At 36.9% G+C, this 144,179-nt stretch overlaps 3 protein-coding genes across 4 annotated transcripts; 2 read left to right on the top strand and 1 right to left on the bottom strand.

Annotated features, from left to right (window-relative positions):
• Window positions 1–50,090: 50,090 nt before the first annotated feature.
• LOC149775257 (uncharacterized) lies at window positions 50,091–60,150 on the bottom strand. Its single transcript, XM_089944378.1, has 4 exons — window positions 60,097–60,150; window positions 56,289–56,376; window positions 55,869–56,036; window positions 50,091–50,101 (listed from the first exon to the last, which is right to left on the bottom strand). Exons 1-4 carry the CDS (start codon window positions 60,148–60,150, stop codon window positions 50,091–50,093), a joined length of 321 nt encoding a protein of 106 aa, XP_089800504.1.
• Window positions 60,151–63,722: 3,572 nt separating this feature from the next.
• LOC149775256 (uncharacterized) lies at window positions 63,723–75,595 on the top strand. Of its 2 annotated transcripts, none has more exons than XM_089943038.1 (3): window positions 63,723–63,799; window positions 68,284–69,269; window positions 70,923–75,595. In XM_089943038.1, the coding sequence occupies exons 2-3, from the start codon at window positions 68,714–68,716 to the stop codon at window positions 71,372–71,374; spliced, it is 1,008 nt and encodes a 335-aa protein (XP_089799164.1). In that variant the 5' UTR covers window positions 63,723–63,799; window positions 68,284–68,713; the 3' UTR covers window positions 71,375–75,595. The 2 variants fall into 2 exon arrangements, with proteins under 2 accessions (XP_089799164.1, XP_089799165.1); XM_089943039.1 differs by lacking the exon at window positions 63,723–63,799 and adding an exon at window positions 66,485–66,753.
• A 21,691-nt stretch (window positions 75,596–97,286) lies between these two features.
• LOC149775255 (uncharacterized) lies at window positions 97,287–108,416 on the top strand. The gene is made up of 3 exons (XM_089944377.1): window positions 97,287–97,462; window positions 104,341–104,555; window positions 106,536–108,416. The coding sequence occupies exons 1-3, from the start codon at window positions 97,287–97,289 to the stop codon at window positions 106,985–106,987; spliced, it is 843 nt and encodes a 280-aa protein (XP_089800503.1). The 3' UTR covers window positions 106,988–108,416.
• Window positions 108,417–144,179: the final 35,763 nt, after the last annotated feature.

The raw sequence follows: 144,179 nt of genomic DNA, 5'->3' as shown, positions 1-144,179 counted from the left end.
ATGTTCATATGTGTAGGATTTCATAGGGTTATATGAAATAATTTACCTTGTTTATTAGGACGATAGGAGTATAGTGAGTTAACGATACTTACCTAATTATATCTGATTTTGTAATGTTTGAGTACTATTGTAGGTTAAGGATCGTTGTGAGTTACAATTTGTGAATTTCATGCAATATTAATCGAACATGTAGCAGCATACGTAAAAGAATACGGTAATATTCGATAAACGCTTACGTGGTAATTTAAGACCTGCCGCTGGAAGCAAGGCTAATGCCCTACCGTACTAAGTCAGAATTTACGCAGTGTGTGGATAGCCAACATGCTCTGAGTAACGTGAAGTAATTTTATGTACGTCTTAGAGAGTGGGGTATACAGAAATTTAGGGATAATTTTGTCCTTTAAGGAACAGCTTTCTGGGAGAGAGACAGGACAGTCTGAAGACAGAAGTCCGAGGAAAAGAAGGACGCGGTCAGAATAAAAGGCCCAGGAAGTCCATGAAGGGGCAAAACATAGAGCTTAGGAAGGATGAACTAGGAGACGTTGATACGGTCAAGGGCGGAAGGTAATGCAAATTGGTCGTGGACATTGCGCACTTTTCACCTCTCGTTATGATGATGAAATAAATCCAAATTGCACGCTCCTGTTAAATTCTATTGATATAACCTAACTTGAATTGGAATTGCCGTTATTAATTCGTATTAATTAAATTTGTTATTTTCTTGTCAAAGGGGGCTAGTATTGCTTTATTTCTTCCCAGTATTCTCGTTCAGTGCTATGTTGAAATTCTATTCTACTTTCACTCCCGCCGGACTATAGTATCGAGGGTGGTCATCCTCTTGATAACGCCAGCCAAATCCAATTAACCACCCCTCTTAAGAGGGCGACGTTACGGTCTATGGAATAGCCATTTTGTGCAATAATTGTCCCTATCATTGCAATAATTGCCTCTGTAATTGCAATAATTGCCCCTACAATTGCAATAATTGCTTCTTTTTCTATAAAAGAATTGAACTGTCCTACATGAGGCAAGCAACTCATATTTTTCAACAATGTTGAGTTATGCGTGGATAAGATATTATCAAACTATTGTTTTTGTGTCACTTGAGGACCTTGTGAAAACAAAAATAAATTGCGTTCGCTGGTACTTTCATCGCTATAATGACCAAGCGTTACCTGCATCTAAACTGACTTTTCTACCATAATGAACACACACACAAAGATTTTGACATAAACAGAGTTATTCTTGTGAAATAACCGTTGTTATATCTGAATAATTTGTTGACCCGACATGTTTAAAAATTGTATGGATACCAGATGTTGCACACACTTTTATTGCGAATTTACTGCAGGACCAAAATACAACATCGAAACAGTATTTCAGGTTTTTCAGGGGCATGGGGCTTTCATTTCCCTAGTATAAGATATGCGAAAATCAGAGGTTGCATGACAGTATGACATAACAGGTTGTTACATTCAGATCCAAACTCATGGAAGAATTACCTAAGCGCGCTTTTTGGGAGGTTCATAAATATTTACGTCTATCTTGATATATGTCACAACATAATTATTTACTTTATCTTTTAAAACAAGACACACGCACTGCTCTTCGACAGTAATAAATGTCAAATCAGCCGTCCGCAATCTTTCCTGTTATGTTTTATGTGCCATCTTCGAAATGTATCTGAGTGTTTTGTATAATCTGGTTGCCAGATATCATGGAATATATGACAATCTCTCAATGGAATGTTTCGTATGAATTGGTTGGCCGATATGAAAATTATAACAATCTATCAATGGAACTGACTGTATGTAAGGAAATAGATGAAAAAGCAAATTATTGCCGTATTATAGTTATACGCTACTGTGGATATGGAAGAAAAAGAAAACATAAAAGTTTTATATGATAGTTATATTGTTGTTGTTGTTGTGCGTTTAGCGCAATTTTTCAGCACATGATATGGCTAAACGCAGCAGGCAGATAATCTGGTGGGGGTAAAGCCCAGAAAACTTCATGGAAGAACCACCTCCCCATGAGACGCCACTGGCAAACGTTCTCATATATCGACGTTGCCCTAGCCTGAGTTTCGAACCCGTACGAACAAAGGTGAGATGTAAGTAATCTGTAAAGGTGGGCTTTTCTAGTCTCCTAGCCTGACACTCGAACCCACGTGGACAGATGTAAGATGCCCGTAATCTGTAAATGCATGTGCCTTATACTACCTGTCCACAAGATGCTTCTTCGAGTTACTTCTTAATAATATTCGAAGAAACTGTGTTCAGTGGTCGTGAATGCAGAAACATTTCATTTTTAAGTATGTTTTATTGCATTGCATCTGTTCGATTCCCATCCAGGCCTTTGTGCTTTTCGTTTTCCCCACATAAATTTGTTTCTTTCTAAAATGTAGCGTTTGTTAAAAAAAATCACATTAAGGACACTGTATTGTATGGAAGAGTATGGTGTTGATACAATTGGTATGGTAGTGTATGGATGATATTGGTGTTGGTGCAATAGGTATGGTATTGTATGGTAGATATTGGTGTTGGTGCAATAGGTATGGTATTGTATGGTAGATATTGGTGTTGGTGCAATAGATATGGTATTGTATGGTAGATATTGGTGTTGGTACAATAGGTATGGTATTATGTTAGATATTGGTGTTGGTGCAATAGGTATGGTATTGTATGGTAAATATTGGTGTTGGTGCAATAGGTATGGTATTGTATGGTAGATATTGGTGTTGGTGCAATAGGTATGGTATTGTATGGTAGATATTGGTGTTGGTGCAATAGGTATGGTATTGTATGGTAGATATTGGTGTTGGTGCAATAGGTATGGTATTGTATGGTAGATATTGGTGTTGGTGCAATAGGTATGGTATTGTATGGTACAGACTGGTATTGCAACAACTGGTACGATATTGTATTGTAGAGAGTGTATGGTTGTCCTTTCTTCCTCCTTGAATGAAAATGATGATGCATCTCTTGATATTTTTGTTGTTGTTGCTGTCTTTCATTCCGCCTTAAAATTTATGTATTAATTTCGCATATTGCAATTGTTTTGTTTGCAGTAAGTAGAGATACCAAATATACGGAAGAAGAAAAAACATTTAATACACAGCATGAAAATTGATTTTATTTCTAATTCCAGTATAAGGTAAAGAGAACAGACGATTATTAATATTATTCATCACATGTTGGCACTATCATGAATACATTTAAAGATTCAAACTTCATTGTATACCTGACCATTAACCTTTATTTTGGTGAACAAATTCAAAGCTAATAGTTTCTGTGTGAGTGTGGGTTAAACATTGAGATCATTATCAATAGTAGTAAATATATTTATTTAAATCTGGGTCATTGTTGGTTGAGCCTCTTCCCCTTCTCCCCCCCAAAAAAAAATTGCCAAGTCTAACTGATGTTTACAACATTCTATATTATATATTCGAGTGGCCTCTCGAAGGGCCAGTTGCTTCTCGTGGGTCGGTGGTTATTTCCGGGCTTTTCTTCCTCCACCATTAATACTGGCCGCCATTAATACTGGCCGCCATGTATAGCCTATCGTGTACTGAAAAATGGCGTTAAACCCCACAACAACAACAACAACCTCTCGAAGGTATCATTTGGCCCCAAAATCTATATCTTCGTCCTGCTATGACAATAAACATTATTTCACAAACCTCGGTATTCATTAGTTCATTTTTACTATCGTTCTAAATTAGAGATGATAAAAATGCTACAAAAGCGACAATAAAAATCTGCAATCGTACTAATTTAGAGATGACGAAGAGCTATAAATTGCTGAACTAGAAGATCGGCAGGCCTCGTCGCTCGAGCCGAATAATTACTAACCCAGCTGAAATCACCTGAGAGCATTTTAAAATACTAAATAATAAACAGACACCAGTTTTTGTGCTGGCATACACGCGCGTAAGGAGGAAAAGAAAATCCTTGGTTTATCTCCTATAAACAGTCGAGTTTATAACTTCCAAATTATATATGAAGCAGCATATATAGGTGTAATTTGTTACAGTTTATCATGTGTCTTTAATTCTTTAACTTGGCATTATAACCTGTTTGTGTTTCAAAGATTCACGGTTCAAATCTTAAACCGCACGCAAATGCTAATAATGCCTCTGTGCGTTATTTGGCACTCAGAGTGAGGCCATATTTTGCCTGTAATTAGCATTGAAACAGGAAGCTAACAAGATTTATTGAAATTTCATTACGTTCATTTATGTCGATTAAAGACATTTCTAAGTAAATAGGTAAATTCTATAACAGTGGCTACGTCAATCATGGCATCCTAATAGTTCAGCACCAAGCAGAATACATCTTAAAAAGTAGGCGAATCTCGACTAGGAAATCCCTCTCCAGCTCCGCATATATTTTCCTGGGAACACTAATGCTCAATTGAATATGACACAAATGAATTGACTCTTTCTACCGTTTGTGACATTTACTGAGTCTATTGACAGTCAATGTCACACTATGACATTTGCTCACGACTCTGAAAGTAGTTTTGTTAAGGACTAAACGGTAATATTAACGTGGTTGTGAAATTTATAGATGACAGGCATTTGTAAACACGAAACCTTGCTATATTTGCTGTTATGTGAGTACAGTCTTTGCAGTAAGGGACACAATTTGTTCAGGTAAATAGTGGTTCTCAGTTTTAGGGGCTTGTTTTATTATAAAAGCTCCTTTCCGCACACATTACAATCAATCATATCACTTTTTGTGTATATGTAGTGTATATTTTCTTTGAATAAGAAATATGTAGATCTGTCAATGCATGATTCGTTTTCTGTCCTTCGATAGCTCTCAACGAAACTCGTCGAATAATCATTAACAATTCCTCGATAAGGCTTGCAAAATATTGAAATTATTCGACGGGTTACATCAATTTCATTTGAAATACTTATGTTAAAGCCTCTGTATATATCCATATCGATTGGAATTTATACAAAATAGTAGTTATTGACTGGAACAAATTGTTATAAAAGCATATTTATATTTTATACAAATGTTAAACAAAATTTAAGTGTAAACCGTGACGATCTAATCAAGCTCAGTAAGTATCTTTAGTGTTATAGATGACCTTTGGGATCAAGTTCAAATGGAATTGATATATACTGAATGATACAATAACGAAGTCTATAACAACACTACAGGAAACCTTACATTTGGAACTGGCCAAAACGTCACAAGTGAGGATTAAAAAAGCGGTGAGCCGTTGGAAACAAAGTCTCTGAGGAGAGGAAGGAGGAAGAATTCCAAAACAAAATAAAGGCGGCTGTAACGAGTTGCTGTAAACCTTTTGATGATTTCCCGAACCAGCAAATAGAGGTCCAGCTGATCATCTTGAACACGAGGTTTGATCTTGGTTACTCGAGATTGGAGAAACTCTTGAAATTTAGAAACCTGTTAACAGAGAGGACTGAAATAAAGCGGCAAATGAAATGGTAGATTGCAGAATGTACAAACAAGAACCTGGCAGAATGTACAAACAAGAACCTGGCAGAACTAAACCTCTCGTAGAAAGAATGAGGACAGTACCCAAAATGTGTTGATATGCATTTGCGAGTTGCCTTTGTAAGGATAGTTTTCTACATGATGTCAAATGGCTTCAGCATTAAATGCATGGATAGCATATTACATGCTTAAAACTTTTGGTGTAATTATTACTGTTTAATCTATATATGTACATGAGTATTGAATTTTCTTTCTTAGTAGAGTAATTTTAGACACATACATACATACATACATACATACATCCGCAATTACATGTATATATATATATATATATATATATATATATATATATATATATATATATATATATATATATATATATATATATATATATATATATACTCTCACTAAACCTATTTTGAGCACATCAAATTCCAAAGATATTAAGAAGAAAAAACATACAGTATCCATTGGTTATATTGATACGTATGCTAACAAAAGAAAAGAATTGATTTATATGATTATGTTGACAGAACTGCGACTAACTGACTTAGAGAGTCAGTAAAAATTATATTAGCATACATTTTACGGCTGCAACGGTCAAGTAGCAAAATTTGGACTGAAGTTGAAAAATACAAAACAAAGCTGATCATCACTGGCACGATTGGACAGTTTATTGCTGCAAACGTTCATCTGGAAATAACTGGCAAGTCTTAGGAAGAGACATTAACACGGATGGTGAAAACGTGAAGCACGGAGAATTATATATATTATCATAATGAACATAGATCAAATAGATTACGCCACTAAACTTTTATTAATATCATAGATAAAAAGAATAAAGGAAAGTACTGACTTATTACTACTTGAATCTCTACATGCTGTTCAAATTGGCGATTGTAGACCTAAATATGTTATCAATGTGCTAAACCTAATAAAGGTTATTTGAACATCTACACAATTTTCGACACTGTTTGAGTTTGTTTAATTTTTTCAAGTAGTTTGATTTCGTCACTAAGTAATTTTGTGTAAAATGAATTTTTTTCACGTTTTAGAGTTGTATTATTCCTTACTTCAACGCTCGACTTTATTTTAGAAAACAAAATTCTGATGAACTTCTACTAATTGGTAAACCAAGTTTAACTCAACATCAACACAATAGTACAGAGGAAACTGAACATCAGAAAGAAGCTATAACAAGATGACAAAATGACATAATCATACAAATTTTTGTTCCTCTTTTTATGTATTTGAACCTGAACGACCAAAATAAGTGAAGCTTACAGTGCTCAAACATATCACTCACCAAAGCATGCGAAAAGCATGTTTAAAAATGGGATAATACTTTCGAGGCAAGAGATCACTAGAAAAGGCCGAACTATTCAAAATGGTTTACTTAATCATTGACTAGATTGTAGATCACAGATAGCTCCTGGCATGATCTTGAAAAATGTTGACTAATGTATTTTTCTTTATAGCTTTTAACGTAAAACTCAAAACGACTCGTGAAATGATAAACCTGGTAATAATTGTTGCTAACGGCACCAAGGCAACAGCATCAAAGTAACCAATAAATAAAATATCAATCATTTATGAAGATTGACCCACTACATTGTACGCTCTTCAACATGTCTTGTCAGTAGTTTATGTAAGTCTTTTATAATTTAGTTATAGTGAAATAAATTCGTAAACTGTCCAGTTTGTTTTATTAATTATTATACAATGTTAAAAAACATGTTCACTTCTACTCTTACTACTTGTGTGGAGCCCCGAGTAGCCGAGTGGTCTAAAGCGCTCAACGTTACGGATCACTGCCATCTCACCTCTATCTGCGTGGTTTCGAGTCTCGGGCTCGGCCAGTGCGGGTATGTGAGAAAGCTTTCAGGTAACTACTCGTGGGTCGGTGGTTCTTTCTGGGCTTTTCCCGGGTTCTTCCTCCACCATTTATACTGGCCGTCATGTATAGCATATAGTGTGCTGCAAAACCGTATAACACCAACAACATACTTAGGTCAAGTTAAACGTATATCAGTTTACCTTGGTATGTATATATTTATTGTGTGCCTAACTTTTCTCCTTAATCGTAAGTTGTAGTAAAACCTAATGATTATTGTAAACAGCATGTTTAGAAAGCATATTTCTAACATCCTGGTTATGTTATTGTATCTTATAGTGGATTTTTTCTAAGGAAGAGGTCACAAAATTGTATTAATTCCTATATGTCGTTTAGTCTGTGGAATTAGTTACTGTTGTAAACAAATATGATTCTAGAGTAATCATTTGAACCATTTAATGGAATTACTAAATTGGTCATTGAGTTTTGGACTAAAACTATATTCGATATACATATGTTCAGGGGAGATATCTCATGGCAATTTAGAATTGCAAGGAATCACTATGGCACTACTGAGGAAAAATAAATAAACGATAATTTATTTTTGTACTCAGCTGTGGGAGATGCAAATATCTATTTTCTGAAATTATTTGTTTTCCAAAATAAACACTGACAAACTAATAGTCCTAACTTCTTGCTCGTCTCAATGACTGATTAAACCTTTGGTTCAAAATGCAAATAACAAACCCAACAATAACACGAAAAATAAAATGACATCATTTTCGTGCCCTTCTCCCAAATTAGCAGATATATATTCAACATCCACCAATCCCCATCAAACAAACAAACAAAAGGAAAACAAACAAGAAATCAAGGCATCAGTTTTCCAACACTCATTAGTATCCAGCTTATTAAACATCCAATAAAATGAAGCAATGTTAGTGCTTCAAGTTTTGGATCAACCAGACAAATTGGATCAACCAGACAAATTGGATCAACCAGACAAATTGGAATATTGTAGGAATTGTATGCATTTCTTCTGCATTTCTTCCGATATGAATTGTAAGAGGTAAATTTTCTGTCTTAAATGAGTTGTATAACGTATGCTGAGAATTCATTTTTCTATGTCTGGAAATATATGCCATCGAATAGCTAATTAGCACAATAACGTAGTTAGGACAAGTAGTGAAGTCCATATGCATATGTGTAACTAAGTTGTGTACTACTTTCAACCGATAATCGATTGTGTTATTGTTAGGGACACATGACGACTTACGTTGTCAGCTAGTGACTTACAGCCCACAAGAGCGTAGTAACAGCTGTCAAAGAGGTATTATTATGTCACAGTTTCAGTTAGGACTATGAGAATCAGCTAGAAAAAAAAAACAGATTTATAGAAATAGGGCTGTGAGTGTGTATTAGATTGCGAACTGAAGATAACTTAGTTCTGTTAAATTACGAAACACGATATCTGGCGTAAAAAGTGTAGGAATATTGTTTGATCCCAGGAGAAGAAAAACAAACCTGACACGTATTTAAGCTGAGTATTATATTTTATATGAAGGAATAATTAACTCCATACCTGTATTGCACAGTAAAAATAGCGCAGGCTACAAAGATGATGATGATGATGTTGTTCGTCCATGGATTAGGAAGAGAAGAAAGTGAAAGGGCTATTTACATTTGAACATTGTAGAGTGGGTAAATTGATGTGTATTCTCGTGGGTCGTTGGTTCTTTCCTGGGTTTTTCCTTCACCATTAATACTGGCCGCCATGTATAACCTATCGTGTGCTGAAAAATGGCGTTAAACTCCATAACAACAACAACAACAACAACATCGTCCTATGTAGCAATCAAAAGAGATGAAAACTCAGCTAGTTTTCCAATGATTCAAGTTTCCTGTTCGACTTTCCGTTCATCACAACGTAATGTTAACTACATACAATTTTTAGTAATACAACTGCCCTCTTCCAACAATCAGCTAATGACTGGATGTATTTTAACATCGCACCCCCTCTCCACAGCCACCACCTCAATCCTCCAACCACCACACACCACCCATTACATATAACGATTGACTCATGTGCTTTAAGAAAGTATACGAATCTTATAAATAACCTTTACGCAAGTCTCAGGCAGGAATTCTCTTTAAAAACCGTTCCATCAAAACAAAAACTAATATTTCAGACTTTGTGATCTTTGACATGAATATCGTCTGCCAGAAAAATCCGCTCTTCAATAATCATTCTTGCAATAGTAATGAGGTTGACACATTGTAAAAAAAATGGGTTCATCGGAAAGGACGTTTATATTTTTAAAATGTTCATTTATGACATATATTCCGTTGCATCCTATCGGCGGGATCATATTTACTGTGAATATTTGTGTAGTCCGTGTGAATGCCCTAAGCATTATGGTAAATCGTACAAATGTGTTGCTTCACGTACATACACCTCAAGGATAAGAGGTACACGATAGTTCATTGCAATGAACAAAAGCAGTTAGCTCTGAGTTCCAGAAATGTTCTCTTTACTCTTTAATCATCATCCATGGGACCTGTGGCTAACAGGTAGGACTAAAATACGAAATCATCGTCCATGGGACCTGTGGCTAACATGCAGGACTAACATACGAAATCATCGTCCATGCGCCGTGTGGCTAACGGGTAGGACTAACATACGAAATCATCATCCACGGGACCTTTGGCTAACAGGTAGGACTAACATACGAAATCATCATCCATGGGTGACAATGATGGTAGTCTGAAAAATATGTCCAGTAATTAGCAATAAGGTATTTGCATTTTCAGAATGCGTTTATTATCGTTATTATTATTATTATTATTATTATTATTATTTGAGAGTTTTCAAAATATTTATAAATATTTTGTATATAGTCTGATCTGTGTGTGTGATCGAATATAGCAACGTTGGCAAAATTCAAAAACAGGGGGGAATACAAATACGTGCTTCTTTCACTTTATCTCGTCATAAATAATGTAAAAGGTTAAAGGAACATCTTAAGGGAAGATAATAACACATATTAGGCTGAGTTGTCTGGTAAATATAGATGAAACAGATTTCTGATTGTAAAACGCTATTAAAACTTAATGTATTTGCATTACCGTCTAATACTCATATATGATAACAACTTCACTGTCAGCGGTTATCTTTAATGCTTTTTCCTCTTTGATTCTATCTCGGATGCAAAATGATCCAACGGTGTGTATTTCTACCCTAGGGCATGTTTTTATTACACATTTGCCTCGAATAGAAATCTTGTTATACCTGAATAAATTGTAAATTGTTATATATACCGTATGCCTGTGTGAGCAAACATTCATATGAATAGGACCAACACCACTATGCTGAGTAGGGTGATTCTGCGAGTGACCTTTTATATGAAAATCTTTAATTTCACACTTGTTTTAAATTAATCATTCTGTAGGTAAAATAGGTGGCCGAATGAGGGGCTGGGTAGTAACACAGATAATGAGTTTCCTTCAAATGAAGGATGAAAAAGATTTCTGATGATAAAAGAGTTTGACATTAAATGTATTATTTAAAACCATCTAATGCAATTTCACAGTCATCTTCTTTCTTAAATGCATTTGCGTCTTTGATTCTATCCTGGTTGAAAAAGTATCTAATAAAAGCTCTTTACATGTATTTCCTACCATAGGACCTTTTCTCATTCCAGAAAGTACGTGCGTTGACTGGAAATCTTGATTGATGTGCATACATTATGTCTGTGAGAGCAAACACCAGTAATAATAGGACAAAATACATGTATAATATCTAGGGTGACTATCCGAGTAACCTTTAACCTCATATCTGGGTTAAAGCTATATTCCTGTTGGGCGACAAATAATAGCTCTCTAATATGTTTTATATAGATAACGAAGATTTTCTATGCAACTTCACTTCATATTAATGTTTTCTCTGGTAGGATCAGGGGATACATTTCCTCTGCCATGGGTGACTATATGCTACTATGTTCCTCATCGCTCCAGGCCGCCTCTGCGGATATTTTCTTGTTCCATGAAAATGGATGGAGCTATTTAACCAATAAATGAGAGCGATATCTGCTTGAATATATTTATCGCCAAAGTGACCTAACATGACCTTTCACGCTCTTCTTGAATGAGCCAACTCTCGTTGCTATGTAGAATATTGTAACATTGGATTACATATGACGTAGTCTTCTTTATGCGTTCTCGTAAAATACGAGGAAATATTAGAACAGACATTTACGGGTGATAAAGGAGCGTTGCAGATTATCTTCTGTGGTCTATGACGATATGCCACTGCTTGGAATTTGTAACAAACAATAACTATCCATGTGCAACTAAACCTTTCCAAAAGGCGTCATAAAAAGTCTTTTGATTCCGTCATCAAAATGTATAGTGCAATTTCGCAAAGTTGGCACGAATGGCCGACGAAAAGGAAGAGATCCAAACTAGAATGGAAGGAGGAAAGTTGGTGAAGGGTTTCAAAAATGCATGATCTCCATACTATATAAGAACATAGGAAAATATATTTTGTGACTTTATTTGGCAATGTTGGAGAAGAAGACATGATGGATGTTGACAATTTCAAAACTGAAGACGGATAGTTGGAGCGACGCAGGTTCCAAACTAAACTTGTAGCCTCATAAGTAAATGATAATCGTTTTGAACAACATAATTATTCCTAACTTACCGATAATAATTCAATTGAAGGAAAGAAACCGATTCTAAGAAATATGTTGTCAAAACGTTAACATGGTTGTGTTATACTGAGAACGTTTTTGTCTTGCCTGTTTATGGGTACAATCATGTATACATGCTAACAGCTACGGTATAAGATTACAAGCTAATACCACAGATTTATGATTATGATGTGGTACATAAGCACACTGAAGAGATCATTACATATCTAATATGAACTGTTACTACAAGCTAAGGACGCACACTATTTACAAATCCATGGAGACTACACATTGTTAAGTCATTGAAAATAAGGACATGTTTTCACATCTGGTTTCAGTTGTCAATAAAAGCCAAGGACGCACACTGGTTACAAAAGCAATGAGACTGTGACATTGCTATATCCTGTACAACGAGGACGTGTTTACACATCTCTTCTGAACAATCAATGCAAGCTAATGATGCACACTGTTGGCAAAACCACGGAGTTTATGATAATGTTACATCAGGGATAACTGGAACTCGCAGTAACTTGCAAAATGAAATAGAAGGAAAATCATGAACAGCTTCAGATGGTTAGTGCAAAAAGATGTAATAGTGGTTCGTTGTTTAATCCTGGACCCTTTCCAGAAACAAACAAAGACCCCATTATGATTATCTTTCCCTAAGTAATATATCATTTGGTACTTACTAATTCAGGGGTCTCAAACACGCGGCCCGCGGGCCGCATGCGGCCCGCAAGGGCATATTGTGCGGCCCGCGACGCATTTTGGGATTTTCAAAAAATTGACTGTTCATTTATTTCTTTTTCTCTCGCCGCCTTTTGAACTTTATCGTTAGCGCCATTTTAACCATAAGAAACTCTGACTTATTTATTCGTAATCTTTCTATTAATTGTCGCCCTTAATGCGGACTTCTGGTTCCTCTGTTTTAGTAAAGTGATTGAGTTGATGTTGAATTATAAAGTTGATTTTGCTGCATTTTTATAAGCATAAAAGCCCGTATAAATGTCTTCTGTTTCGAAAAAAAGAAAACTCTCGGACGAAAAGAGAGTTTTTCAAGTCATATGGGAGGATTTATATTTTGTCACTGAGGTCAGCGATAAAATTCAATGTCTCGTTTGTCAACAAACGATAGCTGTTCCGAAGGAGTATAACGTGTGTCGGCACTACGAAACAATGCACCGTGAGAAATATAACGCTTACGCAGAAAAATTAGAGTGGATAAAGTTATGCAACCTAAATCAGCATTATGCAAACAAAGAAGTTTCTTTACCAATGTTAGTCAGTGCAACGAAGATTCAGTAAGAGCAAGTTTCGCTATAAGACTGTAGAGTATCTCAAACACGCGGCCCGCCAAGCCGTATCCTGTGGCCCGCAAAACGATTGGCGTCACAAGGTGTCATGAGAGATAACAAAGGTGGTGCGGCCCTTGGGCCATTGAAAATCCCCTCATGCGGCCCTCAGGGTGGTTTGAGTTTGAGACCCCTGTACTAATTCATACAGCAAAATGGCGGCCTGGTAGTTCCATACTTTTACCCATGGTCATGTATCCAATACCAACCAATTCTACAAAATATGGAAGCATCATGTCATTCGGGGTATTTTAAGCTGATTCCTTTTCTTAATATTTTTGTCTTTATTCTATTTGTATTGTATTAAGTTTGTATTACATTTGTTACAAATGGTGTTAGTTAAATTCTACATAATTATTGTTGGACATGCGCAAAGTGATGGCCTATAATATCAGGAGAAACAAATGACGCACGTAATACTATTCAGAAACATCGAGTCTCTAAACAGTGTTTCATCAGGTGATATTAACGCAAATAGTCTCAACAATCAATGCAAAATGAGAACGGGCGAGTCGTCCAAAACATTATGACTGTTTTGGCATGCAATCGACTTTCCTCCATTTTTCAAAATGCAAATCCATCCATACGCATTCTCCTGATACGCAATGAATATTTCACAAATAGCATAAATTTGATATCAATATTAGAGTGGAGCTAAATCAGAACATTAACCTTCTTTGTCAGTTTATTATAAAGTCGCATCATATTTCAATGTTGGATGGAAAACCTGTTCCAAGAAATCTGATTTAGAAAATGATATCCGTGAAGACAAATGTCCATGATAATTAGAAAACAACAACACCTAACAAATCATCATGTCAGCAGGTTACTTTAAGGTACATATATCGGTTGGTAAAAGCTTGGCTGTCTGAAATGCATTGTTTTTAGACGTAATTTATTTTACCGAATGAGGGAGAATGTTACGTGCCTATCTGAAAGGACATAACTATACATTTTGTGAGCATCTTCATTGTATTTTCTATTTATATATATATATATATATATATATATATATATATATATATATATATATATATATATATATATATATATATATATATATATATATATATATATATATGTATGTATGTATGTATGTATAGTTGTAAGTTGCCTGTTTTAACATCACTACCGTGGAGTAATGTGATCGACTTTACTTCTCACATCAAACTAGACGCAATGACTATCTGCGTTAAAAATGTAACACTTACATTACTAATTGATGTGTTCCTTTGCTATTCGTCAAAGATTTATTTTAGCAACTTCTTAAAACTGTTATATCAATTGAAAGCTGTGGGAATAACTATATTTGTCAGCAGACCTTCTATGTTCATCAAGATTGTTTCATTAATGTATTGGAAAACCTTTTAGAATCACTTTCTCCACATCTTTACATCTTATGAAAACAGCTTTTAATCCCAGACTTGGAGAAGTAACCATGCAAATGGCTATGTCGATGACCCTATCCAAAGTTAATGGAAGAATTCAACTCCAGTTCTGTGCTTATCATTTACAAAATCTCATCATATTGGAGACTAATGTTTTCGAGTATGTAATTCTGAGTTCCATCTTCTATCACTTCAGAGCGGGCTTTTTTTTGGGGTGTGTGTGTGTGTGTGTGTGATGCTGAATTCGAAAACACCAGTAAGACTTTATTACCAGCGTATGGTTTCATTTGTTTTATTTGTTCGATTCTGATTGTTGAAGCCGAAATGGGAAACCGAAAGTTTTCGTATATCGTGAAAACGTTATAGTCAGCTTGCTTTAAAAGATCCTTATATGATTTGGGGTTGTATTTCACCAACATTCCACCTAACTCGACTACCGTTCCATGTTTAGAATCTCTTTTGACATTCTTAACACACGATATAAAAAAACAAAACTATCCGGTAAAATCAATATATCTGCAGTTAGTTCTGGTATTTGCTATAACGTTTTTTCGACTTTCTTGCCACGGCCGACAATACCAGAACAGTGATAGCCTTTCAACACAACAGCAGTTGTAGAATCTCCAAATCCTTGGTGCACACGTTGATATTCTTCTTTTGCCTATTGTCCCTCTGGTATTTACGTTTCTCTTGAAGTATATTATGGCGCAGTGGAATTTACACTTTCCTGAACATTACCTTCCTTAAGGTCTACAAATATAGTATGTCTGGAGCTAAGAGAAAACATGGTTTAGTCCATTTATCTACGCTAACGTTTATGCTTTTGCCAAGAACAATATTGCGTGAAATTGATTTTTCATATGTAATTACGTTGAATCGTTACTATTTATATATACTCACGTGTACTTCACTTTTAATTTTTTCGTTTTAATCTGTTTATTTCCTTTGTCATTTTACCAGCGTAATCGTGTTTTGTATACTCAATACTTGCATCTGTAATTTTGTATTTGGATTTTCCATTTCCATACATTCCTTTTTTCTCATGCATTTATAGGATAGTACGGCTACAGATGTGCTTCTTCAGAAACATCTGGTGATGGATGTGCTATTTCAGTATTTCCATTTCAGTTAGTAGTATGTCAAATTAATAATTCCAGAAAATTGAATATTCAAAATATGTCTCTATATACACACTGCTAAAGGTGTATTGGCTTCCATTTATCTAGAAGTTGCAAGTGATTCTGCTTATTATTATTATTTATTTATTTTTTTTTTATTTTTTTTGCGGGGGGTAATTCTTTGCTATTGAACGTTTTATGCGTGCGTTAAAATTGTACATGGTAAAATTTTTATCTAGGTAAAAGATACAGTTGTAAATATATGTGTGAAGTGTGGTTATACGTTAAAATGAAAGACCGTTAACTGTCGTCCTGATTTCGTAAACAGGTATGTGATTTTCATTACACTTCATAATGTTTAAGATCTTGTCTTCCAGCATGTAATCTTTTACACTGTATTTCTTTCGCAGCTTTTATAAATCAGCTGTTTTCATTGCTACCGCTTTTTTCTTATTATGTGATGCTATTAATTACCAGGCCATTACATAGCTATATTGAATTAGCCTGGTTATGTTTGTTTCTTCTCCTTTTTAATATTATTTGTTGTTTATTTGTGATGCTGTAGATTTAGCTACTTTTTCCATCTGGGTTAGACACCAGTGCAAATTTGTCGTGCATGATTTAACTCTTTTTTTTTTCTTATCTCATGCCCTTCTTTTCCTCATACGTCACATTCACGAAACTCAAAGTTTTCCTGGGCTTTAATGTGCTATTTTTTGCACTCTTCTTCAGCCATCTGTAGTAGAGAGGCAATACTTCGTATTGCTCGTTAGAAACTGTTAATAGATTCATTATATCCTTTCCATTTTTACATTATCTTCTAATTCTACTTTTAATCCGACCTTAAATTTAATAGATCAAAATGTGTGAACAAATACAGTTTGAAAACATTGATACTGTTATTTCTCCTGTGTCGGGATTCGTCGCATCAAGTACAAAAAATCAAACATTTTGCGATCACATTTTTTCGTTTTATTTCAGCGTGATAAGATCCAATGAAATCAGTTGTTTTAAATCCACTTCGCCTTGATTTATGGAGAGTAATACAAATGGAACAGATGATCATGATAGACCAAGATACGGAACTTTTGATGTCTGTTTAACCAATCATAATTCGACTTAACTCATGTCATGATCTTATTCTGTTAATATCCTTAAAACGCTTTGGTCTTACAAACCTGTGTAACGTTGTATTTTATAGAGACAATGTTGAAATGCAAAGAAGAATCTTTGAGTTCAGGTAAGGTGTTTTATTTTGTCTTCTTTATGAATGATATATCGTGAAAACATAGATATCATTAAAATTCAGATTCGATGATTAATCTTAAGCTGATAAGTACAATAAATAGGCGAGCTTAAGGTATATACGAGACAGAAACAGAGGAAACCCTGTATTATTGTTATGGTTATTTTGTTTCTTTGTTATCTACGTACATTTGCCTTTTGTTACTCGAAGAAAGGTGTATTTATATCCGCTATGTCCTGATGTATTAAACACGTGACCAAAGTAAATTACATAGGATGATTTTGACATGATTAGCAAAGAGATACCATAAAGTACATATTTTACCGTGCCACCGTTCTCACGTACAAATTTGTACACGGTTTGTATGTTTGTACATATGCATATTAACACAGGCATGCCTTAGCAATTTTTTTTTTTTTTGGGGGGGGGGGAATTGGGTATGCCAATGTGGCATTTTCGGAACCAACTTTTTATACGATAATGAAGAAATTAAACATCAATAATAATAATAATAATAATAATAATAATCATAATCATGCTATCTTTTTATTACACTAATTTAAATCGGTCATAGCGATATATGAAAGCTATTTATGAACAGCACAATCCCAGATAAATGGTCCAAGTTCAGAACATATTTATTTCAGTTTGAAGTTTAAAAAAATGGACTCGTGTTATGTAACCTGATAAATAGACACATTCAGTCTTCAAGTACGAAAATTGACCCGAATGTGGCACACAAAAAAACAAGGTATATGGGAACGAGGCACGCCTAAAAAGTCCTATTGGAACGAGGCATACCTTGCTCACTGTCTGTTATGGTTGCAATGTATTGTGGACGTTGTGTATATAGCATCAGCGGTAAAAAAAATAAAAAAAATTCTCTTCGAATTATATCAAGAAAATTCATACCATATTGATAAGCTCAGCTCTCTGACAGTTATGAGAACAGCCAAGTAAATGAATATGTGTTTTGAGCAAATTTCAATTAAAATAATGTTATAGAAGGAAAGATTATACTTTGTAAGTATTAATATGTAACCAATAAGAATTGTCGTCTGTGTTCTTCTTAGTTTAAGTGACTTGTTAAGTAATCAGTCAAAAGGGTTTATTGACGTTATGGGCTTTTCATCGTAAAAAAAATACCATATGGGGTCGTTGATCCAACCACATACGTAAGGATTTCCACATAAGCATTTAGTCATCTGTAATGATACTCCCCTTTACTACGACGACGTGTTATGTTTATTTAATTTTATCATTTGTTACTATTTTTGTATCTAGACAACAAATGACTGTGTAGATAGATGAGAATTAATTACTAGGTCGCCAATAGAGCGTGTCTGCTAGGCACGAGTGCATATCCCAGTGACTATGTGGCATCATTTTTGCTGTCGTGTGCTTAGTGGTGACGGAATATGAACTGGTGTTTTGCAGAGAATGCGATGGGTGGGTGTACTTTACCCATAAAAATTATCTAATATGTATGATTGCCTTATTTATATTTAATATTAATTCTGCCTAGTAGTATCAAGCATTCTACTGTACAAACCAGGGATAACACTTTCCGTTCTGTTCGGTGTATATTTATAATTCTCGATAACTTGTCCTGTATACCTTAATTTCTCTCGTAAGAATCAGGAATGATTTTACTCGTAAATAAGAGTTAATTATTAGGTCGCCATACGAGTATGTCTGCTAGGCACGAGTGCATATCCTAACGAATTCGTGACGTCATTTATTGAAGATGCTTAGTCGTGATGGAATATGAACTGGTGTATGCAGGCAACGCGATGGGTGTCGTTTACCCGCGGTCCTAGGATCGAATTTGCTTAGAGTACAAATTCAAAGTTCTGTAACCTACATAATATTATTATTTGTATCAAATATTAATTCTAACTAGTAATACCAAGCATTCCTCTATAGAATCCAGGGATAGCACTGGTGTATATTTGTAACTCTCTCTCTCTCTCTCTCTCTCTCTCTCTCTCTCTCTCTCTATATATATATATATATATATATATATATATATATATATATATATATATATATATATATATATGTGGTCTAAGGTTGACATTGCCTGGGGTGGGAGTGGGAGACAAGCGCCCCAATCCTCCAAAATGCCCCATACGGCCTGCGTCTCTTACTGCCTCTGTCAACTAAAATCCAGCTCCTGGCCTTCGCGAGTGGCTTAGATTTGAAGCCCGGCAGACCATGTTTTCTACTAACAGGAGAAGGGGTGAAGGCGGCCCACTGGCGCCTTAAAACCAGTTGCTTCGGGTAGATGGGACTCGTAAACCTTGGATGGTAGCTCATCTAGGAGAAGGAAAACTCCGATTCCAAACCTCTGGTGCCTTGTGGCTATACCCACTCATGGGAAAGGCTAAGGGAGTAAACCCCGACAGAAAATCCGGAGATGGAGTCCCTAAGGCGGTATGACATTGACTTCAACGTCATTCCGGCAACTCCTGCGACGCCGTTGGTGCCAAGCTGTATCGGCATTCGTCGTTCCCTTGGGCACACCAGCTGCGTGGAGAGGGGGGATCTGCTGCATGGGCAACAGCTGATTCTCCATACCACCCTGCCCAGGCTTCATAGCTCCACTGGAGAGGACACTCCAGCGTCGTCGTACGGCGTCGGCACAACACGAGAAGTAGCAGTTTACCGGTTCTAAGTCAAAGCTCGATTGGCGTAGAGCTTGGCGCCAGGGGTTACTTCTGACGGTGGGAGAGATCATCAGGTCTCACTGGACAGCTACCGCCCGCCTCAAGCTGGGCAGCCCCCAGTCAGTAAGGTGCTGCCCGCCATGGCCTGCCTGCTTCACTGGGTGCGTGGAGCTTAGAGAACCATCTCGACAAGCGGGCCACAAAACTCTGCACCAGGAAAGACTAAAAGAAGAAATAAAAAGACTCCAACTCTTCGTTTTGCAACCTGGAACATCAGGACCATGTGTCCTGGATTGACCACTGACCTACAGCAGATCGACGATGCACGGAAGACTGCCGTCATTGACAGAGAACTCTCCCGACTGAACATCGACATTGCCTGCCTCCAGGAGACCCGACTGGCTGACAGCGGCACCATCAGGGAAGCCAATTACACATTCTTTTGGCAGGGGAAGCCCTTGGATGAACCTAGGCAGCATGGTGTAGGCTTTACCGTCAAGAACACGCTAATCGCCTTCATTGAACCTCCATCATCAGGTACTGAGAGAATCCTTGCCCTCCGGCTGTCAACATCCTTAGGCCCGGTCAACATCTTCAGTGTGTACGCCCCAACCCTCTACTCCACCTACGAGGAGAAAGACAACTTTTATGAGGCTCTGGATCAGGCAATATCCAGTATCCCTAACAATGAAAGCCTTTACTTACTAGGAGACTTCAATGCTAGAGTGGGAGCTGACCATGAGGCCTGGTCCACCTGTCTCGGCTTTTACGGAAGGGGCAAGATCAACGAGAATGGTCAGCGACTGCTGGAGATGTGCTGCTCCCACAGCCTATGTGTGACAAACACTTTCTTCAAATGCAAGGAGATCCACCAGGTGTCGTGGAGACACCCACGTTCACGCCACTGGCACCAGCTAGACCTCGTCATCACCAGGCGTGCAGAACTGGCCAGTGTTCTCCTTACCCGCAGCTACCACAGTGCCGATTGTGACACGGACCATTCCCTCGTGGCCAGCAAGGTGCGAATATTACCCAAGAAGCTGCACCACGCCAAGAAGAAGGGTCACCCACGTATCAACACCTACTGTGCAAGCAACCCAGAGAAAACACAGCAGTTCATCAGCAAACTGAAGGAAGCCCTCACCAAAGTGACACCTGATGACACCATTGATTCCAAGTGGTCCCATATCCGTGACTCTGTGTACAATTCAGCCATCACAGCTTACGGGAAGAGGGAGCGAAAGAATGTCGACTGGTATGAGGCAAACTGGGAGGAGATGGAGCCTGTGACTGAGGCAAAGAGGAAAGCCCTTCTGGCATACAAGGCTGCACCTAGCCCCAGAACACTACAAGCCCTCAGGATTGCAAGGAATAACGCCCAGAAGACCGCCTGCCGCTGTGCCAACACCTACTGGCTGAACCTTTGCAACAGTATACAGACAGCTGCTGACACCGGGGATACAAGAGGAATGTATGAGGGTATCAAAAAAGCGACAGGCCCCCCCAGCTACAAGACCGCCCCCCTCAAGTCCAAGACGGGCGAAGTCATCACAGACCAGGGGAAACAACTGCAGCGATGGGTTGAGCACTATCTTGAGCTATATGCAACCCAAAACAATGTCACTGGAACTGCCCTGGACGCCATTCCAGACCTGCCTGTCATGGAGGAGCTAGACACACAGCCCACCCTGGAAGAGCTCGGAAAAGCCATCGATTGCCTTGCCTGTGGGAAGGCTCCTGGAAGCGACGGCATTCCGCCTGAAGTCCTCAAGAGCGGAAAACCAGCACTGCTCCAGCCCCTACACACACTCCTCTGCCTTTGCTGGGAACAGGGATACATCCCACAGGACATGCGTGATGCCAACATCGTCACTTTGTACAAAAACAAAGGAGACCGTAGCGACTGCAACAACTATCGGGGCATCTCCCTCCTCAGCATCGTTGGAAAGGCCTTCGCCCGTGTTGCCTTGGCACGCTTGCAGATCCCAGCCTCCCGCGTCTACCCAGAATCCCAGTGTGGATTTCGAGCCGGCACGTCAACTGTAGACATGATCTTCTCACTACGCCAGCTGCAGGAGAAGTGTCGCGAGCAGCGGATGCCCCTCTACATTGCCTTCATAGACCTGACGAAGGCGTTTCACATGGTTAGTCGGAGTGGACTCTTCAGACTCCTGCAGAAGATCGGCTGCCCCCCACGTCTGCTTGCTGTCATTATGTCGTTCCACGAGAACATGCACAGCACAGTGTGCTTCAATGGCGCAACATCTGAAGCATTCCCAGTCGTTAGCGGAGTCAAACAAGGCTGTGTCCTTGCACCGACGCTCTTTGCCATCTTCTTCTCCATGCTTCTCCAGTACGCATTCAAGGACTGCAGCCAGGGAGTGTACATCCATACCAGGGCTGACGGCAAGCTGTTCAACATCGCCCGTCTCCGTGCTAAGACTAAAGTCACAGAGGTACTCATCCGTGAATTGCTCTTTGCCGACGATGCAGCCTTGACATCACACACGGAAGATGGACTTCAGCAGCTGGTATGCTGCCTCTCCCATGCATGTAAGGAATTTGGACTGACCATCAGTATGAAGAAAACAAATGTCATGGCACAGGACACAGACTCCCCTCCCTCTGTCTCCATCGATGGGTACAATTTGGAAGTTGTCGAGAACTTCACATACCTCGGGTCTAACATCTCCAGCTCACTCTCCATTGATTCTGAGGTGGGCGGCAGGATTGCCAAGGCAGCAGCAGTGATGGCCAGACTTAACCAGAGGGTCTGGAACAACCCCAACCTCACAGAGAAGACCAAACTGCGTGTCTACCAAGCGTGCGTGCTCAGCTCACTTCTCTACAGCAGCGAAACATGGACCACCTATGCAAGACACGAGAGGAAACTCAACAGCTTCCACCTGAGATGTCTGCGGCGCATTCTGCACATCCAGTGGCAGGACAAAGTACCCAACACAGAGGTTCTAGAACGCGCCAACATGAACAGCATGTTCTCCATACTCAGCGAGAGGCGCCTTCGCTGGCTCGGCCATGTCAAGAGAATGGACCCAGGTCGCATTCCCAAGGACCTGTTATATGGGGAGTTAGCAGAAGGTGCACGACCAACTGGACGACCACATCTGCGCTACAAAGATGTTTGCAAGAAGGATATGAAGACAGCAAACATCAACGTCAACGACTGGGAGAGCTGTGCAAACAACCGTTCCAGCTGGCGTCTAGCTGTCAGGCAGGGAGTTCAAAACTCAGAGGAAAAGAGAAGAATAAAGCAAGCTGAAAAGAGAGCTAAAAAGAAGGATAAGCAAAAGCGTACTTTGGAGCTATGCCATCGTCTCTCGTAGACGGACGGATGCCAAGATATATATATATATATATATATATATATATATATATATATATATATATATATATATATATATATATATATATGTGTGTGTGTGTGTGTGCATTTGTACGAATATAACGATTAATTATTGAATTTATGAAACGAGTTTATTGACGTTATGGGCTTTTCATCGTAAAAGAAAAACCGAATTTCTTTAAAACCCATACTATTGCAGGTATAGGCCTTTTATGAGATTTCAAGATATTGTTACATTGCAAAAACACCAAACCGAGGTATAAATTATTCGATTCATCTATATTGTTAACACTGAAGTGCTGTAATTGCTGATGCGGCAGGCAGAAAGCACAGTACATGCAATCTTGCGTAACATAAGCATTACATTTTTATATACAAATATTTTTAAAAAATACCATAAACTTCATTTAAAAGTTAATTTATGACTACATGTTCTATCACTTTTTCTGTGCAAAGTTCTGGCTTGCGGCTACCTTCTAGCGCATTTAGGACTCAGATTCCCTTGCAACACATTCACGTTCAACCACTCCCATAGTAGTCATTTCAATCATGAAAATTGTAATGGTAATCATAGCACATTCTTTAACACTGGACAAAAAGGAAAATTCAGAAACGCAGAGAGATTATTTAATATCATTTGGCAGCCAACTGATAAAGTTAGCAGCCAATGACTAAGATGAATGTTACTAACAGGAACATACATACATACATACATACATACACACAGAGACAGACAGACAGACGTGCGTACGTACGTACATACATACATGTATGCATGCATGCATACATACAGACAGACAGACAGATATTCATACAGACAAACAGACAGACGTGCGTGCGTACATACATACATACATACATACATATTTACATACATACCATCCCACTCATCTATCTGTACGATACCACGCAAAACCATACCATGCCTTATATAGCATGAATTATCGCATGGAATAAAAGAATTATATATACAATAGGAGTAAGTTTTTAATAAATAATTAAAAATACCCACGTATGCATATTTTACAATGGGTTCACATGTCAAAATTAGCATAACGTGAACAATTTACAAGGGCGCTAATCTGCTTTTGAACTAGCTTCAGATATGGTGCAGATTTACACATCATGCAAATTTACAAACGAGTGGGATTTCAGTCACATAATGAACTCGAGACACGATTAAAGCTGATAAATTAGGACACGTATGTAAATAATGCTTTTAAGCGGGTATAATACGTTTTCTGTGTTCTTTTACTTTGAGGTAATTCTTTTCGCGTATATGACGCCATGGTCATTTTCTTTCAAAGAAATATATTTGTTTAAGCTTAAAGGATACTGGTATTCCAAACAATGGAACAATAATAATGTATAGCTTTCTATTTCGTGTACAGAATTCACAAAGCTGCGCCCTCTGGATCCATCACATCTACAATGTATCAAATGAACAGCTCACGTGGTCTTTGGCTTCTAGTCTTTTGCATATGTTTATCGCGCCTGCAAATAGTGAGTGCACCGGCTGTGGAAGTCTCCACAATAGATCATAGGACTACACCTGGTAACGAAACGGTGTATCATTCGTCAACACTGACGAGTTCTTCTGCAGCAAACACTGAACATATCACAACTAATGCAAACGAAACGGCTACAAGCTTTTTTGCAGAAACAACATCATCCGTTAGCGAAACACCATCTACCACATCGATGTCGATAAATGAATCTACCTCGAAGACAACGACAACCCTGGAAACATCATCCAGTACAGGGACAACTTCAACTACAGGGACAACTTCAACTACAGAGATAACTTCAAATACATTGACAACTTCAACTACAGGGACAACTTCAACTATAGGGACAGCTTCAACCACACAGTGCACCACAACAACGACCGAAAAGCCTAAGAAAGACTGCGTGATAGACGGTAAGAAAGTTACGTGTCCTCTAATAACCTGTATGATTAGAATTTGCATTTTGCATTACTCTGCAGCTCTGAGGTCTAACTTGTACCCCTTTTTCAGCTAGAGGTTAAAACATTAGACAATTTTGAGCAAAATCTTTAATTGGTTCGTTCTTTACTTTATTGTTTTCTTTTTTTCTTTTTTCGTTTTGTTTATATTGGAGTTTGTTTGCCCCATTTAAATTTACATAGTACTATGTCCAAGGCGCTTAAACTAAGTAACAAAAAATTCAATAAACCCAACAAGCCTTCTATAATCTAGAATAAATTGATTTCCCTAAGATACAAAGTCAAACGTAGTGAAACAAGTAAAATACCTTACAGTATGGCATGAACTCCTAACATTTCCAAAATGTACTACAGAAACGCACCAAAAGCATTCTGAACGAAATTTCTAATGTGCTTATGTGATAGCATTTCAGTAGAATAGCACTGTTCTAATATCCAAATGGTTTTACCTTTTAAGGTAAATACAATGAAAGAAAACTTCACGAATTTACTTGAATGTTTCAGGGTAATCTAACGAAATTAATAAATATCAAAGTCATTAACTAATTTCCCGGTAACCCAGTACGGTGCTGTATGTTTAGAATAAATATTTCGGCTATGCATTTTGAAAGATAAAATTATAAATAAGTCTAATTTCCTCTCATAACCATCTCAAGGCTGGTACAACATTGAATAAGAACGCTGCGAATCTAATTCATTTATATAACCATAACATGCAAAGCAGATAAACAACTCGAAATCACTCGAATTTGATTCCAGAGGTATTTTAAATTATTATATATTGCGGTCAGCATTTTAGGTTTTCTTTAAATACTTTAACCAATCACCAGCTAGGGTAGTCATGACGACTCTACAGTACCAATGTACACCCTAGCTCACGTGATGTTTTCATGACTTTCATTCAACATTTATGGCCTATTTAGACCGAAATATAACGTTGACGTGAACTTGGCAAGTCGACCTGATTTATGAAGTGGATTCTACGGTGTTAGAATGCCAATCATAAGAATAGTGTCATTAACCCAAATGACTCAAATAAAAACTATATTATAAAAAAATGTATATGATATGTATATCAGTAACATCAGTTTCTTCTTTTTATATATGTAATTTCATAACAATTCAGGTGCCTATTTGTTCCTATATTTTGAAGACGAATTTTGTAACCTTTCAGCTTAAAGGAGTACCCATTTGTAGATATTTTAATTGCAAAAAAGTCAACTTTTCAGGCGTAAAATTCATAAAGCAGTTCAGAGAGCAAATGGAGTTAGCTTACAAAAGCGTAACACATTATATACAACAATAGTATAAAATACTTATCATATTAAATATATAGAATACAAATATTTCTTAAAGGAAGCGTTTCCTGTTGCTTTATTTATGTTGTGCTATAGTCAGCGAAATAGATTTCAAAATTTTAAAACACTGTTTGAACTACATTTCGCGAAACACGGGTTATAGTTATATTTTGTGACATATCGAAAGCGATGTCAGAACGCTGTTGCACATGTGAGATGAGCGATCTGGAATTTTAAAGTAGCTTTTAAAAAAAATCAGTCATATCGCTACTATGTCTTCAGTGTGACAGTTTATAGTGATGTCTAGCACTGTGGCATCGTGCCGCAGACATGTGGCATGATGTCCCACAGAGTCACATTATCCTGACACCAGGCGGACAAGTCGCAACACTAACTTCTTAATGCTGAGCGCCAAGCGAGGCAGGTGTTAGTACCATTGTTTAAAAAGTCTTAGGCATGACTCGGCCGGGGATCGAATCCACGACCTACCGCATCCGAGGCAGATGCTCTAACCACTAGGCCACTGGAGCTGTACAGATAGGAGACGACATCGGAAGACGGTGACATATATCATAAGACATGATTAGAAAGTATTTACAGGTTACTGCATTTGTGTGGGAAAATATGAACGTGTTTCTCGGATGGAAATAATGCACGACGTTGGGAGTACAGTATATCCATTCGACAAAACGAGTTCATATTTTCCCATACAAATGCAGTTACCTTTTTATTATATGCTCATTTTCTTATTCTACCTAAGGCTTAATTATATTAAAAAAAGTACACTACAAGAAACGAAGTAACTGAATGTATGCCGTACTCCAAACTAAATATACAAGCGCAGATTCATCAATACACGTCAACATTATTAATGCGCACATAACTCCGCCCAGATAAATTTGAACTTAGTCGCACTCTAGCCATAACTTTCGAATGAAAATGGCGTTTGGTCTACTTAAAATTGCAATATGGAGTCGTAGTGTGAATGAATGCGCATTGCAACAACTTTTTAATTTGATCTGGAATGATTATATTTTGGTATTTTTGTCGATTCTACTGATTATGGAATGGATGTTCTGTGACAATTCTACATGAAGTACATTTGATTTCAACAGCGTGTTGACATCTGCAGGTGTGTTTCTGTTTTGTCACTGAATGTTTGAAATCATAAGTAGTGAAGGGGGGCACTATACGTACAATGGGAATTAGCATTAAAAACACCCTTGGGGCACTATACGTACAATGGAAATTTAACATGGAGAAAAATCGTGGGGCACTATACGTACAAGGGAAATTTAACATGGCGATAAATCGTGGGGCACTTTACGTACAAGGGGAATTTAACATGGGAATAGAGTTTGGGCTTGTTTAGGGACAAGGGGAATTTAACATGGGATTTTTTTAAAAAAAAATTTTTTTAAAAAAGGGGTAGGCAATTCAAAAGACTATCTCTTTTCGAGAAATATGGCTGGCCCTGAAAAGGGCCTTTGGGTTTTCTTCTTCTTCTAATTTCTTCTTTTCCTCCACCAACTTCTTATTTTATCTCCAACACTCTTTCTCTTCTTTTTTTTCTCCTTCTCTTCTTTCTTCTCTTCCTCCTCTTCTTCTTCTTTCTTCCTCTTCTCATTTTCCTCTTCTTTTTCAATTTTTTCGTTCCATGTTCTTATTCTTATCTTTTCCTCTTCATCCTCCTTCTCCTCCTTGATCTCTTTCATTACACCACTAATCTTGTCCTTTGCTTTCCTTAAATTGTTAATTTCCATCTTTACACGATGGGGACTATAGGAATAATGGTCTTCAACCAGTCTTAATAGCATCTGTTCCATTATTCCTAAATTGTCTAAAACGTCTTGCAAGGTTTGTAATTTGTCCATTTGGTTTGACGCCATCTTCTTTGTATTCTTTGCAGAATGGTTTGAACGACGAATACTGTGGGTTCTTATACGAAAAGCGCGTACGTGAAGGAAAACATCCCCCCTAAAAACATAAAATGGATCTTACCTAGATGATGACCGAACATCGCGCGGACGTGAAGGAAAACATCCCCCTACTTTCTCATTTCATATAATATAACCCTAACTATACTCTCCACATTTGCTAAGAAACCCATAATCTACTATTCACACCAACATACCTGAGCTCTTACAAACACACACAAACACATACACTTCCACTATTAATAAAGAGTTAGTGTTTATTTTCACACTACTCTACCTGCACATTGGCAAATCTATAGTTATTTCTTTTCTAGAGTATTGGGTAGCCCTGAAAAGGGCTGTTTTGTTTGGAACTTCATGGGCACCTGGTTAATGGTGGCACCTTCCAGGCCTGGCGCCACATACACATCTTATCCCCCAGTTACTTTTTACCTTTTGGGGGGAGAGAGCAGAGGCAGGATATGTTGCTTCAGAATCCCAATTTTCACTCTCTGGGATTTTGAAATTTCTTCTCTCCTTTTCCTCCTCCTCTTCTTTGTTTCTTCTTTCCTCTTTATATCTTCTTTCTTCTTCTTTGTTTCTTCTTTCCTCCTCTCTTATCCTTCCCTCCTCGACAATGGCTTCCGCGGCCAGTTCATTTAATATGCGCCTGGCATATTCCAGATGCACATGAAGCTCCAACAGTTTCTCAAGTCTCGTGTTCATTTTTGGTGTTGATCAATCAACAAGGGTAGCTGGACTGCCGAACGAGTTTCAATTTATAGTGAAAGCGCGGACGTGATGGAAAACATCCCCCTAATATAAAATTGATCTTACCTAGATCATGACCAAAAAAACAACAACAACGCGCGGACCTAAAAGAAACACTCACTCACTTTTTATGCTACCCATCACTATTGTAAAATTTTTTATAAATCACTTTAATGGACTATCCACATAAGCAAAGCAATCCAATCTAACCCCAAATATACACCTCGAACACCAAAAAAGACATAATTTTAATCTACTATCCTCACCAACTTACGTTAGCTCTTACAAACACACAAACACATGCCCTCACATTTTTTATAAAAGAGTTAGTGTTTATTTTCACACTACTCTACCTACACATTGGCAAATGGATCGTTATTTCTTTTCTAGAGTATTGGGTAGCCCTGAAAAGGGCTGTTTTTTTTTGCTATGGCATTCTTTTTTAGTTTCTAAGAATGCGATGTCCTCTGAGGATAGACTTTCTGGCGATTGGTCTGCTTCTTCGGAAAGAGAAGAAGAATTCTTTGGTGTCGATACGACAATCCACAAAGCCTCTGTCAGCTTCAGGTTGCTGCTGCTGTTGCTGTTGTTGCTGCTGTTGCTGCTGTCTCTGAAGTCTGTACTTCTCTGTCCATTCTTCTTTCTCCCTGTTCACTTCTTCTCTGAAGAGCTCTTCTATCAGGTCTTCAGTGATTTTTAACATTCTCACATTCTCTATTTCTTCTGGTTTCGGTATCAGACTGTGTCTGACCCTATGCAGATTCACGTAGGCTTCGTTGAGCTTAGCTAGTTTGGAGCACATCTTCTTAGGAGGATGGGTCAACAATGGATGGCTAGACTGGGAACAACCCCGGTTCTTAAAGTTAAAGCGCGGACGTGAAGGAAAACATCCCCACACGGTTTTCGAGCCGCAACGTTCATGAGAGGGATAGTAAGAAATGAAAGAGCATCAATCCAACATTCTTCTAGCTAAACAAAAGACAAAGGCATTTTTTTCTAAACACAACATTTTTTATTCAAAAATCACTTAACACTAAACAACAACTCTAACATTTTTAACAATAATCCAACACTATAACATTAAACAATTTTTCTTCAAATCACAAACATTTTTTTCTCAATCTACAATCTACTTTAAACAAGGCTGACAACGTTGTGAATGAAATTGTGATTTCCACTGTTGGAAATCATTAGGCCATTGATGGACACTACGTTTCCTAGCTTGAGACAAAAGATAAGCATAATGGTCACAAAACCATCGATCTACTTTCACATCGTTTCTAGCAGAAGAACGAGGATCGAAATGAGTCACTAAATGTTCTAAGGAATAGCCCAGGCTGCGATGATGCAGAAAATACACACAATATTGTCCACACACCAAGGAATCTGTGCCTTGTAATTTCACGTTATTGAATCGGGTGGTCTGAGCATTTCTTCTCATAAAGTCGATGATATCGTCTTCCAAAGGGGGCAATCCATACGAATCGAAATATTCCACACATCCTTCTTGAGGAAAGTAGACGGCTACCCAGTGGGTTCCTGGGAGATGACTCTCGTCCGTGTTGATGACGTAAGCTTGATGGTCTTTAGGTTTGCGATGAGGGAGTTCATCTTTAGCACAGACGACGGGATTCCAAGAAGACGTATACGAACTGTGGTTCAAAAGGTAATAAAGTTCCCAGGTATCCATTGTTTTGTGTTTTCTTCTTCACAGGTAATAATACGTCGTCAATTCGATCCTGACTTTTTGCTTGAAAATGTCTGACGAATAAACGGTTATTCGTTCTGTTTCCTCACTCTGATTCAGGAGAGCTTCGATACGATGGATCTCTTGAGTGGTTAATGGTGGACAAGAATGTTCACGCAAGTCTTTATACCACTGGTGCAACACGTCTTCGTTCGAGATGAGACTCCAAGCTTCGTCCAGATACTCGTCCAATTTTTCTTCTTGACTCAACATCAGGCATTTATCGTGTTGAATTTGACTGGGATGATCGTTTTGACATCCATAGCAATTTTTCTTGATCAATTCCGTCATTTTGTCGACCAAGTGTTTGGCAAAACAGGAGACTAAATGGGCTTCTTGTTCTGGCCATCTCGACTTCATCATGATATCTTCTTCGTCTTTGTCTTGAGATTCTTCTCCTTCCACGGTCTCCTCACATTCCATCTCCGAAGTTTCTCCACTAGGTAAAGAGGGATAACAGTCTTCCATAGCTTTCTAATAATCTAGAATGACTTCTCTCAAACTGTTGATTTCTATGGTATTATTGAATTCTGCATACAGGATGACGTTCACTGTCTCTGTTAGTTTATTTGCAAACTGAAGTTCCACACGAATCTGGCCAGATTTTATAGGGTGGAAATGTCCCTCGTCGCTGCCTTGGTCTGGAGTGAAATCGAAAGCCCACAAAGCATAGCCTCCTGCATAATCGTCATACTCAATGCCGTGACTGGTGTTGGTTCCTAACTGACCGGTGGCTTCGTACAGGGACAAGTACGATCTCAAGTAATTCATCTTCTTGTCACTAAAGTCAGGTTCGAAAGGTCGGGTACACAAGGTCTTGCCATCACGACTGACTTCGATTTTCTTCACACCGAAGTGTTGAAAGTGGAAAGGATTTTGATTGATGGCTCCGTTGAAGGCTTCATTATTGACCATACCAAGGATTAAACGCTTGGGTAACTGTCCTTGAAACAGATGATCTTCGGTTATGGATTGAAGGTTAGCGGGAATGGTGAACGTTTTCACTTCCACGCGTCGGATGGGATACTTGGCGGTTGTTCTGCTCAACGTCTGACTGATTTCGTTTGCCACTTTAGGTAACACTTCTACGCGTCGTACGTAGAGTTTGGCTTCTTGGATTATGCTTTTAGGAGCCTTATTAAGATCAGCAGCTATCAAATGGAAAGTGGTACTGCTACGATTCAGTCTCAAGCGAACATTCACCCCGTTTAGCAAATATTTCTCTTGCAACCACATGTCCAAATGCAAACGATCCATCAGTTCTAAACTCCTCTTGTCTAAGATTTTGCTTTCTCTTGCCTCAAAGCCTTCATTGCTTTTATCTGTTGCGTCGAACTTGCCCGCTGTGTCATCTGCCCACAGCACACAGGCATTGAGATGACTTGTCTTGGCATCTGTTCCGTACGTCAAGAGATTTTCCAGGTAGGCACGGTAAGGGTATGTATCCATGCTGCTGCTGACTAGTTTGTTATTCAAGTACAAATCCACTGAGCTGAACAAGGAATGCATGAAATTGTTGACGGGACCTATTTCGTCATCGTCTTCTACTCCTTTATCATCTTTTTTTAGAACTTGGACTTTCAAGTACAAGTAACTGCTATTCAGATCGATGTAATCTTCGGGCTGCCCCTTGATTTCAAACTCGATGGGAGCGGAATCGGTCAATGAGGAGATGGGATTAAATTCCACCCATTGGGATTCTTGCATGGTCATCATGGTGGGGGGCATGGCAAACAGATCCAGTTCCGTCTTGGAACAAGCGCAAGACTCTCGGTGCATCATTTTTTGTTGTTGCTGTGTTTCAATAATCGAAAACGTCTAAGTCTCGAACGGTTCTTCTTTTCTTGGCCTTTCTCGCTTGAAGTCTGGTGAAAGGGTGTTTTCTTCTTCGTCGTCTCTTTCTGCCTTGTCCTTGCTGAATGCTTGACTCGGTAGCGTGCAGGGCATTTATAGGTGTCTCTCGTCGACCCAAAATGTCTTTGCCCGTTTGCAGCAAGACATTTTTACCTGCCCTCATGAAGGCTTCTTTAGGGTTTTGTTTGTCGATGATGACATTTTGGAGAAATTCTTTGCCTTGTGTCAGTGCCGCATCTTTCAAGGCGTGCAATCCGCGTGTCACCATCGGTTTCAACACTGGGGCCACCGAACGAAAGGCCGATTTTAACATGTCTCCTAAACCGTGTCCTCGCTGTCGAGCCACCCCTTGGTACACTGGATACATGACTTACTTACGAGTCGTGAGAGAACCGTTTTCGAAAATGGAGTTTCACCGTGACTTTTCCTTTGTTGGTGAATGGAATATTTTGTCCCAAATCTCCTTTTATAGCAATGTTGACCGTGTCCAAATAAGACTTGCTGACGGGCAAATAGTGAGGATGGACAAATTCGCGGTGGATGTGGTAAGTGTTTCCACCTTCCTCGTCAGTGGCCGTGGCAGAATTTACTTTGAAAGGAATGACACGTAGTAACGGTACGGAGGTGTGTCCCACCACGTTGTACTCCACCACATCGGAGTACACGAAGATCAAATTCAGTCCTTGGTTCAGTTCTACCGGGTAACGAAAATACCTTGCAAAATGCACGTCGTTGTCAATCTCTGCCATTTTAATCTTTTTGGTGTCCTTATCCATGACCATTTTGAGGTCTCCACCCAAAATGTCATACAATCCAGGGCAAAATTTAATACGTATACTTTTTTCCTCACTTTCAAATCTGATGAGTAGACGGTGAGACTGTTTGTGGTACTCGATGGTGACACGTTTTTTTGCATTGGTCAGAACTTTGTCAAAGGTTGCATAGAATTTGTCAGCGATGGTTTCCACCAGATGTTGACCACTAAAATAATGGCCTGAATTAATTTTAAGGTGATAAACGAAAAGAGGAGGAGGAGGAGGAGAAGAAGAGTCACTGCTGCGGGGTAATAGGTCCTTTGCAGAATGTGAGTTATGTTGAGGACTGCCCGTCATGGTTTGCTGCAGTGCTGGGTCCAAAATTTCGACGTCAAAAGTGTTTTGAGTTTCAGTGATGTTTTTGATTTGTGTTGGGTGAATCATTTCTACCAAAGCCACTTCCCAATGGGCTTCGTGATCTAAGGGGATGGCTTGAGGTAATTTGGCCGTGTAACAGCACAACGTGTTGTTGGGAAACACCTCCATGGAACTGTCACTGGGTAAGGTTAAGTAAAATTGGTTTTGGTGACTCATAATTCCAGAGTTCTGTGGCTGTCCGAGGGGTTAGTGGATGTCAGAGGCGTGTCTCCGCCCAAAATGGGGTTTTGGTTGTGGATGTTGGAGTGGTGACTGGCACTGGCACTGGACACAACGTTCCCGTTCGAGGAGAATTTCAGGGAGGGATTGGGAAGCAGGTAACCGATGCAACTGCTCAATAAAATGGTCCACAATTGTTTGTCTCCTTGTTGCAAACTCAAATTGGCAATGGCTGCCCCGATGACACAATACACCACGAAGATTTGGCAGAAAAAGACGATTTGCGTTTTAGGCACACGTTCTCCACACCACACCCACAAGGGTTGTTTTTGTAAATCTTGCACAGAAGAACTAGGTGAAGAAGGACTGGTTGACGTAGCTGCGTCTGATGTGTGAAAGCACATGATGGTCACTTCTTCTTTTTATAGTCGATGACTTGCGAAGCGTCGATCCAAGAATCGAAACTGGGTGGATATCCTTTCCAACGTACTTTGACTTCTTTGACACGTCGTTTGCCCACTTTACGGGTTCTGCGTTCGAGAATGCTTTCGATGTCGTACACGTCGTCTTCTTTTTTGGTGACACGTTGTAACTCGGGCAAATAAAACGTTCCTTTGAGTACTTCTCCGTTCATGTCTTCCAATTTATAGACGGCAGGATGACGACCATGCACTCGTCCAGTGACGCGAAACAATTCGGTCGTCCAGTTAGGTAAGTAACCTTTGTCGAAAGTGCGTTTGGTTTTGCCAATGCGCACCCAATCTCCTACGGCCAACTCTCCACTTTTCTTGGGGACAGCCCTCGTCGGGGACGTACCGAACAGGCGCTCGAACACCAGCACTTCGTTGTCGGGAGTCACGTCTTGCGGGGCACGTCCGATGCTTCGATGGTAAGATTGGTTGTACGCTTGCACCAGGTGCGGTAAGATGTCGATGTACTTCAGAGTGTGGTGATGCGTAAAATATTTCCACATGCGTTCTTTCAAAGTGCGTTGAAAACGTTCCACGATGCTGGCTTTGGTTTCGGGATTCTCGGTGGTAAAGAAATGAATGTCACGTTTCTTTAATTCTTTTTGGAAAGCTTGGTTCAGAAATTCGGTACCTTTGTCCGTTTGCCATCGAAGAGGGTGACGACCGCTTTGTTTCAACACCCGTTGCAGGGCTCGCACTAACTCGCTGCTCGATTTGGAAGTCAAGGGCACGACCCAGGCAAATTTGGAAAAGACGTCGATGACACAAAACAAATATTTGTAGCCACGATTGTAGCTGGCCAAATGAGAGACATCGGCTAAATCGACTTGCCATTGATGATCGATGCCTTCCACTCGGGTGCGACTTCTGGCAAACTTGCGTCGAATGGGTTTGTGTAAAGTGTAGGTAGCTTGTTCTTGTAACCATCGTTGCACTTGAGGTAAACGGAGACTTTTCAGTCGCGTTTTGGCAGCACGATACAATTTTTGAACTCCTGCGTAACCTGCAGGATGGGAGGGATCGTAGTAAATGCTGGCTAAGACTTTTTCCATTTTTTTGTGTGGATTGGTGTGTTAATAAGGCACCCACTCTTGGAAGAGGCTACTCTTTTTCTCTTGGGGTATTTTCTTGGATTGCAATGCTTTGCGTGTGCGGCCAGCAATAGGTGTCGAAGAGGAGGAGGATGTCTGAGCGGGGGATATCGGTTCTTGTTTCACTTCTGTCTTCACTTCTGTCTTCACTTTCTTTTTCTCTTGTGAGGAAGAAGGGGTGGCCATCATCTTTTTAATCCATCCAATTCTGGAAGTAGGTGGTGTTGTTAACTTGCGTACTTTTTCTGGTGGAGTTTGAAACCCTTCTTCTTCTTCTTCTTTTCCTTTTTCTGTCTTGGTCACGGGTACTGGTGGTACTGGTACTGGTACTGGTACTGGTGATGGTGCTGGACTTTTCATCAAGGTCTTAAAATCTTTCATAGTGGGTAGAGCTGTTTCGTCTAAAGCTTTCTGGTGAAAGAGTTGTAGTCGTTGCAAGAGTTGACCGTACTTTTGCGATTTTTCTGTTTCGGACAAATCTTGGCGATCCATCAAGGATTGCAATTCGTGTTGTAACTGGGACATCTCGCTCAAATGGGGATTGGGAGGTAAATGCGGGGTGCGTTGTTCTTGCCACCGATGGTATTCCATCCATCGTTTGTAAGGCACTAAAGCTAGTTTTCGTCCTTCCATGGGGTTGTCAGGGGTGAATTCTGAGATCTTGGGACTTCCGAAGGCCTTTTTATCTTGCTCCCATCAGTCCTCCCAACATGGTTCCCAAGACTCCTTTCAGTATGGGGCCTAACAAGAGAGGTAAAATACCTCCACGTTGGACCAACATCTTCTTTTTTTGACGAATGGGAATTTTCTTTTGAACCATTTTCCGAAGAACGTGACGATGTTTGCCTAAGCATTGTTTCTGGTGTTTGGACAAAGGGATCGTGCCTTTCAAGACGTTCAAACAACATTCGCACACGGTATCGATGACCTCTTTGGAAGCCGTTTGAATGAGTTTTTTTCGTAGGGGTGGAGAAGCTTTGGACAGGACAGATAACAGGTCCCCATGTTTGGCTAAACGTGGTGGCAGTCCTTTCCTTTTCTTTCCTTGGGGTTTTCTGGAGGGTGACATCTTTGAGTCTTTAGGAGCACCTAAAAACACTGATACCCTACTCGGTCACAGGCCTTTTTTATACTGGAACGCGTCGCCACTGATTGTCTTTACGTTTTATCAGTTTGAGGACAGGCATGACACGTCGTGCAGGGGTACGTAACGGACTAAATCGAGCCAGTTCTTGTTTGGACAAATCCAGTAAACTTTGTAACATGCCCGATCTTTCATGGACTTTGATTTTGGGAGAAGGTACTTTGTGAGCAGCAGCCACTGCCGCTAAATGGGAAGGTCCTGCCACTGGGGAAGTTCTTTTGGGGGTCATCAACGGAGAAGTTCTTGGTGTGATCAACGTCTCCAAGTACTCTTCAGTTCCTGGTGACATCAACGGAGAAGTGGACAAACGTGAGGCTGCCGGAGACGCAGTCACCGCTGTGGCAGGTCGTGGCTTGCGAGTGTAAGGTTGCGTCCTGGCCGAAGTGCCTCTCTTGCGACTAGTTTTCTTCTTCTTCTTCTGTGGACTTTTCTTTTTCTGAGGACTTTTTCTCTGTTTCTTTTTCTGGGGGCTTCTTTTCTTTTTCCGGGGTGATGGTGGTGGTGTCTGGTAAGAGGAGGGTCCTGCCACTGGAGAAGTTATTCTTCTTGGGGACTTGGTCTTTTTCTTTTTCTTCTTGGGGCTTCGTTGAACTTTTGTCTTGGGGATAACTTTGGGGGCATTAGGATCCCATCTTAAGAGTGAGCGAATGATGACCCCTCCTAGAGTACCGCTCCCTCCAGGTTTCAAAATGATTTGTTTTTTGGTTTGAGTGTCGATGCGGGGATCGGCCAGTTGGACCAAAGCGACTTTGTTTCGATCGAAAAAGCGTTGGGTTTGATGAGGAATCTGAATGATTCCTTGGAGTAATTGACGTGCCGTCACCGTGAACCATCGTAAAACTTCTTTGAGACTAGCTTCTAAGACACGGGCTCGTGTTTGTGGATCTTTTTCTCGGCTGATGCCATACAAGGCACGAATCAATTTGACGGGAAGATGCGACTGAAGGGACGTCATGTTCACACTGTGTGAGACAGACGAAAAAGGGTCTGAGGTTTTTATAGATTTTTTTCATGGGAGGAGTGAAATGAAGTCGAGGACGGAAACGTGTACAGGACAGGTCCTCCGTCTTGGCACCAGTGGTGAAACAAGTGGGTACGAAATCGCAAATCCTCGGGGGTCGTAGGTTTCAAATCGACGAGTAAATAGGCGTGTGGCGTTTGAGTGGCATCGTCGTACGCCTGAGTCAGCCAAGGCGTTCCTAACTGTTTGGCTAAGACTTGCACTTGCGATTTATCTCGAGGGCTTTTAAACAAGACCACGTAATGCGCATTGAGACTGATGGTGCGATGGGCTTTACTTTGTTGAAACAAATTTTGGGTGATGTAAACGACACTGGCATTACGGTGATGCCCTTTGCGCGTAAACCACAATTTAATTTCTTCTTCGTCTTCTCCTAACATGTCGTCGAAAATGACCAAATGGGTTACACGGGAGTCAGAGACGATGCCATCGTCTTCTTTAGGAATGCCTTCCACAAACACGATGGAATCGCCTTGACTTTCTCGCAAGAGGCTGTACGCCGATTGCCACTCTTTGTAACACCACACGATCCGTTGAGGGGGCCGATCGATCAAATGATGTTTATGTTCGATCAAACGTTTGACGAATTCGGTTTTGCCTGAACCGCTAGGTCCAGCAATGAGCATGTTAAAGGGATGGCGAAGATACAAAGCCTCCCAACTGGCACGATCTAAGTGTTCGTCGATGACTTTGACAGTAGAGGAAGAGGGAGCAGAGACAGCAGAGGTAGCCATGGTATGAGAAATGTCACTTGTGACACGAAAAACAAACAAGACAAGAGTTTATATACTTTTTTCAGAACACGTTTATTGAATGTTTCAAATATGAACACGAAAGACAAAAATACATACAACCCAAATAGTGATGTACAGGAATATAAAACACAACAAAGCGATCAAAGTGGAATATAAACAAGTGTCTGTACAACATGTTTTGGTTAACCAAGATGTCCTAGGGACAGTGTGTAATGTTCTTACAGTCTCTACATGAGGTATTGTCACACAAGTGTCCTCCTGGAATGACCTTTCAGGCATGTCCATGACAGTCCTGTCCTGAAGCGAGTGGTTGTTCTCGGTGACGGGTTCTTCTGGCACCGTCACTAACACGGGTTGAAAAGTAACTTTTTTCCTTGAACAACTCTTGTGCATACTGGGCCACTTCTTGGGTCCAAGCCTCAAAACCCCCCTTTTTCCAGTCACGAACATCTGTCCAATGAGGGTGTAAGTCACAAGCTACACACACATCGTCATACACGTCTTGGGTAGCTAAAAGTTGACGAATCTTTTTTTCCTGTTGAGGTCGAGAAGTATCCAGATGAAATCGCAAGGCTTTGAGCAAAAGGAGTTTTTCGTGACCATTTAAGGCCATGGAGGTGGTAAGTACTGATCGTAAAGAGTCCACAAAGAATCGGCTGGTAAACGAAATCCCAGAAAACAAGTCACTAAGACACACACCACTTGTCGTCCCAAATTGAATGGATAAAGTTCTTGTAATAATTGATGGTAATGATCCACGGTTTGAATATGGTCATTGAGTTCCTTCCACGGAATCTGTTGGATGACATACGACATAAGTCGTGGCATAACTGCCTGTTTTTATAGTCTCTTTGTTTCGAAAAGAATACACGTACTTTCTAGCCAGTGATGTTCGTTTTCCAGTGGGGAATGTAAATCTTGCATACTGTAACCGAAACGTCAGAGTTCGATTTGAAGTTTCCTCTTCCGCTAAGTAGATTCCACGTAAAATATGTTGGTAATCCTTTACCTCGTCTTCCTCAATGGGTTGCTCTAGGTGAATCTCGAAGTAACCAAAATGATCAACACGTGAATCATCGGGGGCCTGGAAGTATTGAACAAGGTCTGACCACTGAAACAATTTCTGACGAATCAGTTCTCTTATACCCTTCAGGTACCAGTGGTTAAAGATCTGGTGACGTAACGGATGCAATTGTTCTTTACGTTTCACTTGTATTTTGACCAGCTCTCGGTAAATGCGTTCTCTCAACTCCACAGGCAAAGCACGAATGTTCTCTTGTAAAGTATCCATGAATAGGTCATACTAAATCCTCTTTGGTCTGACACAAGAAATGTACTCTTTGCACAAACATGGTTTCACTTCAGTGTCGAATTTAAATCGTTGAGTCACTAATCTACACATTACAATTCGTTCAGAAGTTTCCTCTTTCACCAAGTTGACATTGTGTGAAAGATGTTGGTAATTCGTTAACTCTTCCTCTGGAATTCGATGCAGTACGTTTACAATGTAGTAGATAGAATCGTCAATACCAAACCATTCCTTTTTATAACCAGGAGGTCGTTGATCAATGTCTGTCCAATGGAACACTTTCAATTGAATCAGTCCTTGTATAGCCTTCAGGTACCAGTGGTTCAAACACCGGTGACGTATCGGATGCAATTGTTCTTTACGTTTCACTTGTATTTTGACCAGTTCTCGATAAATGCGTTCTCTCAACTCCACAGGCAAAGCACGAATGTTCTCTTGTAAAGTATCCATGAACAGATGATTATGGTAAAAAGTTACTTCAATGTCTCGGTCCCACTAAAGGTAAGTAATGACAATTCGGTGACCATCGAGCATGTTCTACGTAGGCCGAATCTTGCGGTTCCCAGTGGTGAAGTGACACACCGCAACTGAAGCACTTGACTTTATCTCCTTCGCCCAAGTAGAAAAATCCGGCTCTGGCTAATTCTTCGGGGGTCGGTCCTCCCAGATACTTTGGCCATTTTCCTTTGAACGATTGAAGACGATTTTCAAAGTCGCAGTATTCCGACGAACGCACAGGAAACGAATATTCGTTTTTCACAGGTTCGTTTCGATGAGGGTTGAGTGAAATGGGCAGGAGTTTGCTCAGGGCTGGATGACATCCGTAGGGAGGTAAACGTGAAGGTCGACATTCCCCTTTAAAACGAAACCCAGTAAAATGTCCAAGAGGACGAGCAGCATCGCTTTCGCATCCCACAGGTTTGACACGCACAGCATCACTTTCCATGATAGGGGTAGGGGCACTAAAGTCCCCATGATGCTTTACGGCATCGCTCAGGTCACAAGGTACAGCATCGTATCCATCGCAAGGCTCACAATCGCATTCCACTTCCGAAGCCTCACACTTGAATTGTGCCCTTCTAAACAACTTGTTCTGTGTTTCTCTGAAAGTATTCATCTTGTTCGCTCGGTCTTGGTAGTCACAATGAACTATCGATCTTGACCATAGCCCCTTTTTATACTAGTCGCAATGCAGTCTCCAGCTTGTACATCTTTCCTTTTTTACGTTTTTTATGTCCTGTTCTGGAAGGTACCGTCTCTAAGGTACCGTCAACATTGTACCGTAGTGTGATGGGTGGAAAGGCCATAGAAAGGTAAGGGCAGTGCGGAGACCATCGAGTATGTTCCAGAATAGCTGAATCTTTATAGATACATAGATCCATTCGTAACTTCAGTCCGCAAGCGAAACACTGTACCTCGTATCCCAATCCTGACTCAGGTCCCAAGTAGACAAATCCTGTTCTAGCTAAAACATGCGAAGAAGGTAATCCTTCCCTATCCGTAGGCCATTTCTGAAACGTCTCCAATCGACGGGCACAATCACAATAGTCAGGTAAGAAGACTGGAAAATGGTAGGGTTTGAACTTGGAGTTCTCATCGGGTTTCTCACTCGATTCTTGCTGTGGCGAAGTCATCTTTCTGGTGGGGTAACTATCCTCTTACAACCAATGTTTTATACCAACGTGTCCATACGGTAAGGTGAAATGATTGGGAAGTCGAACTCGCTTCTGGTACACGATTTGATAGACTTTTTCCAGGGGTCGACTGACGATGTGGTGAGTGGGTAAACGTACAATCTTGTTCGGTTGGTAAGTGGTCACTTTAAAGTTTCCATCCTCTCCCGATTGCAAGGCTTCTTTCAATACCCCAGAATTGACCACTCGACTGGTACGATAATTCAGAGTCAGTCCTTTCACTTTGCACGTCGTGTGCACTTCTCCTTGTTTGTCCCGGTATTCGTAGCCGTAATTTTTGGGACCGCCACTGACAAAACTTAGAATCTTGTCGTCGGGATGCTCGTCTGTCCAGGCTCCTAAACGGTCTCCTTCGATGTTAGGGTGATGTTGAATCGGGTGATGGATGTAAATGCAACTGTCCGTGTCAAAGTACAGGACGCGTTCTTCTAACAGTTCTAAAGCTTCGTACAATTTTAAGCGAGCATGAGCTGTCACGTAAGCCGCAATGATGACATTTCCAAAAGGGTCGTCTTGTACAAAGTCCAGATCTTCTTCGTAATTGACCAAGATCAAATTCTCTCGAACGACGTCCACGTGTTTCATGTATTTGGTTTTGTCGTGAATCATCTGGAAGTAGCGGGAAGGTTCTGTCAAATATTCCGTCTTGGGTAAACACGGTCGTTGTGCCATTTTACCCCACAAGCAATTTAACATCACTTTGGCAAACGATCGCCTGCCTTCGTTTTTCTCGATGTGGTCTAAAGTGATGCCTTCTTGTTCGTAGTATTTCTCTTTGAATTGTATTTGGTCTTCGGGAGTGTGACACCAGGACGGATAGCCGCTGGCTTCTTGTTTCAGTTTCAAAAAGGCATCCACGTAGTCAGCGAAAATGCCTTTCTGACTGGGGTCACCCTTGCAGTATTGTTGTGTCTTGGGAAAGTGGCAAATTTCGTACACTTCTAACAGTTGGTATCCCATGTCCAAAGCTTTGAACAATTCCACGCTGACCCAGGTTCCCGTCAAGGCCCGTTCTTCCTGGGTGTGCTGACAAGCTTGGTCTTGGTTGCACGTTTCGGCACAAGTACGGCACAAGGGAAACATCAGTTTGCCTTGACAATGGTGAGGTAAGACGGGATGGTAGAGGTTCGTGGGAGGCAAAACTTTACACTTGATCAAGCCTTCGTATTGTCGAATATTTTTCAGGTCGATGTGTTCCGTCAGCAATTGTGGGTGCCCTACGGGAAAACGACAATATTTGCACACGTAGGGATACAGCGAACACACGTCCAAGTATTTGATTTCTTCTCCTTTCTCTTCGTCGGCTTGGTACAGCAAACAGGTGGCATTGGTCCTTCCTCCGTACAAACTATCCCTCGGGTTCAGCGGGTCCACGAACTGGTAACTTTCCACGAGGCGTTTAAACTCGGGATCGGTTTTCATACGGTGATCGTACTCGTGTTCCCACATTTCCACCACTTGGTATCCTTGCTGTTCCAACTTTAGGCGCCGCTGACAAGTGTCCTGGTACAAGTCTTCCATGGTTCGTTGCAAAAACTGATTTTTAGTGCCACGGTCAGGGTAACAGACGGGACATCCGTGAAATAAGCAACCGTTAAACTCGTACACGATCTTGGGGTTTTCTAAGTCCCAGCCATCGACCGAATACGTTCCGATGGTCTTTTCGCCCCCTCCGTTGCGGGCATGCTGAATCCACTTGTCTTCCTTGTCGCACAAGTAATGTAACCAACGTAGGGCTTTGACCGAGTATTGACGTTTGACAAAGTGGGTCGTTTGAGGACTGATGACAGCCCGGTCTTTTCAGGCATGAATCGTTGTCGATACACTAAGGAACACGCTTTGGCAATGGTGCAAGCTTCTTTCAAAGGATCGACCCCTCCGTGTTCCATGAACAGTTCTCGAAATTTTCCACAGCAACGCCGTAAAATGTCCACGTCGGAACGACAATACTTTAGCATTTCTTCCTGAAAGTCGAAAGGGTCCGAGGCGTGAGCCTGGTACCAAGCGTAGAAAGCTTTTCGTTGTTCGGTACGCATGTTGTCGGGGTCGTAATAGTGAGCCTCAGGTAAATGGGGTAGAACGGCGTGTTGATTGGCTTCCGTATTGAAAAAGTGTGGAAAGTACCCTTTAGCCATTTCTGTCATTCCAAACGTTTTAGGCATTCGACTCAAAGGCATGGCCAAATAGCTTATCGAATCTTTAAACTGCACTTGTCCCACTTGCATGAAAATGATTTTGGCTCCGTTCAAAGTCACTTTAGGACGTTCGGTGCCTTGTTCCGTATAGTACCTCAAAAGAAACTGTCCATCGTATCCGGAGAAATTGTGAGCCATCACCGTGGCATGACGATGACAATCTCCGTAACGTTCGATGTCCTCTTGGCTCCACGTCTTGTCGACGGGGTCTAAGACCCATTGGGCAAAATCGGCTAACGTGTTTGGTCCCCGAAAGATTTTTTCACGCCCTCCGGGTATCTTGCTGCAGTGAGGGCAATGACTGAAGATAGGTTCTTGAATGCACTTCTCGCACGCTCGATGAGCCACGCAGAAATTAGGAATGTGAATGCCGGTCTCTTGCATGCATTCGAAATCGAAAAAGATGAAATTGCCTTTCTTCTTGTGACCGTCCTCTTTCTCTGGTGGGGGTTGGTATTTTTGCACGTAACATTGGTGTTCCAAGTCCACGATGTGGTGACAAATGTGACATTTTTTCTTTCCTGAACATACGTGTGCCTTGGTATTATTGGTACGTATGACTTGTTCACACGTAGAGCACAATCTCAGCAGTTGACAAGCGCATTTCTTCTGTGAACCTTGCGTCTTCAGATGTTGTTGGTAACAGGTAGGGCTGACAAACGTGCGCAGACAAGTGGAACAAGGCACTGGTTCTTCGCTCAGACAGGGTGAAGAGGCCAAACATCCTGTGCATTTCGATCCACAATGCTTGTGTTGCTCTCGATTGTTATAACCATGGTCACATTTCTCACAGTAATAACTGTATTTAAGGAATCCGGTGATACTGGTAATGGTATCGAAATGTTCATCGTGATGATAAAGGTGAATGTATTTTCCGTCCTTAAAGTCTTGGCCTCGAAACAACAGAGGTCCGCGCACTTCTTGAGGGTGCACTTTCAAGGTGTATCGTGGAGCTAGGGCATCTTGCAATTTTTGCATCTCAGGAATACCACAGGGTGTGTCTTTGGACAGGCCGGCTTGTCGTAACAGGAGTTCTGCTTCGCTTCGTTGTTTGGCTCGATAGGAACGTTGAATAGTGTTCCAGGTTCTTTTCCATTCTACCGTGTCGTTCTTGTTGGCATAGGTTCGTCCCACCACGATGGCACGGGCTAAACACATCTGGTCATGAGGATTGTGAATTTGGACAAGGCTACGCTTAATGCTGCGAAGGTCGTTCACCAATAACATCTTTTTGCGTCCAGTCCCTTGAGGAGGAGAGACGTGGGTCATGTCCAATGTGGCTTTTCCATCGGTGATGTCAAACTGGTCATTAGATTGTTGCACGTGTTGAATCTTGTCCATGACTTTGGAAGCGGTCAATTCTGCAGGGGTGCTAAACTCGATCCAAACAGGGGATTTCAAACCGTCGTGTTGTATGGAAAGTCTCAAGCGATCGTCTTCTTTGGGTTGACATTGTTGCTTGAGTGCAGTGAGCAAAGAATCCCACACCTCAGTGATGAACACTTCTGCTTTCTCTAACGGCACTTCAGCCTTGAAATCTTTAAACTTCACCGTGTATTTGTAAGCCGTGGTTCTAAATTTTCTAGAGGAGCGCTTTTCCGTCTCTCGAATGGAATAGTATTTTTCAGGGTTGACTAAGGGTGGTGAACTTGTTTTAGAGGGTTCTGATTCTGGTTCACTCATGTCCTCTTCAAAATCACTGGCATGAATTTGTGCCAAGATTTCAGCTCTGGTACGAGGCGATAGATCACGTTTCTGCCTCTTACTTTCTTCTTCTTCTTCTTCCTTCTCAAATGAATTAGATCGTTTCATCTTGAAAGCAAAAAGTCAAATGACTCAAGTTCAAACACCATAAACTACTTTATAGTCATAGCAGACCAGCGTATATAAAAGGGTGTGTGTCTTGTCCTTTCACTATTCATTTCACTCTCAAGCCGAGCACAACGATGGAAGAGACTGACCAGATGGAACGTTTCGTTAGAGCTTTGCGAGGGGTCATTAGAAAATTCTCTTCAGACCAGCCTACGGACTACTCTCCTTCCTTTAGAGATAAAAGTCAAGATACTTGCTATATCTGTCAGAAGAAAGGGCATTGGTCTTCAGAGTGTCCAGACCGTCAAAAAAGAACAAAAACAGGGACTAAAAAAGACAAAAGTCAAGATACCTGTTTTTATTGTAAAGAAAAAGGACATTGGTCTCCAGATTGCCCAAAAAAGAAACAAGAGGAATCAGAAGAAAAGAGGGATTCTTCAGAAGAAGAGAGGGGTTCTTCAGAGGAAGAGAGGGATTCTTCAGAGGAAGAAAGCAGACAGGTGAAGAAAAAGAAACAGGAGAAGAAAAGAAGAAGGGAAGAAAGTGAGGAGGAAGAAGAGGAAAAGAGTGTGACAGTGAAGAAATTCAAAAAACAGAGAGACTAAACAAGGAGACAGAAGAAGTCAATGAACTTTTAATTAAAGTGTTGTGTTGAGAATTGTGAATTGGATTGTAAAAAATGGAGAAAAGAATAAATGAATGATATAAGGTAAGAGTCTTTGAGTTTTGATTTTAAAATAAGAAGCTACACTCACGCACTCATACACAAACACGTACTATAGGGGTAAAATGGGTGGGTTTTTTTTTTTTTTTGAGTGATTGGCAAATTGAAATTGTATTTCTTTTCGAGAAATGTGGGTGGCCCTGAAAAGGGCCTTTTTCTTTATGGTGCAGGGGTGAGTTTAAGCAATCAATTTTAACTGCCTTATGCCTTTGCCACGGCCAAGGCCTACTTCTGAACTGCGTAATGCTGATGATTGGGTTGAAATCATTAAGGGTGGTACGGTAGGCTTAGTCACAGGGTTGACGTGTTTAGCTCGGGAAGGTCGTATTCTCTTCGGTCGTGATAATGAAGTCTGATACATTTGTTTCAGACTTCTTAACTCCGCTAAAATGTCCAACAGTACCGTGACCGTTTGATTTTCACCCTCTTGTTTCTTTGCTGCTACTACTTCTTCTTCTTGCTGTTGCTGCTGTTGTTTTTTTCTTACCTCTTCTTCTTGTTGCTGTTGCTGTAGGAGAAAAGCCTGTTCCGCTTCCTTTTGTCGTTGTATAAATTTCTCCAATTCTTCTTTTTGTCTCTGTCTAAAATTTTCCACTTGCGGTAATGAAGAAGGTAACGCAGGTTCCGGAACAAATTCTTGCGAAGAGAGAAAATCCACAAAATCCCAATTCACTTCTTCTGAAAGTAAGTCCGAGTTCCCTTGGGCAGTCTCTCCTGCTGGTGCACCCCAATGGATCGTTTTCTGAGTTTCCGTCATGTTGAATGACTGTCGCATAGATTGACTGCACACAAGCGCTAGCAGATCTATATTGACTACGTGACGTCACAGACTGCTCTCTTCGGATTGGATGCGGCTGGCTGAATTTTGTAACGCGTGTTTGGATTGGTGAATGAACTCAATCCGTTTCAATCCTTTCTGTCCCTATAAATAAGCGCCGTTGACTGCATTGATTCACCTGTTCTCGTCGCTTCAAGATGTGGACTACAGTTGAGTCATCCACCCTTGTGTCTTCCATGATGTTTCGGACAGACTTGCTCATGTATGTCCGATCGAAGTGGACCGTTGTCCACAGGACCAACACCAGCCTGTGGATACGTAGGATCTACGTTGAAAGACAAGGATGCCTAAAAAGAGTGCTGATGTACGGACCAACAGTGAGACGTAGCCTAAGAACAAGAAGAAGACCAATGCGGTGCCATTTATGTTAATGAATAGATTAACATAAAACCCAAAGGCCCTTTTCAGGGCCAGCCATATTTCTCGAAAAGAGATAGTCTTTTGAATTGCCTACCCCTTTTTTAAAAAAATTTTTTTTAAAAAAAATCCCATGTTAAATTCCCCTTGTCCCTAAACAAGCCCAAACTCTATTCCCATGTTAAATTCCCCTTGTACGTAAAGTGCCCCACGATTTATCGCCATGTTAAATTTCCCTTGTACGTATAGTGCCCCACGATTTTTCTCCATGTTAAATTTCCATTGTACGTATAGTGCCCCAAGGGTGTTTTTAATGCTAATTCCCATTGTACGTATAGTGCCCCCCTTCACTACTATCATACTGTGGTAAAAATATGAAGTCTTTCAATTGCAAGTATCAAAAGGACGCGATGGAATATTATGTTTATTTCATTTTGAGTGCAATAAGGAGGATGTAATTTCACTTTGAATATAGTCGAAAATACACTTCAATTTCGTAATATGTAATCAAGCTTGAAATTTCGTAATATGTAATCAAGCTTGAAAACCCATGACATGGCTCATGTAATTCGGATTTGCAGAACTAAGAAAGTACATTTTGAGGAAATTCAGACTGTAAAATGTAAGCATATTTTTGCCATTTGTATTACCAGCTAAAGAAGACAGTTCATGCCTTGTCACTGGCATGTTGTTTTTAAGGACCCTCTCTGACGTCTATAGCTAGCCTAAATCTGAAACATGGTATCAAAAAAGTTAACGCGGAATGTGGCAAAGCAGCTCGTATGTAGCAGTCCACGAAACATCTACTTTAGTTGATTCACAAACAAATCTAATCAACATGATTAGTTTACAGTGTAGTTCCTAATACACTACTGGGCACACGTGAGTGCAATACGAAGTGAGCGTGAGTGTAATATCGTAAAATACTGAACGATTCTGACAATGTAAAATCAACGGAGAAAAAAAAATTGAGCGTATAATAATTTAGTTTTACACTCACTCATTCCTATATAGAATCGATAACACTGAAATCAGACAAGAACCTAATATTTCTAGCACGCTCACAAACTGATTAAGCCACCCGTATCCAGGATAGTTTAACGCTTAAAACAAAGTCTGTTTTCTCTGGAGCTAACACTCGAAGGTATCATTTGACGGAAAGATTTGTATCAAGGTCTACCATAACAGTAAACATTATTTCATAGAAATTGATATTCATTAGCGCAGCTCTACTATCGCGCTCTTTGAAATATTATTAAGCTAGAGATGATAACATGATTTAACTGCGACACTAAAATTCATCAATCCTCAATGCTTGAACCGAATGATCATTGGCTAGGTTGTTTTAATTTAAGCACAGCAAAAAGAATACCTAATGTTGAATAGACTACCCAAGTTTCCCAGCTTGAGTGCACACACTTACAGGAGGAATGAATATATATATATATATATATATATATATATATATATATATATATATATATATATATATATATATATATATATATATATATATATATATATATATATATATATATATAATGACCTTTGAGTTCCTTAGCGAGGACTTACTAAAGTTTTTCCGGGATCGCGTTAACTTTTAACTTGGTATTATATCCGGCTGTTGTTACAAAAATTGAGTTTCCAAAATCTCATAGTGCAGGGCATACAACTGATGTACGTTTAAGGAGTTTCTCAGTACATAAATATGATGGCATTGACCACTTAAATCAGAGCACCAAACACACAACGTTGAAAGAAGGTTGTCCTGATTACTAAACCCCTCTCCTGCCTCGCATGCATATATATATTTATTTATATTTATTTATTATTACAGCTATCCTGCGCACACATACTGCAATCAGTCATATCCCTTGTTTGCGTATATCTGGTGTATGTTTCCTTTAATCAGCTATTAGACGAGTCTTCCCGTGCGTTTGTCATCTTTTTGTTTCTTCTTCAATAGTTCTTGATGAAATTCGTCGAATGGTTTTAGTATTTTCCTCGCCAAGGATACCAAGGCTCGCCAAAGATAGAATGCATTCCACGAGTATCAGAAATTTCATTTGAAAAGAGGAACTCGTGAAAAATTATATATCGTTTTAAACAATACCCAATCCAATGCGATTGGAACACAAACCTATTAGTCAATATTAAAAGGAACAAAACCTTCTAAGAACATGTTTAAATTCTGTATAAATATTAAACTGTGATGATGTAATCAATATCTTATTGTGTCCTTTGTATTACAGATACTGACTTTTTGGATCAACTTCGAAAGGAACTTAAAGATGATGAAGGATGATGAAGGATACAAAACAAAAATCTATAAAGACTCCAAAGGAAACTCTACGTTTGGAATCGGCCACAAAATCACGCCAGATGACCCAGAATACAAACAAGTACCTAACAGAGCAAAAAGGCTCGAGGAAAGAATGAGGAAAGTAGAGAAAAAGTGTTGATAAGTGTATTTTCTTTTGAATTTGTTAGGTTTCGTTTTCACGAGCTGTCAGAATGGATTCAGCTTAACAGTACTAAATATATGGTTGTATAGTCAATGCTTATAATTTTATATATATATATATATATATATATATATATATATATATATATATATATATATATATATATATATACTTAAATCATAACTGAAATAAAGAACATTACTTTGAAACTTTATAACTGATATAACAAATTATAGCATATATTAAAAATTCAGTACTTGATTTGCACTTCGATATATATCAAACATGGTTATTTAATCTTTATATTTCCAATTTTGTTACCTTCTGTCTTCAAGTCAATGATTTCGATAATTAACTTAATTTACGCAGAAAACATATTTCTTATTTCTTTCATTAACCTCTCCACTTGTCGTTAATATATCGTGCCCTATCGATCCACTTCAATCATCGTGGATATAAAACTAAGTGTATCAACGAAGCTTTCGTAGATACGATGATCTAACCCGTACATGATAACAGCACGAGAGTGGATGAGAGTAGATACGATGATCTAACCCGTACATGATAACAGCACAAGAGTGGATGAGAGTCACAATTATATTCCACATAGTTAACATTAATTGTGCTTGTTTCTACCTATATCAATACTTCAGAAACAAAAGTCGTGTTCATTAGTATCGAGATCCGCTGCTCTATATGATGACGTAATTAAATAAAAGCTAAATAAAGCATCTTGTCAAGGTGATATGTAATGAATGATAAAAAAGAGTGGTCACAAAGCATGCAAAATGTACTTCAGCAACGGACCCGAGTTCCTCATATATGTGGTGCTAAACGTCTCTTTAGGTATCTTGTCTGAATTTGCAACTTTTGATGTTTAGTTAAGACAGCAGTATGAGCTTTGTCATATAGTGGGACGTTTTGTAGGTCTTATTATTTTGTAATGAAGAGTTTGTGCAGATAAAGCTTCACATAAAGTTCACTTTATATCGACTGATAAATGAAATTGGTCCCCATCATTAACTAATGTCTGCAAATCTTTTGACAAGTATCACACGATAGTTGAGAGTCAGTGTCATGGAAGCAAACGATATTATTTCCATAAAAATTGGATTTAATTTGAAATCAGTTTTGATATACTCCTCGGAACCAAATATTTGGAGATCATCAAAATTGAAAATTATCGTAAACATTATATAATAATTCAAAAAGAATAGCGTGTTCTGAATGAATTCCTGGTCTCGAATGTGTTGATGTGCTACTAGTTTAGAATGTGCTAATGTACCAATAGTCTTGATGCATCACATCTGCATTGTCCAGAACTCCTTTGAATACATTAACAGTAATCCCAGAATAACAGTTTAGTCAAGAGTAAAAGATTAATTTTTAAATTCAAATAACTAATCCAGACCAATGTTTCTCTCAAAGTGTATCGAAGCACAACATTAAACACATCTACAGACAGATACTAAAACAAGATTATAGTACATAAGAATGAAGCTAATGTCCACGTCGTCGTCCATTTATATATCGTACCTCTATACATCGCAATATTATTTTATTCGATCTACGTCGCAATACTTCATGCGTGACTGGTGTCACGATACCTCACGTAACAACAGAACCCATCTGACTGAATTATCTAATGGGAAATCACCCCAAACGTTACACAGCTTCAGCATTACGGTTAACTTTAAAATTAGTAAACATGTATTATAACTCTTATGCAATATACAGTCATGCATTAAACGTAGAAATACAATATTGATATACATATGTCAAAAACATTTAGTAAGCAAGGATAAAAGGAAATTCTTCATATCCAAAATCGATGATTATTGCTTTTAATATATCAGAGCGATTGAAATGTTTTTTGATGTATGATTTCACTACGACAAAAGAATTCATGACGGGGACAGGTGTAGTGTGCATCTGATTATAAACACAAAACTGCCAAGGCGATATGAAGGATGATGTAACGTTGCATGAAACTAGTGGCAGTCTCATGAAAAACGTGAATGATTTATCGCAGATGAATAAGAACTTTCCTTGACGTAACAGCCATGAGCTGGCCAAACTCTTTCAATTTAAGGCATACAATGACGTAGCGAACTTTTATAATGAAATAAAGAAATGCGTTATCGAAGGAATGTACAATCTGAGCTGTTCGGAAATTATGTTTTGGTGGATAAAGAACTTACAAGGAAATGAATTTACTTTTTTTAGATCATACGATCACAATATGTTTAACATCAAAATTAATAATCTAATACTTATTCCGTACTATGTGAAACGTATTTTATTGGATAACGTAAATGTAATGCTAAGGAATCAGATCGTAGGATGTGCCTTTGGATATCAATCATAAAGTGGGTGCTGGATATGAAGGCGTATGTTTGAATAGTAAAGAAAACGTGAGTGCAGGATTGGGGTGGGGGTGGGGGTGGTGTAATGAATTGATGTGTGTGTGTGTGTGTGTGTGTGTGTGTGTTGGATTGTAGATGCAAACTTTAACATTATCATTCTAGTTTGACCTCATTACCATTTTCAACCCTATAAACAGGTTTAACCTTATAAACATTTTAGACTACATAATACAATCCATATGTTCAATCTATGGACAATTTCAACAAAGGATTCCCCGCATAACCCCTAAGTGCCTCTCGCATGTTAGCCAATGGCGTTAATTTCCATATACCCTCCTATAACTACTGTTACAAAATTATAGCAACAGTGCATGGAAAATGAAACAGAAACAAAAGATTTATTTCATGTCAGGGAATCGTAAAATATGGATCATACCGACCTACTACTGAAATGAGAGAATATGTTTTTTGATGCAAAATCAGCAATTGTCAGGATTTGAGATCGGATATCACTTTCATGGCATGATACAAAGTTATGTAGTCATGAACTAAATGCAACAACTTTAAATGTGATTATAGGTCACAGTTACCATTGTTGTATGAGCGGTATGGATATAGCAATAAGAGATATCTATACACTCATCTAGTATAAGGATTAAAGCATGTATAGCTAAAACATAGAATTCAAGGAAAGTCGGTGAAAGGTGAAAAATGGGTCACAATGACATATTTGTAAGATGAATTTGTAGCAACACTCCGACGCATCCTCTTGCAGAGTTTCATGATTGCTGGTAAAAGCGTGTTATAATGAGCGGTAGATATAAAACCCGTTGTGGTCATGAACTGAATTTAATAATTTACAATTATTCATTATTTATTGAGATGCATCTTAAATGACCTTATTTTATTTGTAAGGTGGTACAAAGAGAGCTCCATACAATCATCAAATTTGATCATACATGGCAATAGATTAAATCAAAGAGAATGGAGCAACTAAATATGGGTCAGGGCGACTAATTTATGACGAAGATTTCGTTTCATGATGCATCAAGATACATGCCCTCACTAAGTTTAGTCGTTCATGGTATAACATCATACTGTGAAGCCCACTTCGATGTTCATGGTATAACAACATGGTAGGAAGCCCACTTCGATGTTCATGGTATAACAGCATACTGTGAAACCCACTTCGTCATTCATTGTATAACAGTATGCTATGAAGCCCACTTCGATGTTCATGGTATAACAACATGGTACGAAGCCCAATCAAAACTGATTCCTATGACGCATAAAGAATATTTGACATTCATTACGGGTGTACATATGTATATGCTTCTATCTGCGTAGATGCTTACAACGTCAGGACAACAGTTTATCTCTTGTACGAAGAGGTGAAAGGTCTCACAATATTTAAGGCAATAGGCTTCTTGGACATATTATAAACATACATTTTGTGACTTTCTGTGGCATGAAACAATCATAATCATAAAATCGTATTCCTGTTGAAAATAACCTCTACTCGCTCTCCCACTTCGATATAGTTTACCTCATCACGTTTCACATGTTATCAATCTAGGAAAGACCCACAAGAAATATATCAAAAGTATCAAGAGATAAAATGTTATTTTTCAGCTATAAATCATTTATTGTTAACTGTCCATGACCTATAACTTGAGACGGACCGTTTAATTTTGTATTGGTGGTGGTGGTGGTGGTGGTGGTGGTGGTGTGTGTGTGTGTGTGTGTGTGTGTGAGAGAGAGAGAGAGAGAGAGAGAAATTTGCATTCTTCAAAATATTTTTAGACACCACTTCAATCGAAACTGAAATAGTCGGTCCATTATATATGTACAATTAACTCAGTCACTTTCAGTCAGCTTTGTTTATCATCAATACAGGTCACTTCGATGAGAAGTTACACTAAATGCAAATACAAAAATGTCTACGTTAAAGTTCAAATAAAAAAAATATTTTCCAGTTCCAACGAAAATATGCTAAATCTTGTAATCCAGATGTTGCAAGTTAGCAAATATAGTGTCAAGGTATGTACAGTTACGGTAAACAATCGACCGCAAAATATAACTAGTAATGATTAGGGAAACCGCATTCGATACCTAATTGAATTAGCTCCCTTAAAATGTATTCTGTAATATTAATACATCAATGTGCAAAACGATGGATGCAAATTGCAATGATACTATTCTAAAGTAATCTCTAATAATCTCTAATAATAATCTAAAGTAACCTCTTATAATATATAATTATAATCTCAAGCGTTCTCTATATTACAGTGTATGGTACATAAAAAATTGCATAAGGCTCAAAACCTTAGCGAATCTAATGTGAATTGTATGTTCAAAAAGCTGGTTTTCGCAACAAAAACAACAACAAGTATTTATTAATACATTACGACTGAATAGATTATGAATAAACTGCAAGAGAAAGATTTTAAGTCACTAGCTTGCTGATTTCAGTATATTTGCGAAGATTTCATTTTGCAAACATATTTTGATTTAATGAGATTTTCCTGTCGTTTTTTTCCTACATCCAAAGGGATATCTTGGTGGGGGGAATTGTTCTTTGGTGTCAAACAGTTTATAATTTATTTTACTAAAAACCCTATACTAATCGAATCATATGTATTTTTATTGTTTTGGGTTGTTGTTCTTGTTGTTGATTTGCTTTTTATCTGAATTTTCAATCACATTGCGCACAAAAATCAACAGTTATACTCCAAACGGTTCGTGGACCAACTGACGATGTAGTTCTCTGCTTGATGTTTTCCCAAACTGTGTAGAAGAGACATTCAGCTTTGCTTTATTTTCTAGGAAATTAGTTTTCAACAATTTCCGTGCAAATAGAATGATTGTCGCCATGTAAGAAATTTCTTTTCATGGCCATGTTCCATGGGCAACGTCTATATCCCCATTACTCACTGTCACTCGTACTTTCCTCTTCAACACGTTTATGGCCATTTCTTCTCTTTCCTTCAAAGCCTAATTTTCAACATTGTTAACTCCGCATATCAAAACAGTTTGAGTGATGGAATATTGCTCGACCTCTTACAATGTTTTTTTTTTAATATCCGCGTTTGGTTGTTTGCTTGTTGTTCTTGTATCTTCTTCGAGATTTCCTTGTTTTGATTTGCCAGCATTTCCATTTGTTTCCTCATCTTGTCTTTTGCAATTTGTCTTCAAATAATTATCAACTCAGCTGGTTTACTTTTTCATTGTTCAGTTCAATTTTTGAAACGATTCTTTTATTGAAATTTCTTCTTGACTCCTTTCAATGACCGTTTCAGGTCTTCCTTGATCAAGTTATATCTAGTTCTCTAGTCAGATAATGTACTTCCTAATTGAATCTAATCCTACAGCTGAAACCATTCCGATCTTTATTTCTCATATATGTTATGTATTTATTCAGATTGTATTCGTGATCTAAGAATGACGACTTGACATCTGTATACTACTCTCTACTTGATTTTTTTTTCAAGATCCCTTTGTCTTCATTCTCTGCAAAGTACATTCCTTAGATATCAAAGTAGCTTCCGTAGATATCAAAGTACCTTCCTTGGATATCAACGTACCTTCCTCAGATATCAAAGTACCTTCCCTGGACATCAAAGTACATTCCTTGGCTATCAAAGTACCTTCCTTAGATATCAAATTACCTTCCTTGGATATCAAAGTACCTTCTTTGGATATCAAAGTACCTTCCTGGGATATCACAGTACCTTCCTTGGATATCAAAGTAACTTACTTGGATATCAAAGTACCTTCCTTAGATATCAAAATACCTTCGTTATATATCAAAGTATCTTCTTTGGATATCAAAGTACCTTCCTTGGATATCACAGTACCTTCCTTAGATATGAAAATACCTTCCATTGATATCAAAGTACCTTCCTTAGATATCAAAGTACTTTCCTTGGATATCAAAGTAACTTACTTGGATATCAAAGTACCTTCCTTAGATATCAAAGTATTTTCCTTATATATCAAAGTACCTTCCTTAGATATTAAAGTACCTTCCTTGGATATCAAAGTACCTTTCTTGGATATTAAGGTACCTTCTTTAGATATCAAAGTATCTTCCTTAGATATCAAAATACCTTCCTTAGATATCTAAGTACCTTCCTTAGATATCAAAGTATCTTCATTGGATATTATATTAATTGCAATTATAATTATGTGGACCAAAAAAAGTCAAATGTAATCATCTCAAGTAATTATCTAATAAAAGGTACATATATACATCATGAATATACAGCTCGAGGCCTTTAACATTAATAAATTTCCTACATCTGCAAAAGTAAACAAAATACACACTGTACCTTCACCTCAATGTCCCAGTAAAAATTCATACATGTATATGTGTGTGTGTGTGTGCGTGAGAGAGAGAGAGAGGTATGTTATCTGCAACCGAAAGATGGATTCGGTCGCCCCAAGAGAGAGTTTGAAATGAAATAGAACGATAACGATAATAACTGTTACATTGAAACATATAACAAAAATTGTTTTGAATCAGAAAACCACTCGAGCAGATAGGGTCATATCTGAGAAACAAACACAAAATAGATATACAAGTATGGAATCAGTTTGGATACTATTGCGACGATTAGCATGATATACATATATGGAATCAATTAGGATACTATTGCGAGGATTAGCACATTCTCGCAGAAAATATTAAATATTTGATGCACTGTAAATTCACATAAGTATAATTTGATGAATTTAACAAATTTTAGACGAATGGAAGAAATATTTAACTTGTTTAATATAAAAGTGGAAATCTAACATTCAGGAGACAATACGTATTAGCTTACAGGTTATCAATAGGATGCAAGTGTAGCCAAAGTTAGTTGTGTTACAAAAGCCCATTCAAGAGAATACAATTATTGATATGTCAAATAGCATCAACATTTCCTGCAATGTTTAAGAAATGATGTTGATATGCAGGTTCAATTTAATGATCGTAACATTGAAATAACCGGCATCAACCCTATAAGACACGAGGGCAAAAGCGGGCAGTGTGAAGAATGAATAGATGATAAATGGCCAGTTGCAATGATTTGATGAAAACAAATATGATTACCGAACAATCGAGTTCGATTGAAAAAAGAAAATGTCATTCGGTATATGGAGCAGCTGTATTTGAGTAAAATGTTTATCTTTTTTTAGACCATTCCTTTATTATAAAGGATTCAAGAGACCAAATTACTGGAAAAAGAATTTGCTTGAAGTGTTGTTGGGGTTGGCATGTTGATAACGCCTAAAAGTTGTAAAGAATCAGGCACTCTCTGGATGTTTTGATAAGGTTTTAAATGACTTACAGTCGATACGGTGTAGCCTCAAGTAAGTTCGAGTTTCTAGACATTTTAACTTAGACTCAGATTGTCTTGATGCTTGCGCGAATAGCAATCAAAGACTAGGGACACAATTTAACTAAACAAAAATAAACAAGACACTGAAATTAAAGAATGGTTAAATGCACAGCTTTCGTGCGTGTTACAAACTGAAACAAGTAAACGGTTCCCTACAGAAGATCTACGGCATACAGATTATGTATACATACATGCATTATGACAAATATAGCGATATATACAATAACGTCTTGGCAGTGATAGACGTTTACTCTAACTAATCCCGAAGGCGAGAATGTACAAACAAAGACACGGAGATGATATGAATGATGCTTTCAGAGAATTCTTCAGACTGTAAAACTTTGGAAATATACATTTTGATTAAGAATATGAGTTTCGCTGATAAAGATAAAATATCTAATACTTTCCAATTTATTCACAAAAGCATATTCAGTGTAAAGGTTTAGCAGAGCCTTAAACGTACAATTTGGACTTATCCTATACGCAACTAAGCCAAACAAGGCATACGATGTAACTCATCACAGATCAATATGCATCACTCCAGTTGATGAGACTGAACAGACGTTTTGCATATTTCTTAAGAAACTCTTCATGTGGCTTTCTATAAAATGTACCATAATAAATGTGGCCAGATACTTCATCACCAGAATACGCAGCGCCCGCAAAGCATCTGTACGGTACACTTTTTATTTTGTTATCGACTATTGCAAATCATTTTCCATCGTCCATAGGAGCTACATCCAGAACATTGATATCGTATTAGTCATAGTCTTTGTACTAATATCATACTTAGCTTCTACAAGTGAGTCAATGTGTCTAACTGGATTATTAAGTCACGGTGTTCTTTTCTTTGTTATATTTCTTACCATTTTCATACAACATCTCAAATAGGTCAGGTCGACACATGTAATATGAACTCCATGTTTTCTCGTTTGCTCTTGCGTGAAAACACATTTATAAGGCGAGATGCATGTTTATACATTATGTTTATGATCTGGACATACATACATACATACATACATACTGGCATTGGAAAGGATGGACTGAATCCAAATAAAATATGGTCAAAATAAGTACTACCTGCTATGACATATGGATGCGAATTATGGTCCAACTTGAGCCAGTCACAGGTATATGATCTAGAAGTATGTCAAAGAAACGCTGCAAGAAGAATTATAGATCTTGATTAGCGCTCATCTACAGAAACAACAATTAGCAGTCTTGGACTTTGATCAGTTGAGGGATATGTAGATAAAATCAAATTAGGTTTCTTCAATAAAATCTGCAGAGCTAATGGTTCACTAACATGGAAAATTATATTCAACAGAAAAATTCTTGACTTCCTGATACACGAGAGCGAGAGCGTTGGTTTTGTTAAAGCTATATATCGTGTTCTTTTGAAATGCCAGCTTGGCGTTTTTTTTCACCTATATGTGAACAGCCTATATTCTGTCCCGAAACCAATCTGGAGGAGGAATATTGAAACGGCAGTTCACTGCTGCGAAGAATCATTGTGGAGATCTAAACTTGAAATGAAACCTGAACTTTTACATTATGCAAGTGTCCCTACTAATCTTCAACCACTTGCTGTCTCGAACCTTGGTAAATGCTTTCCTAATAAAACTTGGCCTTTCGCTAACATTGCCTATTTAACTATGTGTTCAGTTTCAACAGAGAATGATAATAACTGTAAACTCTACAATAGATTGACTACAGACAGAGTCAAGCATATGTTAATATACTGCCAAGCCCTAAACGACGAACGTAATACTATGTTTGAAAACATAATAGATGCAATAGACATTCTAGACTCGGACTGGCTTTTTTGTCAGGACAATGACTCATTATTTCATATCCTTTTGGGGAAGAGAGTGGACATCTTTGATTCTATGGATGATCAATCATGGCAGACAGTCATGTGTGTGGCGGCGGAAGGAATATACACACCGTACAGAAGAACAAATGAACTTGAAACTGATATCTGATATTATGCTTGTTCAGTAAATTGGGGAAATTTATCATATAAATTATTTACAGGTGTTCTAAGCGAGAGCCAATGTGATAATCCATTTAAATCCTTCCAGTCGAATGTAGACAATTCCGTTTTTTCCTGTCTTAATCGCTGTTCCTTATATATCTCGTTTGCAGCGATTTCTCACTCGTGTTAGAAATTGCGTCTTTTTTTCTCTTATAGATTTATATATTACATGTTTAGTGTACTGTAAATCCATTAATGTCAAGCTATGTTCCTACCTCTGTTTTGTACTAACGAAACATTAACTGAATGAAATGTCGTCTGAAGAGTAAATAAAGAAAGTCATACATACATACATACATACATACATACATACATACATACCAATAAACACATTGACATGCCTTTAGAATGAGGACATAGGACTCATCAAGGTGTGTCACATTAACTAACTTTTGTGAAGAGGACGTAGCCTACAGCAAGTTGCATCAATTCACTAAGTTTCATCAATCTTGATATAGCAATATGTATACATTCTGCAAAAGACTTAGATAGACGTTAGAACAAAATTGAATCTTTAATATACAACTCCATGTGTGTTTGGGTTTTAAACGTAGCTTTAACAATTTTAATCATATTTATACAATGTCTGCAGTGTGCTACTTGATAATGATGTCTAGCACTGGCGCATCATTCCGCAGACTTGTAGCTTCAGGTCCCACCTAGTCACATTATCCTGACACCATGCCAACCAGTTCTAACATTAACCTCTTAATGCTGAGAGCCCAACAAGGCGGCTGCTGGTACAATTTTTATGTCTTTGGTACAACTTGGCCTGGGTTCGAACCCACAACCTCTCGGATCCGAGGCAGACGCTCTAACCACTAAGGCCACCGGAGTAGTAATGTATACATTAGTCCCCACAGTCCCACCCACAGGGAGTTGCTCCTTTGAACCCCATTCAAAACTGTTGACAACTACAAAGGAAGCAAATACAGTTTATTCAGTGATGGTTTATAAATGTTTTAAACTTCGTTAGTAGTACAATATCTCTTCGTGGAGGTGATTTAAAAATGAAACGGGTATCATTGTCATTTATTCGGCAATAAAACTGCATATGTGTCATCTTGTCATACTTTATTTGTGAAAGCATGTTCATATTTAACATTATTCGACCGCTCCGGTGGCCTAGTGGTTAGAGCGTCTGCCATGGATGCCGTATTTCGCGGGTTGGAACCCCAGCCTCATCAATATTTATGATAATGTTACTAACAGCTGCCTCGCTTTGCACCAAGCATTAAGAGGTTAGTTTTAGGACTACATTCAAATCACAGACACACACACTCAACATTATTCATTTTGTACTAATGCCAGATCACCTACGCAAAACATAACTTCGTCTGAAATTTCGCATCCCTTTCCTAACATGTCTATATTTCGATCACGTTGCATAATTTCAGAACAAACGCATTAAATGTTTTAAAAGTAACAGGAGGGAGAAGGCGAATGGGAACAAGCAAATATCTGGTATAATTTATTTCAATTTTCAATTTCGGCAAAAAGTATTTCTCTGATACATTTATAGCATAGTACAGAAACTGATGGTACTTCGTCACTAACATCCACTGATATTTATGTCATTTATTTCTGAATTTTAATTTATATTAATAATTCACGTCGTATTAATAATCCCTGAAAACCAAATATCAAAAATCTCTATATATTCATAATGCGGCATGTGTCCGGTATTTGCTTCATCTATAATGCGTGGTACAACCCTATGGTCTTAAAAGAAGTAAAAGAAAAGGGTGAGAAGTTAAAGATTTTGAAAAATTTAACAAATATTTTATTTCCCTAGAACAAAGTGTACATGTTTAAAACGTACTTACGGTATTGCGAATTAAATCCAAAATAATCCTTGAATTACAAACATAAAAACCAATGATGAAAAGTCTGAATAAACTTAAAAATGGAAATCCAAATTAAATCTAGTGCTGAAAGTGTTGATATGCCTGTGGCGGTTAGTGTAGTGGTAATGTGTCAATTGTCTTTTCTTGAATCACAATAATATAATCCTATAATGTATCCTCATTTGAATTGTCATTATTAATTTAAGTCTCTATTTCCAAGAAAGTTATTTGTGATGAGTACTTTCTATTTCCAATGAATAAATAATTTGAATAAATACAAATTCTAACCCAGTGAACTACTCACCATACACAGCAATAATATAATTGATTCTACCACGATCTTAAAACACGAATGAATACTTCTAGAAAAAAAAAAACAGATTTTATAGTCCTCTCCTTGAACTCAGGTCACATTAAAACAATTCTATATTTAAAAAAAATATTAGCTAATAGAAAATTTCAACTTGGAAGATTCCAGATGTTTGCAACATATATGAAATCTTAGTTATAGCTGGAATTCTGTTACTAAAATGATAATATAAAATGTAGTAAACTACAGGCAGGCCCGGTACTTTATGTGGAATTTCCAAAGTTCTAGACCCAAATTGAGATAAGCATGTTTACAAAATCAAAATCAAAGATTCAGGTCAGGCTGAAAATGACCTTCATTTTGAACAAAGTCAAGTCTAACATAAAGTTTTCCATAGTATATAATGGATAAATAAATAAATAAATAGATTAATAAATTAAAATATATATAACAGGTATACGTATTCTTCTTTTGTTTGCGGAAATTCTTTGTGACTGAATGTTCAATGTATCCTTTCCATTTGACAAGTGGAAAATATACTAGTTCGTTCTTTCTTTTTAATCCTCTGGTCTTCTAAATATATTCAACTTTGCACGTGTCTTTGGATTTCCGTATGTGAATTTGTGGATGAATGAATGGATATATATATATATATATATATATATATATATATATATATATATATATATATATATATATATATATGTGTGTGTGTGTGTGTGTGTGTGTGTGTGTGTGACTTTGAATGTGTATATGTGTGTGTTTGTGTGTATTTCTACCTCCTGTTCTTAAATCATACCCACCCAATGTATTCTCTCTTTGAACCTTACAGATTCTAATCTACTACATTACCTAAAAGTACTTGTCTGATATGAAAAACCAATTCAAAACAGATAAAAGAGCAGGTCCTTGTGTGTGTGTATATATATATGAGTGTATCTCTACCTCTTGTTCTCAAATCATACCAACCCAGATGTTCTCTCACTTTGCGCCATACAGATTCTAAACTACGATGTTATCTAAAATTACTTGTCTAATATGAAAAACTATCTCCAACACAGATAGCAGAGCAGGTCCTTGTAAACAGTGGAGGGTGTCTATTTTGAAATTCCAGCGGTCTCATTTATAGTCATTCTTTATGTACTAGTTGTGACGTAACTAACCAAAATACTGATCCATTATTTTTTATCTGTTTTCTTCATTGTTCACTTTAATATAGATTGATGTGAGCTGTCGTTGTTACCATCATTTAGCTTTGATTAAATGCCGATCTATTTTATGATTTAAATTTGAATGCAATGCACACACACGCTCACGCACACACATACAGACATATATGTATGGAGTGTAATGGATTAAATAGTGACTATCTATATAATTACTGGGGTACATTTGTATGTACGACCATCGCAAGATATTGCACACATAATTATCATTAGGTCTGAGAGACATACGTTCATATAATTGTTAAAATATCTTTGGTGCTAAATAGTGTATATTTATTTTTACATTATCTTTTAATTCTACTTTTAATCTGAAATTAAGTTTAAGAGATCATGAAGTGTGAACAACACTAGTTTGAACACGTCGACACAGTTCTTTATCCTGTGCCGGGCTTCGTCGTATCAAGTACAAAAACAAAGAAAGAATAACAAATTTGCGAAAATAGCTGTACCTTTAATTAAACGTGATAACATCAAATTAAATCTGTTGTTTTAACTTCACTACGCCCTGATTTATGGAGAGTAATAAAATATGATCTTAATAGACAATGACACGGGAACATTGATATTTGTTTACCAACCATATTGCGACTTAACGTATGTGATGACCTTATTCTGTCAAAAATCATAAAACGCCTCGGTCATAAAAACCGGTGTTAGGTTTTATTTTCTGCATACAGAGTTTAGATGTAAAGCAGACTCTTTGGGTTCAGGTAAGGTTTGTTTATTTTCTTCAGTTTTAAATCATGTCCATTGAAAACGAAAACATGATAAAAAAAATCAGATTCGAAGTTAAATCTGAAACTGATCATTACAATAGATAGACGAGATACCAGTATAGACAGACCCACAGGTAGCCCTGTTTTATTATGATTATTATTTTATTTGTTTATTTTCCACTTATATATTTCTTTTCTCAACCCGAAACACTCCAAGAAAAGTATTGTTATGTCCGCTCGTTCCCGACATATTTGTTGTACCTGACACACATCAGATGATTTTAACACGATGGACAAAGATATACTAGAAATGCTCTCACACAACAATTTTTTCACATGTCATATTGTGTCTCTGTTCTCATACACAAATGTGTACACATTTTATATGTTGATACATGTGTAAATTAACACAAGCACTTTTTATAAAATTTCAATTGGGATACGCAAATGTAGCATGTTTCGGACACAACCCATTATAGCGTAAAATATTCTTATTATAAAAACTTAGTTGGACCATTCTTCTTGGACTGAGTGAATAAGTTTCTATTATTTTTATGGGTAGATACTCTAAAACCTTCTTTTAGCCGAAACATTTATAAACTTCAAAAATGTAGTTGATCTGAAAATTTCTTAGAATAAAAGGAAAAAGCATTTGAAAAACTTACAATTGCAATCGATGCTTAAAATGCGTACGTAGACTTCCCTTTTGTCTATGGACAAGCCATTTTGAGCTAAACATGGCCCTAGTTTAGAAACAATGTGAAGTGGTTCGCATGAGGTACGCAATTCTAATTTTTTACAGAATATACAAGTATAAATGCTTAATCATGGAATATCGTTTTGGTTGCCACGTGTAGACCATGTGGAAAAAAATACATGTTTGTTTGCGTTGATTGGAAGCTTACATCGCTATAATGCTCAAGCGTTACCTGCATCTAAACTGACGTTTCTGCTACGATGCACACAAAAATGATTCTAATTTAAAACAAAGATATTCCTATGAAATAAACAGTGTTATACATGAAGAATTTGTTATCATAGCATACTTAAAGATTGCATGGATACCACAGCTGTTGTGTCGTTTACGTTTATGTCATCAAAATATAAATTTGCATTGACAATTGACTGTATGACAAAAATATAACATCGAATAAGTATGTCCAAAAAATTTGGAGGGGGACGTTAATTGCACTATTATAAGATTTTCGTATGTCAGAGTCTGCACTGGTGACTGTTTGACAAAAATGGCTTTAACATTCAATTCCAATACAGCTGGAAGAATAACCTAAGCAGCGTTTTGTGTGGTAAATAGTATGTTATCTCGGTCTTGACATACTTCAATAAAGGAATTATTTACTTTAAGAATTCATTTAAGACAGACGCATTACAATTAGTAATAAATGTAAAATCAGTCGTCCGCAATCTTTCCTATTATGTTTCCTATACCGTCTTCTAAGTGTTTTGTATAATATGCTTGCCAGATATCATGGAACATATAGTAATCTAACAATAGAATGATTCGTATAGACTAGTTCCCAGATATCATTGAACAGATAACAATATATCAATGGAATAATTCGTATATTGGTCGCCAGTTATGAAAACTATAGAATCTATCAATGGAATGATTCCTATGGACTGGTTGCCAGAAATCATGGAAAATATAACAATGTATCAATGGAATGATTCGTATATTGGCATATATCATGAAAAATATAACAATCTATCAATGGAATGATTCGTATATTGGCAGATATCATGAAAAATATAGCAAACTATCAATGGATGTAACTGTATATAAAGAAATACATGGAAAAAAAAACAAATTATTGATGTATTATATTTGCACGTTGACTATGGATACGCAAGAAAACAAAAACGTCAACGCCATTGTCCAGTACATGGTAGGCTAAACATGGCGGCCAGTATATCTATATTAGGTAGAAGCCAAAAATCTCCCGAGAAGAACCACCTACCCGCTGGAAACTGCAGCATAACTTTCTCACAAACCCACGTTCGCCTAGCGAGAGATTCGAACCCACGCGGACAGAGGTGAAATGTGGGTAATCTGTAAAAGCGAACGCCTTAGACTAGTTGGCCACTAGTGACCCTACTGCAGTTTGTAATAAAATTTGACGTATAAATATTACGTGTTCGTGAGTGCAGAGCAATGTACATAAATGATTTTCGTTTTCTCACATATATTGTTTTCTTATTAAACGTTTTCATTTGTTAAAAATATCTCAAATGAAACAGTTTATTTGGTTTGCTTTTATCCTCGTTCATTCATGCTCTTAATTATATTCATATTGCTGTTTTTCATCCCTCCCGTAAAAGTAGGTGTGTATTTTCATAATTCACCTCTTTAATCTGCAAAAATGTAAGTAGATCCACTCTGTGAATCAAGGGTAATTTTTCATCACAATATGAAAACTGCTTGTACTTCTAACTCCAGGATAAGGTAAAGTGGGCGGGCGATTATTAATATTATTCATCGCATGTTGGCATTCTCTTATCAAGCTTATCTCTAATGGCTTGTACTTTCTCACGGAAGAAATTTGCAAACAGGTCCGGAAGGTCGGCTAGAGAGAAGGTATTTGGAAGTGGTGTACATTTGTTCCTTGACATTAGCTTGTTAGTAATCTCAAGGCGCTCTTTGTAGCTGGAACTTTCCATGATCTTAGTACTGTAGTGGGCTGATTTCGCTGCATGGACTATGTTCGTGACGTTCGTCTTAGCGGCTTCATAGATTTGCTTAAGAATAGTGAGCCTGGTGGAAAGCCAAAGCCTCTCAGCTTTACGGCGGTCTCTTTTAGCAATGCGAAGCCGGTCCCTAACACTGCTATACCATGGAGAACACTTTTGAATTGATACTCTGCACTTGGTGGCTGGGGCATGTTTGTCGAGCAATGAACGCAGGCAGTTATCGAGTTGTTCTGCTGTAGGAGGTAGGCAAATTGTTTGATTTGCTTGGATGTCATGCATTAGTTTGGTTATCTTTATCATACGAAGGTTTCTCTTAGTAGCAAATAAAGGTGGAGGGTTAGGGACTGATATGTCAAGATGGCATATAATGCAGAGGTGATCTGATGCAAGTTCGTGGGATACCAGGTTCCTACCTGGTATCCCATGTAGAATATTATCATCAGGTCTATGAAGAATCCAGTCTAAAGTGTGACCATATTTATGGGTGGGTTGGTTAACTAACTGTTTTTGACGTTGAAAACATTAATGGTATCTAGGAGTTTTGATGTGTTTCGGTTTCCGGGACAGTCCAAGTGAATGTTGAAATCTAGAATAATCAGGTTGCCACCTATCGAATTTCCATACTCCAGAAGATTCGGAAACTGCTCCAAAAAGAGAGATACAGTCAGCTTGTTTTATTTTAATATTAGGAGGGCGGTATAGGCAGAAAAAATGGACTGACCTTTGTTCCAGTGTAAGTGTGGTTTGGACTAGTTCAAAAGATGTGTGGTAGAAATTGAAAGTTGTGGTGTTGTTAAGACCTTTGATGATGGAGTTCATTGTAATGACAGCAATTCTACCTCCGCGAGAGTTTCGGGGGAACGACTTGATGGAATAACCGGTGGTTGTTAAATCAGCGCACTGGCCTGATGCTTTTAGCCATGTTTCTGTCAGAAAAATAGGTCGATATTCTGATTGTTGATAAAATTAACTACTTCTGTGCGCTTTTCAGGTGGTCCAACTAATTGGGCATTGAATAATGCAATACGCAAAAGTGTCTCTTCGATAGTTGACATAAAGGTTGACGATTTAATAGGGATTTGAATTAGGTACATACATAGATACATACATACATACATACATACATAGAGACATACATACAGACAGACAGACAGGCAGGTAGACACACACATAGAAATAGACAGACACTGTAACATACCTTAAAATAACATGAACTAATTAATGCGATATACACACTGGGGCACAATCTTCAACTGGCTGCATATATTGATACCGAGCACCTATACGTAGCGCAATGTCACAAAGAAACTTGTATTTGCATTAGCGATAAGTTTAAAGTTTTACATGAATAATTAAAAATATTCACGTGTGCATATTCTAAACTGCACTCACATGTCGAAATAAGCACAGTGTGAAAAATGTTTCATGTGTGCTGGTATGTTTTTGAACTACCTTCAGATATGGTGCAAGCTTACGTACCATGGATATTTACACACAAATGGGAATTCATTCACATAATGAACTTTAAACTCTCCTGTAAATTTGAAAACATTGGTAAATTTGGATACATGTAAATAGTGCATGTTAGTGGGGTATAGTACGTTAGTGACTGCTGTGTTTTTGTTGTTCTTTTACTTTAAAGTTAGCCTTTTCCTTGATATATCGCCATGATTCTTTTTCTTGCAAAGAGATCTTCTTGTATTAACTTAAATGATACTGGTGTTCCAAACACTTGAAGAAAAATACTATATTTCTTTCTATTTCGTACACAGAATTTACGAAATTGAGACTACTGGATATATCATATTTACAATGCATCAAAGGAACAACTCACATCTTCTTGGGCTACTAGTCTATTTCATAGGTGTTTCACAGCTGCCAATGGTGATTGCATCACCTGTGAATGTCTCCACAATAGCTCCTACGACTATAACAGGAAAGGAAACGGTCTATCCTTCGTCAACGCTGACGAGTTCCTCTGCAGAAAATACACCTCTATTTGCCTCCATATCGGCTTCTAATACAACGACGCAATTTGTAACTGCATACACATCAGCTGCTTCGACGGTTTCTCAAGGAAATAATTCGTCCACTTCAGGGATCTTTCCAATAACTGGGTATGTCTCTACATCGGCTGCAAATGCAACAACACAGCTTGTGACTATATACCCAACCTGAGCTCCGACGACTTCACAAAGAAATATGACTGTCGATCTTTCGTCCACAGTTGCGACTTCCTCAACTGTGAACACACCTCTGAACGTCACTACATCGTCTTCTAATTCAACAACACAGTTTGTGACTGCATACACAATCGCAACTCCGAAGATTTCACTGCAAAGCGATACATTTAATTCTTCCTCCACTAATGCAAATTCTTCTGAAGGACTCTCAACGGCAGCTCCAAACACAACGATGCTTATCACTACTGACCACACCACAACTTCTGCAAACGAAACGTCTACAATCTTTTATGCAGAAACGACCTTATCAGTTAGTGAAAAACCATTTACCACATCGATGTCGATAAATGAATCTACCCCGGAGAAAACGACAACCAGGAACGAATCATCCACTACAGGGACAACTTCAACTCAAGAAGTAAATTCAATTATAGAGATAACTGCAACTACAGGGACAACTTCAACTACAGGGGCAACTTCAACTCCAGAGAGAGCTTCAGCTACAGGGACAGCTACAACCACCCAGTGCACCCGAACAACGACGAAAAAGCCTAAGAAAGACTGCGTGATAGACGGTAAGAAAGCTACGTATCCTCCAAATACCAACATGAGTAGTATACAAATTTTAATTTAATATGGCATGTTCTGCAGCTTTGAGGTCTAACTTGTATCCCTTGTTTGCAGCTATATGACTAAAGATCAAGTTTAAGGCATATCTTTAAATGGCTCTTCTTTTTGTGTGGTTATTTTTGGTTTAGCGTTTTTTTTACATTTACTTAGTGGTTTTTTTATATATATGAAATTTCATAAAACACGCAGGACCCTATTTCTTTATAAATTTGGAAGACGTATTTGTAACCTTCTAGCTGAAACAAATTCTCGTGTAGATATGTAGTTGTAAAATACGTGAAACCTTTCAGGCGACAAATCCACAAACCAGATCAGAGAGCAAAGAGTGTTAGATTCCAGACGCGTATAACATTATGTATAACAATCAAATAAAATACATATCATATTAATTACATATTCTGCAAAATGTCTTAAGACAAACGTATTGTGTAGCGCTAAATAAGAATTTGGACTATATTCCACGAAACATAGGTAATAGTTTTGTGTTGTGGTGAAATCGATCTTCGAACTCTGTCGCAGATAGGTAACGACATAACAGGACGGTGGCATATCTCATAACAAATCATTAGACCAAGTTTTGCAGTTCTGCCTCAGTAAGATGTTTTCAAACCCACACTTTCCTATATGGAATCAACCAGACAGAAAAGAAACAAAAATCTGACATTTCTAGCCCACTAGCGAAAACACCAATCTACTCGTATGGAAGGAACGTCAACGCTCAAACAAAACTCACTTTCAACTGGATCGACCGATCGAAGATATCATCGGAACAAACATGTATATATTCATATCCGCCATGAAATGCAGCATCATTTCACAAAACCGTTATTCTTTATTACAGAGTTACTAACGGGCATATGAAAACTTATTAAATTAGACATGATACAATGCCATAATTGCGACGCTGAAAATCAACAAGCCTCGTTGCTTGAAACGAATGATCAAGAACCTGGTTGATTTGACTTGGGTGCAGCACAGAGTATGCCAAATGTTAGATAGGAAATGCAAGTTTCCGTGATTTCTTGAACGCATTTACAGAAGAAATACTAAGTCATCATGTTTTTCTCTGATAAACCGTTAAGATTTGTGTCACATAACCGTTTAAATTCATATATATATATATATATATATATATATATATATATATATATATATATATATATATATATATAAACGTCACAAATTGAAACATTTGCAACCTCCTCAGGAAGGGTCATATTGTTTGATTGTGTTATTATATCTCCTTTTTGCGCATATAATCATATTCCTTGCTTGTGTATATATATATATATATATATATATATATATATATATATATATATATATATATATATATAATTTTTGTTTCCTTGTTAAGCTCTCGATTAAATAAGTCGAATAATTTCAATATTAACCTCGTCAAGACTGGCAAAGTTCGCAAACGATTGACACTATTGAACGAGGTTTACACATTTCATTTAAACTCATTGCATAGTAGATACTGATTGTAATAAAGCATTGCAAGAGCATATTTAAATACTTTTAAAATGTTATACAGGTTTCAAATATAAAATGTGTCGATGTAATCGAGATTTCTCTCTGTGTCTTGTGAGTTACAGATGCTGACATTTTGGATCAACTTCGAAAAGAACTTATAAATGATGAAGGATACAAAGAAGAAATCTATAACGACACTACAGGAAATCCTACCTTTGGAATTGGCCACAAAATCACGCTAGATGACCCAGAGCACGGTAAGCCGTTGGGAACAAAGATCCCCAAGGAGAGGATCAAGGAAGCGTTCAAAGCCGACGTTAAGGCGGCTATAGGCTGTAAACTTTTCGATGATTTCCAGAATCTACCGAAAGAAGTCCAGCTGATTATCTTGAACATGAGGTTTAATCTGGGTCATTCGGGATTGGAGGGATTCAAGAAGTTTCGAGAGGCTGTTAATAATGGAGACTGGGATAAAGCGGCGGACGAAATGGTACACAGTAAATGGTACAAACAAGTACCTAACAGAGCCAAACGAATCGAGGAAAGAATGAGGAAAGTAGAGAAAAAGTGTTGATAAGTTTATTTTCTTTTGGCTTTTTTTGGTTTCGTTTTCACGAGCTGTCAAATTGGATTCAGCTTAACTGTACTAAATATATGGTTGTATATTCAATGCTTACACATTTTGTTATATATGGGGATGTTGGAGATCAATTTGGAATATTTTGGCGTTTGATTAAATATTTCAACGTGAGTGTGTGTGTATATGTGTGTGTGTGTGTGTGTGATTTGGATTGGTAACGTAGCTTTAACAATGTTTCGGTCATATCGCTACGATGTCTGCAGTGTGACAGTTTACAGTGATGTCTAGCACTGGGGCATTATGCCGCAGACATGTAGCAGGACGTCCCACCCAGTCACATTATCCTGACACCAGCCCGACCAGGCCTAACACTAATCTCTTAATGCTGAGCGCCAAGCGAGGCAGCAGTTCCATTTTTTGTAAGTCTTTGGAATGACTCTGGGATCGAACCCACGACCCTGGCGGACTCTTTAACTGTTAACGTGATTAAGAAGGAGTTTTTTTTTCCATAACAACTAACAGATTATATATATATCGAAAATTTCCTTTCGAACAAGTCAACGATGAAGTCTTCGATACTTGACTTATATTTTCAAAAGAAATTCAAAAGTAAAATACAGGCTCCATCCCTTCTAATCATACATTTACAAACAAACAAATAATTGAGTGGCATTATGAACTTAAACGTTAATAGAATCGCCACTAACAAACTTAGGGTTTCGGTAAAGAAGAAATAATAAATAATTTGCTCAGATCTTACGGCGATAATGGTCAGCTTGTTGAGGAAATATCAACGACATTGAACTTTACGTTTTAAAAAATCATCGCTGGCAATAACTGAAAATTTGACCCTGTACAATGTCATCCAAAAATAACGACCAAGACTTAGGAAGAAACCCAACAAAGATGATGAGAATGTTGAACAAGGAGAATTTTATCCGATTGATACATACTAGCAGAATGAACAGAGAAAAGTAGATTATTCCCTTGAACATATTTAACATTTTGTATTGCAAAATAAGTGTACAAAGTACAAAATAAATGTTCGACTGGATTGAAAATTTAACACTGCACATACATAGCTACCAGTCGCTCAGGACAAACTCGTGCATATATTTGTCTAAACGGGTTAGGAACAAACTAATAAGTTTTAAAAACTGCACAACTTAAAGAGTAGGTGTTTCTTTTTAACTTTAAAATTAAGCTATCATGGCTGGATGCTCATCGAGGTATAAATTTGACACAATCACTGACAATTTAAAAATTCTCGAGGGCTATATGTTGAAATTGTGAATGGTTAATGAAATGTACACTTCCATAACTAATAACCATATTCATTTAATCTTTATAATTAAAATATTCCTATTTTATATCGTCATATCAGAGAATTCCATAATAAATTTGACTTTGGGCAGAGTAAATTTCTTTTGTTTGTCTTTTCACATGTTGATCTAAGAGTGGTCGATCCACTTTGATCCACTTCGATCATCGTTCATATCAAACTAACTGTATCTACTATACTTTCGTAGCTAAGATGACCTAACCCGTATATAATCACAACACAAAGGTTGCGAAAGGTCACAACCATTTTTACTTAACAAATATATTGTATATATTTCACACTCATTTAGCTGTCTTCTACGCATTTCAATACAAGTACTACCAACAAAAATCGTGTCTATTTTTATTGGCATCTAAGGTATATGACTATGGCCTTAAATAACGGCTGATTAAAAGACCTGTACGAAACTATGTGCCATGAAAATATCGTTGTTATAGAGCATGAGGAAATCTTGTACTACAGTAAAGAATGGGAGATTCTAAATGATATTTTTCGTGCTGAACTTCTCGTTGGATATTTAGTCCGGGGTCACAACTTTCCTCGGTAGTAACGGCAGCAGTGGGGGCGGTGTGACATGTTGAAGAGTCTTGCGGTTGTAATTAGTTTATGCTCTACAAGTTTAATAAAAACAATACTTGACCTAGAATACACTGGTCACCGATTGAGGAAAGAAATTATATCAGGTATTGAAGCTGAAATCCATATCTCTATGTATGAATATTGGAGATATAGACGTTGCAACCAAGCGCCATTGTTTGTACAAAGGGACAATGACGTTCATACTAACAGAGACTACATTAAACCAGTTTGCGGGACTGATAATGAGAAAGTAAAACACGTTGACAAGTTGTGATATTCACTGCAACCAATATTCGTAACATATATAGCGATGGAAGATATCATTCGTGTCGTGCCTAATGAAAAAGGAAAACATTAGGAAAGATAGATCCGAAAGCATACTTATATTTTTCTATACACTGCAGAAATTATGAGAACACATAATTTGGCTGCAGTGTAGAAAACGCAGTACATATACTTCCTAAAATGGGATCAGTTTACACGACTTTATTTTTAAACAATCTCAGCATCAAGTAAAAGTTCTGTATATTATTTATTGTGATTTAGAAAGTATCATCGTACCACATTGTCCTATGGAGGTCGGAGCCTAGATGACACTGGTAAGGTGTTCCAGAGCAATGGCAAAGCTGATGTATGCAAATAATTAAGTACTTTCCATCAGGGATCTGTTAGTACCTAAAATGGCATTCATTCATGTTAGAAATCAGCCGTTGAGAGCGTTACTATCTGCATTCAACTTTCTGCTACTCGTTTAGTAAAATCGGAAAAATAGCGTTGCAACAATCTTTTGTATTCTCAGTGGATGGGGAAAATAAATGGAAGACATTAAAGTTCCTGCTCATAATGATTGGAACTGACGGTATTTGTGTGTTTGTGTGTGTGTGTATGTGTGTGTGTGTATTGATATATATGATCAAGTTCACGGGAGACCCGGCATTATGAAATAAAATTCCTATAATTTCCTGATTGTATCTCCTGATCGGATAAAGAGAGTAATGTTTGAAACCATAATAATATAATTAATAGCTCCATGTGAAAATTTTTATCCACAGGCTTGAGAGCGATTCAATACCGCTTTCACAATTCAACTCAAACTTAATATTGAATCTGTTTAGATAAAAAGAGTCATTTGCAATATTTCATTAAAATTTATTTCATGGCGTGAAACGATGCTTATATTTTTAATATTGAAAAAGTTGTGTTAACTGTGCTTAATATTTATGATGCAGCTTTTATTATCGTCCGTGATATCTTTCAAATGAGCTGAGTCGGGGACCGCACATGATATTGGATTTGTTACATATTCTTCTGTGAAATTTGATCTGTTTCAAAATAACATAATCAAGTGATCGCAATAAATATATGGTCATTACCGCCAAAAAATTAATTCTTATAACATAGTCTCACAAAATGGCCATTTTGAATTTCTCCCAAGGTCACATAAAGTATAAGGTTTGAAAAAATACTATATTTCATATTTTTCAATTAACTAAATATATACATCTCAAGATGCACGCGGTAAGTTCTAAATGCATTTATTATAGCAAACTTACGTGAGCAAAAATTATACGTATAGCTCTCTAATGGTCAGAATGAATGATTGAGATTGTGAAATATATTTAAATTTTTGAAATACATTCAATTGAAATATTATAAGTTAATATAATTTGTTTGAAAAGACAACTGTCATCTGTCCGCCGGACCTTAGTCCTGCACCAACAGCTGTCATCAAAAGGCTGAAGAGTATTCATTAACACCGTGCAGATGCCAAAAGAGCACATCCCAGTGAAGCTGAGAACATGGTGAAACGCAGTCGAATTCACCGTCAGCCAGGTCAAATGGGATACAATGTTACCGTGCCTATTCCACTAGCTGACATTGGCAAATAGGCCCCCAGGAAAATCCTCTAACTAATATCATGTCACAATCCAGAAACAGATCTCTACAAAACAGCAGTAAGCGAAGGCATTTGTAAAGGACACTTCTCCAGGAATCAGTCCTAACGGTTTCCACAGAAACTTCTTAACAAATCGACGTGAGACAAGATGAAACATCGTCTCTCCATGAATCAGTTAACAAACAATCAAGGTTTGGGGAACAGGGATTCAGAACGCAAATGTGGGGCAAAAAAGTGACAAACCAATCAGTGCTAATAATTGAATGCAAAAGTAAAGTATAACAGCGATTGCCACTTTTGTAATGCCCCAAACAAGTATAATAATTGGAATGTTGAAGTTGGATGCCCAAGTTTGTGTCATTATTTAGCAATAAATAAAATCATTGTTCAAAGAAAATTGTTATCATTAATTTGCAATGCATTACCAAATCTGTCGAGCAATAAGACAAAACAATTCAGTAACATACACATAAATGTGCTTAAATGTAGTTGACATGATATATGTACCACATACATAAAAATAACATGGCATTTAAAGTGTTGGTATAAAGCAAAATAATATACCAATTTTATTGGCATATCAAATTGTGATCCGCCCGTGGCGCAATAATGTAAATATATAAACATTCTTTCAACTGCAGCCCTATAGATCAATGATGAATTTGCACTCATTAATCATTAATGACGTATGAAAATAACGATAAAATGTATCAATCGTCCCCGTTTACAAAACGAATTTAAAATGGAATACAATTTCATAGCAATCCGTTTTTACGATCCCTCTCTCATATCATGGATAAGAGGCAAGATACGAAGAAATATGGAGTGAGAGAGAAAAACAATATGGGTTGGATGAAAACCTTAAAACTGAACTTGAACCAAATAACCTACCAGAATATATGATTCGTCGTAACGGTATGTTCACACTTTCCTTGGGATCTATCTACAGTGTCCATAATATCAATGATACATAGTTGCAATAGCCTGTCGATACTATACGTTAAATTTGCCAGTAACGAGGCACACATATTCAGGTAGTCAATGCTTGATTGGTGTCGTTATTTCTTAAAACCTATTATAATGTTCTAAAAATCTATTTTTATTAACTATATATGAAAATGTCCAAACGGTGCCCATCCACACTTCTCTCTCTCTCTCTCTCTCTCTCTCTCTCTCTCTCTCTCTCTCTGTACTATCGTAGCAAGATAGGGCAAACATTGTGAATAAACTCCGTTCAAACGGTATATATGTGCATTTGTATGTGATATAAATGCCCTATATGTATAGTAAGTACGCTGTATCAATGATAGACCACTCGTTTCCTTTTGATGAAATTTTTTTATACATCTCGTGGTATATCAGTGTGTGTGTGTGTGTGTGTGTGTGTGTGTGATATGGATTTTTAACGTAGTTTTAACAATTTTTCAGTCATGTCGCTACGATTTCTGAAGATTGTCAGTTTATAGTGATGTCTAGCACTGGGGCATCATTGCCACAGACATGTAGCATGATGTCCTCCCATCCAGTCATATTATCTTGACACCAGACCTAACACAAAGCACTTAATACTGAGCGCCAAGCGAGGCAGTTGCTAGTAAAATTTTTGTAATTCTTTGGTATGACTCGGCCAGGGGTCGAGCATCATTCAGACAGCGTATATATATATATATATATATATATATATATATATATATATATATATATATATATATATATATATATATATATGCACAAATATTACACACAAAATATGCATTAATGCTTTCACCTACGAATATCTGTATGAAAATATATACATTTCACCCGGCTGATTTTTACGGTTCACAAGAATTAGCACACACACACACACACACACACACACATATATATATATATATATATATATATATATATATATATATATATATATATATATATATATATATATATATATATCGGGTATTAAGTGAGAATTGTTGTACGATTAAGACATTTTTCAGATGATAAGATCATAAATATTAGGTGGAACTAGTTTGACACAGCATACAGATACAGCAGCAAATAACGATTTCAATGTGGACGAAAATGATAAGGTAACAGATGATCGCAACGTCCAAGTCCTGCAAAGTAAATATTTTGCTGTCATGGAGAGCACTGATTTACTTATTATTCAGGCTGTGAATGATCTCTCTTCAAGAGGAGGCAAAACCAACAACAAAGCTGAGAACGAAAGGTCAAGATCAAGGTCATTCATTTGTTATCTAGACACGATAATGTATATGTATGAGTGCATGCAAACCTGTAATTAATTGTACATGATATAAACGGTCAACAAACTCGATGGGTAAAAGGAAATCTACTCTAAACAACAAACACAGTATATATTGTTTGCATATTTGAAGTTGATTTGAAAATATCTTTAGAGTTGCGTCATTATTTCCATGACAACCCACATGATCCAGAGAACGAAAGTTTTATTCGATCAGAGTCAGTATCTCTCGTTCAAACGAAATCAATTTTTATTACTGTGGTACAAAACCACCTGAGACTCTTTAGTGTATTCACAAACTATACGAAAATAAATAATTCATTCCAGAAACTTAAAGATTTACTTTCAATATTTCCTTAAAAGTGTGAAAGATAAACATAATTGAACAAACAACATTGGCTGACATCATGCATACACCTGAATGCAAGAAGCTAAAAATGAAGTCCAATAGGACTTCATCAAATTGATGGATGATTCAGCATTCTAAAATAAACCTTAGATAGTGGACAACACTAAAAGTATGTACATAGGAAAATAAATTTATGATATGTCACAAAGATATATCATTCGCCAGGAGAACACTAATATATGCTGATTTGCTAATGCTGGTAAGCCGATCTGAGCACATAGTTAAGGGATACTTGGTAATGGTAAGGGATGCTTGGTAATGGTAAGGGATGCGTGGTAATGGTTAGTGATGCTTTGTAATTGTAAGGGATGCCTGATAATGAGAGTTCGTAGTGCATTTTGTTTCTGTCACATATATACTTATTTACCTAGTAAACAGTTAGTAAATGTTAGCGTTGACTTCAAGTTCCAAAAAAGCAATTGTTTTATCGGTTCAAACAAAATCGTATAACTTCTACTTCCCGGAGGTATTCACTAGGGACACCACGACGTTCTAGAGTCCGTTGCTAAATTCAGCATCATTAACCACTAGGGGCACCACGACGTTCTACAGTCTGTTGCTAACTTCAACATCATTTTACCACTAGGGGCACCACGGTGTTCAAGAGTTTGATGCTAAATTCAACATCGTTTACCACTAGAGGCACCACGACTTTCTACAGTCTGTTGCTAAATTCAACATCGTTTACCACAGAATGTTGAAGAAACAACTTTAGTTCTCAACCACAAGATGCCTAAAATAGCAAAAATATTACCTTTCAAAGTAAAGATTTTGTTGCTCCTTTCCTGTAGGTTACACTGATTGAGTTTGTTTCATTTGTTTCTCGTAGTGTGTTTTCATCATTGAGTTATGTTGTACAATGCGCAGTCTTCGACGTTGTAGCATTGTGCTGGTTTTTGTTTTTAAATTTCGTCAGTAATAAGAGACAATCAAAAATTCTGATTAACGTTTAACAAGTGGTCAACGAAGTTCAGCTTTACGCGAGTCTTCTGGGTTTTATGCAGTTGCATTTCCAGGCTATATGCTTAATTTGTCATCCTCTTCCTTTTTGTTTTATGTACCTCTAGATTAATTTAAAAGTTCAATCAAAATAAATTGGAAGCGGAACAGAGGTTAACTGCTAGATGATACACACTGCTATGCTTAGTAGCAACAATCATTGTTTGTATTTAATTTCATACTGTGCGTTTAACTTTTGTCCAAGAATGTAGACAGAAAGTGTCATTAGTAAACAATATTTTACATAGTTAACTTTTGTCATATGATTTTAGATTAAACTTTAATTTAATGATATTTGTAATTAAAAAAAAACAAGCTTACATGGATTTGTGTTTCTGGACCTTGATTCTTCTCTGTGAATTAATAATATCTCCCTCATGTGTATCATGTTGTTTTCTTTAATTTACGTACAAGCCCTGAGATTGTCTACCACTTTTGTATTTTCTGAAAAGGAACGTTCTTACGAATTTGATGACAAAATTACCCATATACTAGGCATATTGCTGTTTTATCAGGCTGGTGAGAGCTTTTATATAAGGGATTAGGAGGGTACTTATATGTTTTTATTTAATATCATGCAGAAGATTTATGTAATTAAATTATTCATTTTAATAATATATTGCTCATTAACTTTGGACTAAAACTGAGGTTTTGAGTACTGAAAGACATTCCGGATTATACCTTTCTAATACTTGAAGACTTTTGGTACATCAGTACATTCAAGATTCATGGAAATAATTCATTGTATTAAGTACTTTTTGACTTGCAATAAAAGATTTAGGATTATGTGGAGTTCAATTCCAAATACTGCAAGTTTCTTTTAAAGTTTGACTTTGGTTTCTCTAGAAATAAATATGATATGACTGATATTTTTTAAAGCTACCTTAAAATCCAAATCACACACGTGATAAACGTCTCGTTGGGTATCTTCTCCGGGATTATTAGTTGTATAACACTTGGAATTATTTTGAAATAAAGATAGAAATACTCGCCGAAACTAAATATTTGGGGATTATCATAATAGGAAGAGACCAACCAACGACACCTACATTAACTGGCTGGCAGGATGTCAAATAGAACTTCAAAAAATATTGGATGGAGGAGACGTGGCTGGTAAGTGGCAACGATTGTTCACAAAGGGAGAGCGATGCTAATGTTGATAGAAACTAAATTAAACATGACTGAGAAACTAGGAGATAGATATTAGAGCACGTTGACATGATGGCCATAGAACTTAGGAGAACACATAATTCGGTTACCATGTAAACAAATCAGTATTTATCATTCCTAAAATTGGACCAGTTCACCGATCTGTTTAAAACAAAATCAGCATCAGGTAAAGTTCTCTATATTGCTTTTTGTGATTTTCAAATAGCATCGTGTTGCGTGATCTTAATAGATCTACGGAGGTCGAAGTCTCGCTGCCAAAGATAAGGTGTTGCACAGCAATGCCAAAGCTGGGCACTGCAACCAACTAAATACGTTCCATCATGGTTTTGTTTCTACCTAAAATAAAATTCGTAAATGTCACAAATGCATGCTGTTTTCTGCTACTGATTGTGTAACATCGGACCAATTGTGTTCGACAAATTAAGGCCAAATAATGTAACACCTATTTCATTCTCAGTGGAAGGTACAACATATTTTACCTCAGTAAGTAACAGCATGCCATATTTGTAACGAAACAATCGAAGATATTAAAGTTCCCGATCATGGTCCCTTGACTGCAATGTTTAGAGGTCCTGAGTATATAAATGATATGACGATGCCCGTAAACATTCGAACTCTAGGTGTTGTATGTGACTATTACAAGTATACTTTTATACTTTAACTGTTGAATGTATGTAGGAAAATATCTTATCTTCCCACACACACCACTCACTATTTTACTTCACCAGAACGCGCTCTGGATGGTAGGGTAAAGATATCCGATATTGAAATAGAACTTTTGAAAGATGAACTTCATGGAAAACTTACAGTACTATGAATTAAATCTAAAATAATCCACAATGGTTATATCACAAGTCCAAAGGAATAGTGTTCCGAATGAATTCCGGATCTTCAGTGATGTTGTGAGACTATTCTTGAAGGTGCAAATGTGCCTCCAAGTATTGATGTGTCACAATTGCATTGTCCAGAACTCCTTTGAATAAATTCACAAGTATTCCAGACTAGTAATTTAGTCCAGGGTCAATGATCACTTCAAGATTCCAATGAATAATCCAAAGAAACGTTTCCTCTCAAATTGTTTCTAAACACAACATTAAACACATCTGCAGACAGATATTAAAAGAAGAGCATAGAACATAAGAAAGAAGCAAATGTCCACGTCGTCGTCCTTACATACGCCATAATGCTCTACATCGGAATATTTTACTACTCGATCTATGTCGAAATACTTCGAACGTGACTTACGTCACAATAACTCACGTCGCAACATATCCCACCTGACTGAATTTTGCAATCATAAATCACCCCCAATCTTGTGTACAGCTTTATTGTTACGGTTAATTTTAAAACTTGTAAACAAATATTTATAGCTCACATGCAAGAAACAGTCATGTACCAAAAGTATAAATTAGATAAGCATAACATATTTCAAAACATATCTCATTCTCTAAGAGACTACTAATACCTCAGGATTCTATGTTAGCAAGCCTGGATAAAAGAATTCTTCATATCCATAATCAATCAATAGTGATTTTAGTATGTCATAATCGATCAATAGTGATTTTAGTATGTCAGAGCGATAATATGTTTGATGTATTATGTTTATTACGGCAAAAGAATTCAGTACGGGTACAGGTTTAGTGTGCATCTAATTATAAACTGAAAACTGTTAAAGCAATATGAATGATGACATATTGGTAAACGAAACGAGTTGCATTCTCATGAATGACGTGAATGGTTTACAGTATAAGAAGGTCCCTTGACGTATCAATGATGAGCTGGCCAAACTCTTTTATTTTCAGACGTACAAAGACGAAACAGATTTTTGTAATGGAATAAGGAACTGTGTTATCAAAAGAAAATACAATTTGAGATGTTCAGAAATTTCTTTTTGATTATAAAGAAATAACAAGGAAATGAATTTGTTTAGATCATGCACTCACAAGATGTTTAAGATCAAAATTAACAAAGTAGTACTTATACCGTACTGTGGAAAACATTGGATAATGTAAATGTAATACTAAGAAATCTTATTGTATGCTCGGTGTTTGTATAGCGATCAAAACCGGGGTCATGGATAGAAAGGTGTGTGTTTTGAAAGTAAATAAACTTGAGTGGAGGAATGTTAACGTGTTGGTGGATTGCAATAAAACGTGGTTGCTGTATTGTACTCTGTGTGTGTGTGTGTGTGTGTGTGTGTGTGTGTGTTGGATTGTAGATGCAAACTTTAACATTATCATTTCACTTTGACCTCATAAACCATTTTGACCCAAATAAACATATTTGACCCGATACAATTTTTTGACCCCATAATACTATTATAATCCTCATTTTAAATATATGGAGAGTTTCAACAAAGGATTCCCCGCATAATCCCTAAAAGTACATATCGGATATTGGACACAAGCGTTAAATTTCGTAGAGCCTCATATAACTACTGTTACACGATTCTAGCATGAACGGTGCATGTTAAATGAAAGATAAAAAACAGATTTATCCCAAGTCAGTGACTCGTAAAATATGGACCATAACGACTTGCTACTAAAATGAGGGAGTAATGTTCTTATAGCAAAATCAGCCATTTTGAGGACTTGAGATAGCATAGTAATTTCATAGCATACTAAAAGGTTATGTAGTCATCAACGAAATGTAAAGACTATATGTAAGTCAGTAAAATGTGATAATTGGTCACACTGACCATTTTTGGTAAGAGTGATTTAGTAATAACCGATATATATATATATATATATATATATATATATATATATATATATATATATATATATATATATATATATGCACGTATCTGGTTTAATGATTAAATGATTAAAGCATGAATAGTCAAAACATAAAATTGAACCAAAGTCGGTTGAATGTAAAAAATCGGTCACAGTCACCAGTTTGTAAGATGAAGTTGTAATACACATCCATCCCGATCCATATTCTCACCAAGTTTCTTGATTCCGGATACATTCCGGATTCCGGATACAAGCGTGTTATAAAGTACAATAGATACAAAACCATTGTGGTCATGAGCTTAACCGAACAACTTACAACGATTCATAATGTGAAATGTATCTGACATGACCTTATTTTATTTGTAATGTTGTGGCATAAACAGAGCTCCATAAAAGCGTCCAATTTTATAATTCTGGGATGAACAGGGCTATAGATTAATACTGAATGAGTGGAGTATGAAACATGGGACACTGTGATTAAATCTGAATGAGTGGAGCATGAAATATGGGTTACGATGATTAATACTGAATGAGTGGAGCATGAATTATGGGTTACGATGATTAAATCTGAATGAGTGGAGCATGAAATATGGGTTACGATGATTAAATCTGAATGAGTGGAGTATGAAATATGGGATACGGTGACTAACTTTAATGACAAAGGTGTAGGTTCACGATGCGTCAATTTGCATCCCCTCACTAAGTTTCGTCGTTCATGGTATAACAGTTTGTTATGACACCCACTAAAAACTGTATCCGATGACCTATAAAGAATACTTGATATTAATTACGGGTGTACATATTCATATCCTTCTGCCTTTGTGGACGCTTACGCTACGACAGTACAATGGTTTACCTCTTTTACGAAGAGGTGGAAACACCCATGTGTGACTTTTTGTGGCAAGGAAATATCAAAATCACAAAATCGTATTTCAGTGAAAAATAACCTCTACCCCATTAGCACCTCCATATTTACCCTCGACACGTTTCACATGTTATAAATGTAGTTAAACCCAACAAGAAACCGATTAAAATATCAGGGCATAAACACTTTTTTTTTAAAACCACAAATCATTTATTTCAACGTTTCCATTGCCTATAACGTAAGGTCTGGCCATTAATTTTCATTGGTGGTGGTTTTGTGTGTGTGTGTGTGTGTGTGTGTGTGTGTGTGTGAGAGAGAGAGAGAGAGAGAGAGAGAGAGAGAAACCTGTCAAGCCATCGAGATGACGAAATTTGTTTTCTTCACGATATTCTTAGACACCCTCCCATAGACAATTAAATAGACGGTCCATTATAATCGTTTGTGACCTGTACACTTAATTCAGTCACTTTCAGTCAGCTTTGTTTATCATCAAAACGGATTGCATCACTGAAAAGTGATACTTCATGCAAATATAAAAATGTCGACATTGTTTGGTGACTTACCTTTTATATTTTGTCTTACCTTTAAGTTCAAATTAAAAAAAGTATTCCCTGTTCCAATGAAACTATACTCAGTATCATTGTAATCAGGATATAGCAAGTTAGGAAATACAGTGTCAACGGACGTAATGTTACGGAAAACAATCAAAGATTCGTAATTCCTCGGGAATCCGCACACGAAGCCTAATTGAATTACCTCCCTTAATATCTAATGTATGGACATAGTACACAATTAATTTTACTATATGTTCTCTACATTTGTTTCTCAGTACTGACCTTTCTAAAATACCTTCAAAGATGACTTCACGGTGAAGTTCTTGTCAAAGGTTGACCTGCTCTTTTTTTAGATCATTGACTGTCAACATAACAGCATGTAACCAGAACACGTATTTCACTTCCGGATCATCACCAAGGCCTTATTACTCACCGTGCACTGTCGCCAAAATACATACAGACAACAACACCCTGAGCTCATATTATCAAGAATAAACAGTTACCTTTAAATCCCTACCAAAAATGCATAAATAAAACTCTTCTATCACCACCAAAATGAGAGAAGAAAAAATAGTCTAAAAATAGACTAGAACTACATTCGTGGGTACTGAACTGGAAGTATTAATTGTGATGTAATTCCGTATAAAGTAATATTAAGAAATTAATGTGCAAAACGTCAGAAACAAATTCCAATAATAATAATCTACATTGTCATCGCAGACTGTGTATTACAGTACATTCTAAATCACAAAATTTTACAAAGCACGAAATTGTAGAGAATGTAATGTAAATGGTATAGTCATTAAGCTGGTTTTCGCAACAGCAACAACAATGTATTAATAGATAATGAATGAAAATATTAAGAATAAACTACAAGAGAAAGTTTTTACGTCCCTAGCTAGCTGATATTTTTTTTTACCTACCTCTAAAGGGTTACCTTTTGGGGGTTAGTTACCGTTCTTTAGCGCCAGTTTATTCTTGATTTTACCAAAACTCTAAACTGTCGAATCATGTGCGGATTGATTGCTTTGAGTTGCTTTTCTTGTAGTTGTTTTTGTTTTTATTAATGAATTTTCAATCACATGGCGCACAAAAATGAACAGCTATGCTATACATGGCAGCTCTGTTCGCTGATCCACTGGCTATGAATGTATCTGTTTGATATTTTCCTCAATTGTTGCAGAAGAGTCCTTCAGCTTTGCCTTGTTTCTTAGGAGCTAAGTTTTCAACAATCTTCCTGCGAATGTACTGAGCATGGGCCTGTACGCTGATTCTTTTCATGGTCATGTTCCATGTGCAACGTTGTTATCCCCATCACTCACCGTCACTCGTACTTTCTTTTTCAACCAGCTTATTACCACTTCTTCTCTTTCCTTCAAAACCTAATTTTCAATGTCGTGATCTCCGCATATATATACAGTGTTAGTGATGGAATATTGCGGACCTCTTCCAATGTTTTTTTTTTGATACTCGCGTTTGGTTGTTTGTTTGTTGTTCTTGCATCTTCTTCGAGTTTTCCTTCTTTTGATTTTCCAGCATTTCCATTTGATTCCTCATCTTGTCTTTTGCACTTTGTTTCCAAATAAGTATCCCTTCAGCTAGTTTACTTTTTCATTGTTCAGTTCAATTTCTAACACGATTCTTTTCTTGTACTGTCTTTTTGACTTATTTCAATGACCGGTTCAGGTCGTTCTTGATCACAATTAGATATAGTTCTAAGCCAGGCAATGTTATTCATAAACGAATCGAATAGTATAGCCGAAAACATTCCAATCTTTTTTTTCTCATGTAGTTTATCTAGTAATAACTCATATTTGTGCCGTGATTTAAAAATGGCGACATGAACTCCGTATACTACTCTCTACGAGACTGGCATTCAAGATCTCGTTGTCTTCATTCTCCGCAAAGTACATTCCTTGGATATTGATTTATTATTGATTGCAATGATGACCATGTGGACCAAAATAAAAGTGAAATGTAATCATTTCAGATGATTATCTATGTCAGGGTCTATGTATACATCACGCATATACATCTTGAGGCCTATACAAATAATAAATTCCATACGTCGGCAAAATGTAAACAAAATGCACACTGTACCTTCAACTCACTCTCCCAGTGAAGAAAATCATATACTTCTTGCTTGACTTTTATTATTCTCGCAGATTAATTAAACTTTTGGAAGAATATAAATAATGTCGCATAAGTATAATTTGGTGAATTCAACAACTTTCAGAGGAGTGAAATAAATATTTATCTTGTTTCATATAAAAGTGGAAATATTGCATTCAGGAAATGATATGTATTTGCTGACAGGGTTTGTATAGGATTCAAGTGTGGCCAAATGTATATGTGCTACAAAAGCACATTCAAGGGAATGACCTCTTTACATGTCAAGAGACATCAAAATATCCTGCAATGTTTAAGAAATTATGCTGATATGCAGGTTAAATTCAATGATCGTAACATTGAAGTAAACAGCATCAACCCTATAAGACACATGGACAAAAGCGGGCAGCATGAATACTGAAAAGATGATATATGGTCGGTTGCAACGATATGATTAAAACAAAAATGATTTATAAAAAAGTCGAGTTCGATTAGAAACAGCAAATGTGATTCAGTAAATGAAACAGTTCTGTTTTTTAGTCAAATTTTAAAACGTTTGAGACCATTCCTATATTATAAAGGATTCAAGAGACCGTTGCAAATTACTTAAAAAAGAAATTCCTTCAATTGTTGTCGGGTTGGCATGTCGATAACGCCTAAGAGTTGTCAAGCATCAGGCACTCTCTGGGTGTTTTCATTACGTTTTAAATGCGTTACGTTCGAGACGGTGAAACCTCACGTAAGTTGGACTTTGCATAGAAAGACAAATAACAGTATTTCAGAAATCTTAGCTAAGACTCAGATTGTCTGTATGCTTGTACAAATAACAATCGATGTCTATGAACACAATTTTAACTAAACAAAAAGAACAAATGCACTGAAATTAACGAACGGTTAAATGCACAGTTTTCGGACGTTTACAAATTGAAGCAAGTACACTATTCCTATACAGAAGATTGGATAATGCGCGACAGACAGATTATATTGACATGCAAGCATTATCACACATACAACGATGGATACAAATACAGTTTGGCAGTGATAGACGCTTACTCTAACTAATACCGAAGGCGAGAATGTACAAACGAAGAAACGACGATGATATGAAAGATACTTTCAGAGAATTCTTAAGACTGAAAAACTTTGAAAATATACATTTTGATGAAGAATGTAAATTTTGGTGATAAAGATAAATTATCTAATACTTTCCAATTTACTCACAAAAGCATATTCAGTGTAATGGTTAGCAGAGCCTTAAACCTACAATGTGGACTTATCACACGCACAACTAAGCCAAACAAGGCATACGACAGCACTCATCACAGATCAATATGCATGACTCCAGTTGATGAGATTGAACAGACGTTTTGCATATTTCTTAAAAAACTCTTCATGTGGCGTTCTATAAAATGTACCATTATAAATGTGGCCAGATGCTTCATCACCAGAATACGCTGTTCCCGCAAAGCATCTGTACGGTACACTTTTTATTTTGTTATCGACTATTGCAAATAATCTTCCATCGTCTATAGGAGCTACATCCAGAACATTGCTATCGTAGTAATATCATACTTAGCTTCTACAAGGGAGCCAATGTGTCTAATTGGATTATTAAGTCACGGTGTTCTTTTCTTCTTTATATTTCTTGCCATTTTCATACAACATCTTTCACAGGTTAGGTCGACACATGTAATATGAACTCCATGTCTTCTCGTTTGCTCTTGCGTGAAAACACATTTATAAGACGAGATGCATGTTTATACATTATGTTTATGATCTGGACATACATACATACATACATACATACTGGCTTTGGAAAGGATGGACTGAATCCAAATAAAATATGGTCAAAATAAGTACTACCTGCTATGACATATCGATGCGAATTATGGTCCAACTTGAGCCAGTCACAGGTATATGATCTAGAAGTATGTCAAAGAAACGCTGCAAGAAGAATTATAGATCTTGATTAGCGCTCTTCTACAGAAACAACAATTAGCAGTCTAGCACTTTGGTCAATTTAGGGATATGTAGATAAAAAAAAAACAGGTTTCTTCAATAAAATCTGCAGACCTAATAGTTCACTAGCATGGAAAATTATATTCAACTAATCTTCAGCTATTTGCTGTCTCGAACCATGGTGAATGTTTTCCTAACAAAACTTGTACTTTCGCTAACATTGCCTATTTAACTATGTGTTCAATTTCAACAGAGAATGAAAATAACTGTAAACTCTGCAATAGACTGAATACAGACTGAGTCAAGCATATGTTAATATACTGCCACGCATTAAACGATGAACATAATACGATGTTTGAAAAAATAATAGATGCAGTAGACATTCTAGACTCGCACTGGCTTTTATGTCAGGACAATGATTCATTACTTCATATCCTTTTGGGCAAGAGAGTGGACATCTTTGATTCTATGGATGATCAATCATGGCACGCATTCATGTGTGTGACGGCGGAAGGAATATACACAGCGTACAGAAGAACAAATGAACTTGAAAATAACATCTGATATTATGCTTGTTCAGTAAATTGGGGAAATTTATCTTATAAATTATTTACAGTTGCTCTAAGCGAGAGCCAATGTGATAATCCGTTTAAATCCTTCCAGTTGGATGTAGATAATTCCTTTTTTTCTCTCTTAATCTCTCTTGCTTATATATCTCGTTTGCAATGAGTTCTCACTCGTGGTAGATATTGCGTTTTTTTTTCCTTTTATAGATTAATATATTACATGTTTAGTGTACTGTAAATCCATTAATGTCAAGCTATGTTCCTATCTCTGTTTTGTACTAATGAAACATTAACTGAATGAAATCTCGTCTGAAGAGGAAATAAAGTCATACATACATACATACATACATACATACATACATACATACACAATGACATACCTTTAAAATGAGGATATATGACTCATCAAGGTGTGTCACATTAACTAACTTTTGTGACGAGGATGTAGCCTTCAGCAAGTAGCATCCATACACTAAGTTTCATCAATTTTGATATAGCAATATGTATACATTCTGCAAAATACTTAGCTAGACATTAAAACTTAATCTTTAATATACAGCTCCATGTGTGTTTGGGTTTTAACGTAGCTTTAACAATTTAAGTGACATTTCTAGAATGTCTGCAGTGTGCTAATTGCTAATGATGTCTAGCACTGGCGCATCATTCCGCAGACTTGCAGCTTCAGGTCCTACCTAGTCACAGTATCCTGACACCATGCCAACCAGTTCTAACACTAACCTCTTAATGCTGAGAGCCCAACGAGGCGCCTGCTAGTACAATTTGTATCTCTTTGGTACATATTGGCCTGGGTTCGAACCCACGACCTCTCGGATCCGAGGCAGACGCTCTAACCACTAAGGCCACCGGAGCAGTAATATATACATTAGTCCCCACAGTCCCACCCCCAGGGAGTTGGTACGTTGAACCTCATTCAAAACTGTTGACAACTACAAAGGAAGCAAATACAGTTTATTCAGTGATGATTTATAAATGTTTTATACTCCGTTAGTAGTATAATATCTCTTGGTGGAGGTGATTTAAAAATGAAACGGGTATCATTGTCATTTATTCGGCAATAATACTGCATATGTTTCGTTGTGTCATAATTTATTTGTGAAAGCATGTTCTTATTTAACATTAATCGACCGCTCCGGTGATCCTAGTGGCTAGACGTCCGCCAAGGATGCCGTAGGTCGCGGGTTCGAACCCAAATCCTCATCAAAACCTAAGATAATATTACTAACAGCTGCCTCGCTTTGCGCCAAGCATTAAGAGGTTAGTTTTAGGACTACATTCAAATCACACACACACTCAACATTATTCATTATGTACTAATGCCAGATCACCTACGCAAAACATAACTTCGTCTGAAATTTCGCATCACTTTCCTAACATGTCTATATTTCGATCACGTTGCATAATTTCAGAACAAACGCATTAAATGTTTTAGAAGTAACAGGAGGGAGAAGGCGAATGGGAACAAGTAAATATCTGGTATAATTTATTTCAATTTTCAATTTCGGCAAAAAGTATTTCTCAGATACATTTATAGCATAGTAAAGAAACTGATCGTACTTCATCACTAACATCCCCTGATATTTATGTCATTTATTTCTGAATTTTAATTTATGTTAATAATTCATGTCGTATTAATAATCCCTGAAAACCGAATATTCAACATCTCTATATATTCACAATGCGACATGTGTCCGGTATTTGCTTCATCTATAAGGCGTGGTACGACTCTATGGTCTTAAAACAAGTAAAAGAAAAGGGTGAGAAGCTAAACATTTTTAAAAATTTAACAAATATTTTATTTCCCCAGAACAAAGTGTACATGTTAAAAAGGTACTTACGGTATTGCGAATTAAATCCAAAATAATCCTTGAATTACAAACATAAATAACAATGATTAAAGGTCTGAATAAACTTAAAAATGGAAATCCAGATTAAATATAGTGCTGAATGTGTTGATATGCCTGTGGCGGTCCGTCTCGTGGTAAGGTGTTAATTGTCTTTTTTATGAATCACAATAATATAATCCTATAATAACTCCTTATTTGAATTGTCATTATTAATTCAAGTCTCTATTTCCAAGAATGTTATTTGTGATGAGCACTTTGTATTTCCAATGAATAAATAATTTGAATAAATACAAATTCTAACCCAGTGAACTACTATACACAATAATAATAGAATGGATTCTACCACGATCTTGAAACACGAATGAATACTTTCTAGAAAGAAAAAAAAAAGATTTTATAGCCTTCTCCTTGAACGCAGGTCACATTAAAACAATTCTATATTAAAAACAATATTAGCTAATGGAAAATGTCAACTTGGAAGATTCCAGATGTTTGCAATATATATGAAATCTTAGTTATAACTGGAATTCTGTTACTAAAATTATAATATAAAATGCAGTAAACTACAGGCAGGTCCGGTACTTCATGTGGAATATCCAAAGTTCTAGACCCAAATTGAGATAAGCATGTTTACAAAATCAAAATCAAAGATTCATGTCAGGTTGAAAATGACTTTCATTTTAAACAAAGTCAAGTCTATCATACCATTTTTCATATTATATAATTGATAGATAAATAAATAAAAAAATAAATAACAAAGCAAATTAAATATCACACACACACACACACACACACACACACACACACACACATATATATATATATATATATATATATATATATATATATATATATATATATATATATATATATATATATATATATATATATATCACAGGTGTATGTATTCTTCTTTTGTTTGAGGAAATTGTTTGTGACTGACTGTTCAATGTAACCTTTCCATTTAATAAGTGCAAAATATGTTAGTTCGTTCAATCTTTTTAATCCTTTGGTCTTCTAAATATAATAAACTTTGGAAGTGTCTTTGGATTTCCGTATGTGATTTTGTAGATGAATGAAAGGATATATATATATATATATATATATATATATATATATATATATATATATATATATATATATATATATATATATATATATATATATACTAATGAGAGTGTGTGTGTTTGTGTGACTTTGAATGTGTCTGTGTGTGTCTGCGTGTATTTCTACCTCTTGTTCTTACATCATACCCACCCAATGTATTCTCTCTTTGAGCCTTACATATTCTAATCTACTACATTAACTAAAATTACTTGTCTGATATGAAAAACCTCTCCAAAACAGACGGAGTGCAGGTCCTTGTATATATATATATATATATATATATATATATATATATATATATATATATATATATATATAAATATTTATTTATATGTGTGTGCGTACTTGTGTGTATATCTACCTCTTGCTCTCAAATCATACCAACCCCAATGTTCTCTCACTTTGAGCCATACAGATTCTAAACTACTATGTTACCTAAAATTACTTGTCTAACATGAAAAACTATCTCCAACACAGATAGGAGAGTAGTTTCTTGTAAACAGTTGAGGGTGTCTATTTTGAAATTCGAGCGGTCTCATTTATAGTCACTCTTTATGTACTAGTTGTGACGTAACGAACCAAAATACTGATCCATCTTTTTTTATCTGTTTTCTTCATTGTTCACTTTAATATAGATTGATGTGAGCTGTCGTTGTTGCTATCATTTAGCTCTGATTAAATGCCGGTCTATTTTATAATTTAAATTTGAATGCAATGGACACACACACGCTCACGCACACACGTACACACATATATGTATGGAGTTTAATGGATTAAATAGTGACTGTCTATATAATTACTGAGGTACATATGTATGTACGACCATCGCAACATATTGCACACATAATTATCATTAGGTCTAATAGACATACGTTCATATAATTGTTAAAATATTTTTGGTGCCAAATAGTGTATATTTATTTTTACTTTATCTTTTAATTCTACTTTTAATCTGAAATTAAGTGTAAGAGACCAAGAAGTGTGTACAAAACTAGTTTGAACACGTCGATACAGTTCTTTATCCTGTGCCGGGCTTCGTCGCATCAAGTACAAAAAACGAAGAAAAAAATAACAATTTGCGACCACGTTTGTTCCTTTAATTCAGCGTGATGACATTAAATTAAATCTGTTGTTTTAACTTCACTACGCCTTGATTTATGGAGAGTAATAAAGTATGGTCTTGATAGACCAAGACACGGGAACACTGATATTTGTTTACCAACCATATTGCGACTTACCGTATGTGATAACCTTATTCTGTCAAAAATCGTAAAACGCCTCGGTCATAAAAACCGGTGTAAGGTTTTATTTTCTACATACAGAGTTTAGATGTAACGCAGACTCTTTGGGTTCAGGTAAGGTTTGTTTATTTTCTTCAGTTTTAAATCACGTCCATTGAAAACGAAAAGATGATTAAAAAAACAGATTCGAAGTTAAGTCTGAAACTGATCGTCACAATAAATATGCGAGATAAAACTATAGACAAACAGGCAGACCCACATGTAACTCTGTTTTATTATGATTATTTTATTTTATTTCTTTATTTTGGACTAATATATACCTTTTCTCAACCCGAAACACTCCAAGAAAAGTATTGTTATCTCCGCTCGTTCCCGATATATATGTTGTGCCTGATACACATCAGATGATTTTAACACGATGGACCATGAGGTATCATAAAGCGCCAGGGAAATGCTCTCACACAACGATTCTTTCACATATCATATTGTGGCTCCGTTCTCATACACAAATGTGTACACAATTTATATGTTGATACATGTGTAAATAATCACAAGAAATTTTTTTTTAAAATTTCGATTGGGATCCGGAAATGTAGCATTTCTCGGACACTACTCTTTATAGCGTAAAATATTTTAATTATATAAACTCAGTTGGACCATTCTTCTTGAACTGGGTGAATATATTTATATTATTTTTAATGGTAGATACCATAAAACCTTCTTTTAGCCGAAACATTTATAAACTTCAAAAAAGTAGTTGATCCAAAAATATCATGGAATAAAAGGAAAAAGCATTTGAAAAACTTAAAATTGCAATCGAAGTTTAAAATAAGCTTTTAAACTTCCATTTTGTCTATTGACTAGCCATTTTATGCTAAACATGGCCCTATTTTAAAACAATGTGAAGTGGTCGACATGAGGTAACCAATTCTAATTTTTACAGAATATACAAGTATAAATGCTTAATCATGGAATATCGTTTTGGTTGCCACCTGTGGACCATGTGAAAAAAATACATGTTCGTTTGCGTTGATTGGAAGCTTGCATCGCTATAATGCTCAAGCGTTACCTGCAGCTAAACTGACGTTTCTGCTATGATGCACACAAAATCGATTCTGACGTAAAACATATATATTCCTATAAAATAAACAGTGTTAAACATGAAGAATTTGTTATCCATTCATATTTAAAGATTGCATGGATACCACAGCTGTTCCATCGTTTACGTTCAATGTCATCAAAATATAAATTTGTATTGAGGATTGACTGTATGACACAAATATAACATCGAATAAGTATGTCAAACAAATCTACTGGTGGACGTTAATTGCACTATTATAAGAGTTGCGTATGTCAGAGTTTGCATTGGTGACTGTTTGACAGAAATGGCTTTAACATTCAGTTCCAAAACTGCTGGAAGAATAATCTAAGCAGCGTTTTGTGTGGTAAATAATAGGTTATCTCCGTCTTGACATACTTCAATAAAGGAATTATTGACTTGAAGAATTGATTCAAGACAGACGCATTGCAATTATTAATACATGTCAAATCAGTCGTCCGCAATCTTTCCTATATTGTTTTATATACCGTCTTCGAAATTTATCTTAGTGTTTGTATAATATGGTTGTCAGGTATCATGAAATGTATAGTAATCTATCAATAGAATGATTCGTATAGACTAGTTGTCAGACATCATGAAAAAGATAACAATCTATAAATTGAATAATTCGCATAATGGTCGCAAGATATCATGAAAATATAAAATCTATCAATGGAATGATTCATATGGACTGGTTGCCAAAATTCATGGAAAATAAAACAATGGAATGATTCGTATATTGGCATATATCATGAAAAATATAACAATCTATCAATGGATCTAACTGTATATAAAGAAATAGCTGAAATAAAGCAAATTATTGCTGTATTATATTTGCACACTGACTATGGATACCAAAGAAAACAAAAGCGTTAAAGCCATGTTTCAGTACATGGTAGGCTAAACATGGCGGCAATTATATCTAGATTAGGTAGAAGCCGAAGAACCACCTACTCACATGAAGCTACTGGAATACTTTCTCACAAACCCACGTTTGTCTAGCCTGAGATTCGAACCCACATGACAGAGGTGAAATTTCGGTAATCTGTAAACACAAGCGCGTTAGACCACTCGGCCTCTAGTGATCCTACTGCAGTTTTTAATAAAAACTGACGTGTAAGTATTATGTGGTCGTGAGTGCCGAGCATTTTACACAAATATTTTTATTTCACAGTGCGTGTTCGAGTTCTATCCTTGCCTTTGTGATTTTCGTTTTCTCACATATATTGTTTTCTTATTAAACGTTTTCATTTGTTAAAAATATCTCAAATGAATCAGTCTCTTTCGTTTGCTTTTATCCTCGTTCATTCATACTCTTAATTATATTTATATTGCTGTTTATCATTCCTCCCGTAAAAGTACGTGTGTATTTTCATAATTGACCTCTTTAATCTGCAAAAAAGTAAGTAGATCGACTCTGTGGACCAAGAGTAATTTTTCATCACAATATGAAAACTGCTTGTACTTCTAACTCCAGGATAAGGTAAAGTGGGCGGGCGATTATTAATAGCATTCATCGCATTCTCTTGTATAAATTTAAAGTTTCAATGATAATGTTCAACTATAGGTTACGTTATCAATTCTTTCTATAACGAATGTATGCTATTACCTAACCACATTACTTACTGACATTGAGTTTGCCCATCAATCACAGCTAGTTAGCAAGTTAAATAATCTTCCAAAGGGCGTGAACGACAGACTTATGAAACTTAATCTCCAAGTTCTATATCAGGATACATTCTAGCAGACAACGACATGGGAAAACAGTCCCCAAAAGGCTTGATGTTGTCAAATTCAAACAGGATAATATGAAACAAACATTTGTTGAAGAACTGTAGAGGAAACTGGATACAATGGAAATAAACTTCGAGAATGTCGTGGAGACTGTGCATCCCTCAGAGACTAACTGTACTCAACTGCATCCAAAACCCATGGTTCCACCACGCGTTAACATCAAGATTGATTTGATGATAATGATGCTGCTATATATAGACTTATGAATGAGAATTATCGGCTACAGAATCGCAAGACTTCTTACTGAATAATAATAATAATAATAATAATAATAATAATAATAATGTGTGCTTAGTACCACGCCTAATCGTCAAAATCTCCCCAACTTTACGATATTAGATAACACATAAAAACATATACTAGGACAAGGTTGCATAAACAAACACCATGAAATTACAAAACAACAACATGCTGACAATAATTAAGGAAATAAACATTAGTAAGTCTTTATGTATGGTCTTGTAGTCGAAATTGGCGAATTTTAAGAGCACATTTGAATGAGATGACAGTGTTCTTGTTTCTAAGATCAACGGGCAGTTCATTCCACGTAGCTGGGCCCTGGTATCCAAAGAACTTTGTTTATATGACTTTGCTTTACCAGCTGGAACATTGAGAATACGAGTGTCGACGAGGACCTAAGTTTCAAAATGAGGTCAGATTGGTATATCGAATTGGAGCCATTCAAAGATATGTAGAATAGTGAACAGATTTTGGTTTTTAATTCTGGACCGAACGGGTAGCCAGTACAGATTAAAGAGCACGGGTATTTACTCTTACAAAGAAAGGAATCACATGAAGAACTTCTATGACCAGAAACATCTAAAATATTGAGTGTCATCTGAACCATTCCAAGTCACCAATGTAGTTAATCAGGGCTGTAAGTTGGTCCCACCCTTCTTCATTATAATGTTTTATGTCATGTTTACTGATGTCTTATGTGACTGTGACCATGATACTTGGAACCACATTATATTCATAGCAAGCTCTTGAGATTCAACACAGTATAGACCGTTTCTTTTCAGCTTTTAACACTTTTGGTATCAAAACTAATATCAAGAAGACAGATGCACCATGAAAAGCCTTATGTAGAGCCTACAGTCACTATTTATGGCCAAAACATCGTGGAAGGGGACAAACTCAGATATAGTATTGTCACGTGCAGTCCACATCGATGCAAAAGCAATCGACCTTTGGCAGACTACATGCAAATGTGTGGGAGAGCAGACAGGTGAGACCATATACAAAACCTAGTGTCATTATATTGCAGATCCTGTATTCTTACTCAACCTGGACCGTGTGCATCTGATATGCCAAGGAAACGAATAAACATCACATGGGCTGCATGAGGAAATTGATTAAGATAGGATGGTAGATAGCTCAGGGTCTCAGACACCGAGGTTCTCACACGGCTCAGCATTTCAAGCATACTCTACTGACGACATCACAGTTGTGATGGGCAGGCCACCTCGCCGGGATGTCAGACGAAAGACTACTAAAGATCTTACACGGCAAGTTGAAGGAAAGAAAGCAATCTCAGGGTGGTCAGTAGAAACGCTTTAAAGATTCCATCAAGTAATCCACGAAACACGTTAACATTGACCCTGGGCCTTGGGAGGATCGTACACATGATCTCTCCACCTGGCGGAGTCTCATCCATACTGGAGCTACGGACTTTGCATGGAAAATATTTGCAGATCTAGTGCAGAAGCAACAGTGGAGTCTCCGAAATGTAGTACCTCTTCTATTAATCAAGAAATTCTTTTCATGTGTGCCAAGGGCATTTGAGAGTACACGTTTACTTGATCAGTCATTAGCATACTAACAGAAACAAAGCAGTTGGTAATGTCATGGTCATCTTCGAACTCGAAGGATGAAAAATAACAATCACATTACTAGTTTCCTTTTTTGATTTTGTAACTATACTTTCCTTTCTCTCATTCTATCCTTCTGTATTTACCCCACTACCATCACCACCACTACCGCCACCACCATCTCTCTCTCTCTCTCTCACACACACACACACACATACACACACACACACACACACGCACACGCACAAATGCACACATTCATTCACAGTCGAAATATTTTACAAAAGTAACAAAATCGTTTTAATCCCTTTCATCTCTTGATAAGACTGAACTGGTTAGCGTATTCCAGATTTAAGGGTGTAGTCATTATTTACATGCTGTAGTTATGTATACACTAAATATCTTACACCATGAAGGGCTTCAATAATAAGCTCCTTCGGTGTTCATGGTAAATTAATACTTGGCACTAACATAGTTACTACGCACAAATCCCCGCCACTGCCGAAGACAAAAGTCTATATATTATTTCAGCTCCCATTGTAAATATATGCCAAAAATAAAATATTAAAAATTCAATAACTTTAAATTTTTGAATGCCCATGATCAAATCTGTATTTATCAGTATAGACATATCGTTGGTGCAAGATTACATGTTAAGAAAACCTTGAATTCTTTTCGATCTACATGTTTTTTCTTCTAAATATGCATCAAAGAGACATATGCTAATTTCACTATATGCAAACCTTTTCTAGACTAAAGCCTGTAAAAGGATCAACATAACACGTCTTTACTTTTTTCAGTTACAACTAGGTTATGGCGTCAAAAGAGTTTTATTACTAACAGTTTGCTTTTATTATCAACTTATCCTTGCCAGTTAGACCCATTTATGCGCGCATTTTGAGACTGGTTCCCATTTGTTCAGATACTTAGTATTGTGGATCCCAAAACCAGAGCCTTTAAAGACATTGACGCCTTTCAATAGTAGAAAAAATTCTCTCTCTCTCTCTCTCTCTCTCTCTCTCTAAAATAAATAAATCTTTTAATAAAGCCAGATATTCATACATTTAAATCCGAGAGGTATTTAAAAACTTCTGAATAGTATCGAACTATACAACAAAGTTATATGCACCTGAATAAACATTCTCAATTTGATTATTAAAATATTCAGTGCTCTATTTTATTCATTGTTTGGTTTTCGGAGCTAAATCATCTATGGAGCATGTGGCAAAGTTGCGAACACTTGCTTCTTCTGGAAGTCGGTCAAAATGGCCGATGTTTGCACCGGTTGACACGGAGTAGATGCATATCTCGGGTGCCAGTATACAGAAAGTTTGTTCGATAGCCTTCCACAACTTTTGTCATTACTTTTGTTGGCATGAAAGGGCACATTGACACTGGCATAATCAGGCTCAGGTACTTTGACGAATTTATCATCGACAAATAATTCCTATAAAAAACAAACACGTGTCAGTTTACTAAGTCGAGCGATTTGTCTCTCTCTGTTCGTTAACTCAGATCCAAACGTTACTATTTTCTACTGAGTCGGATTCAAAAATAAGTAAATCCAGGTTTCAACACCTGTTATAGTCTCGTCTGAATACCTCGGGTCACTATTCTCATTTGGTAAATAGCTGTTTGGTGATTTCAATCTGAGGCTGTTTCTGAGCAGCAGTCAACAAATATGGGACACAACTTGTACAAACCTTACTAAGGTTCGAATAATTCTTCTGTATGTTACAACCAGATGACCAATAAATATCCGCGAAAAAAGAAATACATTCCACTTAAATTGAACATAATCTCTATCAATTGCCATCTTCACGTCATCCACTTGCCTCTCACCAACCACAGACAACGGTCTTTCAGAGCATGGGTTACCATGGATACACGACCATCGTTAGAACAATGAAACCACCTCATGATTAAAGGATATGATATAGAATTACACAAGGAAACAATATCCAAGACGGCCTTGATATCAGTCAGAAAGTAACCTTAGAGTGTCCGGATTTAGCAGCAAACTCTTTGCTCGATAGCAGAATTGCTCTCCAACTTTGCTATATTTTTAACTTCGCCGTCATTTACCTATGTTACGTCACACCGATATGTATGCAGGTGTCCGACGTATTGTGCGTACAGATCATTTTTAGATCATGTTATCTGGTCTCTTGATCGACTTTAATTTACCCATATATTCAAACAAAACCAACGTTATGACAAAACATTCAGAACTTTACAACTTGACCTCGTACACACATGTATACATGCATAAAATAACACAACATATACTACCATAACATAGACATATATACATACATAAAATGACACAACATATAATACCATAACATAGACATGTATACATGCATAAAATAACACAACATATAATACCATAACATAGACATATATACATGCATAAAATAACACAACATATAATACCATAACATAGACATGTATACATACATAAAATAACACAACATATAATACCATAACATAGACATATATACATGCATAAAATAACACAACATATACTACCATAACATAGACATATATACATACATAAAATGACACAACATATAATACCATAACATAGACATGTATACATGCATAAAATAACACAACATATAATACCATAACATAGACATATATACATGCATAAAATAACACAACATATAATACCATAACATAGACATGTATACATACATAAAATAACACAACATATAATACCATAACATATAATACCATAACATATAATACCATAACATATATTACAAAAAGAAAATGCTGTTTTACCAAATGCCTATCTAATGAAATGTAAATGAACATATGCAAAAGAAAATAAGAATGCGCGACGTCAATGATTTGAACGTAACTTTATATCAACTTTGAACACTTAGACTGTGTTTGAAAATTTTAATAAATTTGTGAAGAAACATGTCTGATGAGTATTTATATAAACAAAATTGTGTACATTCCTAATTATGCCTCAGTTGACATTTTATAGTACCTGTCACTTTTGATTTGATACCCAATATGATTCTTTACTGAAACAGCGGTATCATGACTGTCTAGGTCCACATGTATGCACATACGAACACGGAAACGCTCTGTGGATAAGAAGCACATTTTCAGAAGACAAAATATCATATTTCTCGAAACATTATAATGTAACGAGACTGATTATTTTTAATTTATCCTCAACTGCAGAAATATCCACAAAATATTCAAGCAGTATAAACAAATGCACCCAAATATGCTAGAAAACAACGATCACCTACATAAATATTTAAGTACCTTTCTAACTGTATATTAGGCATGATATTTGGGTGTCGTCAGGGTACAACTGGTGAGACACTGGATGATGACCTATGACACTTGAGGGCGACTGAGTGTACAGAATGAAAAGAACAGGTCCAAGAACTGTGTCAAATGCTGCAGACAAATCAAAGAGGGTGAGGACTGTAATCTTTCCGCTATCCATAGCAGAGAGAATGCCATTAACTATTTTTAGAAGAGTAGTTTCAGTACTGTGGCAAGGGGGATATGCAGATTGTACATGGCTAAAAGACTGTTTAAATTCAGATGAGACACAAGCTGGGATAGAACAACCTTTTCTAAGATTTTTTATATGAATGAGAGATTAGAAACTGGGCGGTAGTTCTTTAAATCGTTATGGTCGAGTGTTCGTTTCTTCAGCAGAGGCTTTACAATGGCAGTTTTGAAAAATGATGGGAAGTTTTCGATGAGAGAGAGTTATTTATAACATCAGTTAGTGAAGGCAATACTGGATCTAAGCACTCAAGCAGCAGTGATGTTGGAATTGGATCAAGTTCACATGATTTTGGTGCACCCTTCATCACGATTGTACGTTCTAAATCCATAGAAACGGGTTCATATGCTGATAAATGTTGCCGCTGAAATTTTGTATCCCAACTGTATGGTGACGACGAGTCAATTGAAATTGTGGTGTTAAGCTTATCTCTAATGGTTTTTACTTTTTCACGGAAGAAATATGCATACAGGTCCGGAAGGTCGACATGAGTGAAGGTAGTTGGAAGTGGTGTACATTTGTTCCTTGACATTAGCTTGTTAGTAATCTCAAAGAGCTCTTTGCAGCTGCAACTTTCCATGATCTTAGTACTGTAGTGGGCTGATTTCGCTGCATGGAATATGTTTGTGACGTTCTTTTTAGCGGCTTCATAGATCTGCTTATGAATAGTGATTCTGGTGGAAAGCCAAAGCCTCTCAGCTTTACGGAAGTCTCTTTTAGCAGTGCGAAGCCGGTCCCTAACACTGCTATACCATGGAGAACTATTTTGAATTGATACTCTGCACTTGGTGGCTGGGGCATGTTTGTCGAGCAATGAACGCAGGCAGTTATCGAGTTGTTCTGCTGTAGGAGGTAGGCAAATTGTTTGGTTTGCTTGGATGTCATGCATTAGTTTGGTTATCTTTATCATACGAAGGTTTCTCTTAGTAGCAAATAAAGGTGGAGGGTTAGGGACTGATATGTCAAGATGGCATATAATGCAGAGGTGATCTGATGCAAGTTCGTGGGATACCAGGTTCCTACCTGGTATCCCATGTAGAATATTATCATCAGGTCTATGAAGAAGCCAGTCTAAAATGTGACCATGTTTATGGGTGGGTTGGTTAACTAACTGTTTTTGACGTTGAAAACATTAATGGTATCTAGGAGTTTTGATGTGTTTCGGTTTCCGGGACAGTCCAAGTGAATGTTGAAATCTCCTAGAATAATCAGGTTGCCACCTATCGAATTTCCATACTCCAGAAGATTCGGAAACTGCTCCAAAAAGAGAGATACAGTCAGCTTGTTTTATTTTAATATTAGGAGGGCGGTATAGGCAGAAAAAATGGACTGACCTTTGTTCCAGTGTAAGTGTGGTTTGGACTAGTTCAAAAGATGTGTGGTAGAAATTGAAAGTTGTGGTGTTGTTAAGACGTTTGATCATGGAGTTCTTTGTGATGACAGCAATTCTACCTCCGCGAGATTGGCGGGGGAACGATTTGATGGAATTACCGGTGGGTGTTAGATCCACGCATTCGCCTGATGTTTTTAGCCATGTTTCTGTCAGGAAAAATAGGTCGATATTCTGATTGTTGATAAAATTAACTACTTCTCTGCACTTTTCAGGTGGTCTTACTAATTGAACATTGAATAATGCAATACGCAAAGGTATCTCTTGGATAGTTGACATAAAGGTTGACGATTTAATAGGGATTTGAATTAGGTACATACATACATACATACATGCATACATATAGAGAGACACACACATACAAATAGACACATATACAAATAGACAGACAGACACTGTAACATACCTTACATATCATGAACTAATTCATGCTATATACACACTGGGGCAATATCATCAACTGGCTGCATATATTCATACCGAGCACCTAAACGTAGCGAAATGTCACAAAGAAGCTTGTATATGCATTAGCGATAAGTTTTACATGAATAATTAAAAATATCCACGTGTGCATGATCTAAACTGCACTCACTTGCCGAAATAAACACAGTGTGAAAAATGTTGCATGTGTGCTTGTATATTTTTGAATTGCTTTCAGATATGGTGCAAGCCTACATACCATGCACATTTACACACGTGTGGGAATTCATTCACATAATGAAGTTGAAACTCTCATGTAAATTTGAAAACTTTATTAAATTTGGATACATGTAAATAGTGCATGTTAGTGGGGTATAGTACGTTAGTGACTGCTGTGTTTTTGTTGTTCTTTTACTTTAAAGTTGCCTTTTCCTTGATATATCGCCATGATTCTTTTCTTTCAAAGAGATCTTCTTGTATTATCTTAAATGATACTGGTGTTCCAAACATTTGAAGAGAAATAATATGTCTTTCTATTTCGTACACAGAATTTACGAAATTGAGCCTACTGGATATATCATATATACAATGCATCAACGGAACAACTCACATCTTCTTGGGCTACTAGTCTATTTCATAGGTGTTTCACAGCTGCCAATAGTGAGTGCATCACCTGTGAATGTCTCCACAACAGATCCTATGACTATAACAGGAAACGAAACGCTGACGAGTTCCTCTGCAGAAAATACACCTCTACTTACCTCCATATCTGCTTCTAATAGAACAACTCAATTTGTAACTGCATACACATCAGTTGCTCCGACGGTTTCGCAAGGAAACAATTCGTCCTCTACAGAGATCTTTCCAACAACTGGGTACGTCTCTACATCGGCTGCAAATGCAACAACACAACTTGTGACTATATACCCAACCGGAGCTCCGACAACGTCACAAGGAAATGTGACTGTCGATCTTTCGTCCACAGTTGCGGCTTCCTCCACTGTGAACACACCTCTGAACGTCACTACATCGGCTTCTAATTCAACAACACAGTTTGTGACTGCATACACAATCGCAACTCCGAAGATTTCACTGCAAAGCGATACATTTAATTCTTCCTCCACTAATGCAAATTCTTCTGAAGGACTCTCAACGGCAGCTCTATACACAACGATGCTTATCACTACTGACCACACCACAACTTCTGCAAACTTCTACAATCTTTTATGCAGAAACGGCCTTATGAGTTAGTGAGACAACGACAACCAGGAAAGAATCATCCACTACAGGGACAACTTCAACTCCAGAAACAAATTCAACTACAGGGATAACTCCAACTACAGTGACAACTTCAACTACAGAGGCAACTTCAACTCCAGAGACAACTTCAACTACAGGGACAGCTACAACCACCCAATGCACCAGAACAACGACGAAAAAGCCTAAAAAGGACTGCGCGATAGACGGTAAGAAAGCTACGTATCCTCAAAATACCAACATGAGTAGTATACAAATTTTAATTTAGTATGCCATGTTCTGCAGCTCTGAGCTCTAACTTGTATCTCTTGTTTGCAGCTAGTTGATTAATGATCAATTTTGAGGTATATCTTTAAAGGCTCATCATTTTGGTTTATTTATTTTATTATTTGTTTTTGTTTATTTCTGCTTTAGCTTTTCTTTTTACATTTGCTTAGTGTTGTCTTGTTATACATGAAATTTCATAAAACACGCAGGACCTTATTTCTTTATATATTTAGAAGACGTATTTGTAACCTTCTAGCTGAAACAAATTCTCGTGTAGATTTGTAGTTGTAAAATACGTGAAACCTTTCAACGACAAATCCACAAAGCAGATCAGAGAGCAAATATTGTTAGCATACAGACGCGTAAGACATTATGTATAGCAATCAAATAAAATACATATCATATTAATTACATATTCTATAAAATGTCTTAAGACAAACGTATTGTGTTGTGCCATAGTCAGTGAAATATATTTCAAAATTCTAAAGAAGTATTTGGACTACATTCCACGAAACATGTGTAATAGTATTGTTTTGTGGTCAAATCGATCTCAGAACTCTGTCGCAGGTTGGGAACGACCTAACAGGACGGTGGCTTATCCCTTAACCAATCATTAGACCAAGCTTTACAGTTCTGGGTCAGTAAGATATTTTCATATCCACAGTTTCCTATATGGAATCGGCAATACAGAAACGAAAAAAAAAAAAGCTGACATTTCTAGCACACATGCGAAAACGCCAATCTACTAACTCTAATCTACTCGTATGGAAGGAACGTCAACGCTTAAACAAAAATCATTTACCACTGGATCGAGCGCTCGACGATATCATCTGAACAAAAATATATTTATATCCAAATCCGCCATAAAAATGAACATCATTTCACAGAAATCGTTATTCATTAGTACAGCGTAACAAGGAGCTATCTGAAATCTTATTGAGTTAGACTTGATACAATACCATAATTGCCACGCTGAAAATCAACAAGCCTCATTGCTTGAAACGAATGATCAAGGGCCATGTTGATTTGACTTGGGCGCAGCACAGAGTATGCTAAATATTAGATACGCAATCCAAGTTGCCGTGATTTCATGAACGCACTTACAGGAGAAATACTAAGTCCCCATGTTTTTCTCTGATAAACCGTTAAGATTTGTGCTGTCACATAACCGTTTATATTCGTTTATATAAATATATATATATATATATATATATATATATATATATATATATATATATATATATATATATATATATATATATATATATATATATATATATATATATATAAACGTAACAAATTGAAACATTTGCAACCTCTACAGTAAGGGTCATATTGTTTGCTTGTGTTATTATATCTCCTTTTTGCGCATATAATCAATCATATTCCTTGCTTTTATATCTATCTATCTATCTATCTATCTATATATATATATATATATATATATATATATATATATATATATATATATATATATATATATATATATATATATATATATATGTTTTCTTTAATCTGCAAGTAGATGGGCCTGTCAATACGTTTGTCATTTTTGTTACCTTCTTAAGCTCTCGATGAATCAAGTCGAATAATTTCAATCTTTCCCTAGACAAGGGTGGCAAAGTTCGCAAACGAATGAAACTATTGAACGAGGTTCATACATTTCATTTAAAATGAGGTACTCATTTAAGTATATATATATATATATATATATATATATATATATATATATATATATATATATATATATATTTCAAGCTATGCCCAACCCATGTCCATTGAAACTCAGACAGAGTAGTAGATATTGAATTTAACCTAGCATTGTATGAGCATATTAAATACTTCAAAAATGTTATACAGGCTTCAAACATAAAAAGTGACTGACGACATATCGAGATTTCTCTGTGTCTTGTGTGTTGCAGATGCTGCAATTTTGGATCAACTTCGAAAGGAACTTATCAATGATGAAGGATACAAAGAAGAAATCTATATCGACAATACAGGAAATCCTACCATTGGAATTGGCCACAAAATCACGCCAGATGACCCAGAATACGGTAAGCCGTTGGGAACAAAGATCTCCAAGGAGAGGATCGAGAAAGCGTTCAAAGCCGACGTTAAGGCGGCGATAGGCTGTAAACGTTTCGATGATTTCCAGAATCTACCGAAAGAGGTCCAGCTGATTATCTTGAACATGAGGTTTAATCTGGGTCATTCGGGATTGGAGGGATACAAGACGTTTCGAGAGGCTGTTAACAATGGAGACTGGGATAAAGCTGCGGATGAAACGGTAGACAGTAAATGGTACAAACAAGTACCTAACAGAGTCAAAAGACTCGAGGAAAGAGTAAGGAAAGTAGAGAAAAAGTGTTGATAAGTGTATTTCTTTTGGCTTTTTTAGGTTTCGTTTTCACGATCTGTCAGAATCAATTCAGCTTAACTGTACTAATTATATGATTGTATATTTAATGCTTACACATTTTGTTATATGTGGAACTGTTTTATCAATAAGGGAAATTTCGGCGTTTGATTAAGTAGTTCAACGTAAGTGTGTTTGTGTGTGTGTGTGTGTGTGTTTGATTTGGATTGTTAATGTAGCTTTAACAATGTTTCAGTCATATCGCTACGATGTCTTCAGTGTGACAGTTTATAGTGATGCTTATCACTGGGGCATCATGCCGCAGACATGTAGCATGATGTCCCACCCAGTCACATTATCCTGACACCAGCCCGACCAGCCCTATGACTAACCTCTTAATGCTGAGTGCCAAGCGAGGCAGCTGTTAGTACCGTTTTTGTAAGTCTTTGGTATGACTCGGCCGGGGATGGATCCCACGACCTCCCGCATCCCTGGCGGACTCTCTAACTGTTAACGTGATTAACAAGGAGTTTTTTTTTCTCAATAACTAACAGACTATATATGTATCGAAAATTTCCTTTTGAGCAAGTCAACGATGAAGTCTTCAAGACTTGACTTATATTTTCCAAAGAAATTCAAAAGAAAAATACAGGCTCCATCCCTTCTAATCATACATTTATAAACAAACAAATAATTGAGTGGCATTTTGAACTTAAACTTTAATATAATCGCCACTAACAAAGGGTTTCTGTAAAGAAGAAATAACAAATAATTTGCTCAGATCTTACTGCGATAATGGTCAGCTTGTTGATGAAGTTTCAACGAGATTGAACTTTACGTTTGAAAAAAATCATCGCTGGAAATAACTGAAAATTTGTCCTTGCAAAATGTCATCCAAAACTAACGCCCAAGACATAGGAAGAAACCCAACAAAGATGCTGAGAATGTTGAACAAGGAGAATTTTGACCGATTAATACATAATAGCATAATGAACAGATAAAAATAGATTATGCCCTTGAACATTTATTTGACATTTTGCATTGCGAAATACGTGTAGAAAGTACAAAATAAATGTTCGACAGGATTGAAAATTTAACACTGCACATACAAACTACCAGTCGCTCAGGGCAAACTCGTGCATAGATTTGCCTGAACGGGTTAGGAACAAACTAATAAGTTTTAACCAATGCACAAGAGTAGGTGTTTCTTTTTAACTTTAAAATTAAACTATCATGGTTGGATACTCATCGAGGTATAAGTTTGACACAATCACTGACAATTTAAAAAATCATGAGGGCTATATGTTAATATTGTGAATGGTCTAATGAAATGTACACTTCCATAACTAATAACCATATTCATGTAATCTTTATAATTAAAATGTTCCTATTTTATATCGTCATATCAGAGAATTCCATAATAAATTTGACTTTGGGCAGTGTAGTTTTCTTTTGTTTACCTTTCCACATGTTGCTCTAAGAGCGGCCGATCCACTTCGATCATCGTTCATATCAAACTAACTGTATCTACTATACTTTCGTAGCTAAGATAAACTAAGATATATAATCACAACACAAAGGTCACAACCAATTTTACTTAGCAAATATATTGTATATATTTTACACTCATTTAGCTGTCTTCTACGCATTTCAATACATGTACTTCCAACAAAAATCGTGTCTATTTATATATATATATATATATATATATATATATATATATATATATATATATATATATATATATATATATATATATATATACGTTTTTAAATATTGAAATCTTGAAGTTGGATGAGCAAGCTGCAAGAAATAAATTCTTTGTTCAAAGAAAATTGTTATCATTAATTTGCAATGCATTGCCAAATCTGTCGAACCGGAAGACAAAACAATTCAGTAAGATACACATAAATGTGCTTAAATGTAGCTGATATTATATATGTACCACTTACATAAAATAATATGGCATTTAAAGTGTTGGTATAAAGCAAATTAATATACCAGTTCTATTGGCATATCAAATTATGATCCGCCCGTGGCGCAATAATATAAATATATAAAGATTATTTCAACTGCAGGCACAAGATCAATGATGAATTTGCACTCATTAATCATTAATGACGTATGAAAATAACGATAAAATGTATCAATAGTCCCCGTTTTCAAAACGAATTTAACATGGCATACAATTTCATCGCAATCCTTTCGTTCTTACGACCCCTCTCCCATATCATGGATAAGAGGCAAGATACGAAGAAATATGGAGTGAGAGAGAAAAACAATAAGGGTTGGATAAAACCTTAAAACTGAACTTGCACCAAGTAAGCTACCAGAATATATTGTTCGTCGTAACGTTATGTTCACACTTTCCTTGGGATCTATCTACAGTGTTCATAATATCAATGATACATAGTTGCAATAGCCTGTCGACACTATACGTTAAATTTGCCAGTAACGAGGTACACATAGTCAGGTATTCAATGCTTTATTGGTGTCGTTATTTCTTAAAACATATTATAATGTTCTAAAAATCTATTTTTATTAACTATGTATGAAAATGTCCAAACGGTGCACATCCACGCCTTTCTCTCTCTCTCTCTCTGTCTCTCTCTCTCTCAATCTGTCTCTCTCTCTGGACCATCGTAGCAGGATAGGGCGAAAATGTATGAATAAAGGTGCGTTGGGGATTTTGGCTTGTGTCATACGACGATGTCTCTGCACATTTCTGAAATCTGTCAGTTTATAGTGATGTCTAGCACTGGGGCATCATGCTGCAGACACGTAGCACGATGTCCCACCCAGTCAAATTATCCTGACACCAGGCCGACCAGTCCTAACACTAATCTTTAATACTGAGCGCCAAGCGAGGCAGTTGCTAGTACCATTTTTGTAACTCTTTGGTATGACTCGGCCAGGTATCGAACCCACCACCTCCTGCATCCGAGGCGGTATATCATTCATAAAGCGTATATATATATATATATATATATATATATATATATATATATATATATATATATATATATATATATATATATATATATATATATATATATATATATATATATTGATAGTTTCGCTAAATTCGATGACATATCTATACCAAAGAAGGACGTTGTACTCATTACATACAGCTATAAGACTGATCAGACGTTTCACTTTAGCATTCAAACATTAGGTGTTCTGCAGAACTATTACACACAAAATATGCATTAATGCTTTCACTTAAAAATATCTATATGAAAATATATCAATTTCACGCCGCTGATTGTTATATATATATATATATATATATATATATATATATATATATATATATATATATATATATATATATATATATCCTTTATTGAGTAAGAATTGTCGAAAGATTAAGACATTTTTCAGATGATAGAGTCATAAATATTAGGTGGTACTAGTTAGACACAGCATACAGATACAACAGCAACTAACGATTTCAATGTGGACGAAGACGATAAGGTAATAGATGATCGCAACGTCCAAGTCCTGCAAAGTAAATAGTTTGCTGTCATGGAGAGTACCGATTTACTTATTATTCAGGCTGTGAATGAATTCTCTTCCGGAGGTGTTAGAACCAACAACAAAGCTGAGAACGAAAGGTCAAGATCAAGGTCATTCATTTGTTACCTAGACACGATAATGTATATGTACAGGGTATGAGTGCATGCAAACCTGTAATTAATTGTACATGATATAAACGGTCAACAAACTCGATGGGTAAAAGGAAATCTACTCCAAACAACAAACACAATAGATACTGATTGCATATTTGAAGTCGATTTGAAAATATCTTTATAGAGTTGTGTCATTATTTCCATAACAACCCACATGATACCTGAATGCAAAAAGCTAAAAATGAAGTCCAACAGGACTACATCAAAGTGATGGATGATTCAGTATTCTAAAACAAACCTTAGATAGAGGACAGCACTAAAAGTATGTACAGAGGAAAATAAATTTATGATATGTCACAAAGATATATCATTCGCCAGGAGAATACTAACAGATGCTGATTTGACTCATGATGGTAAGCCGATCTAAGGACATAGTTAAGGGATACTTGGTAATGTAAGGAATGCTTGGCAATGGTAAGGGATGCTTGGTAATGGTAAGGGATGCGTGGTAATGGTAAGGGATGCTTGGTAATGGTAAGGGATGCGTGGTAATGGTAAGGAATGTTTGGTAATGGTAAGGGGTGCTTGGTAATGAGAGTGCGTAGTGTATTTTGTTTCTATCACATATATACTTATTTACCTAGCAAACAGTTAGTATATGTTAGCATTGACTTAAAGTTCCGAAAAGCAATTGTTTTATCGGTTCATCTGTAAACAAAGTCGTGTAACTTCTACTTCCCGGAGGTGTTCACTAGGGCACCACGACGTTCTACAGTCTGTTGCTAAATTCAACATCGTGTACCACAGAATGTTGAAGAAACATCTTTACTTCTTAACCACAAGAAGCCTAAAATAGCAGAAATATTACCTATCAAAGTAAAGATTTTGTTGCTCCTTCCCTGTAGGTTACACTGACTGAGTTTGTTTCCTTTGTTTCACGTAGTGTGTTTTCACCATTGAGGTATGTTGTGCAATGCGCAGTCTTCAACGTTGTAGCATTGTGCTGGTTTTTGTTTTAAATTTTGTCAGTAATAAGAGACAATCAAACTTCTGATTAACGTTTAACAAGTGGTCAACGAAGTTCAACTTTTCGTGGGTCTTCTGGGTTTTATGCAGTTGCACTTCCAGGTTATATTCTAAATTTGTCATCCTCTTCCTTTTGTCTTATGTACCTCTAGATTAATTTAAAAGATCAATCAAAATAAATTGGAAGCAGAACAGATGTTAACTGCTAGATGGTACACACTGCTATGTTGAGTAGCGACAATTATTGTTTGTATTTAATTTCATACAGTGCGTTTAACTTTTGTCCAAGAATGTAGACAGAAAGTGTCATTTGTAAACAATATTTTACATAGTTCACTTTTGTCATATGATTTTAGATTAAACTTTAATTTAATGATATTAGTATTAAAAAAATGCTTACATGGATTTGTGTTTCTGGACCTTGATTCTTCACTGGGAAATACTAATGTCTCCCTGATGTGTGTCATGATGTTTTCTTTAACAGACGTACAAGCCCTGACCTTGTATTTCTTATTTTCTGAAAAGGAACGTGTTTACAAATTTGATGAGAAAATTACCCATATACTAGGCATATTGCTGTTTGATAAGTCTGATGATAGCTTGTATATAAGGGACTTGGATAGGAATTATACGTTTTTATTTAACATCAGTCAGAAGATTTATTTATTTAAATTATTCATTTTAATAACAGATTGCTCATTAACTTTGGACTAAAACAGTGATATTTTGAGGACTCATTAAAAGACATTCCGGATTATATCTTTGTGATAAATGAGGACTCTTGGTACATCAGTATATTCAAGATTCATGGAAATAATTCAGATTATTATATACTTTTGGACTTGTGATAGAACATGTAGGATTATTTGGAATTCAATTCCAAATACTGCAAGTTTCTTTTAAAGTTTCACTTCGGTTTCTCTAGAAATAAATCTGATATGACTGAATGTTTTTTAAAGCTACCTTAAAATCCAAATCACACACACACACACACACACACACACACACACACACCTGTTACTTCGTATAAGACCATATAATCGTAATACAAATACCCTGAAACATTAATTGACAAATTATCGTGATGGATTCAAATGCATCTTAAAATGTGGATAACAATAACATAAATACAGAAATTACTTTTACAGAAAAAGTGGATACTATATGTCTGTTATAACGAGTACATAAAGCATCGAAACAGAGAAAGCAAAGAACATCAAAAAGAATATGTGATACCATGACATAATGTGAACATCGTATCAAACCGCGTTTTTCTTTCCATGCATCTGAACGTGGACAACAAAAGTGATGTTTCCACTGTCAAACAAAACATTCAGGATAGCATGTGTAAGCTTTTCGTTCCCAACTTGTCAATAATAAGTCCTCTCAAGATATATAGAATTAGCAATGTGGCATGCACACACTCCACCACAGAGATAATGGCAATATCGTCATTTCACTCCTTTATCTCTCAATAAGTATACTCACCTTGTCTTTCTTTTCAACCTTCATATTTTTGTCGTATGGTTACCTATTGTGTATCAGCCTTCGGAATACTTATCTTTATTACCCCAGTTCACAGTTCTGATGCTAGGATTAATACTGCTCTTCATTACCTATCTTTTGATGCCATTATTGAACCACAGTGTAACGAATTCACTGGATTTCAGGAAATTGTTGGCCTATTCCACCATTTTCTCCATTTATGTTTCCATGTGAGTCGGTAAAAACAAGATTCCATCTCCACCAAGTGAATAGTCTAATTTAAATGCACAGGATAAACAGGTGATCATCGATGTCAATAATTAATTTTACTTCGTGCAGAAAGTAGATTTTTTTCGTTAGCGCTTCAAGTGGCGTTAATATGTCTTACACAATCTTCGTTAGTCAAGAGTGGTCAGTCCGCCTCGATCATCGTTGGTATAAAACTAAGTGTATTAACGATGATTTAGCTGGTGTATGGCAACGATTTTTTCACAAAGGTAGAGCGATGTTAATGTTGATAGAAACTACAATAAACATGATTGTGAAACTAGGAGTTAGAAATTAGGATACGTCGACATGATGGTCATAGAACTTAGGAGAACACATAATTCGGTTACGTTGTAAATGAATCAGTATTTTTAATGCCTAAAATTGGACCAGTTAACCGATCTGTTTAAAACAATATCAGCATCGGGAAAAAGTTCTCTATTTTGCTTTTTGTGATTTTCAGATAGTATCGTGTTGCGTGATCTTAATAGATCTACGGAGGCCGAAGTCTCGCTGCCAAAGGTAAGGTGTTGCTCAGCAATTCCAATGACTACATAACATTTTAGTGTGCTATGAGGTTACTATCCTATCTCAAGTCCTCAAAATGGGTGATTTTGCTTAAAGAACATTACTCCCTCATCTTAGTAGTAAGTCGTTATGGTCCATATTTTACGAGTCACTGACTTGGGAGAAATCTTTTATTTATCTTTCATTTTACATGCACCGTTCGTGCTAGAATCGTGTAACAGTAGTTATATGAAGCTCTACGAAATTTAACGCTTGTGTCCAACATCCGATATGTACTTTTAGGGGTTATGCGGGGAATCCTCTGTTGAAATTCTCCATATATTTAAAGCGAGGATTAAAATAGTATTATGGGGTCAAAAAAAATTGAATTGGGTCAAATATGTTTATTTGGGTCAAAATGGTTTATGAGGTCAAAGGGGAACGATAATGTTAAATTTTGCATCTACAATCCAGCACACACACACACACAAACACACACACAGAGAGTACAATACAGCACCCACGTTTTATTGCAATCCACCAAACCGTTAACATTCCTCCACCCAAGTTTTATTTACTATCAAAACACACACCTTTCTATCCAGGACCCATGTTTGGATCGCTATACAAACACCGAGCCTACGATAAGATTTCTTAGTATTACATTTACATTATCCAATAAACTATGTTTACCACAGTACGGTATAAGTACTACTTTGTTAATTTTGATCTTAAACATCTTGTGAGTGTATGATCTAAGTAAATTCATTTCCTTGTTATTTCTTTATCATCAAAAAAAATTTCTGAACATCTCAAATTGTACTTTTCTTTTGATAACACAGTTCTTTATTCCATTACAAAAATTTGTTTCGTCTTTGTACGACTGAAAATAAAAAGAGTTTTGCCAGCTCATCATTGATACGTCAAGGATCCTTCTTATGCACATATTGTAAACCATAAACGTCATTCATGAGAATACAGCTTTTTTCGTGTAACATGATGGAGCATGAAATATGGGACACGGTGATTAAATCTGAATAATTGGAGCATGAAACATGGGACACAGTGATTATATCTGAATGAGTGGAGCATGAAATATGGGACACGGTGATTAAATCTGATTGAATGGAGCATGAAATATGGGTTACGATGATTACAACTTAATGAGTGGAGCATGAATTATGGGTTACGATGATTAAAACTTAATAAGTGGAGCATGAAACATAGGACACAGTGATTAAATCTGAATGAGTGGAGCATGCCATATGCGCCACGGTGACTAACTTTAATAACAAAGGTGTAGGTTCACGATGCGTCAAGGTGCATGCCCTCACTAAGTTTCGTCGTTCATGGTATAACAGTTTGTTATGACACCCACTAAAAACTGTGTCCGATGACCTATAAAGAATACTTGATATTAATTACAGGTGTACATATTCATATCCTTCTGCCTTTGTGGACGCTTAGGCTACGAAAGTACAATGGTTTACCTCTTTCACGAAAAGGTGAAAACTCCCACGTGTGACTTTTTGTGGCAAGGAAATATCAAAATCACAAAATCGTATTTCAGTGAAAAATAACCTCTACCCCATTAGCACCTCCATATTTACCCTCGACACGTTTCACATGTTATAAATGTAGTTAAACCCAACAAGAAACCGATTAAAGTATCAGGGCATAAACACTTTTTTTTAAAAACCACAAATCATTTATTTCTAAGTGTTCATTACTTATAACGTAAGGACTGGCCATTCATTTGCATTGGTGGTGTGAGTGCGTGTGTGTGTGTGTGTGTGTGTGTGTGTGTGTGAGAGAGAGAGAGAGAGAGAAACCTGTCAAGCCATCGAGATGACGGAATTTTCTTTCTTCACCCCTCCCATAGAAAATTAAATAGCCGGTCCATTATAATCGTTTGTGAATTGTACACTTAATTCAGTCACTTTCGGTCAGCTTTGTTTATCATCAAAACGGATTGCATCAATGAAAAATGATACTTCATGCAAATATAAAAATGTTAACATTGTTTGGTGACTTACCTTTTATATTTTGTCTTACTTTAAAGTTCAAATTAAAAAATATTTCCCTGTTCCAATGAAACTATGCTCAGTATCATTGTAATCAGGATATTGCAAGTTAGCAAATATAGTGCCAACGGATGTAATGTTACGGAAAGCAATCAAAGATTCGTAATACCCCAGGAATCCTCACACGAAGCTTAAATGAATTACCTCCCTTATAATGTAATGTATAAAGTAATATTAAGAAAATAATGTGCAAAACGTCAGAAACAAATTCCAATAATAATAATCTACATCGTCATCGCAGTATCTGTATTACAGTACATTCTAAATCACAAAATATTACAAAGCACGAAACCTTAGAGAATCTAATGTGAATGGTATATTCATTAAGATGGTTTTCGCAACAACAACAAATATTCATTAACAGATTATGAATAAACTACAAGAGAAAGTTTTTACGTCCCTAGCTAGCTGATTTCAGTATATTTGGGAAGATTTCATTTTGCAAACATTATTTAGATATAATTAGATTTTTCTGAATTTTTTACCTACCTCCAAAGGGTTAGCTGGGGAGGGGGCACTGTTCTTTAGTGCCAAACGGTTTATTGTTGATTTTACCAAAACCCTGTACTGATCGAATCATGTGCAGATTTAATGCTTTGGGTTGCTTTTCTTGTTGTCGTTTTGCTTTTTTTAAAAATATTTTCAATCACATGGCGCACAAAAATGAACAGCTATGCTATACATGGCAGCTCTGTTCGCTGATCCACTGGCAATGAATGTATCTGTCTGATATTTTCCTCAATTGTTGCAGAAGAGTCCTTCAACTTTGCCTTGTTTCTTAAGAGCTGAGTTTTCAACAATCATCCGGCGAATGTACTGAGCATCGGCCTGTACGCTGATTCTTTTCATGGTCATGTTCCATGTGCAACGTTGTTATCCCCATCACTCAAAGTCAATCGTATTTTCTTTTTCAACCAGCTTATGACCACTTCTCTTTCCTTCAAAACTTAATTTTTAATTTCGTGAAATCTGCATATCCATACAGTGTTAGTGCTGGAATATTGCGGGACCTCTTCCAATGTTTTTTAATATCCGCGTTTGGTTGTTTGCTTGAAGTTCTTGCCTCTTCTTCGAGTTTTACTTGTTTTGATTTTCCAGCATTTCCATTTGATTCCTTATCTTGTCTTCTGCAATTTGTGTCTAAATAAGTATCCCCTCAGCTGGTTTGCTTTTTCGTTGTTCATTTCAAGTTCTAATACGATTCTTTTCTTGTTCTTTCTTCTTTAATTCTTTCAGTGACCGTTTCAGGTCTTCCTTGATCACATTTAGATATAGTTCTTTAGTCAGATAATGTAATTCCTAAATGAATCGAATAGTACAGCTGAAAACATTCCAATCTTCTCTTCTCATGTGTTTCTAGTAATAACTGAAAATTGTGCCTTGATCTAAAAATGGCGACATGACCTCTGTATACTACTCTCTACGAGATTTTTATTCAAGATCTCGTTTTCTTCACTCTCTGCAAAGTACTTTCCTTGGATATTGATTTATTATTGATTGCAATCATGACCATGATCAAAGTACCTTCCTTGGGTATCAAAGTACCTTCCTTGGATATCAAAGTACCTTCCTTGGATATCAAAGTACCTTCCTTGGATATCAAAGTACCTTCCTTGGGTATTATATTGATTGCAATCATGACTATATGGACCAAAATAAAAGTCAAATGTAATCATTTCAAATAATATGTCTGGGTATATGTATACAGCACGCATATACAGATCGAGGCCTATACAAATAATAAATTCCTTACGTCGGCAAAATGTAAACAAGATGCACACTGTACCTTCACCTCACTCTCCCAGTGAAGAAAATTATATACTTCTTGCTTGACTTTTATTATTCTCGCAGAAAAAATAAACTTTGGGAAGAATATAAATAATGTCGCATAAGTATAATTTGGTGAATGCAACAACTTTCAGAGGAATGAAAGAAATATTTATCTTGTTTCATACAAAAGTGGATATATTGCATTCAGGAGATGATATGTATTTGCTGACAGGGTTTGTATACGATTCAAGTGTGGCCAAATGTATGTGTGATACAAAAGCACATTCAAGGGAATGACCTCTTTACATGTCAAGAGACATCAAAATATCCTGCAATGTTTAAGAAATTATGCTGATATGCAGGTTAAATTCAATGATCGTAACATTGAAGTAAACAGCATCAACCCTATAAGACACATGGACAAAAGCGGGCAGCATGAATACTGAATAGATGATATATGGTTGGTTGCAACGATATGATAAAAACAAAAATGATTTATAAAAAGTCGAGTTCGATTAGAAACAGCAAATGTGATTCAGTAAATGAAGCAGCTCTGTTTTTTAGTCAAATTTTAAAACGTTTGAGACCATTTTTATATTGTTGTCGGGTTGGCATGTCGATAACGCCTAAAAGTTGTCAAGCATCAGACACTCACTGGGTGTTTTCATTACGTTTTAAATGCCTTACGTTGTAGACGGTGAAACCTCACGTAAGTTGGACTTTGCATAGAAAGACAAATAACAGTATTTCAGAAATCTTGACTAAGACTCAGATTGTCTTTATGCTTGTACAAATAACAATCAAAGTCTAGGAACACAATTTAACTAAACAAAAAAATGTACAGTTTTCATACGTGTTACAAATTGAAGCAATTCCACTATTCCTATACAGAAGATTGGATGATCCGCGGCAGACAGATTATATTGAAATGCAAGCATTATCACATATACAACGATGGATACAAATAAATTATGGCAGCGATAGCCGTTGACTCCAATTAATCCTTAAGTCGATAATGTACAAACGATGAAACGGAGCAGATATGAATCATTCTTTCAGAGAATTATTCAGACTGAAAAACTTTGATGAAACTATGCATTTTGATAAAGAATGTGAGTTTTGCTGATAAAGATAAAATATCTAATACTTTCAAATTTACTCACAAAAGCATATTTAGTGTAAAGGTTAGCATAGCCTTAAACCTACAATGTGGAATTATCCCACGCACAACTAAGCCAAACAATGCATACGGTATCATTCATCACAGAGCAATATGCAGAACTCCAGTTGATGAGACTGAATAGACGTTTTGCATATTTCTTAAGAAACTCTTCATGAGGCGTTCTAAAAAATGTACCATAGTAAATGTGGCTAGATACTTCAGCACCAGAATGAGCTGCGCCTGCAAAGTATCTGTACAGCACACTTTTTATTTTGTTATCGATTATTGCAAATACTAATTTGACCTCTACTAATAATTTTCCATCGTGTTCAGGAGCTACATCCAGAGCATTGCTATCGTATTAGTCATAGTCTTTGTACTAATATCATCCTTAGTTTCTACAAGTGAGCCAACGTGTCTAAATGGATTATTATGTCACGGTGCTCTTTTCTTCGTTATATTTCATGCCATTTTCATACAACATCTCAAACAGGTTAGATCGACACATGTAATGTGAACTCCAGGTTTGCTCGTTTGCTCTTGAGTGAAAACACATTTATAAGACGAGATGCATGTTTCATACATTATGCTGATGACCTGGACCTATGCCTCTTGCTATACATTAAAATTCTTAGCTGCAAACATGTCTCCTGCTACACATTAACATTCTTAACTTGCACCACATCTCTGGCTGCACTCGGATCCGAAACAACTTTTCAAGCCATATATTTACACTCTGATTTCTAGCTATGTTTCACGCTATATATTAACACTTCGATCTGGAACTAGGTCTCACACTATATATTAATATTTTGATCTTTATGTATGTCCCACCCTATGCATTAACACGCTATTCTTCCTGCTATATTAGCCCAGTATCACTATTCCTGTTGGAGCAACAACAACATACTCTTTAACAACCCTCAAGAGAGTAACACTAATGATATTCTAAACGTGTTTGCTTATGTAAATTATGAGCATTCCACTTACAGTGTCGATTATTTGACATGTATTTTGAACGTTATCGACAATGAGGCTTTTCAGCTTCGATCACTTCTTCTACCACTGACGATGAGTTTTGAGTATTGAACAAAGTTACCTTTAACATTATGTCTGTACTGTTTATTTTCGCCACTTCTTTGTTAACAGAGTTCAACAATGATATTTGGAGCAAATAATTCAAAGAGATTTCACTGACATGCAGCATTGTAGCACTAGATAGGTCTTATGCACTATCACTGACAAACAAAAAAAATATCAAATGTACTTATTCTTTGCTACACGGTATATATGAGACACTAGAGAAATTTCGCCCTCTTTGTGGCTTCATAAAGTTAAGTAGTAACCAAACCAACTGACCAGACATCTACAAACTCAATATTCCCAAAGCGTGTGTGGCAAACATTTATGGCAGACATGTCCAAAGATTCAGATATATCAAATTGGGTAATATGGCTTTTGTATATCAGCTGTATCATACTAAATTACTTAATGTAAAACAGATCTGTATTGTACTTAATTACTTAGTGTAAAACACAATTGTGTCATACTTAATTACTTAATGTAAGACACAGATGTATTGTACTAAACTTAAGACAGTTGTATCGTACTAAATTACTTAATGTAAAACACATTTGTATTGTACTTAATTACTTAGTGTAAAACACAGTTGTGTCATACTTAATTACTTAATGTAAGACACAGTTGTATCGTACTATATTACTTAACTTAAGATACCGTTGTATCGTACTAAATTACTTAATGTAAGACACTTATATTGTACTTAATTACTTAATGTAAGACATCGCTAAATCGCTCCAAATTAACAAAACTTAAGACACAATTAATTTAATCTTATATACGGAGTTTGAAAATGTTAAATCACGTTGCATTTAAGCTTTATCTGAGAGCTGAATTGAGGGCAGGCTGTTTTGACATTAGCTTCACGTGGACTTCAGTTCCAATTGTCAGAAATTTATTGTCAATTATATATAGTAAGTATCAACGCAAGAAATCATGCGGCATAAGTTCAAATGCCCCTGAGCATCATACGGCTGTATAGTTCGAGCGTTGTGTGCTTACAATATAAAACATATTTTAAAAGCTTCATTACTTTGTCGATTAGAAGGTTATTTCGGCCAGATTTACATATTGTATATGTTTAATATCATATACAATAATCATTAAAGCTAAATGCTTTTCGGTGTCTTCCAAACGTATTTTACTTTATCCCATCTTTGTCCTTTGTCTATGAAAGTGATATAGTACTGAAATCGTTCGTTTTTCCTTGCAGAGCAAATCCAATCACCGTGTATAGACTCCAAACAAACAAACCAATGGAATTCAAATAAATGAAGAGTCGTACTTTCTCATATAATATTCTATTCATTAGGTCTACATAACATTAAAATTATATTCCACTTCGTAGGTACAAAATGGACCATCGAATTTAGTAGCTGGGCCATAAGATGACCACTTCAATGTTGATTCTGACTTATTCTATTCTTCTTGTGAAAATTCGTTTGGAAGAAAATAAAATAACGAATATAAACATTACTAAAATAGGGTAAAAAGAATACACTCACCAGATGGCGTTCATTGTTTCGATTTACAAGGATCCATTGGTACATTATGTATACTCAGTAATATCGTTGTATATTCTACCAAATATTTTGCCTTCAGGAAATTTTGGAATAAATAGAGTAATAATATAGTGTGGTCTGAGATAATAATGACTGTTAAGTAGTTTCGCTCTGAGGAAAATTCATGACGAAAAGATAAGCTATACACTTTCGAATATTAAAATGGAACCATGAAAACAAGGTAAAATAATGTCATAAAATAAATATTACTCAGATGCCGGCCCCACGGCTTAAGGTTCATTATCGACTAACAGCAAGCGATTTGCCCTATGGTAACTTTTAAAAGACTGAAAATCATTTTAGCACCTTTATTCAGTCTTTCTTCAAAGATCAAAGTTTGAGTGACAGTAGTATGTAATGGCATCCCTCCAGCAATAATCTTTGATAAAATGCTACGAATGATTAAACACTCTATGTACTTTACTCTCGCCTATTGAAGACAATCATTATTAAGTTATCAAGAATCGTTTATCATGCCAAACGTTCAATTCAATGCTGAGCATATTGTGTTTAAAAAACAAAAAGCTTGTTCCTTAATAATGAGGCAAATGCTTATTTTTAAATACATTGAACTATTTTTAGATACATTGAACTAGGGTTTCTTCCTCCCAAACAGAGAGTGTAATCAACAATTACATATCTGCCTTTTCTAGTCTCCTGTAGCCATAGCAAACTTAATCATCCAGAAAATAATTCAGACTAAAGCGATCTACAAGACGAAATGTTAGACCTTTCCATACTAATTTATGGAGGCTATTTTTGTCATTACGTTTGAACTTTTATTCTTTCTACAATGAAACAATTTGACTTTAAACGGGCTCAATATAATTAGTATTGTGCGCAGATACTGTTAAATCATCTACTATCGTACCTAACTACCCATCTCTGCAATGACCTACCCACCCACGTACCAACTTACTGCCTCTTATGATATACATAAAAATACATAATACAATTATAAATTCATATTCTTTTATATGCAGTCGAAGTAGAGATAATATCATCAGTTGATGCATAAACGAGATGAATGTTTTGGTATTTAATTTCTTCAACATCTGTTTCAGTAGCTAGTATCATTCCCACCCCTAGAAACCAGAATATACTGGGTGAAGTCACGGACTTTGAGTAACTTCGAAGTGAGATATTGCAGTACAAGCATAGGTGATGCATCAATAATGACCTTCCTTAGCCACAACTGGAGCGGTTTCACATGCAAAGCCTGCAGCATGCAATCCACTCCTCTAATTTCTGTACTCGGTAACATGAACAATTAACAGTTAACATGTTGCTGGTAACCTATAATACTTTACATTGTATGGCGATTCATATGAAAAGTATATCACTGAATAACCTCGTCCTGCCTTAGTCAGAAAGGGCCTTATAAGTAGGCTCCGATATGTCAATGTATAACATGGACACATAACCACAAATAATTAACCGTGTTAGTAGTATAATATGAAAATGAGTCCACAGCGACATATTTCGGTTATGAAGGTGCAGTAGCAACTTAGATGCATTGCGTTAAGTCTTGTGAATGGAGCATGATCGACACCTATTAAATTAATTTTTGCACAAAATTCCAGCAAAGTCAACGAAGCATGAAACATATTACATAGACTAATTTTGCACAAATATTGTAGTATTTAGCATAATGCATCCACGCACCAAATTTCTTGATAATAATTAGGACGGTATGCATTTAACATAAAAATCACTAGCGGTTATGATATAAATGTAACAACTTGTATAGAAGCCAAGAAATAATGAACTATTAGTCGGCATAAGCTTCTTTAGTTGTATGTGGTTTTAACAAACATTACTGAAGCTTAAACACGAAAATTTAACAACTTCACTGAACCATCAAAAGTAGATTACATGGACTCCTTTTGCAAACGTATTGTAGTACTTATCATGACGCATCGGCTTACCATGTTTTGTGTTTCTAATTAGGACAGTATGCTTGTAACAACATTAGACAACACATATAAGATAAAATACATAATGATATAATGATATGATTACAAAATAAAACAAACACCATGACATTAGAAAACAATAAAAACATGCTGAGAATATTAAGGTAGGAAACATTATTAGGTCTCTAAGTTTGTTCTTGCAGTCGAAATAAATGAGTTTTTAGAGCTCGCTTGAATGTGATCACTGTGTCTTTGTGTCTAAATTCAGTGGGCAATTCATTCCACGTTGCTGGGCCCTGGTATGCAAAAGAATGCTGTCCATATGACTTTGGTTTGATAGTGGGAATAATGAGTATCCGATTGTCAGAAGAGGAGTGTAAGTATCTTGCTGGTGTGTACACGTGGGTGAGGTCGGATAGGTATGTTGGACTAGAGTCCGACAGTGAAACGTAACACAGAGAACAAATTTTGTGTTTGATTCTGCATCCAATGGATAGCAAGTGTCGGGTACAGAGCAGCGGGGAGGTGTGCTCTGATCGTGGTACTCGAAGTATGATCCGAGCAGCTGAGTTCTGAACTTTTTGAAGTTTCTGGAGCAGATATTGAGATGAACCAGACATAATTGAGGTACAATAGTCCAGTCTTGAAAGTACTAATGAACACACAAGTGTTTTAGTGGCATCAACTGAAAGATATCTGCCAATCGAGCTGATGCGTCTCAGCTCAAGATATGCAGCCTTGCATATGTTCATGACATGTTGGTGCAATGTGAGAGTACTGTCCAGAGTAACAACTATGGTTCGTACTGATTGTGTGAATTTAATGCTGGTGTTGCTGATATTTTTTGTTTGAGGTAAAGAATGTGAATGAGAAAGTCTTTGTGTTGTGATCAGAATGGTCTCAGTTTTATCATCATTCATCTGCAGCTTGTTACATGTCATCCATGATTTCATATCAGAAATGCACCTCTCTACACCTTGGATGGTAGCATCAACTTCAGTTGGGTGGCTAGATTTGTATATTTGGTTGTCATCAGCGTACAATTGGTGAGACACTGGATGGTGATCTATGACACTTGAGAGCTATTGAGTGTACAGAATGAAGACAACAGGTCCAAAAGCAGACCCCTGTGGAACACCACAACATAGATCAACTGGGCTGGAGTGTATTCCATTTGCAGATACAATTTGTGTCCTGTTGACCAAGTAGGACTTGAACCACAGTAAGGCTGTATCATTAATGCCAAATACATGCTGAAGACGGTGAAGTATTATAGCATGGTCTATTGTGTCAAATGCTGCAGACAAATCAAGGAGGGTGAGGACTGTAATCCTTCTGCTATCCAACGCAGAGAGAATGTCATTAACTACTTTTAGAAGAGTAGTTTCAGTACTGTGCCAAGGGCGATATGCAGATTGTACATTGTTAAAAAGACTGTTTGAATTAGGATGAGATACAAGCTCGGATAGAACAACCTTTTCTAAGATTTTTTATGTGAATGGGAGATTAGAAACTGGCGGTAGTTCTTTAAATCATTATGGTCTAGTGTTGGATTCTTCAGCAGAAGCTTTACATTGGCAGTTTTGAACAATGATGGGAATTCCCCGGATGAGAGATATATTAATAGCATCAGTTAGTGAAGGCAATACTGGATCTAAGCACTCTAGCAGCAGTGATGTTGGAATTGGATCAAGTTCACATGACTTTTGGCGCACTCTTCATCACGATTATACGTACGAAATCCATAGAGACAGGTTCAAATGCTGCTAATGGTTGCCGCTCAAATTCTGTATCCCAACTGTATGGTAACGACGAGTCAGTTGAAATTGTGGTGTCAAGCTTATCTCTAATGGTTTGTACTTTCTCACGGAAGAAATTTGCAAACAGGTTCGGAAGGTCGGCTAGAGAGAAAGTAGTTGGAAGTGGTGTAGATTTGTTCCTTGACATTAGCTTGTTAGTAATCTCGAAGAGCTCTTTGCAGATGGAACTTTACAAGATCTTAGCAGTGTAGTGGGCTGATTTCGCTGCATGGACCATATTTGTGATATTCTCCTCAGAGGCTTCATAGATTTGCTTATGAATAGTGAGTCTGGTGGAAAGCCAAAGCCTCTTAGCTTTACGGCGGTCTCTTTTAGCAGGGCGAAGCTGGTCCCTAACACTGCTATACCATGGAAAACACTTTTAAATTTATACTCTGCACTTGATAGCTGGTGCATGTTTGTCAAGCAATGAACGCAGGCAGTTATCGAGTTGTTCTGCGGTAGGAAGTAAGCAAGTTGTTAAGTTAGCTTGGGTGTCGTGCATTAGTTTGGTTGTATTTATCATACGGAGGTTTCTCTTAGTAGCAGATAAAGGTGAAGGGTTAGAGACTGATACGTCAAGATGGCATATAATGTAGAGGTGATATGATGCAAGGTAATGGGATACCAGGGAGGACCGTAGAATGTTATCATCAGGTATATGAAGAATCCAGTCTAAAATGTGACCGTGTTTATGGGTGGATTGGTTAACCGACTGTTTCAGGTTGAAAACATTAATGGAATATATAAGTTTTGATGTGTTTGGGTTTCCGGGACAATCAAAGTGAAAGATGAAATCTCCAAGAATAACCAGGTTGCCACCTATTGAATTTCCAATGTCCAGGAGATTGGGAAACTGCTCCAAAAAGAGAGTCAGCCAGCTAGGAGGAGGGCGGTATAGGCAGAAAAAATGGACTGACCTTTGCTCCAGTGTGAGTGTGGTTTGGACTAGTTCAAATGATGAATAATAAGTTGCAATTAACTTATTTTTCTGTAAATGTGTTGTAGTACAAGAAAATGTAAAACATTATCACGTTCATGTTTATAGCATATACAGTATATGAGAAGTTATTGAACAAAAAATTGAACATGGGCCATAATGATATTACAACTGAAATTAGTCAGTAGTGCTTATGAAGATACATGCACTCTACAATTTTCATAAGTCTAGGTATATCATTGATACAAAGTACATACTACACACACACACACACACACACGCACACGCACACATACACACACACAAACCTGTATGCGGCATGATACCCCATTGCTAGACATCACTATAAACTTCCATACTGCAGACATCGTAGCGATATGACTCAACCTTTTTTAAAGCTACGTTAAAAATCCAAATCACACACACACACACACACACACACACACACACACACACACACCCTTATCAATGAGAAGGGAGGGAGGAATGAAAAGTAGAAAAGATTGCGATGAAATTGTGCATCACATTAAATTCTTTTACAATACGGGGATTGTTAATACTTGTTATCGCTTTTTATACGGCACTAATAATTAATGAGTGGAAATTCATCACTGACCTGTGTCATGGGTGATCGAAATTTGATATACCAATAGCATTGGTATATCCAATTGCTTGATACCATGTTATTTGTATACGCAATACACAATAATAATTTTACTTCACGGCCATACCATTTCTATACAACATAAGCCAAACAAGATTATTTTATAATGCACAAGTTTTCATGTATACAGCAGCAGGGAAGTCGTACAGACCAGGTGGCTCAGATAAATTTAACCCTCCCACCAAACATTTCTCCGTAGAAGCCTCAGATTTCAAAAATAAACCCTCCTGCGCAAATTAATCCGCAAAATTTCAACCCAAAGTGCATTTTCGGGCATAAAAAAAAGGCATCTTTTTTGGGGGGGGGGTGTTGTAAAATTTATTTGTGCCATAATGAATTATGGTGCAAGATTGGGTTGCAATTTTATGAGTAAATTTGATCAAGACCGATTCGATACCTACTACGCGGATCATGAAGATTAATCGTGACAAAACCATGTGGTGTTGCTTGAGCGTGACTGAAGAAATTTTTAAACTTATTTATATCCATGTCGCCGTTGCACCAAGTTTGATGAATATTCCTCAGCGTGTGAGTATCAACGCCATTGAAAACTGATAAAATATTACAATTATCTCTAATTACCTTCGGAATTTGCGTATATCGCTGCGTCACGTAAATCACATCGGTGTTCTTGTGTCGGCCACGCGAGAATATCCTAGCTGGGTTAGTTTGTTTGTCCAGCATCACATCATCAAAAACAACAAGATTATTAGCATCACCGTCTAAACTTTCCACTGATGGAGCTTCATTGATATCCGTTATAAATTCTATTGTGCCATCCTCAGTATTATCGCTAAATTCTTTTAATACCTGATAACATCGCTGATCATCAACGGACGGTGCAATCAAATATAATTTATCCCATTTTAACCATCTCATTATCAAATTTAGCAACAATTGCGTTTTTCCAGAACCAGATGGTCCAATAATTATCATTCTTATCGAATTTGGTAATGCCTCGGTGTGCTTTACTTGCTCGCGTTTCTTTGTGGCTGAAAAATCAATTACATTCATGTTATTAGAATATTATGGATTCATATTGTGTTAAGTGTCGCACTCGAACTGCTACGATAAATCCAATCGAAGTCGTTACACGCAACAACAGGAATGCAATTAAGGGAGAATGTGCGGTTTGTAAGACAATTAAGTTTAGATTTGTAAAAAAAAAAGTAGAACCGGAGGAGACATCGCAACCTCCTTAACAAATCTGCCTGGAACTCCCTGGGCGAAATATCCCGGAGAGAAACATTTACCAGGATATAATTACTGCGGACCTGGTACAAGGCTAGATATAAGACTTAACGATAATAATCAACCAAATCCTGGCGAGGATCCAGTAAACGCTATCGATAACGCATGCTACTATCACGATCTTGCATATCGCAGCGGAGATTTACAACAAAGACATCTTGCTGATATTAAATTAATTCATGCAATAGACGCGATTCCTGATAAAAATTTCAAAGAGAAATTGGCAACTTGGTTGATAAAAGGAGCAATGAAAGGTAAATTAGTACTAGGTGCTGGTAATTTATAATGGAGCAAATATATTATTCGCCGCGAGGATTTTGGAAAGGAAAATCAGCAATAGCCAAACTTGCTAAGGCAGCAAAAGTAAAGCAATCTGTCGCTGAATCGTGGCTATCGAGGCAAGCAGTTTGGCAAATTTATCTTCCTCCGCCTAAGAAAATATCATATGCGAGTTTCTCTGTCAGTGTCCCTAATGAAGTCCATCAGGCTGATCTTATGTTTCTTCCTTACGATACCGTCGACGGAGTTATATACAAATATGTTCTGACGGTTGTTGATATCGCTAGCAGATACAAGGAAGCGGAACCGTTATCGAATAAAACAGCAACAGATATTGCTAAGGCGTTTAGCGAAATTTATTCACGATCTCCATTAACATGGCCGAAGCTTCTCCAGGTTGATCCAGGTCGAGAATTTCTTGGCGCGGTTACTTCACTGATGAAAAAGAATAATGTTAAAATCCGTCGCGGTATTGTAGGTGTTCATCACAATCAAGCTATCGTTGAGAGATTCAATAAAACTCTTGCAGAACGATTATTCGGATATCAGTACGCGAGAGAATTTATCCAAGATAAACGATCTCACGATTGGGTAACAAGATTACCTCACGTGATTAACGCGCTAAATAACGAAGTAACACGAACAATATCAATGAAACCCGCAATTGCAATTACAAAACCAAATATACCACTAAAGCGAAGTTCAATAATTTCGCCGGTGCTAGGTAGCGTTATTGTAAGGTATTTGTATAAAGAAGGAGAAGCCGAGGGTGGCAAAAAAAGAGCAACCGATCCAAACTGGAGTGTTACAACACATAAAATATCGGCCGTAACAAGATCATCGGGAAGGCCAGCAATTTATTTTCTAGATTCATTAGCACCACAACGAGGATTTACCAAAGAGGAACTACAAGTAATTCCAAAGGATACTCAATTACCGCCATCTTCGTTAATGTGAAATCTAATTCTACCTAACTGAGATAATTTTCTTACTCGAGACACGGCCAGATAAACTAAATTTGACCAGGAAATTCTATCATCGACAATCCAAACTTGGCCATCTACTGTTAATCCCTGTGACGAGTGAATCGTTGCTGCGTATCCAAGTTTCCATGGCGATCTTTCTGCGTTTATCGCATCATTGACAAGATTAATATCAACGAAAATAATATCGTTTAAAACTAATATTTTTTCTTCTCCACATGGCAAAATAACATTAATATTTTGTTTTCTAGTATCAGCGGGCCTGTAGCATAACGGAACCTTCAACGTTGGAAATTTCTCACAGTGAAGTTTGAATAGTATTTCCTGAATAGTATCACGAATAATTTTTCTGCTAGCAACAATCAAATGATCTGGACGCCACAAAGTTAGAAAATTATCCATCGGAGTCTCATCAATTATTTTTCTCATCACATCACATTGAAACTTATTAGGTTGCAACCGAATCATTTTTTTAAACTCGGTTAGTAAAATATCATTAGATCTATAATCAGTATCAATCTCTTTATAATAATCCACAAAATTTCTAAGCCATCTATGAGGAGATTCGCCATCAATAGGATCAGGTTGGCCGTGATCGCCGCACATTATTACTGCGGTGTTTTTCTCTTCCAACCAACTTAGGAATGATTTTAGTATAACTAAATTTACTGTGCAAATTTCATCAAATATTATAATCTTATTAACGTACTTGTTTCCCATTCGAGCCGGATCCCACAATCCACCACTATATTTGAAATAACTGTGATAAGTACAAGAATTAACACCACGCTGCTTTATTTCTCGCGCTAGTCTGTGAGTTGGAGTCAACACGATCATATCAGATTTTGAAAATAAATTTATCGCTCGTGTTGTTTTACCACTACCGCCAGGACCATTTAGGTAAACGAATTTGTTTCGTGAAATCGGATCAAACGCAGATGATGCTGTTGATATTTCATCACATTTATCTTTATGAAACTTATCGCAATCTTCTACATCCGCGTCCTCACAATAATCTAGAATATCCTCGTTTTTTATTCTCCAAGTTCCCCAAGAACCATCGGTGATTAAATTTTCTAATCTGCACTGATATTTCTTATCAATATAAAATGAATCCGTTGCAACCCTTACCGCGATATCAGAAAATTTATTTATCATTGACAGCAAATTAATACTCACATAAGCGAGCATCGATGATCTTAAATGAGTATACTGCGCGGATTCTCCATCGAGATAAGTGATCACTGTACCCAATTTTTCTCCATCAATAATAATATTTTCTCTACTGCAAAATATTCCACGAGACACTGTATCAGCAATAATAAAATCCATCTCGGCATCATTGATAAATAACCTAGCGTGGCGATGTTTATGATCAACTGATCCTCCTTGAGTAAATTTACCAATTATTTTTCTTCCAATATCTTTCGCGTTCTCACAATCCGTGGGTAACCACACCTCGGTCTGCTTTCTATACGATATAATCGCTTCACTTACCGTCAATGATATCAACATCGACGAATCCAACATATATCTCAACAATACCGTAGGGACCCATCTTCGCTGAGATAAATGCCGACCAAACCAAATATAACAAATTTTATGCAAATTTTCAGCAAGTTCGAATGAAGTAACATGAGCGAATCCTGTCATTACAAAATCAGGTAATTGTCCGTTAATTGCAACTCTCGTCATCTCGTTGGTGGGATGGCCGAATTTAGCAAAGTAATCTGCACAATCGCCATACCCAAGGAAACTTCCAGGATAGCATGCGCTCATATCAACGGAAATCATATCTTCGAAATAGTATTTGGTATTCCATAGTCCTCCATGGCCGTATTCGATACAGCTAAGTTGAATATCATTGAGAAATTCATTTCTTGTAGGTTTCCACGAATTTCTTTCTCTAGCAGCATGAGCAGCAACAGACGAAATGGTAAAGCAATTTGTCAGTAATCGATCTGGATTTGATGAATACTTCACCGCGATATTTTTCATCGATTCATGTAATATTTCATCTCGGTAAATATCTCCGCGTGGCAAGATAAATTGATCGTATCTTTCTTCGCTCGAGAATAACCAAATCGATATTGGATCGGACTTGGCTAATAGTTTGATATATCTAAACATTGCATCGGAACTATCTTTGGATTCCACGGGATAAAACTTAACAACACGATCTCGTGGGAATATCATTACCGACTGACTCCACGCATGTGAATTATGATCAACAATTTCGATTGGTGTTCCTCGAGAATTATACGGCGATGAATATAATATTTCACCCGATAGTGTTTTAACCGTAATAGGAAATTTAAGTTTCTTACTTAACGCAGCAACATCATCGATTGATGCGCCATCAACAACTGTCTTTGCCCATGAATTAATTTTATCCAATCTCAATTGAGTCAGACCAGATCCGCGACGAGCATTTTTCATGTGCTCGATAACTCGCTCAGCTACACAGTTTATTATCGGAGATTCCCTCATCGTAGGTAGATTTTTCACATCAGGATTATTATTCAGCCGATAAATTCCATAAACAACAGCACTAGAAGGATACGCCCTAGCATAATAAGGACCATCAATCCCCAGCAGCAATCCTGGTTTTGAATTTTTATCAAGAACAACATTTTTCTTACCGCCGCGTACCGGATCTCGTTTATCACGAATAATCCAAATGTCATCGGGCATTTGTGCAATAAATTTTATTCCGAAAATAAATCTCTCTTCTTTGTGTGAGTTTTTTATATGTTCGATTATCTTCTTCGCTCGCTCCAGATTCATCGTAGCATCAACGAAATTAGTTTTCCATGTCGACCAAACATGAATCGCTCCATCATCGAAAAATTCCTTCTTCGCACTATCAACTTCAGGAATGATATATTCTGCCTCATCAAGATCAAATAAATCCATTATTATATTTTAGACAAATATCTAAATATAATGAAGCAATGCGCGTGGATAACAGTTGGATCAACAAAATCATGTAACAAATCCTGCAGAGGTGAATATTGTGGCGCTCATATATACGAAATTCGACGAGGTAACAAAGGACCACAACGATGTTTAGTTTGCCAAGTTGGTATTCGAGGAAAAACAAGATTATGTTTCTCTTGTGGAGGGAAAAAATATCGTGAGTTACGGAGATATTATGAAAAAAGATCCTCGTCAGTGATAAAATGTGAGGAAGATTATATTAATCGATTCAAAGCAAATTACGATTTAAACAAACAGAATATCATATATGAATCACAAATCAACGATCCCTGCAATGAAAATCTCACACGAGTATAGATCTCATCCTACCATTAAGAATTACGAAGCATCTGCCGATGGTAATATCAGAAATATCAAAACAAAGTATCATCTCGGTAATGTTTGTAATTCGGGGTATTTGGCGTGTAACTTCAACGAGAATAAAAGAATAAATTATCTTTCTCACAGATTTATATTCGAGTGTTTTCATGGAATCATCAAGGATAATTTGGTTATCGACCACATTGACGGAAATAAACTTAACAACAAACTTTCTAATCTTCGCGCGGTAACTCCGAGTGAAAATGCAAGATTTGGTAATACCAGTAGCGGACGGCGACCAGCTAAGGCGGTTAAATCGATAAATCGAGAAACAGGTGAGGAGATCGCTTTCGAATCGATGAAATCAGCTGCGAAATATTATAATATTAGTTCAGCATCAGTGCGGCGAGCGGCAGAAAAAATAATCCACGCTACATTTTCATATAATCTCGGCAATTGGATCGAATTCTCCTATGTACCAATAATATTTGATTCGGAGAGTGACGAAGAATAATTGAATATCTCCGCAAAACAAAAAAAAAAGATTAATTTTTTGAAAATTCTCCTGGGTTTTATTTATTTTTTTCCCCAGAAATATTTCTGGGATACAGATTTGGAAAATCTCACTTGTGATTTAAAAATCAGAGATTCTCACGATTTCACCAAAAGATTGATACTTACAGTTTCTCCTCGTATATCAAGTAAATTTCCTTTCTGATCCGTTAGTTTGAAATTTATTCTTGTCAATAATCGATTATGACATCGCAGGTAAAACGGATTCATTGGTTCTTTTATTATCAAAAAACCAGGAGATGCGCTAGGTGAAAATGAATATAAAATAAAACCCTGATGAGCTTGATTTGATTCTGACGAATCCACGTTGTAACTACCCTCGACAACATCCGCGTGAAGATAAATCGCGATAACTTCCGTTATATTAACGATACCCGGCGATATATGCCGTCCACCTTTGTCAGGATCGTTATTGTGTTTAAGAATCAATTCTGAATGTATTTTTTTGGTCCATGCGGCATGTAATTTTGGAAATAAATCATCGATGGTATCAGTGACGGATTTTCTCATCGCATCAAAATCAGAATTAGGAAATTTGAAATTTGGCAGTGTTTCCTCGGTTAATTCAAATACTCTCATGAATTTTTGTTTCTCACCCGAGTTCTTGATCAACTCGAATTTGCTAATAGGAAGAACATATTCGGCAATTGATATATCGTCGACTATCGCCCGAATAAACATATCATGATAATATTCAATATCATTCGCAAGTTGATTTAAAATTTTCACGTGCTTTATAATTTCGTTACATGAACCAGATTTATTTAGGATGCATTCATGAAATGATCCGCGCAATAAATTTAATTGTAATTCGTGTTCTTGAATAAACTCGTCTAGAGTTCTTCTTACCAAGATACCGTCTATGGGGGCTATTATCCTGTTAATGTGGGTAGCGTCGAAGATTTTCACATCTGGGGGGATTTTAGGAAGAGGTAACCACGAGAGAATTCTTTCGTTAATAAAAGTGAAAGCGAATATTACTAGGTTAATTTTGTGGTTATTCATGAGATTGATGGCGCTGTGGATCAGAGGCTTGTGTTTGATATCTCCATACCATCCTTCGTCGGTTGTAAAATCTTCCTTTTTTGGTTCCGGTAGTTCTGGAATTGCCTCCTCATACCAACCTGGAATAATAACATCCGATTTCTTTGGTTTTATCAGAGGTGCGACCTCGGGCCAACCTAATATATTCCTGATCGATGATTGGTAAATATCTACCACGTACGGTGATTTCACTTCTATCATTGACGATAGTGTTGGATCATGTGCAGATATTTTTATTCCCGGAGTAGCATCGCCGGTTAAATTTGATATTCTAGTGGTAAACTCGCTATTCAGTTGATCAATTTCATAACTGCCCGTTGGTATACCAACGACGATCCAATCGGGTGTTCCATCGGGTTTATTCTTATTTGCAAAAACAAGTGAATTATTTGGCATCAAATTACCGAATGATTTCGATCTAACATTAGGCCAGCTGTTGTAGACGCGCAATTGTGTTAATGCAATTTCGTTAACGCTAATTGGGGTTGAGAAATTAATACTAAACTCGGGTTTCGTTGAACTTAGCGATATTAACGTTGTTGTTGGCGGTGTCGTGTTTGTCACGATCTGGGCTAACTCGGACATTATTAATATTCATTTGTTCAATCTCCGAGTAAATACTAATCATTGAAGAAAATTCTAGATCGGATATAATACCATCGTTGAGACTTTCAGAAAGTAACAATGATAACTTCGAGTATGCGTCATTGATCTTAGCAAGTTTACTTTTGTACAAAGATAACTTTTCATTTGCGCACGAGGATATCTTTTTCGCGATGATATTAAGAACACCCGCGATTGCTGTTGTTGACGAGATTATTATTGTTGCTACGATTGGCGCTATCATTGTTACCGCGGATAAAATTATTCCTGCACCAGCTACTACGGCCGATACCGCGTAAACAGCAACATCAATGATAACTAATTTGCGCTGGTATTTATTTATTTTTGTTTGATAATCGTCAAGTTGTTTTCGCAACGAATCCTGCCATGATCTCGCCTGATTGTAACGGTAATCAGATGCTGTCATTTATTAATCTACGATAACAATTACGGGATTACCATGTTTATCCTGGAATACCAACTGTTCCCAATCCCGATAAATATTCGAAAATTACAAAATAATCCACCGGTCCTGTGGTGGTTCTATCTGGCGGTTCTAGACGGCATGATGTACCGACATTTTTTTCTATCGAAATAATAAAAAATCCAGGATGGAATTCATGAATTCTACTGCCACTTTCCATTATCACGCTGAATTTTATCTTGGAAATAACATATACTCGATATATGCCGGTAATTGGCACAGTGAAATAAAATCCGATACTACCGTTTTCAGGGTTCCAATCATAATTGTATGTCTTAAACACAAATGGCACATTGCAGACAATATTTTTTGTTTCTACTTCCTTTGGTATCGAAATTCGCGATAATCTTCCAAGGTTCATTGACGATATTTTTGTGTTGATATCGTCAATTTCTTTACCTAATTGCTTTACGTCAGTGGCGTGACCAGTTTTATCGACGGATTGGTCAATCTTTGCTGTTGCAGCAAGAAGTTTTGTGCTTAAATCTCGAATTTCTTCGTCGTACGTTGATGTATCTAACTTTTGACGCGCCAATTCACGTACCACGTTAATTTCATCGTTGATGGATTTTATTTGTACTTGCATCACGTTAATCCCCTTGGTAAATTCAGGAACAACAACATTACCGAGTTTAATAATTTCCTCGTTGATTTTTTTGTTGAGATCGTCGATCGATGGTTTCTGGCTCATCAAGATATTTACTTCGTTAATTTTGGCAAGAATACCAGTAATTTCCTCGTTGATTTTTTTTATTTTCTCGCTAAGATCGTCATCGGCTTTCTTATCTGATGCGGAGGAAGTATCAGTTGATGTTTTTATATTCTCGTCAAATTTTTTGCTAAATTTAGCTAAAATATCGTCAAGTTTTTTAAGATCGTTATTTAGTTTGTTAAGTCTTTTTGTCATTCTATCTTGAAGTTCGTCGTGTAATGTTTTATCGGCCTTCAGGGGTAACTTTGCTATAATATCGGCGATATCAGCAACAGATTTTAATACCATCTCCGATTGGCGAGTAAATTGACTAATATGATCGCGGTATTCGTCTCGCTTGATTATGTCAGTTATTTTAACGTTACTAGTTTGTAATCGCCCTTCGGTATTTTGAAATACAGCAACTTCACCAGGATCAACTTCTGACAGCGATAAAAGATTATTAATATCACTCTTGGTTGCAAACTTTGATGTATCGATGTCGACTACGTCTTTTTTTTCTTTTCTGAAGAGAGACCTACCGTAAATGTCAACCATGATATTTATCTACGGTATATTCAAATAAAATTTTGCGAAAAGGACGAGATGATTTTGAAATTGCATCAAGGACATTAATTGTCTCCCGGCCACATATTGGTGGATCTACTAGTGTTTGTGTTGGGAGTGTTGAATACCAAACCGGAAGTTTTAATTTTGACACATATTTGATAAATTCATTTGGCGGCGCTAATCCGTATGAATCGAAATAGATGATTTCGCGAGGATTAATCGCATACGCAACCCAGTGAGTGCCAGGACCGGAATTTTTATCGAGATTTATTATTCCTGTCTCGGTTGAATTTGGTTTGTCCGGTAGTTGATCTCGCATAAATACGCCTCTAAAAAATTTTATTTTCTTTTTTTTTACTTCACTGATTAAATCTAAATTTGAGGTTGGTAAGCTCGACTTAACCCGGATCCGTACGGGGGTCGTCTTAGGTAAAGGCCGGATCCTTGTCGTTGCGGCTGCATCATTTTTGCGAGAAGAAGGGGTAAGAGAAGTCCGCCTCTCTTTTTTTTGCGATATCCTTTTCCCATAATTTTTCCAACAACTTTTCCTGCTATTGCAGAACCCGCCCCACCAAGTGCACCTAATCCTATTGTTTTTGCAATCAGGGGGGCCGCTGCAGCTATTAATCCTGGAATAGCGGCGAATAAAGGAAAAATACCACCTATTTTGATCATATCTCTGATTGCACCTATCGAGAGATTCAAGCGAATACCAGTATTTGCTGATCTGGCTCTGGTGAAATGTCCGTGTTGATTTTTAGTTAACGATAGTTTGTTAGGTCCACCGTGAAGTTGATTACTTTTTAAGGTTAAACTTAAACCTCGTCGTGCTGTTGTTGCTGCATGAAGTTTTTTCACCTGACCGGGAGTCAGAGTTACGCTGACGTGATCGTATGGCATATTAATAATCACTTAATCTAAATTTAGAATTTTGTTACATGTTCTCTACGGGTGCATCGATGACTCTCATTCTACCACTGATACCCTCCAGGATCATCGTTCTATCACTGAGAATTACTGCGATGGCTCTTGCTGGTCCTCCTGTGTTAATTCTGGCTTTGAAATGAATATCAACGACAGACTGCTTTACCAAATCGAGATGTTCCAGGGAAAAGTAATAGATGGGATAGAGAGTATTAAAATCTAGTTGTGATATTTGCAATCCGGTATCAATATTTTGATCACGTCCCATAAAACTTAGTAATCGATGATATGCGCGCGCCGTGGAATAATTTTCAAAATCGATGGCTATTTCCTCGGATGGCTCCTGTTGGCCATTTATTCTCAACGATACGTTTGTTGCCTCTAATCGATCGAATATCATGTTACTATGTAATTGATCGTCTCTAATCATGCTTTGCAGGGCAACAAAGATATGTCTAGGTGCGGAAGAGCCCTGCTGTGACGCAATTCGCCAGGTAAAAATTCCGTCCAAATTAACATTTTCGTTGGAGTCAGTCATTGTTGTCAACCAAGACATGATGGATTTTCCTCCTTGATTCATAAACGACAGTAATTTTTCTTCTATGATCATTGATGGAACTATTGCTGGCATCCACAAGGTAATTTTTTCAAGGACAACTTTACCAGGATCACCAGGATCTCGCCAAATGGCTCTGTCATCATTGGCATCTCGAACGAAAGATATCGTATGCTTCGCTCCGTAAATAACTTTTCTGAAATGTCTGCAAAATCCAAAAATATGAGATAATGGAATTGCACAGGAGAATTTTCGTTCATCTCCCTTCAACATATTTTTTCTTATGGCAAATCCAAGATTGTAATTGCCATTGGGGGCAATCATCGCTGAACGAACATCAGCGGGTTGGCCATTGGGGGCTACCGGTCTACCAATATCAAATGGTAAATGTTCAGGGTAGTTGGAATTATCCTTGGCAAACATCATACTAGGACCGGCTGATCTGGTAAAATCATCCGAGTATCTTGCTAGACCTATGATAGTCGTTGCTATATCAACGTTGTTCGTAATTGATTCAATCTCTCTTCCATCAATCATGTAAGTGGCATTCTTGAATAATGCCATGATACCATTATTGACAAAACCAACACCAAAATTTGCATCGTAGTTGGTACCATCAGCTGCCTTTACAATTTTTCCAACAAATTCGATATACGCCTCAGATGGAAGAAAATATCTTGTTGTATCGTGGACTTGAATTTCCTTCCGATTTCTTGAATCTGGCTCAACTACATCGTACGAGAAATACTGAAAATCTCGCACTGATGTATCCCTACCTACTGGCTCGTCCATATCAAATACTTCATTTGACACTTGTGCGAACATTTATTACTAATAATATCGTTTAAAACGAAGACCACTACCTGAAACAAAACTTGTATTTGCTAAATTTGTATTAGCAACATTCTGTGCTGGATTTATATTAGCAACTTCCTGCACTAGATTTGTTATAGCAGCTTCCTGTGCTAGATCATTTATTTTTTTATTTGCCGCATCATTTATGGCCTTACTGACTTCAGGTGGCATTTCGCTGGTAATGGGTAATTTAACAGGTTGCTTTTTGCGTACTAAACTTAATATTTTATTTTTGATAGCGTTGAAGCCTTTACTGGCCAAATTACCGATACCAGAAACAGCAGTCTCACCTATCTTTCCTATCGCTTTCAATCCTAGTTGTTTTACCATTGGTCCAATTTTAGGTATTACTCGCGTGACAAGACTTCCAACGATATCGCCGAATCCATTACCGTGAATATATTTGTATACTGGCAATCGAGAGTTTACTATGCGGACCTGATTAGGTCTGCGTTGATGTTTGTGAATAATCATATTATTTCAATTGTGTTGATTTAATCGATGAGTTCATCGACAAACTCCTTGTAAATGTGAGAATCGATGATACCACCACGGAATAATCGCTGACAAATATCTGATGCTTCGTTGACTATCTCACGGGAATTATTTCCTGCTCGCTTTCCTCCGATTAATACTTCAAGACGAGATACATCGTTGACAACACTATCGGGACAAACTGAATATCCACTTCCTGTGTGTGATTCTGGAGATTCCAATGGCGTTACGTAGAATAAATCGTCTGACGGCGTTGAAGATTTCTTCTTCTCCTCTGATGATGACCCCGGCGATGTTCCCGACGACGTCCGTGGTGAATATATTTCTGGTGGAGATGGGGGAGTCCCAGCCGGGTGTCTTTCTAGTTTTTTACCCTCAGGATCGTATAATAAATATTTCTCAGTGGGACCCCTGTAGTTTGAAGCTGTTGGTTCCGGAGGTGGGTCTTTCCACCAGGGGCGTTCTGTGTGAGGATAAAACTTTTCACGTATTTCAGGAAATTCAATAGAGTGGCGAATATCAAAGGAGGATGAATCAGAACTTTCATCTTTAGGTGACGAACTTTTACTTTTAGGTGACGAACTTTTACTTTTGGGTGGCGAATCCTCAAATTTGGGTAGAGAACCCTCAAATTTGGGTGTTGAAATTTTTACATCTTTCCTTACTTGATAATTAACAATATCCGACAAAAATTTTGAAAAATCATCATCTTTATAATTTATTGGTTTTCCTAAACTACCAAAATAAACTATCGCATGCCAAACAAGATCGTTGACTTTATCAGCATTAATATCTTTTTTCAAATAAATTTTTTTAGTTTTCAAATCAGTTTTTGAAGCAATTACAACTCTCGCAACATCATCTTCACGAATTACATGTATGTTATCTTCATCCAAATAATTATCAGCAGGTAAACTAGGATCAGGAATAAACCAACCAGATTCATCGTATATGTATTTAGGTACAATTATCGGTTCATCACTCTGATCTTTTTTCTTTTTCGATTTTCTCTCTTTTTTCTGTGGTAGAGTTTTCTCTTTTGGTCTAGCTCCTAATTCCTCTGGTTGAAATATTGGCTCCTGTGGTTGAATATCTTCCTGTGGTGCTGCTTTTCTTCCTCGTTTTTTAGGTGTTGGTCTAACTTCTAATTCCTCTGGTTGAAATATTGACTCCTGTTGTTGAATATCTTCCTGTGGTGTTTCTTTTCTCCCTCGTTTTTTAGTTTTTTCCTTCTTCTCCTGTTGTTTTCTTTCTTTTTCCTCTTGTTTTCTTTCGTCCGCTACTTGCTTATTAAATCTTTGTGTATCTCTTGCCGCTTCTAAAAATCTTCTGTAACGTGGATCCGTTACTACACTCACATGTGTTTTTCCCGTATAAACTTTATATACCATGCTGTACCAATTATCACGAGTCCCATATCTTTTTTTTCCTATTGGAGTCAAATATTCATTTCGATCGCTAAAATAATTTTCCGCAAAATCACCAATTTGTTCTATAGTATACAATGCCGAGAGAGGTCGCGATATCATATTCCATCCCTCCTCGGTAAAATTTTCTCTTAAATTCTCAATATTAAACTTTCCTTTTATCATTAAAGGTTTTCCTCCAGGTTTTTTTCCTCCAGGTTGTCCTCCATCAGCAATTGCAAGTTGTTGCGCCGCTGCTGCTATTGCTAATCGCTCGGGTAATGTTCGTGATTGATCCTCAATACCTTTCAACATAGGAAATATTCCACGTTTTCTAGCATCTGGATCTTTTTCGTCGCCATATACAACCTGTTCAATTGTTCCGGTCACTGGCTTCAACCATTTTGCCGAAGTTTCTGAAATTCCATGCTGCATATCTTCGTAACCACGAACATTTCTCTTAAATAATCGTTTTGTCGGAATTAGCTTCTTTAATGCCGCTAATTGCTCTCGCGCTAATCTAGCAGATTGAGGCTCTCCAACTGTGCTAACTTTTCGACTCATCTTATTTTCAACTATATTGTTTTATTGTGAAATAAAATTAGTATCCGCAACCCAATCTTGCACCATAATTCATTATGGCACAAATAAATTTTACAACACCCCCCCCCCAAAAAAGATGCCTTTTTTTTATGCCCGAAAATGCACTTTGGGTTGAAATTTTGCGGATTAATTTGCGCAGGAGGGTTTATTTTTGAAATCTGAGGCTTCTACGGAGAAATGTTTGGTGGGAGGGTTAAATTTATCTGAGCCACCTGGTCTGTACGACTTCCCTGCTGCTTGTATACCTTAAGAAACAACACTTTTAGCATAATTTATTTTATAAACTAAATTTGATATAATGAATATTTTTAATACATCAAAGTATAATTCTATTCGTGGTGAATTTTACTAACCCTATTTATAGAAGCTCTATAAAATAAAACCTTCAAATGAAAATCTGGGCAATTCCGAAATTTGAGACAAATCCGAAATTGATATAAATCAAAATCTGGGCAAATCCGAATTTTGGACAAATCCGAAATTCGGATAACTTAAAATATGGCAAGTCCGAGTTTTGTATAAATCAAAATCCAGACAAATCCGAATTTTGGTATTGTAATAGCATACCACTTTCGGATATGTTTTTTCTTTTTTTGTTACCTGAATAAGCCTAATCATGACTGATAGAACTTTGGATTTAGAATTTTGAAAGCTGGATCCGAAACAGACGGTTCCGACTTCAATGCTGTCAGTCTCTCGCCTGCAATGTTGTCGGTCTCACGTCTGCAATGACTACGGCCTTATTTATACTCTCTATACCCTTGGAGGACCTCGGATGTTTACACAAACATAAACAACGAGGACACTCGAGGATCTCCGATTCGGGTTAGAAACGTGAAAGCTACCACCTCGCGCTCAGCAACATAGAATGCTGAGAACACTGGCGCCATTACAAACTTAGCGGAACACGTTCTGGAAGGTAATATTTGAATAAAATACACTGCAAACAAGCAAAGCAACATAAAATATTGTCATCTAGTAATACATAAGTATCTAACAGTTACTCGAAACATAATGACGAGATGAAATAATCATCTGAATGGATGAAATGACTGTCGGTCGCTCTCATTCAAAGCCGACATGTACTAGTAGTTAAGTGGGGTACATTAGCGACAATGGGAATTAGCATTACAGAGACCCCTGGGTCAGATTAGCGACAAGGGAAATTTAACATGGTGAAAAATCGTGGGTCAGATTAGCGACAAGGGAAATTAACATGGAGAAAAATCGTGGGTCACTTTAGGGACAATGGGAATTTAACATAGAGTTTGGGACTGTCTAGGGACAATGGGAATTTAACATGGGAATAGAGTTTGGGTTTGTCTAGGGACAAGGGGAATTGAACATGGGGGAATAAAGTGTGGGTCTATCTAGGGACTAGGGGAATTTAACATATGGAAATTGAACATGGTGGGTCTGTATAGCGTCAAGGGGAATTGAACATGGTGGGATTGTCTAGGGACAATGATGGTAGAGGGTCAAACACAACAGAGACAGAAACATACATACACTAGTACAAGCGTGAGATTTATATATAAAGCATTACCAAGACCTGAAATCTTGCTGGGGTGTTCAAAAATTTGCATAATTGTAATGATGCTATAAATAGCTATAATCAAGGAAATGCTCAACGACAAAATGGATGTGACTAAAAGTAACGCTAAAATGACGAAATTGTCCCAGAATTTAAAGGAAAATAAACATATCCCCGAAATTTAAGTTACAATGGTTTAGACTAAAATGGATAAAATTAGTAACTACTTACAATATCAACTTCTGTGACGATCGTGGATAAATACCTATGTATCGATAATCAGCTGAAATTCCTATGAAATCCCACTATCTATTTATAGCTCCAACTTGTGGGTTTTTCCTTTGGAAAATCCCACTATCTTTTTATAGCCTCAGCTTGAGTGACGTTCCTGCTTATGAATTCTAGTATATGTGTATAGCTACAAAATGTGGAAATCCCCAAGTCGATATTTATAGTCTCAAAATTTCCAGCGTCAGTGACGTCACTGTACTGAACACTAGGGGATAAATGGCAACAGTGTTGCAAGTGGCTGACCTGAATACGCGCTACTGTAGGTAGGTAGGTAGAGTGTATCTGATAGGGATAAAGTGAGTTTTATAGGGACAGAGACCAATACACACACACACACACACACACACACACACACACACACACACACACACACGCAGACTCACACACACACACACACACACACACACACACACACACACACACACACACACACACACACACAGAGGGAAGAGGAAAAAACAAACCCCAAAATATATTATCCACACTCGGGAGGAAGAAAAAAAAACAACCAAATATACGATCTACACAACGTACGCCAACAAACACACACACACACACAACATACGCGCGCAGACTCACACACACACACACACACACACACACACACACACACACACACAGAGGGAAGAGGAAAAAACAAACCCCAAATATATTATCCACACTCGGGAGGAAGAAAAAAAAAACAAGAAAATATACGATCTACACAACGTACGCGAACACACACACACACACACACACACACACACACAACATACGCGCGCAGACTCACACACACACACACACACACACACACACACACAGAGGGAAGAGGAAAAAACAAACCCCAAATATACTATCCACACTCGGGAGGAAGAAAAAAAAACAACCA

This window comes from Sinohyriopsis cumingii, chromosome 19, assembly GCF_028554795.1.
Source record: "Sinohyriopsis cumingii isolate HCF-2022 chromosome 19, ASM2855479v2, whole genome shotgun sequence".
In the NCBI taxonomy this organism is placed as follows: Eukaryota; Metazoa; Mollusca; class Bivalvia; order Unionida; family Unionidae; genus Sinohyriopsis; species Sinohyriopsis cumingii.
The sequence above is the reverse complement of the archived record's forward strand: the minus strand, read 5'-3'. Positions and strand labels throughout refer to the sequence as shown.

What these genes read in the sequence shown, in the direction of transcription:
- LOC149775257 (XM_089944378.1), bottom strand. Translation starts at nt 60,150, where the DNA reads ATGAAACTTAGTGAATTGATGCAACTTGCTGTAGGCTACGTCCTCTTC. An exon ending in GCTACGTCCTCTTCACAAAA is followed by an intron (nt 56,377 to 60,096) that starts GTTAGTTAATGT and finishes TTGATATCTAAG; the next exon opens with GAAGATACTTTGATATCTAA. An exon ending in TACTTTAATATCTAAGGAAG is followed by an intron (nt 56,037 to 56,288) that starts GTACTTTGATAT and finishes TATCCAAGTAAG; the next exon opens with TTACTTTGATATCCAAGGAA.
- LOC149775256 (XM_089943038.1), top strand. Translation starts at nt 68,714, where the DNA reads ATGACTGTCGATCTTTCGTCCACAGTTGCGACTTCCTCAACTGTGAAC. An exon ending in GAAAGACTGCGTGATAGACG is followed by an intron (nt 69,270 to 70,922) that starts GTAAGAAAGCTA and finishes TGTGAGTTACAG; the next exon opens with ATGCTGACATTTTGGATCAA.
- LOC149775255 (XM_089944377.1), top strand. Translation starts at nt 97,287, where the DNA reads ATGGTAGATAGCTCAGGGTCTCAGACACCGAGGTTCTCACACGGCTCA. An exon ending in AAGAAAGCAATCTCAGGGTG is followed by an intron (nt 97,463 to 104,340) that starts GTCAGTAGAAAC and finishes CTTATGAGTTAG; the next exon opens with TGAGACAACGACAACCAGGA. An exon ending in AAAGGACTGCGCGATAGACG is followed by an intron (nt 104,556 to 106,535) that starts GTAAGAAAGCTA and finishes TGTGTGTTGCAG; the next exon opens with ATGCTGCAATTTTGGATCAA.